Here is a 144,179-nt window from a genome sequence, read left to right as displayed (position 1 = left end):
AGTATTATTATGAGTTAATTTGAGCCGCGGATATGAGAGTTTGTTAGTTAGATTGACTGGAGTAATGGAGGGGTGGAGGAGGAAAGAAATCCAGAAGTGTTAATTGGGAGTATATCTTTCATTTACTCAACCCAAAGGCTTGGGATGAATCAAGGGGGGCGGACGGGGAAGAGTATGTGGAAGGGTTAGGGAGAGCATAGTAGCAGGGTGAGATGAATGCAGGAGAATTTAGTAGGGTTGTGTGGGAGGTCACAAAGGTAGAGTGAGGTTTGGTGAGTTAGATATGGAGGTGGAGGGAAGAGTTTAGGCAGAGATATTTAGGAGATGAAAGTGGTAGAAGGGATGAGTTAGAGTGAGAATGGAGGATAGTTTGATAGAGACATGATATAGGAGTGATGAGAAGATAAGTGTGATAAGATGAGAGCAGGAATTCATAGATATCTAGTATAACAACCCAAAAACCAGGAGCCATGCAATGATCCACGAACATGCCAAGCACAGAAACAACATATACACATACATACACATTTATATATATATATACATATACGCACACACACACATGAATACACACACGTATGCACATACAATACATAATTAGAATCATGGGTAAAAAATACTTAGTCAGACAGGTTTAAAGAGTGTGTGTGTATTTTATTGTTATGACAGTAGCAATACATACTGTATTTTCCAAAGAAACTATAAATAAATAGAAATATACAAATAATCTGAAAAAATATTTATCCACATAGACATATGCAGTTCATAGTTGTTTGAAAAAGGTGGTTATGAAGGAAAGAGCCAACTCTTGAGTAGTTTTCTGAAGACAAGAAAGTTATCTGTGGGTCTTATAGTTGGGGGTAATTAATTCCATAGTTTGGCTGCTTGGACGGAGAATGATGTACCACCTATAGTCTCTTTCTTGTATGGTGGTGTTCTAAGGCGGTGTGCCCGTCTTGAGCGGAGGGTTCTTTGTTGGATGTATTTGGTAATTTTCTTTCTGATAAAAAGCAGTCCTGTTCCATGTATAGCTTTGTGGGTGATACAAAGCAGCTTGAAAGTGCATCGTCTGGCAACGGGTAACCAGTGTAGTGCTCTCAAGGCAGGGGAGATGTGGGCTTGCGGCTTTATATGTAGTAGTAGCCTGGCTGCGGAATTCTGGATACGTTGTAGTTTTTTCATAACAGATAGAGATGATCCATGGTAGAGGCTATTGGCATAATCCAGTTTGGATAGTACAAGCGAGATAGTAGCTTGCACCTTGTGTGGAAATCCGAGGTGGGGAAGATGCGTCATAAAGTCTTTAAGGTGATGAAGCTTGTGCGTGCTAATTTGTCTACTTGAGCATTCATAGTTAGCTTGGAATCCATGGTGATTCCTAGGTTTTTCACTTCCTTGGATAATTGAGGAGGTGGTCCGAGATCGTCAGGCCAGACGCACAGAGGGTCATAATGTTTCCAGTCACCACATATGAGTATTTCTGTTTTGGAGGTATTTAGTTTGAGATGGCTCCAGGTCATCCACTGATCAACAGCTCTGAGGCAACTGAAGATTTGGGAGTTTTCAATGTTTTTGGGGTCTTCTAATTTAAGTAGTATTTGTGTGTTATCTGCATAGTTGTAGCATGTGAGATGGAAATCAATGATCAGTTCTGGTAAAGATATCATGTAGATGTTGAAAAGCAAAGGTGAGATGATTGACCCTTGGGGGACCCCTGCTTTTGTGAGGTAGGGTTCGGACGAGAAGGGGGGCGAGTGGATGATATTCGCTCTTTTTTGGAGATAGGAAGTAATCCAGTCGAGAGCAATCCCTTGTATGCCGGCTTCTTCGAGTCTTTGAGTTAGGGTGTCATGGTCAACCGTATCAAAGGCAGCTGAGAGGTCCAAGAGAAGTAGTGCAGCAACTCCATTTCGGTCGACTGTGTTTTTAAGATCGTCCCAGATGGCCTTGAGTGCCGATTCAGTGCTTCTTCCTGGGCGGAATCCAGTTTGGAAGTCTGAAAGTATAGAATTGTCTTCAATGAATTGTGATATCTGGGCGAATGCTGCTCTTTCTATCAATTTGCCCAGGAAAGGTCCATTTTTGATTGGTCTTTAGTTATTGGGGTCTTGCGGGTCTAGGTTTGTTTTCTTTAATAATGGTCGTATGTATGCCTTTTTCAGGTCTGCAGGAAAAGGTCCTGAAGTTAAAGAGTTGTTGATGATTCTTCTTACAGGTGTGGCAGCAGAAGTAGATAGAAGAATGGTCTTGAAGATTTGTGGTGGGCAAGGGTCAGAAGGGCAACAAGAAGGTCGGCTTGCTTTGACCAAATCCATAAATTCATCCTGGGATATTTGTTTGAAGGACTGTAGAGGTTGGGATGTTTTATTCTTAGAGGGTATTTTAGGAAAGGGGTTGGTGCTGATGGTTTTCTTCTGTTTTAAATAGGAGTCCAGTGTGTCTGCCTTCGTTGAGTAGTGACTTGCCAATTTGTTTTTGAAATCTTGAGTGGTGGGATGAGTTCCTTCCATGCATGTAGGTTTTCGAAATTCATTGAGAATTTTGTAAAATTCTTTGGTTGTAGATTGAGCATTTTGAATTCTGTCTGAGTAGTATGTTTTTTTAGCTTTTTTGATTGATGATTTGTATATTCTGTTAAGTTTGTGTAGCTGCAGTTTGTCTTGACTGTTGTTTGTTTTGAGCCAGGTCCGCTGCAACTTTCTGATTTGTTGCTTTATCTTTTTAAGTTCTGTGTTTCTCCAAGGTGTTGGTTTTCTTTTGTCGTGTTTAGTTTTTCTGAGTGGTATTAGGACATCAAAAGCTTCCAGTAGCCACTCATAAAGTTTTGGTACAGAATTAATAGTATCTAGATCTGTGTTTGCTGTTAGTTGTGTTTCTAAGTGATCCAAATTGAGTTTGCTCCATGGTCGATAGGTGTATGCATGTAAGTAGTTGTGGGGTGTGTTGATTTGTGGAGTTGTATGTCGGAAAGTTATCAGATGGTGGTCTGACCAGGTGGTTGGTGTGATGCTATGAATAGTAACGAGTTCAGGCTTAGCAAAAATGACATCTAGGATGTGACCAGCGATGTGTGTGGGATTGTGTACAATCTGATGTAGGTTCAATGCGAGTAGGTCAGTGGTGATAGCTTTCGGATGGGGCATATTGGGTTTGTCAAACCAAATGTTTAGATCCCCAAGAATGCATAGATTGGAGTATAGTGTAATAAGGTTTGAGACTGTGTCAAAAAAAGCATCAGGGAAAGTGGAGTTGTTAGGTGGAGGTCTGTAAAGGAGGAGAAAGTTACAGGAGGAAGTTGGAGTAGGGAGGCATCTGGTAAGGAGGGCTTCACAACCTTGTATGGAGATGTTGTCTGTTTTACTGAGGTTTATTGCTTGTTTGAATATAATAGCTAGTCCACCTCCTCTCTTGCCTATACGGTTTTGTGTGATGGTTTGATAGCCCGGAGTAAGGGCTTCGTGCAACACTGGTGCCATGTCATCTCCCAACCAGGATTCCGTAATGAATAGTAAGTCAGGTTGTGTGTCTGTGAGCAGGTCGTAGATGTAGTGCTTGTTTTTTGAGAGTGATCGAGCATTTATGAGCTGGCAGTTTAGAAAAGGTGTGTTAGTGGTAGTGTTGTTTTGTTTAGTAGAAGTGTAAGTAGTGTAATGTGAGCTTGAAACAGGAGTGTTGCTAGTTGTGATAACTGTTTGAGGCTCACAATAGTCTTGCTTTTCAATGTAGTGTTCCTCTTCCAGCAGGTTAAGGAGGCATTTTGTTGGGTCTGTGTGTGTGGGTCGTGGACTTGGTGGCTGAGAGAGCCATGAGGAGTGTAGTGTTTTTTGTAGGGTAGTGTTATTATGTAACAGACAAGGGGATGCGAGGTTGCTATGAGTGGCATGTTTTTTATTTTGTTTGCGTTTGTTTAGTGTTGATGGAGTATGGGTTAGGGGTGGTGGAGGAGCATGTGGATCATGATGTAAGGCTCTAAATTGTGCAATGGAGGAGAGGCGAGTGAATGAAAGTTGCTGGGTTGGGGTGCTTGAGGTAGGTGTTTGTGAAGGTTGGGGGGGTAGGGGTGGAGATAGGATGGAAATTGTATCCTTTGTGTAGTCCTGGGGGTGGGAGTGGGTATGATGATGAGTGTAATGTAAGTTTGTGTTGCTTTGATGTGCTGATGTTTGTGGCCGGTATTGTTTTTGTGGAACAATGAGAGGCGCTATTGGTGTAGTTGTTTTTGGTGAGGGATTTATATGTGAGTTAGTGCTGGTGAGTGGAATTTGAATGTTAGATGGGGTGTTGCTGTGTTTTGGAGATGAATGTATGAAGTGTGTAAGAGGTGATGGGTGTGTGTCAGGGAAGTAAGTATTAGTTGAGATGACCGGAAGGGGTAACATGTGTGGTGGAGTGAAATGTGGGGATTGTATGGTTGTGTGTAATTGGTGAGGAGAGGGGAATAGTGTTTGTAGATGATGTGTTTGAATGCAGGGTTTGGGCATTGTTATGATGACAGGTGGTCTGTGTGGAGCGAACAGTGGATAGTGTTGTTGGTTAATATCAGCAGAGAGTGTGCATCTGGGAAACTGAAACTGAGAGAAATGTATGTTGTGGGTGGTGGCAGGTAGTGTTAGTGGGAGGGGACAGAGTAGTGTTTGCTGTGAGAATGAGGGTGTTTGATTGTAGTAGTTGTGGGGGATATGTGTATATGTGTTGTATGTAGGGTATTGTGTTGGGTGATGGGGCAATGCAATCTGTCTGTGGTCAGTTTGTGATGCATGGTTTGGATGCCCTTGTAGAATATGTGGTTGCATGTTGAGGGATGTGTAGGGGATGAAACCATTCCTGGCCATATGTGAATTGGGCAGCATTTCTGTCCCTAGTCCCTAGTCCCTACCTGTCCCGAACAGGCCCAAACAGACAACTGCCCTTATCCTCTCCGCCCTTTGCCTCGACGCCCGGGCTGAGACGCCCTGAATCCTGGCCTTTTATAGCCCTAACGGCCAATAAGAAGCTGGTCCTAACCCTAGCCAATCCTATTTTAAACCCTGATTTAGCCAACTAATGGGAGACCCAGCCCTAATCACCAGTCATAGCCCTATTTCTGACCATGAATCACAGCCCCCAGCCCTAAAACCAGCAACCAATCAGAATCCCAGCCCTATCCACCAATCACAGCCCTAAAACCAACAGCCAATCAGAATCTCAGCCCTATCCACCAATCACAGCCCTAGACCAAACAGCCAATCAGAATCTCAGCCCTATCCACCAATCACAGCCCTAGAACAAACAGCCAATCAGAATCTCAGCCCTATCCACCAATCACAGCCCTAGAACAAACAGCCAATCAGAATCGTAGCCCTATCCACCAATCATAACTGCATACCTGGAGCTAGCAACCAATGAAACACCGTCTCCCAACAACCTATCACAACAGCATATGCAACCACCACAAGGAACTTATATAAGGAGCAAGTTAACTAAACTCCAGTCCCTGGGGGCAGGGGGAAAGGCAACTGCTGCTCTATTCAGTATCTCCTTGGATACAGACAGGCTGAATCCACACTTCCAAGCTAGCAGAGTCTACTTTCCAGGTAAGGGGGAGATTGTTTAAGAGTCAAACACTGCAATAGTGCTGGGCCCACACTCTAAAATGGGGCTTTTTTTAAGGCAAAAATACAGGGGGGCAGACAGTTTTTAAGCACAATTTAAATCACACAAACTGATTAAAACAGTCTCCTAAAACCACACTCTGAAAGATGTATGTAGCCTTTTTACTAAGAATAGGGGGGGGGAAAGGGAGGGCGGGGGGGGGTGCCACAAACTAACAAAGGAAATTCACACAGTCACGGCAAAAACGATTTTTAAAAAAACACCACTTTAAAAGAGGCCAGGCTGCCTGAAACACAGGGAGTCCACAGTAAAAAAAACACTTTTTGAACAAATAATACTATTTACCCAGAAATATCTTTGGGCTCCTTACCTAGGTCGTTTTGCAATCCTTGAACACTGGGCTGTATCAGGACACAGGGGAGATGCACAGAGGAACACAAAATGGAGGTGTCTGTCTTTGGCCTTCCCTCCACAAACTTAAGGAGCCAGAGCAGGTGGGGGGGGCGGGTGTCAGATGCAGCAGAGACTCAGGGAGCCAATCAGCTAAGTCCAGTCCCTGGGGGCAGGGGGAAAGGCAACTGCTGCTCTATTCAGTATCTCCTTGGATACAGACAGGCTGAATCCACACTTCCAAGCTAGCAGAGTCTACTTTCCAGGTAAGGGGGAGATTGTTTAAGAGACAAACACTGCAATAGTGCTGGGCGCACACTCTAAAATCGGGCTTTTTTTATGGCAAAAATACAGGGGGGCAGACAGTTTTTAAGCACAATTTAAATCACACAAACTGATTAAAACAGTCTCCTAAAACCACACTCTGAAAGATGTATGTAGCATTTTTACTATGAATAGGGGGGGAAAGAGGGGGGGGGGGTGGGGGGGGGTTGTGCCACAAACTAGCAAAGGAATTCACACAGTCACGGCAAAAACGATTTAAAAAAAAGAAAAAACACTTTAAAAGAGGCCAGGCTGCCTGAAACACAGAGAGTCCACAGTAAAACAAACACTTTTTGAACAAATAATGCTATTTACCTAGAAATATCTTTGGGCTCCTTACCTAGGTCGTTTTGAAATCCTTGAACACTGGGCTGTATCAGGACACAGGGGAGATGCACAGAGGAACACAAAATGGAGGACATGTCAATCAGCAGTGTGTCCACCACTACAGGGAACCCAGGCAAACCCACCAACCCAAGAAAATCAGGGACCTGGGGTCAGTGGCAGTGGGCACACGGTTCAGGGGACAGAGGCACAGGATAACAGGGAAGCCGGGAGGACTGCTGTGCGACAGGGGGAGGACAGGCTCAGGGAACCTACACTCCACGAGGCACTCTCCAACATCATGGGAGCTTACCACCATTCCCAGGAGACCATGGGCACGGTACTGGCCAAGTTTCAGTAGACCCAGCGGCTGCAGGAGGAACACTACCTGGGGATCAGGGAGGACTTGAAGTCCATTAACACCACCCTGGTCACCATTGCAGAGGTGCTGGCAGACCTTGTCAACACCATGAAGGACACAGTGGCACACCAACGGGCTCCTGACACTAGCCTGGATAATGAACAGCCCTCCACCTCCGCCGGCGCTATTGGACAGGAGGCACCGCCACAGGACCAACAGGCCACCAGCACCCCACCCCTGCAGAAGGAGAACCACCCCGCAAACGGTCCCTGAGATCCAGGAACAAGACAGAGAACATTACCAAGACCCCACCAGGAAATAAGACCTTCCTGAATGTCACCCTTCTGTCTCACTTTGTCACCCTGTCCACCATAAACTGCCATTGCTCTCCTTCCTATGCCACATTGGACAATGTACCTGTGAGACTAAGAGACTGGACTCTGCATGGACATGCCTCCACCATCACCCCAGCTCATTTCACACACCCCTCCACTTATTAGCACAGAAATAAACACCCTTGAAACATCAAACAATCTGGAGTCAGTCTGTGCTTTCACAAATGTGTAATTGCAAAATCTCTGGAATATAGCAATGTCAATCTACTTCTTCACATACCAATGTTACACAGCTTTAGGCCAGGAGTAAACATAGCAGAGGGCACAAATTGGGACCCAGATCTGTGAAATGGAAAGCCAAAGCGACAAGTTAGGGTCCATACACAGAGGTGAAAAGGCAGACTTATGCTAGGTCCTACAATAGTATGAGATGTGGGAAGCAGTTCCATCTTCTTACCTGTGTCTCACTGGAAGTATTGCATGATGATGTTGTTTCGGTTGTCTACATCTTCTTCTTCTGCCTCCTCTTCTTCACTGTCCACAGGCTCCACAGCTGCCACAAGACCACCATCAGGCCCATCCTCCTGCAGAAAAGGCACCTGCCATCGCAAAGCCAGGTTGTGCAACATACAGCAGGCCACGATGATCTGGCACACCTTCTTCGGTGAGTAGTATAGGGAGCCACCTGTCAGATGGAGGAACCGGAATTCGGCCTTCAGGAGCCCGAAAGTGCGCTCTAGTATCCTCCTAGTTCGCCCATGTGACCCATTGTAGCGTTCCTCTGCCCTTCTCCTGGGATTCCTCACTGGGGTCAGTAGCCATGACAGCTTGGGGTAACCAGAGTCACCTGCAAATATCGAGGGACAAGTCTTAGACATACTCCAAATATTAGTGAATCTCCCATACCCAGACAGCAAATGAAAGTGTGTGTGGACTTTAGGCTCACCTATAAGCCACACACTATGCCTCTGGAGTTGCCCCATCACATAAGGGATGCTGCTATTATTCAAAATGTAAGCATCATGCACTGAGCCAGGATACTTGGCATTCACATGGGAGATGTACTGGTCTGCCAAACACACCATCTGCACATTCATAGAATGGTAGCTTTTCTGGTTTCTGTACACCTGTTAATTCCTGCGGGGGGCGGACAAATGCCACATGTGTACCATCAATGGCACCAATGATGTTGGGGATATGTCCCAGGGCATAGAAGTCACCTTTCACTGTGGGCAAATTCTCAACTTGAGGGAAAACGATATAGCTGCGCATGTGTTTCAACAGGGCAGACAACACTCTGGACAACACGTTAGAGAACATTGGCTGGGACAACCCTGATGCCATGGCTACTGTTGTTTGAAACAGACCCACTGGACAGGAAATGGAGTACAGACAGACCTGCACTAGAGGGGGTATTCCTGTGGGATGGCGGATAGCTGGCATCAGGTCAGGCTCCACAGTTCCTGGATTGTTGCACGATCAAGCCTGTAAGTGATAATTATGTGTCTGTCTTCCATTGTCAAAAGGTCCACCAGGGGCCTGTACACCGGAGGATGCCGCCATCTCATCACCTGCCCCAGCGGGCGTGCCCTATGGAGGAGAACGGTGAGCAGAGGATCATACAATACTTATGTATCACAAGGCTATTTAGCAAAAACATTCAATTTTCTCTATGTACCTTTGTTTGTCCGTATTCCTGGCCTAAATAGGTGTGACGCAGTTATTTGGCCTGCCATGTGGCCCCCTGAAATGCGGCTGCCTGACCTGTAAGGTGGGTCAAGGGGAAATGAGGTAACTGTGCTGGCGTTGTACACCGTTGCGGTAGGCGGTCGGAGACCACTGCACAATTCAGCATTGATTATCATTGGGCCCTATGGGTTCCAGGAGCCAATGACGATGTACGCCGGCAGTAACGGTATGCACCGCTGTGGACCTGACCACCATTTTCTATCAGTTCCCTCCCTTGATACCTGACCTTCATCACGAGAGGACCTACACTGCAATTGCTGCTGTGACCTGTGTCTGGAAGCGACAATGGTTAGAGTGTCTGGGGAAAGGGCCCCTGCCTTCACTTTGGAGGAGTTGGAAAAACTGGTGGATGGGGTCCTCCCCTAGTACACGCAACTGTACGGTCCTCCAGACAAACAGGTGAGTACACTGTGAGCATGGTGGAAGGCACATGATTGTATGGAGTGTCGTGGATGGAAGAGGGAGGGGGGACAGGCTAGCATGTGAGGATGGTGTGTATATGTATGTCTGGGCCAGGGTGGGAGGTTTGTGGGTAATGTGTGAGAAGAACTGTACGGGAGAGTAATATCCATTCTAACTTCACTTTTCCTCTAGGTCAGCGCCCACCAGAAGAAGGGTATTTGGCGTGCTATCACCAAGGGAAGGCGGTCCCTGGGGGTCTATCATAGACGGAGCACCCACTGCCGGAAAAGATGGGAGTACCTGTGCCGCTGAAGCAAGAAGAAGGCGTAGGCCCAGCTGGGGATGGCCTCCCAACGTGGAAAGGGTACCCATCGCACCATGACCCCCCTGATGTAACGGATCCTGGCGGTGGCATATCCGGAGTTGGATGGGCACTAGAGGGCATCACAGCAGCCACAAGGGGGTGAGTACACTCTCATTCAGCTAACTCTGCATGTTTGACGAGGTGTCTGGGTGGGGGTGGTGGGCAGTGGGTTCCCCTAGGCCAGGGCAGATGTGCAAAGGTAGATCCATTGATTTGCAGGCTCATTCCCACTCCAACCCCAAAGGTGGTATTTGCCCTCTACACCTAGTCACGCTCCCATGGGTTCCCGCTGTGCATGAAATGGGTCTAGACAGAGTCCCCCTTGGGCATGTGCTTTTCCCCTGCACTGTTAGTGCATGGCTCAGTGCATAGGGCTGCTCCCTGTGTGTTGTGTCTGCCAACGGTAGTGGTGTTGCATGCATTGATCATGTGTCTCTTCTGTCTTTCTCCCCCCTTTTTGCTTTGTCACCCTGTTCTTGCGTGCATTAGCATCATCTGGCGGAGGAACAGTGGAACCGGTGCATCCTACATGGCCCTGGAGGGTGAAGTAACGGAGTTTGAAGGCACCAGTGGGACGGAGGGCGAGGGGAGCTCCACGACAAGGACAAGAGCATACACCAGTGACAGTGACTCCTCCTCTGATGGGAGCTTCCTTGCGGTGGCGGGCACCTCTGTGCCCACCGCATCAACAGGTACAGCCGCCACCCCCCCACCAGCACTGCCCCCCCAGCAGCTCCTCAGTGTGATTCCCGTGCCCGCTCACCCAGGAGGGTGCACATCTCCTTCGCCCCAGGCACCTCAGGCCCTGCCCCAGTCAGCCCTGCTGCCCTCAGTGAGAAGGCTATTGACCTCCTGAGATCCCTCACTGTTGGGCAATCTACCATTTTGAATGCCATCCAGGGTGTTGAGAGGCATTTGCAGCAAACAAATGCATACCTGGAGGGCATTCATTCTGGCCAGGCGGCCCAACAGAGAGCACTTCAGGCTCTGGCCTCAGCACTGATGGCAGCCATTGTCCATGTGTCCAGCCTCCTCCCTCCAACTTCCTCCACCCAGACCCAATCCCCTGTACCTCAGCCTATCCCAAGCACACCATCAGACCAGCATGCACACTCATCAACACACAAGAGTGGACATGGCAAACATAAGCACCACACATCCCACCGACACTCACACAAGCACCATCCCCATGCAGACACACCAACATCCACTGCCTCCACTGTGTCCCCCTTCTCCACGTCCTCCTCCTACTTCCCTGTCTTGTCTCCACTCACAACCGCATGCACTACATCCTCAGCCACTACCTCCATCACCAGCATGCCCATCACCACCGCTCACGTGCAATCACCACCCCCACTACCATTCACACATCCCCTGTGTCCTCTCCCAGTGTTTCTGTGAGCCCTCCTCCCAAACTACACAAACGCAGGCACACACCCACCCAAAAGCCATCCACCTCACAACAGCCTCTGGCCAATGCCCCTTCACCAAAATTCAGCAAACGTACACCTCCTACAACCACTACCTCTTCCTCCACTCCCAAACCCCCTCCATCTTCCCGTCCCAGTGTGTCTAAGAAACTCTTCCTCGCAAACTTTGACCTCTTCCCTACACCTCCCATCCCCATCCTTCCACTAGGGCCAGGCTGTCCAGGTCCCAGCCCAGCACCTCAGCCACCAAATCCTCAAGCACAGTGGTCCCAGCAACTCCGCTCTCATCGCGGGCGCCACCGATCAGGGCTGCCAGTGTGCCACCTAGCGAGGCCAAGGAGCTGGCCATTCTGCCACCTGCCAAGGTGAAGAAGGTGCTCACATGCTCGAGGGAGAAGCCGCACCTACCAGCAAGCAAGGGCTCCTTAGAGCCAAAAGGGGACAGTGGCAAGGCACCAGCAGCAACATCAAAGGTGGGGAAGGGACACAAGCTGAAGAGCAGGTCAGGACAGGGCACGGTGGTTCCGGATGAGGGACCAGAGTCACCTCTTCTGTCAACCACAATATCAACCGGTACGGCGGTGGACACCGCCACCTGCACCACCACCTGCACTGCCACCAGCAGTGCCACCAGCACCACCACCTGCACGTCTGCTGCCTCAGCAACAGTCCTCAGCATCATCCCCAGTGGGCAGCCGTCCGAGGCTGCAGGAGACGTCCTGCTGTGTCCCTCAACAGGTGCAGACACATGCACCACTGCCAGCACCTCCACCACAGATACTGCCGCAAGCCCCGCCACCAGCCCCGCGACATGCTCAGACAGTGCCACCACAGCTGACATGGCAATCATCCCCAGTGGGCAGCCGTCCAAGGCTGCAGGAGACGTCCTGGACCCTGCCCAGCGTACATGAGGCATGACTCCCAGCACTGTTTGTACCTGCAGGTGGCAGGCGAAGTCGCAGCAGGATGGAGTGTGTCTCTGCCTCCATGGAGTATCATGCTACCTGTTCCCAGGCAATCTTGTGGCACACACACAAAGGTGAGGGAATGGGACCTGCCACACTGCATGTGAAGCACTCTGGGCACAAAGCCCCCTCCAGAACCAGTGAGGAATCACATCCACTACCTCAGTGCTTGGCAGGATGAAGGACTCTGGGCAAAATGCCCCCTCCAGAACCAGTGGAGAATCACATCCACTACCTCAGTCCTTGGCAGGATGAAGCACTCTGGGCACAAAGCCCACTCCAGAACCAGTGGAGACTGTTATCCACTTGAGAGACTGTGGCTTTGCACTCCCCAGGATACAGCAGCGGGCAAACCACCTTCTGGAAAGACTTGAGAGACTGTGACTTTGCACCCCCAGGATACAGCAGTGGGCATGGAGCCCCCTCGTGGAGAAGTGGCGTTGTCCGTTCATCCGGCTGAGGTGTCCCCCTTCCCCCTCCCCCTGAGGTGCCTGTTTATTTTCCATCTGATGCCCCTGCAGTGTTCTCTCCGTTTTGAGTCAGGTATCTTGTGTGGGCTTCGCCCATGCATTTTGGGACACTGATCCACGGACAATGATTTCATTTATATCCGGACTTGTGCATTTGGTGTACATATCTGTATATACTAATTTTTGAATTTGCCCTATCTGATTTTTATTGATTACACTTGTTACAATAATTTCCTTTTGTCCTTGCGTTCTTTCAGGGGGTGACGGGGTGTACATGTAATGTTGCTGAATGTATTTGTGTGTATGGTGTTGTGGGTGAGGGTGGGAGTGTTGCATGTTGTGTGTGTGTGTGTGTTACTCTCTTTTCCCTCCCCCTCCCCTGTGTGCTAGGTGCAGTACTCACCGTGGTCGTCGCTAGCGTCTTTCCTGCTCCTGATACAAGAGGGGGTAGACCAGCATGGGCAGGACCTGTAGTTCGTTCTCTATGGTGTCGTGGTTCCTCATTGGGTGTCGAGAGGTGAGTGGTTTCCGTTCCAAGTCCTGCTCTGCCGTGCTTTTGATAGCGTTGGTACCATCCCGGAAAAGGTGGCGGATAGGTGCATTGTAATACAGTGGGCGAAACCTTGTCTTCCACCTGTCAGTTGGCGGTTACCACTGCGGTGTTTGTTTCTACCGCCGTGGTGGTTGGAGTGTTAAAGTGGCTGTCTATGTTGGCAGTTTCCGCCATGGTTGTGATTCCATTCTTTTTTTCGCCGGCCTGTTGGCGGTATTACCGCTGCTTTAACACCGACCGCCAGGGTTGTAATGAGGGCCTAAAGGCGCTACCATTCCAAAAACAAGTCAAGTTGAAATCAGCTAGAGAGATGTATGCTCTCCAGATTGCAAGATCATCAACCAAGATGAAACCCCTAATAAATACCAACTTCCCCAAGCACTTTGGAGAATTTTCAACGCCTCAAGCACTACTGGGATTGTCCATTTCTTTAAGGCTGTTGGGTCTGGATTTGTGTCCATCTTCCAGACGGTCTTCGGAGTCATCCCATCGGCCATCCATTCACTCTTTTCCAGTGTGTTTGGCGGCTTTACTATAATTTTGGCATTGATTGGCGGAATACTGCTGCTTTTTCTTCTGATTTGCAGTGGTTGTGTCTTTCCAGCTATGCAAAGCAATGGAGCCACTACCACCAGCTCAACTGAGCCGTGAATGCATGGTTCAAGTCTTTGATTCTTCGTTGCTGGAGGAATTGGAGCGTGACTGGTCATCGTTATTCCAAACACTTATATGGTGCGTGCAATCAGTCTTTCGCTGCATATGGTGCCTCTTCCTGCACTTGCCTATATTGTGTCTTGCTGTAATGCCAGTGCCTCCTGTGGAGCAAGCACTGTTCATGTCCCCGATGAGGGTTCATTCATGGCTGTGCCCTTTGAGACTAGGCTGATTCGCGCGGACACTTACGAGCCGCCCTTGGTGAACGATCTGGCATCTTTTTTGGCACTATGGAGGATGTCACTCCTGCAGGTGGTCCTGCACAAGACACTACTATGCACTACGGCTCCGTGGATCCGTCTGCCTATCCTGTGATCGATCTAGCATCTGACGATATGGCCTCTTTCATTAGGTCCTTTCCACACAATGGCTTCGAAAATGCTCTTCAAGATCATGAGTATTGTTAGTAAAATTTGATGATTGGCTTAATTTACCAAATCCAAAATTTACATTTATTGCCCTTACTTTGGCCTGCTGTGCTTGTCATGATCGACCTTACATCTCTATGTATGTTTTTAGCTATTGATTTTAACACGTTTTAAAATGTGTTTTTATCTTGTTTTTATGCTTTTAGCTTTTAGTCGGTAGCGTTTTTTGCATTCATTCACCTTCGGTGGTGTCAGGTTATGGCATCATATTTGTTACAGCAATGGGGAGGGTATAGTGAATCCTAGTTTGTTTTAATAGGATACAGGATTTAGCTCAGCCTTTGGCTTGCAGACTTGTGCCCCTGTCACCCAGTGACTTTTACCCTACTTAGTTTGCTCTGTTTTAGCGCATTTATTTAGTGAAATATTTTAAGAAGGCTGCCTTGATTTTAGTTTGGCCCATGTCTTGGTTTGCGTTATCAGTGCCACCGTGCTAAGGCATCAATATAAAGCGATAAAGATAAACAAACTGTAGGTCTTCACAATAGGTACCTTCCATCTTCAAGCTTTCGAGGGAATTGTTTATATAAATTACCATCCCAAGCATGTCTTGTTATCTATTGTTTGGGAACAGACCTACGTCAGGGGTCCAAGCAGATCTGTATAAATACTCCTCACTTAAACAGATAGTCAGAGGGATTCCGACCAGATGCAATCGCTGCTATCGATGCTGCACGTTGCCTTGACGCAGAACCAGTCTTTTGTGCCCCTACAGAGTCTGAGCTACAGACCTCATTCCAAGTTAACAAGGTTTGGGGGCTCTTCTCATGGACATGGCATTGGCAGATTAGGTTTAACATACCTAACTCTCTTTTAAGTTAGAGGTGAGGCTCATTATGATAGGGTATTAGGACATATTTCATACTTCATGTCATGTTATTGCACGATGGTGGGGGTTTTTGTATTAATGACTCTTGTCTTTACCATTCTGTTTCTTACACTGTTCATTATCCTAATCACTGCAGCCCATGCAAATTATCGCAGATTGCGGTTTTGCTAAATAAAACCTATTTGAAACATTACTGCATCATCTTCATTGCCTATGTTTTATTGAGGCATGGTTTATGTGAATAAAGGGGTAATCTCTGTTTAACCACAACGCTCCCTGAGATGTCACACTCTTGAGTGCATGCGCAAAGGCTGCCACAAATCAGATTTTTGGGGGGGGGTTTTGGTGAGGTGCTGATTGTAAGCCAGGAGGGTTGGGACGACAGTTGCAACTTGTTGTACAACTGGCATAGTCGCCTACAAACATAAGTACTGTAATCCTTAGACCAGCAGTCTTGCCTAGAGCAAGTGTCAAACTACGACAGGAGCAAGGTGACTTGCTGCACTGCACCACTCTAACATAAATATGGCCCTTAGTGTTATCCTTCCCTCCATCCCTGCGCAGTTTGAGTTGTATATAGAGAGTTGATGTACATAATTATAGTGTTTAAAGTGGTTTCTCACATTCATTGATACCTCTTTAGTGTGCTAACAGTAGAATTACCACTGCATATCTGAAATCATAGCCGTCAGATCTCTGCAACAGTGTTCTTGAGACTGATGTTCTGTGCTCTGTGATAGTCAGCATGTGGAATACAGTTACGTTGTGCCTGGTATTTTGGGCCAGTTGCAACCAAGCTGAATATTCACCAGTCCACGGGTTCCTGTGAGTAAGTCAGAAAGGCCCCTTTCACCAATTCTCTCAGTCGGTGGTATGTAAACATATCTAGGGGAGTGGATGCTCCCTTGAGCAAGTAGGTATGTAATAGCATAATCTCATCATCTGTATAATGCTCACCCAGTGTTTTAAGTTCTTTATTGTATAGGGATTTTCTAATTGCTATTTCATGGGTGATGATCAACCTTGAGTTGTTTGTTAGTTGAATGTGCAGGGAGTATGGTATATCAATGTTACAAAACCTGGCCAAGTGCGATCATACCACACATAGGCCCTCATTTCAACTTTGGCGGTAACTGCCACCTACATCCACGGTGACAGCGATGGCCGCCAAGATACCGTCACCGTGGCTACCAACCGCCCACCCGCATTATGACCGAAGACGGAACTCCGCCAGAAGGCTGGTGGAATTCCATTGACAGTCATGGCGGCGGATGGTGGTAAGGTGGCGCTGCTGTCAGTTGCAGCACCACGCCAGCAAAACACTGCCTACAGTATCATGAGCAATGATACGGCCTGGCGGTGTTTTGCTGGCAGACGCTGCTGCTGACAGTAGTGCTGTGTCCCGTCTCCAGCCGGAGGATGCCCTGCAAGCAGGTAAGTCGGGCCCTCCAACAGGAGAGGGGGTGGTGGGTGTTGTGTGTGTGTGGGGGTGTTGTGTGTGTGGGGGTGTGTGTATGTGTCTGTGTTTGAATGCGTGCATGCAGGTGTGAGTTGTGTTGAGTGAGTGTGTGAATGACTGAATGTGAGTGTGCGTGTATGTTGTGTGTTGTGAATGCACGTATGCGACAATGTATGTTAGTGTGTGTTGGGGTGTGTGGGTATGTTTGTGTGCATGCGTGGGTGGATGTCGCCATGCATGTGTGAATGTGTGTATATGTGTGTGGATGTGTAAATGTGTGGGGGGGCAGGTGAGGGAAGGAAATGGTGGAGAAGGACTCTGGGGAGGGGGAGGGAGAGACCCCTATCAGGGCCATGGAAGGAATTCCCTGGCACTGATATTGCCTACCAAAATGGTTTTTGTGGCGGTAGGCTTTCCACGAAAACCCTGGTGGTAGACGGGGTCATAATCCCAAGGGTGGGATTGTGATGGCCACCTGGCTGGAGACTGACGTCTCCAGCCTAGCGCCCATTACCACCCTGGTGGTCGGAGTGGTACATTGGCGGTCTGGCTTGAGCCAAACCGCCAATGTCATAATTTGGGGAAAAGGTAACGCCATCCTGTTGGCAGTACCTTTCCCTAAATTATGCAGACCGCCAGGGTCGTAATGAGGGCCATAGACTCTACCGTCTAAATCACCCGCGTTGGAAGGTCATTGTTTTCATCACTACTATGTTAACTTTCCATGGGGCTGATAGTCCCAATTGGAGGCGATGATGCAGGACTTGCCTGTAATTCTGGAACCAATGTTCAGTGAATTGGGCCTGCGCAATATAGTAGTATGCTTTAAAATGCGATGCTGAAAAGCCCCCTTGGTTATACTGTCTCTGCAGTGTTTTCCAGCTTATATGTGGCTGTTTGCCTGCCCGTGTATTAGACTTAGCATCATTGGTGTGGTTTTCCATATCTTTTTGCCTCCACTTTCCGTATTTTTGACTGTGAGCTGGACTTCGTTTTTGCTGGCTTTGGAACTGTGGGCACTTTACCACTGCTGACCAGTGCTAAAGTGCAAGTACTCGCTGTACATTGTATTGGTAATTGGTATTTCCATTATTGGCATGTTTGATTTACTAGTAAGACCCTAGTAGAGTGCCCTAAAGGTGCCTAGGGCCTGTAAATCAAGTGCTAGTGGTGGGCCTGCAGCACTGATTGTGCCACCCACATATGTAGCCCTGTGAACATGACTAAGACCTGCCAATGCAGTGACTGTGTGTGCAGTTTTAAATTACCAATTCGACTTGACAAAGTGTACCCACTTTCCAGGTCCAAACCTTCACTTTTTGTACATATAAGTAACCCCTAGGGTAGGCCCTAGGTAGCACAATAGGCAGGGTGCAGTGTATTTAAAAGGTAGGACATATACTGGTGTGTTTTACATGTACTGATAGTGAAATACTGCCAAATTTCTTTTTTCACTATTGCAAGGCCTACTTCTCCCATAGGTTAACATTTGGACTTTTAAATGTAGTTTCCCAGTGGGAGCAGATAGAGATGCGGAGTTTGGGGTCTCTGAACTCGCAATTTAAAAATACATCTTTTGGTAAATTTGTTTTTTAGATTGTCAGTTTGAAAATGCCACTTTAAGAAAATGGGCATGTTCTTGCTTAACCAGTCTGTGCCGCTTCCTGTCTGTGGAATCCAAGCCTGGGTCAGACTGACACTTGGGCTGTTTGTAAATTCCCTCCAGACAGTGACATAAAGGAAGCTGGGGAGTGCCCAGAATATCCTGATAAGTCTCCCGGGCTAGAGTGGGGAGGGAGGAGCTGACACCTGCACCTGAAAGAGCTGTGCCTGTCCTCACACAATGCAGTCTCCGACCCCATTGTGTTTACCTGGGCCAGGCCTGGGCAAGGCAGGATCCTGTCACCAACAGACTTTCCTTTGAAGTTTGCCTACTTCAAAGGCAGAAATGAGTATAGGTAATGGACCCAAAACCCCAGACTTTTAGGAGACTTCTAGATCAGGAGGAACCTCTGCCAAGGAGAAGAGCTGTACGAGGAGTTTCTCTAAGGGCTTGGACTGTGCTTGCCTCCTCTTACGAAGTCTCAGGGACACCAAAGACTTCAACTACTAGCCTCTGGGTTCACTTGCTGTGGACCCTAACAGACCAGGTAGTGCCTATTCTAGTTTCTGCACCCTTGGTAGTGAGAGCTGGTTGAAATCCAAGAAAAACCAAGTGCACCAATCCCAGATGATACCCAGACTGATGCTGCTCCCTAAGCTTGCGATGCCTCCTGCAACCAAAGCTGTGGTCCCCGCTAGAGTGTGACAATCCTGGATGACTTCACAGGCCTGATGCTACCGCAGCACCACTGATATCCAGTGACTTTGTGAGTCCAGAGTGCTGCATCACCAGTGCCTGTAACACCTGACTCCATCATAGCACCTGCAGCTGCATGGCATGACCGTGACCCCATAAGGTCACCCCACCACATCCTGGCCCACAGGACATTGACCCCACTAAAACATAAGTAACCGGCGTTTCACAAAGATGAAGCCTTATCTTCACTGCTCCGCAGCAAGGACCTGATGCTTTGCACCAACACCTCTGCTCCACTGCTACACAGCACCGGAACCAACACCACACCTGATCCAGTAACACCACGCTTTAATGAATCCATGCACCGGCTTGTCCCTCAGTTTCAAAAGGCACTGTACCTGGGGGTCCGTGACCGGCATCATTGGCATCGGATTGCTGGGAACGACTCTGTCTCAGTGCTGTAACAACACCAAAATGAAGCATTAGAGTTTCTTAGTGCTATATTTAAGTTTAATCCTTGAAAATTCATAACTTTGCTTTGCTGTTAAAAATAGTCAATATTTATCTGTGCAACACAAGACCAAAATGAGAAAAATCCAACATACAATAAGAAAGAATTTTAAAAAAATTAACTTATAAATAAAGTTCCTTGAAATTGATAACTCCATCTGGGGCTATCACGGAGTTGTGAATAGGAAATCCAAAAGTTCATGCCAGCTGTGGCATCACGGGACAGCTACGGTGTCATCGAAGACCCGCAAACAGTACCATGGAAATGCAGGGCAACATGATCCTTGCAATGAGGTCTGGAGTGTGGCGTTGCTGCTGTTGCAGTGGTCAGTTCCGAGGTCGGTACGGGGATTATCAGGCCTTTGAAGTCACACGTGTTGCAGATCAAACTCCAGGCTGACAACAAAGTCAGGTGTGCTGGTGTGGATGACGTTGGTGCTGCGGTGCGAAGTGGACAATGCAACTTGCAATGCCCACAGGTCATGGTACAGGCAGTGGATCGGTGACAACATCCTGTGGCGTTGGTGAGATCAGTGCTGTGCTGTGAAGTGGGATGGTGTATCGTGAAATGTCTCCAAGTCATGGTACAGGCAGCGTCATCGATGACGGCATCACAGTGGTATTTCTTCTGTAGCAGCACAAAACACACAGTTCCCAGTGGTGTAGGCAGATGAAGCTGAAGTCTTTGATATACATGAGACTTCCAACAGGAGGCAAGCTTTGTCATCAGTGGGCCCAAGGTGGTGGGGCGGTGCAGGGCGGTACCCACAGGTTGTGGTGCAGACAGGGGCATCTGTTGATGATGCTGGAGGTGATGGCAGTGGGGCAGGATCGGACAGTACATCATGTACCTCACGGCAGTGTCCTCAGGCCACAGTGCAGGTAGCGGCGTCTATGTCAGCGTGGAGCATTGTCGTTGTTGGGGATGCCAAGATTGTGGTGTAAGCAAGCTGATGCAGACTGCGGGGGCACACAGGTCATGGTGAAAGCAGTGGTTCAGTGATGGCATCAGGTTGTGGCATCGATGCAACATGAGGCATGGCTCCTTGTGGTTTTGTCAGGTCACGTTGCAGGCAGCGGCGTAGTTGGTGTCACAATGGTTTTTCTTCTGTTGCAGCACAAAACACACAGTTCCCAGTGCCGTAGGCAGATGAAGCTGAAGTCTTTGATATCACTAACACTTCCAACAGAAGGCAAGCACTACTCTAAGCCTTTGGAGAAATTTTACAAGCAGGAAGCACAGCAAAGTCAAGTCTTTGCCCTCTGTAAGGCAGAAGCACTAACCGCAGGCCAATCCAGCAAAGTACACACAGCAAAGAGGCAGTACTTTTCAGCACAAGGCTCTACTGGGGCCATGACCCACAATTTCTGGCCAGGCTGAAACTCAACCAGAGTCGTTTTCTGGTTGTACCAGTGTTTCATGTCCTCCTGGCTTGCCTCTAGGTTCTCTTGAGTGAGCTTGCTGAAGCGGGCAGCCTAGTTTCTGAAGGCCAGGATTTAACTAAGTAATTCCTGGGGTAACTTCCTAGAAGCTTGCACCCAGCTCTCTTTCACCAGACTCAGAGGTCCTCTGACCGGGTGCCCATACAACAGCTCAAAGGGGCTAACGCAATCCCCCTTCTGTGGTACTTCCCGGTAGGCAAAAAGAAGACATGGCAAGAGGATGTCCCACTTATGCATCATGGAGTCTGACAGACCCTCCAATCATGCATTTCAAGGTCTGGTTGAATCTCTCAACCAACCCATTACTTTGGGTGTAGTAAGGAGTGGTGAACTTGTAGTTGACCCCACATTCCTTCTCCATGGCCTTTCTGTACATGGACATAAAGTTGGTACCTCTTGTCAAATACCACCTCCTTGGGCGGCATGGTCCACCAAGACCATGATTAACCTGTTGCCCATAGCTGTCTTAAAGTCCAGAGGACCTACTATGTCAGTGCCAACCCACTTGAAGGGGTGCTCAAGACAAGAAAGTATTGTAGGGGAGCTTTACATTTCCCTCCAATTTTGGCACTTGCTTGGCAAGTCTGGCAGGTCCTACAGAAAGCATCTGTATTTTTTCTCATTTGGGGCCAGTAAAAGTGGGTGACAAGCCTGTCAAAGGTCTTGCCCTGCCTCAAATGTCCTGCCAGAGGCACATCATGAGCCAAACCCAGTAGGAAGGCTCTGAAGAGCTGAGGTACCATCAGTACATGGGCTGCCCCAGGCTCAGCAGCCTTAGGCTCGCTAGACAGCAGATCATTCCCCCAATTAGGTGAACCTTGGGCTCAGCGCCAGCTGCCTGATCCTCGGCCTGCTACCTAAGATGTATGAGAGTAGGGCACACCTGCTCTGCACAGAACTCCTCCCTGGTGGGAACCCCTTCTTGCTGCCAATGGGTAAGCTCAGGTAGGTCTCCCAGTTTGGTCGCTTGTTGCCCTGTAGGTGCCGGGGCGTCCCCCTCAAGCTCATCCTCCTCCTGGACCGTGGGAACTTTAGAGGTGGGTTTCCTGCGTCCCTTGCCCTTTCTCTTGGCAGGCCCCTGGGCCACTGTTTCAGGCTCCAGGTCCTTCTGACCACCTTGACATGGTGCCATTGACTGAATCGTCACACACGGCCACTCTGGCAACCCCAACTTCGCCAAGTGTGACCTGAGCTCCACCTCCTTCGAGGCGGAAGTCTCCAGGTCATTGCACAGCAGACAGTCAACAGGCATGGTGGGACTCACAGCTACCCTCAAGGAACCTGAGACCCACCACTGAAAGGGAACCTGCACCACCTTACCCTGGGCTCTGAGTTGTCCATTGCAACTACTTGGTAGAATATACCAGGAACTATCTGCTCTTCAGACACCAGTAGACACTGGACCATGGCCACACTGGCTCCAGTATCTGTGAGAGCCTCTAGCCTATGCCCATTGATGTTCATCCGTTGCCTGTATTTTATGTGTTATGAGGCATTAGGTTTCTCTGGATTATCTCACCGTCCCCTAGTGAGACATGGATCATCTCTGTTGGTTCCCCATACCCACCTGGCACCAACTCCTCCCAAAGCACTACACTGGCCAACCCCTTGTTCTGCCCCCCTACTGTTTTCTTTGGTATTCTTTTTTTGTTTTTTCCTTTTCTTTTTCTTTTTTTCTAGTTTTGTATATTTGGAGGTCTCAAGATTCGAGATATATTTATTTTGTTTTTCATAGTCCAGAAATATAGATCATGTGAATATTATATTTGTGCCTGGAACTGTCCTATTTATGTCAACTATTTGTGCCCTGAAGAAGGTGAGTGACCCTGCTGGGCCACTCTTCACTGAAACGTATGTCGGCACTACTATGTAGGATAAGGACTTTCCTTTGGATCTGCTTTGGTATTGATACTTAGTACCAGGACATTGCATTGTACTGCAGTTATCTTAGCCCCTAAACACAAAGATGTGAAGAAGGACTTATATAAAAGAAGGAAAACTAAGTACAAGACACTTGGATTGAAGACATAATGTAATAAATACGAAAGACTGCCTTGAGATGCAATAGTCTGTGATTTGGAAAGCTGGCTGAGTATAACTTGGTTGAAGAATTTTCGGCGAGACAGGGCGGTTCGTCTGGGCAGTATACATGTTTCTTGTATTATGATTTATGCTGTTTCTGCTGTATTATGTTTGGTCCTTGTTACATTTTTAAATTTGGTATGAGTGAATTCGTATGATTGTATTCACTGTTTTTAGGTCATAGACATTTTTCCAGGGTCCATATCAGAATATTTCATCAGTGTTTTGTACTTTTAGGGGACTATTCGATTCATGAATATGCACTTTATTTAATAAACTTGTTATTGATTATTTACATTTGATATATTTATACTTTTGTATTTTTTTGTGTGAGACTCTCTCATCTCAGACACCTCGGTTTCCTTCCTTAGGTACTCAGAGTGTTCTAGGGACATTTTGGCATTTTGATGTGTTCATGTTTTTCATGTCATTCTTTCATTGCATCCAGTTAAAGAGTCAGCGCATCTGCTTTCAAGTCAATTTTAGCGCAACTCCTTGGTAATGTCATCAAGAGGGTTGACACCTCTGAGCCAGACTCAGTGGCACGTCTCCTCATCCATGCCTGGGCTTCTTCTATGGTCTTGTCTTGGGAGAGTGTCAATTCTTTTGACATCGAAGGCCAGCTTGCCCTGTTTTGGGTCCGCTCTCCTGGAACACATTGGCTTTCCCAGTGGGGCCCATAATTGAGGGCTCCCCTGCAGTCAGTGGCAAAGGAAACCTTGGTTGTGAAATGCACCAGTTGGTGCTTTGCAGTTGTATCATTCCTCTACCTTTCACAATCTGTGCATTCCACTGGAGGGTGGTCAGGCCTCCAAACCAGACTCTGAGTCTGATGTCCTGTCCATAACAATGTAGGCCTGTAGGATAGGCCTTAGTGATCAGCTGTCATCTATCTCAGGGGGACCTCTCACAGTGTTTGTCCAACTTGCAGCCCCTGCTCTCTTACCCCCTGTAGTTCTGTTACTGTGGTGGTCACTTGTCAAATGTAAGGTGCCACTAGTCCCCACTGTTGGGCAATGTGCTTTCCTCTTACCCTTGTGCACAACGCTCCCTTGGGCACTTTAAGAGCGAGAGTGCAGTACTACACAAGTCCGGCGCTTCCAGGCCTCAGGCTTGGGCATCACTTCCTCTGTCTGTGTGGCGATCATTAAATTGGAGTGGCAGCTGGAATAGGAGGTTGCTCGTCACTGTTTGCTTTCTTCTCTACACAGACATAGGTACAATTGAATTTCAATGCTGATTGAGCCTGCTACAGTTGATTTACATGGCTTGGCCACTGAAGCTCTCTCAAAACATGGCCATCTTCAATTGGACTCTCTGGCACCCACCATATTATTATACAAATACTATTTTTGTCAACCTCAGGAGGATGAAAAGCTGAATAGCCAAGCAGAGATTCAGTACTGTGAATTTAGGGGCATATTTATACTCTGTTTGCGCCAAATTTGCATCAAGATTTTTGATGCAAATTCAGCGCAAACCTAACACCATATTTATACTTTGACGCCCGACCCCGTGAATGTCAAAATTCAGCAGTGTGCGTCATTTTCTGGATGCGGGAAACCGCCTTGCGATAATGACATGCATAGTAGGTGTTCCCGTCCAAAAAATGACTTTAAGGCATGTGCGCCTTATTTACACTCCTGTGTCATTTTGATGAACAGGAGGGGGTGGGCCTTAAAAAATGGCGCACAGCCTGATTTGCGCAGTTTTTTAACGCCTGGGTGAGGGCAGGCGTTAAGCGACCTGTGGCCTCATTTCCATGGTCTCTGACCACAGGTGCCCTTCCCTGCCCCCAGGGACACCCCCTGCCACCCTCCCCCACCCCTGGAGGACACCCATGGATGGGGGACCCTTCCCAGGTAAGTACAGGTAAGTTGAGGAAAGTAATTTAAAAAAACAAATTAAGTGGCAAAGGGGGGCCTAACTTGGGCCCCCCCTACATGCCACTGTGTCCAATGACCATGCCCAGGGGACAGAAGGCCCCCTGTACATGGTCATTGGGCAGGGGGGCATGACTCCTGTCTTTCCTAAGTCCGGATAGAGGCATGATTTTTTATTCTAACCTGACTTGCAACATTTTTTGACGCACAACCAACATTCTTCCCTATGCTGTGCTGCCCGGTTAGAGTAATTTTTTTTTACTCTAACCAGCCCGCAGCGCTGGCTAACGTCAGTCTATAAATAAGGCGCCCACCAGGCGCGTTGGAATGGAGTTAGCCGGTGGTAACTTTTTTGACGCAAATCAGCGCCGGCGCTGGTTTGCGTCAAAAAGTATAAATATGGGCCTTAGTATTAAAGAGATCACTGAAGTGGCTGCAGTAGGTCCCTAGCCACCAGTATGAGACAGCACCAGATATAATTACATCTTTATTTCTTCGTTGTGGTAGGTACCTAAGACAACTACATCCCAGTGGGACAACAGTTTTAAGAATTTGCATCCTAAATATTTGAGCATGTTGAAGATCCATGGACAATCAATCAAAAGCTTAGTGAATGTTTATAGAGCTCTAAGACAGTAATTCAAATGACAAGCAGCTACACAAATTGCAGAGTGGAAATGCACATATATGCAATTGAATTAATCTGGCTGGCAGGTTTGACCGTTGCAGACAGATTTACTCTGCAGCTTGCGGACTGTAACCTGGCACTTTACTCGTAGGAGGGAAAAAGTACATTTTGTAATTGTAGACCGTATAGTACAAGATCATGCATGAATGCTGTAGGGTTGATGATGCGGATTGTATTAATGAAATTATAATTTAGTGGTGATTAATACATGGTAGCACACTGCCAGTCTAAGAACGAACACACAGCGAATCAAATAGTAAAGTAAGTCCCCAGACTGCCTGTTTGATGTAAGACATCAACGCGCATCAGAGAGAATGCTGGCAGAAATACAGTGTTGAGATGCCTAAGGATGCTGCCCACAGTTATATCAGCCTGTTGACACAAAGTCGTGAGCACAGGGAAAGACCCACAAAGAACTGTTGAAATTTCACACAAAGGCCCATATTTATACTTTTTTAGCGCCGCATATGCGTCATTTTTTACGCAAAGCGGCGCAAACGTACAAAATATAATTGTATTCGGTAAGTTTGCGCCAGTTTTGTTTCCAAAAATGACGTAAATACAGCGCTAAAAAAGTATAAATATGGGCCTAAGTATGTAAGTCTATGCATTGTAAATGTTAAAAACGGATTACCGGAATCAAAAACCATTATGAGTGTGATATGTATAATGTATTTCATATATATTCTGGAGTGTGCCTGTTTTGTGCATAGCCTCGACTTTGCATATATTCTGCACACGTAAGGCCAGGAATCAGTTGCTAATCCCAAGATTTTTTTAAACTGCTTTGTTCTGTGCATGAACATTATTAGAAATATTTTTCCCATGCTGCAGCTGTGGAAATATTGATGCACGTTTATAGACGTTCTACACCTCTTGACGCAGTGTCAGTTGATGATTTAGATGTGCAGACATTTTAAGGAAATTCTTTAGAACTATGGTGCTGATTTATACTTTTTGGTGCAAAACTACACTAACACAGTTTTGCACAAAAAAGTTTAGCACCGGCTTGCACCATTTCTGTGCACCAGCCGGGCACCATATTTATGGAATGGTGCAAGCCGGTTCAAAGGGTAGGCTTGCGTCAAAAAAATTAACATTAGTTGGGTGGGCTTGAGGTATGAAAGAAGGGGGTTTAGCACCAAAAAAGGACTTCAGGCAGGTTAGAGTAAAAAAAAAAAATGACTCTAACCAGATTAGCGTCATGTTATGGTGCTAAACCTACCATGCCACATGACTCCTCCCTTAGAAAAGACAGGAGTCATGCCCATCACCCCAGTGGCCAGCACAGGGCACAAGGGTCCCCTGGGTATGGCCATTGCACCCTGTGCAATGTATGGGGCCCCTTTTCAGGGCCCCCCATGGCACTTTAAAAAATTTAATTAAATACTTACCTGTACGTTCCTGGGATGGGGAACCCCATCGTCCGCTATCCCTCTGGTGTGGGTGGGGGTGTCCCTGGGGAGGGCACCTGTGGGCTTATTCCATGGTGTTCCACCATGGAAATAGGCCCACAGGTGCCCAAACGCCTGCCCTGACCCAGGTGTTAAAAAATGCAAGCTTTGCACCATTTTTTGACCCCTCCTCCCTCCTGTGCACCATTTTTGCACAGGAGTTAAATATGGCGTTAAGGCCATAGTGTAATTTTTTGCACTGGAACGCCTACCTTGCATCTCATTAAGGCAATGTAGGTTTCCACTTCCAAAAAATGACTAACTCCATAAATTTGGCGCTAGACCGGTCTATCGCCAAAGTATAGATATGGAGTTAGTTTTGCACTAAATTAGAGTAAACAAATGACACTAATTTGGTGCAAACAGTGTACAAATATGCCCGTATATTTTAGTACCCATAATTCCGAGTTCCAAATTCCAAATAGTATTCACTACACCCAACAATTACTGGGTGAGTTAAGCATCTCACCCTTCTTACATTTCTGCGTGTCAAAGCTGCTGGAATTTAAGTTAGTATGTACTATTTATCGTGACAAATAAACATTGTTTCCAAAGGTTTTTTTTAAATTATTTATTGCATGCGATAAATAACATCTATCACAAGTTTATGGGGAATAAGATGCAGATTTTCATGTTTCCTTCACCAACTTCTGTTTGGTTTGGTAAACACTGTATTCCCTTCCCCTGTTCATTTCCTACAGAAATTTAACAAAGGTTACCATAGGTAACACACCTAGTGATTATTGGGAGCATTAAATAACTCCCAATTTGTAATTACGCCCCCTGAACAAACAGGAGTTTGTGCAGCTGTCAGAAAACACCGTCCCATTCACAATTAGGACCATAGTCAGGGCCCTCAGTGGTCTACACATTGCTGGTATAGCAATTCTATTATCTCCTGTCTATAACAGCCAAATGCGACTCACTTCACCTCAGTCATCATGAAAGTGGCTTATCAAAAATGTTGTAATTTCTAGCCACGGTTACCCAAACTTTACAATAATGAGGAACAAAAAAACATACCTGTCTGGCAATTCCCAAACCTCTCTAACATGTATGAGCTTTACTTTTTCAAATGCAACTGCATACTCCATGAGTTGCAAAACGAAACTGCTGTTTCTTAAGTAGTTCCTCTCAGGCACAATCATCATACTTGGGCCCAGTGACTGACAAGATGCTATTTTTTATTTTAAAGAACAAAAGATTTATGCTAGGAATCAAAGATTTTTTTCACAGCTTTCAGAAAAAACAAAGGTCCATCTTTATACTTTTTTTGCACAGCATTTACATCATTTTTATGACGCAAATTCTGTGCAAACTTAACTCCATATTTATATTTTGACGTTAGACACATCTAACATCAAAATATTGGAGTTTGCACCAATTAGATGCACGGTAGGCGTTTCCATCTAAAAATTGGAGCTATCCCCATAGCTCCATATTCATCCCCCCCGTGCTAGAATGACACACAGGTGGGAGGAGAGGCCAAATTTGCACCATTATTTAACGCCTGGGTTGGGGAACCTGTGGACCCATTTCATGGTCAGACACCATGGAATGGGTCCACAGCTGCCCTCCCAAAACCCTAGGAACACACCCACCCCTATTCTTAGTTCACCCTTTGTGCAAGACACAACAGATGTTATTAACATTGTAGAGGGATTTCCCTATGATTCAAATTGTGATATTTTAGTTACCATGTGCTTTGAAAGTCTCTGTACCAACATTCCTCAGACTGAACTGCTAGAATTGATCCACACTTTACTGAAGACCAGACCACATCCTCATCAAATGCCCACCTCATTTTTTTTTGTGTGTGCTGATTTAGCTCCAAGTCACAACTTTTTTATTTTTGAACTTCAATTGTTTGAGTAAATCAAGCGCATAGCAATGGGCACAGTTTGTGCTCCAAACATAGCTAATATCTGTTGCTAATTTTGAAAAAAAACATTCATATATACTAATCCCTACCTGGAACATATTAGAAAATGGATTAGATACCTCAATGATGTATTTTCTCATTTGTCAAGGTGATAGTAAACAATCAATCAGTAATTTGCACTACTCACCCGGAAGGGTCTCAAGGCGCTGGGGAAGGGGTGCTACTGCTCGAAGAGCCAGATCTTGAGGCACTTCCTTAAGGTCAGGAGGTCCTGGGTCAGAAGCAGTTTGATGGGGAGGGAGTTCCAGGTTTTGGCGGCAAGGTGGGATAAGGATCTGCTGCCGGTTGTGGTTCTGTGGATGCAGGGGACGGTTGCTAGGGCGAGGTTGGCAGAGCGGAACCGGCGTGTTGGGATGTGGAAGTTGAGACGCTTGTTGAGGTAGGCAGGTCCGGCATCATGGAGAGCTGTGTGAGCATGGATCAGGAGTTTTAAGAGCACCCTTTTGTTGATGGGGAGCCAGTGGAGCTCTCTGAGGTGGGCTGAGATGTGTTCGTGGCGAGGGAGGTTAAGGGTGAGTCGTGCTGAGGCGTTCTCGATGCACTGGAGTTTCCTCTAGAGTTTGGCTGTTGCTCCCGCATAGAGGGTGTTGCCGTAGTCCAGTCTGCTGCTAACGAGGGCGTGGGTGACCGTTCTTCTGATTTCAACGGGGATGCATCTGAAGGTCTTGCGAAGCATGTGAAGGGCATTAAAACATGAGGATGAGATGGCGTTGACTTGCTGGGTCATAGAGAGCGATGAGTCCAGTATGAAGCTGAGGTTGCATGCGTAGGTGGTGGGCGTTAAGGCAGACCCCAGAGTGGTAGGCCACCAGGAGTCATCCCATGCTGATCTGTTGGAGCCAAAGATGATGACCTCGCTCTTCTCCGATTTCAGTTTGAGGCGGCTTGCTTCCATCCAATTGTTGATGGCGTGAAGTCCGGTGTGGCTTCATTCATTAAACCGCAATTAGTAATTACACGCCACTTTATACATTAAATCCACAGCAAGAAATACTTTATTGCTTGCTTCCATCCAATTGTTGATGGCGTGAAGTCCGGTGTGGCTTCATTCATTAAACCGCAATTAGTAATTACACGCCACTTTATACATTAAATCCACAGCAAGAAATACTTTATTGAAATATGACAGTCATCATCCCCAGGCATTAGAGGAGAATCATTTTGGCCAATTTCTATGCCTAAGACGTAGACCTGATTACTTTGCTGAATCTAGGATACACTCAGAGAAGCTTAAAGCCTGTGGCTATCTACCAAGACTGCTCAATGTTTAAAAAGGGTATGGTACAACTTTATTACAGAAAATGACCACTTTGAAAACCTTAAGATTAGTATGTGTCTCAACATTCGGTACCTATTCCAATAAGATTAAGAAAATCATACAACAGCACTGGAACTTGCTAAATAACAATTATTTACATGAAAAGCTCTTGTTTGCCTTCAAACACAGCACCAATCTCGAGGACAGACTGAGTAAAGCATATAATGAACCAGTAAAGCCATACTTACAGACAAGTTTAAGTCTTCCACCTGTGATTGGTCATTTCAAATGCAAATTATGTATGGCTTGTAATTCTAGTCAGGTACTTAAGTCCTTCCCTATTAATGAACAGTCTTTCCTCATAAAACACTTTTGCAATTGTAATTCTACAAATGTCACATAATGCATTCATTGCTCATGTGACTTAGCATGCATTGGAAAAAACACTCAACAGATACGGAGACGTATACTCCAACACCAATTACGTATTGGATGCAACATTGAATATGAACCTCTGGTTGAGCACAATGTTGGTTTAATCACTTGGTCCAAGAAATTAAGTGGTGGGTAGCTGACATGATTGCACCCTAACAAAAGAAATGATAGCATTGATCACTGACTTATGAAACCTGAGAACTGGTGGATATGGAAAGTCAAGAGTGTTAATAAAAGGCTAAATATTGGTGTTGAATGATCATCATTACCCACCTTGTAAGACCTTCTTCTACTTTTGTACTCTACATATAGATCTTCTCGGGTACGCACATTTTTGTTCAACTTCTACGTTCTCAAAATGTCATATATTGATATCATATGTTCAGCTTAAATTATTCCTTTTCACCGTATAATGTTGATTTGGAATTCAAAGTTCACTGTCTAATACATATAATGTTATTTGAGTTTATATTGATTCCAGCATAAAGCTTGCCGGAATAATTATCTTCTTAAAATAATCTGAACTCTAATTTAGGAATCAATCATTATCATAATATACTCTCATAAAGGATTTCTGATGTCTTCAATTTGAGGAAAATATGGGCTTTGCAATTGTTTGAATGCATAGATTGATTTTCATTACTGCATTTCAATCCAAGTAAGATCTTTGCAAAGTATAGATATTTTCCCGGTTTCCTCTTTCAAGATGGCCACTGTTGTAAAACATGTGATGACATGGCTCATTTCTTTGATTGTTTAAATGATTATATATTTGAAGACTATGGCCCTCGTCAAAGACCTCAGAAGCGGTGGGCTCCGAAATACCTCCAGTGCTGGTGATCTTAAGACCGCCCTAATATGACTCATTTTTTACTTCTGCACAAAATCAGGTGGAATTCCAAGACAAGTCGTGCTGGTGGTTGGCAGTGCAGAGGCGGTACTCCCACCGGTACCGCCACACCAAAAAGAGACCGCACACCGTATTACAACCCGTAATATGGTGTTGCAGTGTCCTGATGGACAATCAAAGTAAGTAGATCATCTGACAGGGGAGGAGTGTGTGTTTGTGTGTATGTGAGTGTGTGAGTGCGTATGTGAATGTCATGAATGGGGGGAAGTGTTTATGGGTGCGTGTCTGTGTGTGTCAGTTATTGTGTGTGAATGGGGTGAGTGAATGTTTATGGATGAGGGGTGGGCGGTGTGTGAGTGTTTGTGGATGGGGAGGGGTGAGTGCATGAGTGCCTGTGTGCGGGTGTGTGCAATTGAGTGTGTAAGTGCGATTGAGCGGATGGAAGGGGTGAGTGCATGTATGCGTGTGCATGTGTATATGAGTGGACAGGGAGGGGGTGCGTGTTTGTGTGAATGAGGAGGGGCTGCGTGTGTGTGTGTGAGTAAACTGGGAGGGGGGTGCATGTGTGTGTGAGTGAACAGGGAGAGCAGATGAGTGTGTGTATGCAGTGCAGGGGGAGGGGTTGTGAATGTATGTATACTCTGGGGGAGGCAGTGTGAATGTTTATATGCGCTGGGGAGGTGACTGTATGTATGCGCTGTGGGGGTGGGGGGTGAATGTGTGTGCGTGGGGGAGGGGTGTGTGAATGTATGTATGCGCTAGGGAGGGGGTCTGAATGTATGTATGCGCTGGGGAGGGGGGTTGAATGCATGTGTGAGTGCAGTGTTTGTGTATGTGTGTTAGTGTGAATGAGTGTGTATGTCATGTTTGCATGGGTGAGTGGGGGTGTGTTTGCTTGTGTGTAGAAGTGTGTGAGTGCACGTGTGCCAGTATACGGACATGTGTGCGAGTGTATCCTGGTGACACGAATACTTATTCCTGTCACCAGGGTGCAAGGCCACCAGCTTTATCTGGCGTGTGATCGCCCAAAAAAATGCTGGCAGTCTCCCATCTCATGATGCCATTAGCGGTATCATGCCATCCGCTGTGCTGGAGGTGCTCACCTGAAGCCTGGCGGAAGGCAGTAATGTGGTGGGATGGGTGGAGGGTCGGCGGTGGGACTTCTAATTTGGCGGTATTTAACACTGTCACAGCTGCCTTGGCGGTCTATGGACCACCAGTGTCTTAATGAGGGCCTATATCTATTATTGACATGGGCTGTTAATTTTGTGAATGCACACATCAATGTCCATTAGTTCATTTGAACTGAATAAGATCTTTGCAACATAAATGACCTCTTGTCTTCCTGTTTCAAGATGGCTACATTTAAATTGTATACTGATAAAGTTCCTTGGAACTTCATTAATTGCTTATTGAGATAACTATTTTACCTATATCTGTTGTCTAACATACCCCTCAGGTTGCTGCATTTAATTGTTCAATTGTTTTTGGCCACTATCCTCATTATGGCAGCCTGAATTAGTAAAAGCTTTTAGGATATGGTCAACTGTCCAATTATTGTTAGTTCCGGGCAGAAATACACTTCGCGGTCGCATTTGGCAGAATTCTGGTAACTCCACGTTAGGCGTGTAACGTCGAGTTCATGTCAAATTCCACCATCCGGTGTGTAGTGGAATTATATTTCCATTGGAAAACGTGAGGCTCCATAAACTCACACTCACAAGCGGAAGTAAGAGTTGCTGTTCACTAGCGCGATGTCCTATTGCCACGGAGCCTTCTTGCATAATTTTGTGAAGCTGGCATTCACAAGCACCCATTGCTGCTTTTCAAGTAGAGTTTCTACTCGATAAGCTGCTAAATCAACTCAAAAATAGCTTTTTCGAATTGATATTCTACTTGAACTGATTGGTCAGGTTGTTTTTTAATACAAAAAGTATTTCTTTTTATTTTACTTTTTTTTTCAACAGGAAGGAAGTGCCCCTGAGATTCCAACTTCCTCGTACTGTCCAGAAGGCTCCTCCCACAGCTTTGTCCATCTCCAGGTCACTTTTTATTTGGATTTCAATGTGGAATGATGACTGTCTTTGTCTGCAATTCCTGCTGTAGGTATACTATTGGATTTTTGGGACTTTGTTTTTGTGACATCACAACAAGTTCAAAAACATTTGGCTAAGGGTGTTTTTAGAGAAAGGACATGCACCAGTATTTTTATTTGTCCTTTTAGTCATTTTTTTTCATTTGATTGTACTTGTGCCTGCAGTTGCAAAGCTGCAGTAGAGGGCTAGTCTTTATTTGGACACTATTTTTTATCTTTTGTAAGGGTAAAAAGCTGCAAAGTTAAATACATTTTCTGCATGTTTGCTAAATTTGTAATAGTCATTTATTTTACTATTTGGCCATCCAGCCAGTAGTAATCATTGGGTATATGCAACAACTGTTTCTATGGTAAATGTTGTTTTAAAACATATATGATTTAGGCCAGGAATGGCACTAGATTAAATGAAAAATTGTTTTTTTTGCATTTTAATTGTTTTCTGCTAAAAGTGTATTTTGGTGGGGTAATATCATTCCTCAGGAAGATGTGTGCTATTGTAAAAAATATCAAAGCTGACTTAAATCTCATTTTTGGCGTTGCTGAATTAATGGTAATTGATGGTTTCCCATGCTTTCTTTGGCTGGCTAGTGTCAGCTGTGTGTGTTTACAACAGGACACTATTTAGTCTTTGTTCTCCATGGCATGTGGCCGTGGCCATTTTGTGTTATTATTGTCCATCCATATGTCTGTGTGTATTCTTGTAGTCCATATCTCCTTGCCTTTTGTTGTTATTTGACCATGTGGCCTGAGGACATTTTGTGCAGCCTGTCAATGTGCTTTTGCCATAGGCATGCATGTGCTCTTTGTTGCCCATGCCTTCTTGCTTGCTGTTGTTTGACCAAGTGGCCGTTGCCCATTTTGTGTAGACAGTCAGTGTGCCTTTGTCATGGGCCTGCATGTGTTCTTTGTTCTCCACGCATCCTTCCTTGCTGGTATTGTTTGACCATGTGTCTAGTGGCCATGTAGTATAGGAAGTCAGTGTGTTTTTGCCATTGGCCTGCACATGTTTATTTGTTCTCCATGCCTCCTTGCCTGCTTTTGTTGTTTGACCATGTGACTCGATGGCCATTTTGTATAGCCTGTCAGTATGCTTTTGCCAGAGGCCTGCCTGTGTTCTTTGTTCTCTATGCCTTCTTGCTTGCTGCTGTTGTTTGACCATGTGGCTGGCAGCCATTTTATGCAGCCAGTCACTGTGCTTTTGCCATATGCCTGCATGTGTCCTTTGTTGTTCATGCCTCCTTTCTTGCTGTCGTTATTTGGGTATGTGGCCAGTGGCCATTATGTGCAACCTGTCATTGTGCTTTTGCCCTGAGTCTGCAAGTGTTCTTTGTTTTCTATGCCTCCTTCATGAGCCATTTTTAGCTAGCCACTTAGGTGGTCATTACAACCCTGGCGGACGGTGTTAAAGCGGCGGTAATACCGCCAACAGCCCGGCGGTAAAAAAACAAAGACAGCCACTTTAACACTCCGACCGCCACAGCGGTACAAACAAACAGCGCGGCGGTCACCGCCAACAGACAGGCGGGAGACAATGTACCGCCCACAGTATCACAACCTACCAATCCGCCACCTTTTCTGGGGCGGGTTCACCGTGGATAAAAACACGGTGGAAACAGGAATTTCGAAGGGAAAACGCTCACCTCTACACACCCCACGAGGAATGAGGACACCATGGATCCGGAACTCCAAATTCTCCCTGCGATAGTCTTCCTGCTCCTCTACCAGGAGCATGAACGCCGGCGGCGAAGGCCACGGTGAGTACTGCACCTACGACACAGGGGAGGGGGGAGGGAAAAAACAGGGACACACACACGCAACACCCCCACCCTCACCCACTACAACACACACAAATGCAAATCTATACATCACAGTAACACCCCCCAAACCCCCTGGAAGAATGCAAAGACAATAGAAAATTAGTGTAACCATTGTATTATATTAAAAACAAGCAGGCAGAAATATATATATACACCATGTACAAAATATATAGCAAGCATAGTAGTCCAGGTAGTGCACTAAGATAGTCCATGGAACACTGGGACCACACGGTATGGGCGAGGCCCACACAAGATCCCCGACCATGACGGAGAGAACACTGCAGGGGCATCAGAGAGCAAGAAAACAGGCACCTCAGGGGGAGGGAAAGGGGGGTCGCCTCAGCCGGTTGAGTGCACAACGCCAAATCCACGAGGGGGCCACATGCCCACTGTTCCATCCTGGGGAGTGCAAAGCCACAGTCTCTCAAGTCTCTACAGTTGGTGGGTTGCCCACTGTTCCATCCTGGGGAGTGCAAAGCCACAGTCTCGCAAGTCTCTACAGTGGGTGGGTTGCCCACTGTTCAATCCTGGGGAGTGCATAGCCACAGTCTCTCAAGTCTCTACAGTGGGTGGGTTGCCCACTGTTCCATCCTGGGGAGTGCAAAGCCACAGTCTCTCAAGTCTCTACAGTGGGTGGGTTGCCCACTGTTCAATCCTGGGGAGTGCAAAGCCACAGTCTCACAAGTGGATGACAGTCTGCATTGGTTCTGGGGGGGGCATGGTGCCCAGAGTGCTTCATCCTGTTAAGGACAGAGGTAGTGGATGGCAGTCTCCACTGGTTCTGGAGGGGGCATGGTGCCCAGAGTGCTTCATCCTGCCAAGGACTGAGGTAGCGGATGCCTTTCTCCACTGGTTCTGGAGGGGGCTTTGTGCCCAGTGTGCTTCATCCTGTTAAGGACAGAGGTAGTGGATGTCAGTCTCACTGGTTCTGGAGGGGGCATGGTGCCCAGAGTGCATCATTCACCCCGTGACGGACTGAGTTGCGTCAGTGCCCCTGCCACTCATGGGCTAGCGGTGCTTGAGATGGCGGTGCCCTGTTCAGCGGTGCTTGAGATGGCAGTGCCCTGTTCAGCGGTGCTTCAGATGGCGGTGCCCTGTTCAGTGGTGCTTCAGATGGCGGTGCCCTGTTCAGCGGTGCCTCAGATGGCGGTCTCCAATGCAGGGTCTCAGCTGCTGGCGGTCCTTCATGGCCCAGCGGGGCTGGCGCTGGTGGTCCTCCATGGCCCAACGGGCCTTTTGCTAGCGGTCCTTCATGGCCCAGCTGGGCTTGTGCTGGCGGTGACCTCCTGGGCAGCTGGGCTGGCGGTGGCCTCCTGGGCAGCTGGGCTGGTGCTGGCGGTGGCCTCCTGGGCAGCTGGGCTGGTGCTAGCAGTGGCCTCCTGGGCAGCTGGGCTTGTGCTGGCGGTGTCCTCCTGGGCAGCTGGGCTGGTGCTGGCCTCCTGGGTAGCTGGGCTTGTGCTGGCGGTGGCCTCCTGGGCAGCTGGGCTTGTGCTGGCGGTGGCTTCCTAGGAAGCTGCGCTGGTGCTGGCAGTGGCCTCCTGGGCAGCTGGGATGATGGTGGTCTTCCCCGCCATGCAGCTCTTCCCAGACTTGCCGGGTTTCTTGTGGCCCTTCACCACCTTGGAAGGTGTCACAGCTGACTCCACACTCCCAACGGGACCCCTGGGAGCGGCTTTGGTGGCTGGAGTCTTCCCCCTCTCCTGCCGGGCACTGGCCAACTTCTGATGCTTCACAGGTGGGGGACTGTCTGTGCTGTGGCTCCGGGCCACACTGGCTGCCCTGGTGGCCGGTGCACTCCAGGTTCCGGTGACTACAGGCACCACTGGTCCCGGAGATGTTGTGGCTGAGGTGCTTGTTCGGGACCTAGGAGACAGACGGGGTGGGGGAGGTGTGGGAAAGAGGTCAAGGGTGGACAGGAAAAGTTTTTTGGACACACTGGGATGGGTAGCTGGAGGGGGTTTGGGAGTGAAGGAAGAGGTGGTGGTTGTAGGAGGTGTACGTTTGTTGACTTTGGGTGAAAGTGCATGCTCTGGAGGCTGTCATGAGGTGGATGGCTGTTGGGTGGGTGTGTGCCTGCATTTGTGTATCTTGGTAGGGGGCGTCAGAGACACACTGGGAGAGGACAGAGGGGACGTGTGAATGGTAGTGGGGGTGGTGACTGCACATGAGCGGGGTGTGGTGGTGGGTGTGCTGGAGAGGGACGGAGTGGCTCTAGAGGTACTGCATGCAGGTGTGAGTGTAGACGAGACTGGGAGGGAGGAGGGAGACGAGGAGGAGGGGGACACAGTGGAGGCAGTGGATGTTGGTGTGTCTGCATGTGTGTGATGCTTGCGTGAGTGCCTGTGGGATGTGCGGTGCTTATGTTTGCCTGAGCTTCCCTTGTGTGTTGAGGTGTGTGCATGTTGGTCTGTAGGTGTGCTTGGGATAGGCTGAGGTACAGGGGATTGGGTCGGGGTTGAGGAAGTTGGAGGGAGGAGGCTAGAGACTGGGACAGACAATGGCTGCCATGAAAGTGGTTCCTTTCAGACAACAGTGGCCATGGCATCAGGGATGTCCCAGCCTATGTTTTCCAATGTGTTGTCTGCCCTGCTGAAACACATGCAGAGCTACATTGCTTTCCCTCAGGTGGAGGATTTGCCTACAGTGAAAGGTGATTTTTATGCCCTGGGACACATCCCCAACATCATAGGTGGCATTGATGGGACACATGTGGCTTTGGTCCCCCCACAGGAGTGAACAGGTGTACAGAAACCGGAAGAGTTATCATTCTATGAATGTACAGATGGTATGTTTGGCAGACCAGTACATCTCCCATGTGAATGCCAAGTTCCCTGGCTCAGTGCATGACGCCTACATCCTGTGGAATAGCAGCATCCCTTATGTAATGGGTCAACTCCAGAGGCACCGTGTGTGGCTATTAGTTGAGCACCTGGAAGCAAGTCAGTGGGAATGGTTGTCTGGGTCTGGGGATATCCCTCCAGGTTAGTGCGTGTCTAACAGTTGTCCCTCACCATTTGCAGGTGACTCTGGTTACCCCAACCTGTCATGGCTACTGACCCCAGTGAGGAATCCCAGGACAAGGGCAGAGGAACGCTACAATGAGGCCCATGGACGAACTAGGAGGTTGATCGAGTGGACCTTCGGTCTCCTAAAGGCCAGGTTCAGGTGCCTCCATATGACAGGTGGATCCCTATTCTACTCCCCAAAAAAGGTGTGCCAGATCATCGTGGCCTGCTGTATGCTTCATAACGTGGCTTTGCGACGACAGGTGCCTTTTCTGCAGGAGGATGGTCCAGATGGCGGTGTTGTTGCAGCTGTGGAGCTTGTGGACAGTGAGGACGAGGAAGCAGGGGGAGAAGACATGCACAACAGGGACTCAGTGATCCAGCAATATTTCCAGTGAGACACAGGTAAGAATACAGAGCTGCCTACTACATGTACTTTAACACTACTACCTCTCTACTGTGTGTCGTTTTCACCCAGTGTATGGTCACTGATTTGTCACTTTCACAGATGTAGGTCCCATTGTGTGACATCTGCTTAGATTCCTCATGGACTAGAGCTGTGTGACATAGGTATGTTGACATTCAACTTGAAAGAGCATTTTGTCATTATAATTGCTAATACACTATTTCGAAATCACAGACAGACTCCAGATTGTTTTGTGCTTTAAGTGCTCAATATTGGAGGGGGTAGTGAAATGGTGAGGGGTGATGGCGGAGGAATGTCCATGGCAGAGTCCAGTCTATTAGTCTCACAGGTGCATTGCCCATATGGGCATAGGAAGTGGAGCTGAGGCAGTTTCAGTATGGACAGGGTGACAAAGTGGGACAGTAGGATGACAATCAGGGTGGTCTAATTTCTTGGTGGGGGTCTTGGCATCGTGCTGTGTCTTTGTCCTGGATCTCAGGGACCGTTTGCGGGGTGGTTCTCCCTCTGCTGGGGGGTGGGGTGCTGGTGTGGTGGTCCTGCGGCAGGGCCTCCTGTCCACTAGCACCGACGGAGGTGGTGGGCAGTTCATTGTCCATGCTAGTGTCAGGGGACCCTTGTAGTGCCACAGTGCCCCTCCTGGTGTTCACAAGTTCCTTCAGCACCCCTACGATGGTGCCCAGGGTGGAGCTGATGGTTCTGAGTTCCTCCCTGAAGCCCATATACTGTTCATCCTGCAGGCGCTGGGTCTCCTGAAACTTGGCCAGTACGGTTGCCATCGTCTCCTGGGAGTGGTGGTAGGCTCCCATGATGGAGGAGAGGCCCTCGTGGAGAGTGGGTTCCCTTGGCCTGTCCGCCCCCTGTCGCACAGCAGCCCTCCCAGTTCCCCTGTGTTCCTGGGCCTCCGTCCCCTGGTCCGTGTGCTCACTACCACTGCCCCCAGGTCCCTGTTGTTGTTGGGGTGGTGGGTTATCCTGGGTTCCCTGTAGTGGTGGACACACAGCTGATTGACGTGTCCTGGGGACGGAGGTATGGGCCCGCTGGGTGGGTGCTGTGCTGGTGTTTCCAGAGGGTGGAAGGTCTGTAGTGGCCTGTGACTGGGTGATGGGAACCGACTGTCCCGAGGTCCCCGATGGGCCGGACTGGTCATCTAGATCCAGTTGGACAGAGGTGCTGTCATCACTGTGGGCCTCTTCTGTTGGTGGTGTGGACATCTGTGGATCCTCCTGTCAGGTGACGTCGGGTAGGGGTCCTGCAGGGGTATAAAAGCATGGTTATTACATCTGTGTGTGTCATGGAGTGCAATGGGTGGGTTACCGTGTCCCCCAGTGCTTGCATTCCTGTGTGAGACCTTGTGTGAGGATGGTTTAGAGGGTTGTATGGGTATGTGCAGTGGGCATGCTTTAGTGATGGGTGTCCATGCTTTGTTGTTGCATGCAGGGCTTGGTGTTGGGATGGGTGGTTTGTGATATTGGGACATATGTGAGGAGTTGGGGTGCTGGGGGAGAGAGTGAGGGTGGGGGTATGGGATAGCATGCAGGTAGGGTGGGGGTTGTAATAGTTAAGATTTGACTTACCGGAGTCCATTCCTCCACCTACTCCTGCGAGGCCCTCAGGATGCAGAATCTCCAAGACCTGCTCCTCCCATGTTGTTAGTTGTGGGGGAGGAGGTGGGGGTCCGCCACCAGTCCGCTGAACCGCCAGGTGGTGTCTTGAGACCACGGAACACACCTTCCCCCGTAGGTCATTCCACCTCTTCCAAATGTCCTCCCGATTTCTTGGGTGCTGTCCCACTGCGTTGACCCTGTCCACTATTCTTCGCCATAGCTCCATCTTCCTTGCAATGGAGGTGTGCTGCACCTGTGCTCCAAATAACTGTGGCTCTACCCGGACGATTTCCTCCACCATGACCCTGAGCTCCTCCTCCGAGAACCTGGGATGTCTTTGCCGTGCCATGGGGTGGTGTAGGTGATGTGTGGGGGGGAGTGTGTGGTGATATGTGTGCTGATATGTAGTGGTGTGTTGTGTGAGGTGCGTGGAAGTTCTATAGGTGATGGTGTTGTGTGCCTGTGGATGCTGTTGTTCTTCTCTGGCCTTCTCTCCGTAATTGTGGTTGTAGGGGTTTGTGGGTGGGTGTTTTATATTGTATTGGGTGTGTGGGAGTGGTGTGTGTATGTTTATCAGGTGTGTGTATTTCAAATTGTCCAATGTGGTAGGGTTTTGCAAGATTGTGTGTATTTTGAGGGCGGCAGTGTGTACCGCCAAGGGAATACCGCGGTTGAAAGACCGCCATGTGGATTCGTGTGTCGTGATAGTGTGGGGGTATTTCTGTTGGCGTGACGGTGGAGGTTTTGTTTTTGCCAGTTTATCACTGACCTTTGGTCCACCTGTGTGGGTGTCTGAATTTTGGCGGATTCCGAAATGTGGGTCATAATAGCTGTGGCGGAATTCCGCGGCTGCGGCTGTGTGTTGGCGGTCTTCTGCACGGCGGTATGCGGCTTTTACCACCAATGTTGTAATGACCGCCCTAGTGTATTAATCCTTTTTTTCCAGTTTTGAAATCTATTTTCTAGGGAGATTGATTGAAGAGGTCTATGTCATTTTTTGTTCACTTTTTTACTTGTTTCCCTGATCTCAGTTTAATGTTCTTGAGGATCATTGTAGTAAATGTATGAATATTGTTAGACCTGACAGCCTTAGGGTGGTCTTCCCTTTTTGCCTGCCTCCCTCCATTTCTGACCTCATTTTTGCTGGTGGCACTTTCGGACTGCTAACCTGTGTTAAAGTGCTTGTGTACGCTCCCCCAAATCACTTTAGTGTTGCCTTAACCCCAATTTGCATATTTAATTTATTTGTAATTCCCTAGTAAAGTGCACTACCTGTTCCCAAGGCATGCAAATTAAATGCTACTTGTGGGCCTGCAGCACTGATTCTGCCACCCACTTAGGTAGCCCTCTAACCATGTCTCATGTCTGCCATTGCAGAGCCTTTGTGTGCAGTTTTGCAATACCACATTGACCTGACAGACAAGATAAACCTCTTGCCCGGCCTAATGTACTTTTAAGTTTTACATGCACTTGTAGTGAAAAACTCCCAAGTTTGTTTTTCACTACTGCAGCGACTATCTCTCCTATAGGATAACATTGGGATTGCCTTATTACATTTTATAAGTGTAATTTCTAATCTAGAAGAGATAGATTATTCAAGTTTGGTGTCTCTCAATTGTGGTGAAGTTGATTTTAAATTGTTACGTAATGAAAATGTCAATTTTAGAATGTTGGCACGTTTTACTTTAGCCATTTGTTGCCTACTGCCTGTCTCACTTACATGTCTAGGGTAGGATAACAGCTGGGCTTGTGCATTCCCTCTAGGTAGCTACACGCAAAGGGAGCTTAGGTGTGATTGATAGGCCATTAAGATCCTGATGGGTCAGCCTGGGCAGGATGGGAGGAAGGGGCTGACCCTTACAGATGAAAGGGAAGTGTCCTACCACTCACAAAGAGCTGCATTTCGCCGGAGTGAACCTGAAGCCATGGGCATGAAGGGGGGCCTCTGTGCACTTCAAAGACCCTTCTTTGAAGTCCTCCCACTTGAAATGCATAACTGTGTATAAGTTTTGGACTTTTGATACCACCAACTCAGTACACTTCTGAACCTGTGGATACTCTGCAGGAAGAAGGGCTGCTCTGTTGCTACAAGAACTGTCACTCTGAAGCTGAGCTGCTACTCTGCTGGACTCGTGCTTTGCTGACCTGACCTGCTGCCTGCTGTCCTCCTGCCTGAGAGTGAGAAGTACTGGAGCTGCATCTCTGCTTACCAGAAACAAAGCAACTCCAAGGGCCTGCGGGCTTGCCTCCTGTTTTCTGTCTCAGGGACACAAAGGACTTTCAACCTACTTGCTGCAGGTCCCAGACCTGTCTTCAACCAGCGTCTGACCTGACCCCCAAGAGTTGCCAACCCACAGTCTTGGGCCCTTTAAAGTGTTTTTGTTGCTCCTAAAATCGAGCTTTTGGGCTCTTTGTGATCAAGAAAGGGTCTGCTCGCACCAGAACCGGCTGCACTGAGAATCAGCATGAGCCGCTACAAGTTTGTCTCTTCACACAGCAAGCATCACTGCTTTCGAGGCTCCAGTCTGCTCATCCATGACACCCGGTCAGCTCTTTGCATGTGCAAACCACCATCAGTGGTGCTCTCCTTGCTCCCAGCGAACCTCTTCTCCTGCGAATGGGACTCTTAGTTCAATTTTGAGAAGGTAAAGCTTCAGCTGGGCTTATCAGGGACTATATCCGACCCACGCTCCATCACGGTCACTCTGAATTTTTGGATTTCACCAGGTCTAGTGCAACCAGATGTGCTTTTATGCTTCTAAGCACTATATTGCATTTTAATATTTAAAATTCATATTTCATCTTCTGCTTATTAGATTGTTGTCATTTTGTTCTATTTTACTCACTAAATTAAGCTCTATTTTTCCAACCAGGCGTGGTGTATTTTTGCGTGGTGTTTTCACTGTTTTACTGCTTAAAGCGTTGCATAAATACTTTACACATTGGCTCTCAAGTCTGACTGCTCTGTGCCAAACTCAAAGAGGGTGAGCACAGCTTCATTTATTCTGAGTAACTGACTTACCCTGACTAAGATTGTGGTTCCTGCTTGTACAGATTGCGCTCCTCTGCCAACCAGAACCCAATTTCTAACAAACAGTGTTTATAGTATTCTATGTATTTTTTTTTTTCAATTTTTCCCTACATCTCGTATATAATATTATATGCATTGTTTTAAATTTTTCCCTGCACTTTCTTACCTCCCTATGGATTTTTTATAGTTCCTAGTGATACATCAGCAATTATTTTTTGTTTTACATTTTCACTCTACCCCTGCCTGTGATAGGTCTTCTTCTATTTTTAGGCCATAGATGCAGATCAGCATACATTTTGTAAGGATTATGTAATTTTCCCCTGTGCCCCCTGACTACCATTAGCACACATTATCATTACTCTTTTAAGGATTATTCAGTTTTCCTAGCATCCCCTGCCTGCCACAGGTGCACATCGGTATTCCTTTTTCTATGATTATTCCACTTCCCCACACCTCTGCCTACCATAGGCAAACACCAGCATTCATTCTTTAAGGATAATTCAATTTCCCCACACATCTGCCTGCCTTGGCACACTCCAGCATGTATTTTGTAAGTATTATTCAATTTTCCCTGCAGCCCCTGCCTGCCATAGGTGTACAGCCCTTAGATGCACTTAAAGCAAACAGTTCTGTATGTTGTTATCCTGATCGAAATACTATGTTGTAGTGTGGTTTGGAATCAGTACACTATTGTTGATAATTATTGGGCTAGCACTAAATTATATTGTCTTTACTATCAATAATTCAAACTTCAAAAAGCCACACTTCACTAAATGTTTTTCTTGTTTATTTGTTTTAGGTTCACAAGAGGCATCACCCACAGAAGGCTGGCACAAAGTGATGTGCCTACATCATGTGACTCCTCTGCTTCCCCTTGGGCAGCTAAGAGCCAACTGGCAGCACTTGTAGATGGCCCTAAAGAAAGGTGCTTGTGAGGAGAAGAAGAAGACAAAGCAAATTGCTACCACTGGCTTGCCGCCCTTCTCCTTTTTCAGGGAACTTTGTGTGACTGATGCACCATTCTCTGGGCAGCAAGCTGGGAGCACCACTCCCACATCAACGATGGCACCACCCCTACCTAAGCCCAAGCCTATATCTCTCAGTGTGCAGCCACTGAATCATGGCTATGAGTAGTGAGTGTGAACTGAAATTGTCTCAGACACAAAGTACTCAACCGTCACAGGAAACTGTGCAAAGTGGACAACAGGATCCACAACCAGCAATAGTTCTTCCTGAAGTAGTCACAGAACAGGAGGTTGAGCTTTCTGCTGAGCAAGACATACCTCTTCTTGAACCATTGGCTTCCTGATCTCCAGCAAGAAAAAGAAAGGGTGCACCACCATCTTCTCCAAGCCCCCCCTTCTGATGATCTGGACATGGATTAGACCTCGCCTGAGTGCAAGACCCATCATGAAAGACAAAGAAAATGGAAAGTTCCTTCAAGCCTTAGAATCATGGAAGGGAATGAGGAGGATGAGCCCGTCATTGTCATGGAAACTGGCTCAGTGGACACCGACATTACCCCTCCTATTCAACCTGCTCAGAGGGATGTGGCACTGCTTCCACCATCACCACCAGCCCCAACATCCACATTTGTAAGGCCCTAGCTGAGGCCTGCATCCACCATTGCCTTAGTCAAAGTAAGAACTGTACAGAAGTAATCGTCAATGCACCCATCCACCTCCAGTTCTTCGGGCTTTGGCAGTGACACCAGTGGCACTCTAAAAAAGTTCTCCTCCCCAATTTGGGACTTGTTTGTGATTAGCAAACAAGAGAATACCATTGCAATATGCTCCATGTGCCACACAAGTGTTCGTCAAGGTAAGCATAGTTCACACTATGGCACTGGAGGCCAAACAACCCATATGAAAAAACCTCATGCAATCTGGTGAAAGAAGCACCTTAAAAGAATGCTGCAGGTGGTGGTGAGAGAGGGGAATCGGCTCCAATCACAGAGGCAGCTTTACACATTGCAGCCCTGTTCCCAGCAGTGTGCCAGCATCATCCACATCAGCAACCTGGAAACGGCACAAGACTCAGATGGGCACACCACCACAAACAGTGACTGCCCTGAGATGCACATTGATTCTGCCATCTCCTGATTCTCTTCAGAAGTTGCCTGCATCAGTTGCACCACAAAAGAGAAAATCCAAGCTACTATTATGGGCTATTTAGGCAGGATGGGTCTTAATAATGCAACCACCCAACAGCATGCTTGTACAACAGCCAGCTGGCTGCAATGCTAGTGATGGACCTCATCTCTTTAACCTTTGTGGAAGAAGTGTTTATTTATTTTTTTAGAACTCGCTGTGACCACCTGCACAAAATGCAAGGTTCCCAGTTAGGCTTTTCTGTCCAGAGTTGCCATTTCAGTGCCTCATCGTGATGTGCTGCAATTGGTTGGACGACCTTTGCAGCAGAGTGCTGTTCACGGTATGCACCTGAGGACAGGCATGTGGATTAGTTGTGAAGCAACTGATTACTTGTGTATCACTGCATACTGGATCTCTTTTGTGGAAGTTAGGCAACAGCTATCTGCAAGTCTAAACACTGAAGTAACTTTTAAGGATGCATTGGTGGCATGCAACAGTAGTGATGTTTACCATGAAGCAATCCCATACAGCTGAAAACATCTTGGAAGACTTTAGCAGCAAGGTGTTTGAATGACTGTGACCCAGATGTCTCAGAACTGGATTTGTTTGCCACAGACAAGGGTAGGAGTATAGTCAAGGCAATGGCAGATGGTGGATATTTCAAAGTCCTCTGTTTGGTGCATTGAATCAACCTGATTGTGCAGGGCTTTTTCAAAAAACAAGACAGAGTCAGCAATGAACTGGCCACCTGCAGAGAAGACTGCTCTCATTTCAGGCATTCTTTTAAAGTCCTGAAGCAGTTGAGGATCATCCAGCATGCTAACAGAGTACCAGTTAAAGCCCTCATACAGGAGGTGATAAAACATTGCAAAATCTGTTTGAGCAGTTTGAACCGATCAACGACTATGTCCTGTAAAGATGAGGGGATGCAACTGGGAAAAGCTTGAACATGGAGATAGACAAATGGAGCCTAGTCAAAAGCCTTACACAAATGCTACTTCCTTTTGGGGTTTTCACACATGATGCCAGCACAGAAGACTGTAGAATGAGCCAAGCTATCCCATTGTTGCATCTCCAAAAGGACTAGTAAAAAAAGGTGTTGCAAAGTTTCACCGGTGTGAACGAAGAAGTGCATGAGTATTTTGAGAGCTTGATCCTTCACTTGGCTGTTAATCCATGGCTGAAAAGAGAGATCATGTCCTTCAAAGAGTACATCTGTGTCAGAACACTTGGTCCATGGTACAAAAATACTGGCCACTTTCCTCTCTTTTCAGATGGTGATGTTTCACTAAATAAGACATGGATTATTGAGCAAGTGAAAGATCGGGAAGAAGAACATCTGGACACTAGAACCCTTGGTAGAAGTTCCTAAGTGCAGCCTTCAACCTCCAAAGACCGCAATGTTGTTGTATCACAGTGGCCAACACCAGCAACACACCAAAAGTAGCAGCAACAATACCAGCAACAACATCATCAACAGAAGAATCAGATCCAACCTCTGCAAAGGCGTGGTTCTAAGTGGTAGGCCTCATGTCTAGTGAAGAGGTAAAGGCAACAGAGGTTAAGTAAGTGGCAGCACCAATGACCAGTCAGATGATACTCCAAGATTATCTAGGTGACCCAAAAGAGGTCTATATGGACTGAAACCCATTGGTGTATTTGAATGAGAAGATGCAACAATGCCAGAGCTCAGCAGGCTGGCAACGAAGTATCTGGCTTGACTGGTAACCAGAGTGTCTGCTGCATATATGTTCAGTGCAGCTCGAGCAGTTATCACAGTAATCACAGGAAGAAGGAACATACTCTCTCCTCAAAATGTGGAGACATTGACAGAAACACTACAAGAGGAGGATAAGGTGATTTGTCAAACTCACGTGCATTAGCTGACCAACTTCTGGGTGAAACCCAGGTTTGAGGATGAACTCTACTTCCCTGAATGAGTAGGACACCATAGAACTTTCAGATTGAACTGTTTTACCAAAAAACATGGATAAAGAGGAGCATTGTATATCTTGTTTCTGAGTTGTGCAGCACCACCATTCATTCACATGTATGGCCAAACTGGAGTTCAATCAGCATGCAGTGAAGAAGCCTCTCCATTCCCTTAGAGGATATGAAGACAGTGCCTGCCTCTGTCTCATGCCTATTCTTCATTTCCATTCCCTTGCAGGGCTGCCCCAGTAAAGATTATTAATTTACAAGACTGCCATTGTGTTGCCTCCATGGAAACAGAGAAGTTATAATACTACAGTTGTGTACCACCGTGCTTGGATTGAAACAGGTGACTATTGCACCAATTAATGATGTATATTGAGTGGGTGTGAGTTATAATGAGCCATGTGGTGCAGACAGTGAGGACATTCAAGTGATTTGTAAACTTTATGTCAATGATTTGCAATGTTTGAGGGCTAATGGGTGATTTTGCCTGAAATTGATTGGCCCTTTCACACTTTGCTAGATTTGCTAGGTTCTTCAGAGATCAGACCATTCGGTTCAGTTAACAATTACAATTCTACACAAAATACTCAAATTTGCTTCCTCTTCTTGTTCATCAACAGCAGTGCACTACAACTCTATCTCTTTTTATCTTATCAGGAGTCAGCAGATTTTGTCTCAGAGTCAGGACTCAGGGTGGGACTACCTCAATACACAGCCAAAAGAAGGACATTATCTACTTCAAAGAGAAGTCAACATGATGATAACTCTAAGAGACAGACTCAACCCTGTAGGCTGGAGAGAGGTACTTGATTTTGGAAATGATGAGTAGTGTGCTGGCTCAAATGTCCAACCGGTCCATTATGTGGTTGTGGTTGGGGGTGTAACTGGAGACAAACATGTGACATCACATTATCACATGATGGATTCACTTGGCTAAATGTTATGACAGTTGTGAGATTGATCAGCAAGGTTCATGTAGTTGCTTATCTGGGAACGGTTGTAAAATTGCTCTGACATCTCAATTTATCACACATGACTCATTGTGATTGTAGCAGCCAGTGCTTGTGCTCTGCCTGTAGTTCTACTCCTCATGAAGCTTACTTTCTGTTCTTCTCCTTGACTATACAATATTGTTATTGTTTTACAATCCACAGGCCTTCTTTTCCTCTATACAAAAGATAAAAGCTCTAAAACATTCCTGCTTGGTGGTCATCTTAAAGGACTGATTTAGCGAGGCACCCGATGGACATTCCGAGAAGAATGCAGATGCACGGCCCAATTTGGCATTTCTATAAAATGTTTCTTCTAACAATCACTTTTTAGAACTGTGTAGGTGACAGAACATTCAGATATAAAATAATAACTTGGGTCTCCTATGCTGAAGGACTGTTCGCAATGTGTTTAATTGACTGTGTTCTTCATTTCCTTCCAGAACAGATTTGATGATGGACTGCTCATCAACCTGATGAATATTGTTGTGTAGTGTTCGTCTTTGTCACACCTTTCCCCAACTCCCTGCTCCTACCTGTTCATCAAATCCCTAACCCTTTTCTATCAGGCTGTGTGATTTATTGAGGTGTAACTCAATTTATACCATAAATGGATCACACACTTGGTGGGGCAGATCTGGTGAAAGCAACACTAACTCACTGTGAGATCTTCTTACTTGAACCATACAATAGCCCACACTAGCCCTATTTACCCACCCAGGAAATAAAGGGATAAAATAGGAATACATCAAAGTAGTGCAGAAGAGTCATTACATGTTTGTGAATGTTGGCAGACCCTTTACTGGGCAAATAGTTACATATGGTAGGACAAGGGCATTCACTAGACTAAGTACTATTTTACTATACGGTACAATTCATTGGTGGCTGGGTGCTGCAAAACCTTATCAAGTGAAACAGATTTAAATTCACCATTTCTCTGTTCCCAGACAGTGCCACTCTGGTGGAAGAGTATAACTGGACAGGTAAGTACCCTACTGAAAAATATAAAAATGCCAGGGACTTCAGGTAGGGAAAGTTTAGGGGAAAAGTTGATGTATAAATAATGTGTGAAAATTTGAGAAACAATAGCAGAGGGCATCTCTCTTATCAACAGTACATTCAACAATGCTATAATAATGCTACACCAACTAGTAATAGAAAGGCAGATAATGATGACAAAGAATAAAACTAAAACCCATTTATTTTTAGTACTCAGCCTTTCAACCCACAACAGGCCTTCTCCCTCCCCAAGCCAAAATATCACAAAAGACCACAAGTAACAAAGTCCAATCCAGTGTCTAAAACCAAAAACACTTTCCCGAACTATGTGTCCTTCCTACCCCCTCTAACCACAATACATTTTTTACCTGTCAGGGGGTGTGTGAGCGGGCGTGTGAGTGGTTGTGTGGGTTTATAAGTGTGTGTAGGGTGTGTGGGTGGGTGGGTGGCTGACTGGCTGTTTGGGTCTGTGAGTGGGTGTGGTTGTGTGTGTCTGTGAGTGGGAGTGACTGTGTGGGTATGCAAATGGATGTGTGAGTGGTTGTATGGGTATATAAGTGGTTATGTGAGTGGGTAAGTGGCTGTATGAAAGCTGTGTGGGTCTGTGAGTTGATGTGTGAGTGGTCTTGAAGGTCTGTGAGTGAGTGCGGGAGTAGCTGTTTGGGTGTCTGTGCGGGTATATGAGTGGTTGTGTGGGTGTGTAAGTGGGTATGTGAGTGAATGTCTGAGTAGGTATGTAGGTCTATGAGTGAGTGTATGTGTTTCATTTTAATTGGGCTCTGGATCTACCCAAATCAACCCAAATCTTTGAGGATCTGGGAGGAGGCAGGTGGATTTGCAGGTCCTTGTGCGCTCCAAACAAAATGCAGACAATTCCTTGCCCATGAGGGGTCCCTCGTAGATCCCCTCTATTAGTTCAATTGGGTCAGGGTATCTTTACCCTGACAACTTCTTTCACTTTTTAATTTTATTTACCCCACTGGGAATGAAGTCCCAGTGAACAAAATGGCAGCCACAACTTTCTCCTCAGGCTGCAGTAAGACAATAACAGCATTGATGTTGGTGCGTGAATCCATGGCGGATCCAGATTCCTGCATAGCTATACTTCTTTTACCTTAATAACTACAAAACTACTGAATTGATTTACACAAAATCACAAAAGGGCTCCTTCTGGCCCACTAGCTACCTTCCTGCTAAAATTGATGTGATTCCATCCAGCAGTTCAAGCTGTAGTCGTTTCAAAATCACTTTGGGAGAAAATGCATGGGAGAAAGTGTTTTGGGAGCCACCCTTTTTCCCGGCCTCTTCTTGATGAATCAATACAAAGCTTTATTTGTCATAAGGTACCAAAGTTGTTGGCAATACAAAACATGCTTTTGCTATGGAAACTAGTTCCTAATTTTAACTACCCACTAGTGACTGCCAGAAGAATATATGTGAGAGATGTAGTGATCCACATATACCAATAGAGTCTCAAATACTGACCCACATCCTGACACAATTGGTCAACCGAATACTGGGACCCAGAACTCAATTTACATTCAGAAAAGCACTGTCTCTAGAGGATAAATTAGTGAAAAGCCATTTTGTAGAAAAACAATCCACAACATCGTTGGGCATGCAAAACAAAGGTTTTGTTAAATGTTTGAACTGTAAAGCTTGCCAAATTGGAAAAAATTTGAAATATATCAATGATCCAAATTGAAAATGCATCAACATTGAGCAAAGAATAACATGCAATACCACCCATGTGGTTTATGTCATTGAATGCATATGTGGCTTAAGATACGTTGGTAGTACAACATGTCCAGTCAAAAAAAAGAATCCTGGAGCATATCCAAGCAGTGGAATATGGTGATGCAAGTTACGCAGTCACCAAACATTTACAGGCATCACGATGTGGAGATTGGCGGTCTCTCCAATATTACGGACTAATACATGTACCAATCAATGAATGATGAGCTGACCGAACTCTGTCACTATGGCGTTTGGAAAGTAGGTACATTATTAGATTATGCACGAAGATCCTGCACGGATTGAACACTGATGAGGAACTTTATGTGCATTTATGAGAACCTCTATGTCTGGCATCTCCAATGACTTGGGAGCATAGCAGGGCGAAATGTATATCGGGTGAAGGATAACACCATATAAACTATAAGATAAGACAAACGTGTGATATCTGTCTAGTGACTGACATAAACATTTTATAAAAATACCAATACATTATTTTATCGCGAATATTTGTATTGACATATGACAATAAGTCGATGGTGAACGTAAATTAGGCCACTATAAGTAAATGGGGTATCTGTAATCACAGACACACACGAAATATCATAGATATATAGAACAACAATATATATTGATATATTTATGTCGTCACAAAGGATATGAGCGGTTAAATATGATCTAGTTATATCTTGGTGCTCTTTCTCTATAGTTTGGAATATACTACCAACTAAGGTAAATCTAAGATCCCTGTATCCTATCTTTGACTTTGTGATAAAATGGTCTCTCTGTTTTAGAGGAGGCACAGATTTACAAATTACTCTGATGTGTCATCATAGTTCTCTTTATTTCCATTTTGCCTGACTTAGTTGTTTGCTATTTGTTTTTAATGTGTATTTTAGGAAAAAATAACTATCCTTTTTCTCTTTTCCTCTTTTGGAACTACATTTCCCAGAATGCCTCATTATGGGCTATCTGGTAAAATAGCATATAATGATAATGAAAGAGGGACTCGTCAACCGTGAACAAGAATCTTTTGGCGTTGAAACGAGTTGGTTGTTTGTTGATGGCTTGGAATAAAATATTGGCTATCCGGTGAAACGGAGTGCAGTGGTTTCCCTTTTTTTTTTAAATTTATACATATATATATATATCACTTAAAAAACAAAGGTTACAGGTACATTATAGTTAGGTTCTGAATTTACTCGTACAATACCTTAGAAATTCACTAGTTATAGTTATTCCAAGTATTTCAAGTAACTGTAACTCATGCCCTAAGGTAACCATAACTCGTGCCCCACCAACAAATGTTACAATGTTATCAATGATGTTATAAAAAATGTCATGAGTGCTGTAATAACTGGGGTAATGAAAGGGTGCAAGCTATGCATTTTTAGAAACCTTTGAACCATTTGAGCTAGAAACAAATTTGCTTTATTGTAAAAATCTGCAGATGATACAGCAGATGATGGATAATGTGGCAAAGGCAGCAAACTTTAATTTTACAAACATCACCGCTACTGAACAAATGCATAATTCCAGTGGCCCTGGCTATGACATTTAACACATAGATTTTGAGCAGAAAAATACTTCAGTGTTCCATCACTAGGAATGTTTAACAGTCAAAACACTAGAAAATAAACAGACACACTGCCAAGCGATACTAGGAATTGAACCTTCAGCTTAATGAGTGACAGCACAAGACCTTGCCCATTAGGCCAGAAGTGACTCTGTTCTACTCTGCATCCAAACATAACTATAAAATTCCTATGGGATTAAAGAGAGAGAAAAAAAGTGACAGGACAACAGGGGTGAGCATCAGGGCCTCCGTGGTCCTAGCTGACTACCTGCGTCCTGTAGGAGCCAGCAGGGAGCTGCTCCTTGTGGGAGCATTGTTTTCATCTGCATATTTGTGTGCAAGGAAACAGATGAAAACTTCACTTTCTGCAAATGAGTCATTGCCCTAGTGAGGTGGTTGTCCCTGGGGCTGTTGAGGGGCCACACTGTTCAACTCCATAAACAAGCCCAAGGAGGTGGTGGCTTCCAGGGCATCAAACTGCCCTAGAAGTGGGATTCCATGCGCACCTCTCCTTTACTTCAAAATGTCCCCAGGACCTTCCCCAACTGGGGGCTTCTTAGAAACAAGAACAGGAGCCCAACCTTGTTCCTTTTACATGTTGGCCAGAAATTTGTGGATTCCCCGCAGATATACAGCAAAAATTAAAAGCGAAAATGTTTTTTGCCCTGGGTGTCCCTCAAGGACACCCAGCACCAGAGCTAAGGGGTCAGGGTGTACAGACCCTGGTCCCTCTTCTTTTTTCTTTTTTTTTTAAATCTTTTTCAGTGTGTGTCAGTAGAAGCCAAGTCCCAAGATGGCTTACAACACTTCCTGGTTGAAGTGTTGCCAGCCAATCAGAGCTCTGCATTTACCTACAAGACCTCATTATTATTTGTGAACCCTTCGCTACTCTAGATATCTATATTTAGTCTTTTAATATTTCAAAAAGTACTGAACAGATTTACACTAAATAACAAATATGCACTCTTCCTGGACCAAGAGCCACTTATCTGCCAGATTTGATGTGATTTCGTCCAGCGCTTCAGGCTGTAGTTGTGTCTAAAATGCCTATGGGAATTGTAAAAGCAAATGCATGTTTTTTTTACCCCCCCAACACTTTCTTGGCCCTCGAATGACGGATCACCCTGAAACTTTTTAGGTACAACAAGATTTTGGGGAAACTTTCATGAAGATTAGTCAAATGGCGCCAAAGATGTGAGCAAGTCAAAAAACGCTTTTTCAATGGAAACTTGGTCCTAACTATATCTACCTACTGGTGGTCCACAGGGCACTGTGGTCCCAGCGACTCCAGCGGTCCCTCCCACATAAAACATTTGTAGTGTCCTGGTAAGGTGGTGGTCCCCCAGGCTGCGGCGAGGCCAGGCGGGCCCACCCGCATACATAATTTGCAGTGCCCTGGAAGGTGGCAGTCCCCAGGGCTGAGGGGGCCAGGTTGGTCCCCTGCATCAATTTAACAACTTTTGTCCCAAGAATATGGCAGTCCCAGGGAACGTTGGGTGCTTCACAGGCACCCACCCATAAATAATATACAGAGCCCCAGGGAGGTGGCAGTTTCAGGGGCTGTGATTAGCCCTAAGAGGGGATCTCTTTGTTCCGACCTCCTATTTTCCACAATTACCCCAGGACAGGGCCCACCCAGTGACAATATTAAAAACAGGTGTGGGAGACCAAGCTTGCTTTTTTTTTTTTAAACCATGGCAACATTTGTGGATGTGACACAATTTTTGCGGTGATTTAAAAAATATACTTTTAGGCCTTTTTGGGTCCCTGAGGGACACCTGCACCAAGGCTAGGGGTGTAGAGCAACAGTACCTTGCCCCCTTTTCATTAATTTTTCAATTTTCTTTGTGACTCAGCTGGAGCTGAGACTCAAAATGGCTGCCAACACTTGCTGGTTGAAGTGTCGGCCCCCAACCAGATCTCTACACAAGATCTGGAGTATTTGCGAAGGCTTTGTGCTTCCAGGTATACACATTTGGTTTTCTTTTAATATTTCAAAAACTCAATGGATTTATGCCAATCACTTTTTCTGGACCAAGAGCTAGCCTTCTGCCAAATTTTGTGTAATCCCGTCCAGCAGTTCGGGCTGTAGTTTTGTTTAAAAACAGTATGGGAATCAAAATGGAAAATGCACTTTTTTGACCCTCCCTTTTTTGTTGCCCCTCTTGACAGGTAACCCCAAAATGTCCCATGCACATCAAGATTCTCTGGCACACTTTTTTTGGAGACTTGTCAAATGGTGCCAAGAATCAATCACCAACAGTGCCGGTATTTACCGGGGCTGCTAATGCGATGATTGGAGCATGGCTCCTGCTACCCTAACAATCATAAACACACCTTCCCAAGAAAAGAATTTCATGAATCTCCAGTGCGTGCAAATATCGATTTATTTTAGGCCTCTCCCAGCGCATTTCGTCCCCAACGGACCTTTGTCACAGTTAATGGGAGTAAAGTGACCAAAACAAATATGAATATACTAGAAACAGTGAAAGGACCAATACATCCTCAGCAACGTGGGTGCCATCTTCGAAGAGTATTTTACAAAATGCATACTACCTAACATTCATTGACTGTAAAGGAAAATGTAATGAGTATAGTCTTGCATTCTTGAAAATATTTGATAAACCTAAATCATTACCATATAATGTGGAAGTACAATCTCTTATCCAATATTATATACACTACAAAACTAAATTCCCTCATTTTACTATAATATTATTAGGTTCAGGTGTAACAGGAGCACGATCAATCATAGTGTTATACATCATAATTATAACTCTGTAGTAACTAAAGGTGTGTATATATATATATATATATATATATATATAAACAAAGGTTACACGGACATTATAGTTAGGCCTGACTTAACACATGCAAAACCATATAAATTCAGCTGACATAGAAGATGTCATCAGTGATGTAAAATGTGGGGTAATTGGCTCTGCATGGCGAGGACATGACTTATAGTTACTTGAAATACTTACTTGAAATAACTTTAACTGTAAAAGTTGAATTTCTATGGTTTTGTGCATGTAAATTTAGATCCTAAAATTTTTTTTAAATGCTAATTCCTAACTATAATGTCCTTTAACCTTTGTTTTTTTCCAGTGAATTTCTATGATTTTTTTTATGCAGTAAGGGGTTTGCCGCAGAGCTTAGCCTGTGGCCAGGTCCTGCAGCCACCCCCCTGTATGCATCCAGCCCTAAACTGCGCATGGCCTTCTCCAACGGCAAGTAAAACTCTTTAAGTTCCACCCAGGCCTAGTTATTACAGGATCACTTAAAACCACATGGTGATCCTGTGATGGATTTCAAAGGCTATGATTTGCTACAGCATTCAGTGATATCTGACTGTATTGGTTAGCCTATCGCATCGAGTGATTAAGTCTCTGGAGGTGAGTCTTATTCTTAGTTGAGCAATATACCGTATACAGATTTGATTTGTTAACCTCTTGTCTTGTATTTCTTTTAGCTTAGTAAATTATTGCTACCTTTGGGTGTGATTTTTCAACACAAGTCATTTGCATCCAGTTTGATAGTTGAGTAATTAAATTATATTAACTGATGTTTTGGCATCTAAATTTAGCACATATACCTAATTTAATTCTGAAGATGGTCTATTTTCACAGACTTATTTATTAATCTTCTAGTCTATACTTCTGGCTACTAGATGTAAGTATGGCTGTTGTCTTGGAAGTATTTGGTTTAGCACTAAGCTGGTGATTAATAGTAGGTTTGCACCATGCGATACCTTTGCCTACAATAAGGTCGCACAATATGAATTATTGCATCAGTATACAGGTGTTCTATACACGTTTTCATGTGTGCAGTGACGCACGTGCATGCAGCAATTAATTGTTTCACGGGCACCTCTCCACAGGCAGGCATATTACTTGTTTTTGGTAGCCTTTATTTACGTATTTTATTACTAGATCCATTATTATGTTTGGGTCTATCGAAAATGTCCTATCATGGTCCTGAAGATGGTCTCATGTACGGCTGACTCTGGAGACTGAAATGTCAACGCTAATTCCACTTCTAAATAATTTACTTGTGATCATTATCCTAACTGGTGCTTAACATATGTAATGGACTGATTACATGATCATTAAGAGTCTATATTGTATATCTCGATCTATGGTTTCATGCATTTAATTTTGATCAGATATTGACAATATCAATGTATGATGTATTTATGTGTTGATGGGCCATGTCCTTCCATTTGCTTTATATGTACAGTAGTATTACTTTATTTAATTGATTATTTTTTGATTGATTCATATTGTTACCCTTTTAGGGACATACAATTCAGTGTATCCCTTGTTTTCACATGCAAATGATTCCCTTGTTTGCATAGTATCCCTATTTCTGATTTATACACAAGCTTGCAAGGGGTTAATGGATTCCTTTGGTAATAATCCTTTTTATAATGGGGCCCTTTGCTCCTGCACATCACTTGTTCCGACATTCTAAAGCTGTCCACTGAAAGTCCAGTTGACCACGATCAGCTTCCTTAAAATGTTGCACCTGTTGAGTGAACAGGTTTTCAGTTTCAAAGGTAGTGATGTGTTTCTGCATCCTAATCTTCACCCTAAGGGTTGTTAAATCAAAACAATGTAAATCACACAGACATATGAGCCTGTAGATTACAAAGCTGATATTACAATTACTCATCTTATTCTAATGCCAGATACTCAAGTAATCCACTTAGAGATCATTGTTTTCTCCGCCAACACTCAGTCTTTACTCATAGTTCAGATCAAGCATGCCACACATTACTTTCACCAGAAATGGAGTGCATAGAGTGGATGTTTGTTAATGTTTATATGCAATGATCAACCAGCACTGCTTTACCATGTTACACTGATTGCTTCCATCTGTAGGCTTACTCATAAGGTATATTTTCAACAAATCACTTGCCCCATACACACACGTTGGACTGAAGCTATGTCAATCTATATCTAATGAGAAGCCGTATTCATTCATTGTAATACTATTCATCAGTGTGATGCTAGGAACAATCATTACAAGGTTATAATACATGATTTGTGTATTCCACAACCCATTGATTTTATTATATGTTTATGCTCACAGCTGCATTTAACACTAAAATAATGCATGCATATTTTCCTAGAGTATGTCCCTTTACGTGCAGTGTATTGTCTGCGAATTGCTATACATTTCATGTTTTTAATGACCTCACCCTTTTCAAAATAAAAAAGCACATACACATTTTGTCTTGTTGACCCCGTCAGTGGATTCTAATTCCCTACATTCGTTCACATAATTTAGATGGACAATAAGTGCAATAAATAAACAAAAACAAAATGCATCTTTATAAAGCACAGACTGTAAGGAATGACTCCAGTCACATTATTCTTAAGACAGATGCAGTCCTGGAGGAACATGGGGGCAGCCTGGATGCTGGTAGCACTGGGGATGATCCTGTCTCTATCTACATAGAAAACATTTGACATTGTAGAAAACTTTAATATGGTCTGGGAAGTCTAAACCCACCTCGTACCTCCCCCACATGACTACCTTGGTTCATGTACCTGCTGATGCAGCAACGGTGCAACATGCTCTCTTGCTGTCATAACGCAGCTATTTCTTAACAATGTGCCTAAGCTCTGGTGGTGAGAGTTTGTCTATGGGGCTTCAGCGACCATGACAGCACTAGTGCCAGTGCGGGTGGTGAGGCGGTGTCTGAGCCTCCTAAAATGCAAAGCTGGATGGTAGTTGTTAACATCCCAAGGCAGAAGGTGGCCTGAACTATCTTCAGTATCACACACTTGACGGACCCTCTGCAGCAGGAGTCCCAATCAAGTAGCTTCCATGTGGATATATATGCTCTATGGTATGCAATAATGCTGCTAATGTTGTTGTTGCGGTTGAGGTGACAAGCTGTCTTACAGCGCTTCCTACCAATGAACAGATATGAGGTGTTGGCTGATATCACTATTCGGGGTCTGTCCCAAATCTGGCATCAACAGTGTCTTAGGACTCACAGGACTCTAAGCAAGTACTGTAGCCAAACAACCATCTGGTCCAATTGAGTTTCTAGCTAAAGACAATGCCTCTGTGACAGAGCTCCTTCTTTAACTGAAGTCCGAGATTAAGCAAAAATTTGAGATCTCAAACCATTTGATACCTTCCCATTCCACAAGATTCATATGGGTAAACTACAGAATGACCTGTTTAGGGCCTATATTTCCTATGTGCAAAAGCAATGAAGGTCAGTAAAGGAAGAGTAAACCAGCCCTCACCATGGCACTCAAACAAGTGTCACAAGGCAAAAGAGCATTTCACCAGGGCAATCAAACAGGGAGACTGCAATTTCAATATGCAACACTGTGTAAATTATAAAACAACTATTGCCTCATTCAAGCAGGAATGGTTCCATTCCAATTAGTTAACGTTAATTGAGCTCTCTAAAAATAAAGTTAAAAAATCCTTTTGACAGATCTTTTCCCATGGTAACTAAAATGTCCAACAAATAAGCTATACAAACCCAGCAATGGGTGAAAGATTTAGCAGAAATGTATGCTGTAGCTCATCGGAAAAAGTCCTACAGGACTCTGGAAGAACAACTGATGACACATTTACTCCATTTACTATGGATGAGACAATTGTATTTTGTGAGTTTGCGCCGATTTTGCATAAAAAAACGATGCAAATGCGGCGCTAAAAAAGTATGAATATGGGCCTTACGGCCAGTCAGACCTTACATTCTAGCAAGGCAATTGGTCCAGATAAGCTTCCAGGGGATCTTTTCCGCTTGGAGCCGTAGGTGTGAGGGCCATACATCAATGCATTCTCAAAATAAAATCATGGCAGGCGATAGCATACCAACTTCCTGGTTAGGGCCTGGTTAGAGCCGAGATACTTCTTAACTTTAAAAAGGGGAACAGAACATGTCCCAGTAACTTTAGACCAATCAGTCTTATCAATAATCTTCAAAAGTTTCTTTATTGTCAAGTACTTGACAGATTACAAGACTGGTTGGATACATTTAAGGTCCCTTCTATGTATAAATCAGGTTTCTGCACCAAAGTAAGTATCATTGACCCGGTTTTCCATTTGAATCTCACAGTCTGGAAATATTTTGCTCTATCCGATGACCATTTGTACATAGCCTTTGCAGTTTTGACTGCTGCCTTTGACCTAGTACCCAGACAACAACTGTGGTCTACTCTGGCTAGAATGGGTGTATTACCAGGTTTACTGGATGTTCTTATTAGACTCCATGAAAGACACTTTGCCCAAGTAAGGTGGGGTTGCAGGGGAGCTCACAGTTCATATATCCATGCACACTCGCATCCACGCTGTTTGCTCTCTATATAAATGATGTTGTTAACCATCTATCGACCTATGTTCATGACTGCTTCAGGCTGGGGCATTCTTGACTGCTTCAGGCTGGGGCATTCTTCCATCCCCGGTCTATTATTCACTGATGATGCCTTGCATTATCCTGCAATCCAACTAGGTTGCAGGACCGCCTTAGCAGATTTGCTTTCTACTGCAACACTCAAGGCTAAGAAGTGAATATCTCCAAACCAAAGATTATGATTCTTAAAGCACATAAATCATTCAAAGGAGGGGTTTACATAAAAGGGACAAACTTCCAACAGGTAAACTATTTTGATTATTTGGGAGTCAGGATTGATAAAACTGCCAAATGGAAGGCCCACAAATTTTAATCAGAGCTATCCCTAATCCATAGTGCATCAGCAGTTATTAAGCACTACAAAGCCACCACACGGAGAACAGTATCTCCAGTCATCAAGATGTATGGGGCAAAAGTGCAGTCTACTGCTCTCTATGGTGCAGAAATATGGGGCATAGGGAACCTGAGTGGGTTGACATTTAAAAAGTATAGCCTTATAAAATCTCTGTTCAATCTGTCAAAAAGCACTCAGGCTGTTGTTTTATTTTTTTTAACAGGCCTTAAAAGGATTGGATATTTGGCAAAGCTAAAACCCCTACTCTTGTTGGTCAGACTGTTGTCTACCCTGGGCTGGCTACCATAGGTCTGTATTAGAGGCGGTTATCACCTCAGGTAATAGTACCTCTATCCCTTGGTAAAGCCACATTAAAGTTTAACTGAGTGCTCTAGGTTTGGGTATGTATTGCACTGCGCCTTAACTAATACATGACAACACTAAAGTTGTTATTAAAGAGAAAATTTGGTACAACATGATTGACTCTTACCACCTCAATGCTAGAGCAGGAGGGCTGGTTGATGTGCTTTTGTCCTTTGACCTTACACCATCACTAAACATGTTTATGGATGCCTATGTTCCACCATTAGCTAGTACACTGCTTATAAAATTTAGGGTAGGCACATTGCTAGTGAATACATTTACCCAAAATTGGGATTCTAATAATTCAAATCACAAAATTGCTAATTTTGCTATCACATTACTGAGGATGTAGAGTCCTTACTATTTTGTTTCCCGTCATATGCTAAAACTATGAGGTCCTGATTTATACAGTTTTATATCACCTTGGACATGAGACATTTCACTAAAGCCTATCAAATTTTAAGGACAGATTGCACACATTGAAAATTAGAATGGTTTCTGGATGAAACAACTCCTGTCCCTCCCAAATAATCAACCTACTGCCCTTCAGGTAGAAATTACAGAGGAAGACATTTGAATCAGGTTAAGACGTTAAAGAATGGTAAAGGATCTGGATCAGATGGAATACCTGCAGAGTTATATAAACAGCTAATGAATGAGTTGCTCCCCTGTAGAAATGTTTATTCAATACAATCTATTTGGACAGTAACGAGATCCCCCCTTCCTGGTTTGAAGCTACACTTGTTATGATTTTGAAACCAGGTAAAGCTCCTAAGGTGGAGGACTCTCCCATCTTGTTGCTGAAGTATGACTCTAAAAATGACTATAAAATCTTTGCAGGAATCTTAGCTAAGAGGTATTCAAATATTGTGCACACAATTATCTACCTTGATCAGAAGGGCTTTTGTTACAGGCTCCATGAGTTGACACATCTTCTTATAGGCAATATAGACATGGCTGAGACTTTTAATAATCCGCTGACGATTGCAACTGTAGATGTGACAAAGGTATTGAATGGTGTAAATTGGGAGTTTCAGTAGGAAGTACTGAATAATTTTTGATTTCACAGTTATGTAATTAACACAATACAATCCCTATGCAAGGCACCTCCAGCTAGGATATTGATCAATGGAAACCTCACTAGAACTTTCTCGATTTCTATACACTGAGCGTTTTTCTCAAATGATATAGTTAATTAAGTCCAAACTTCCCTTTGAAGTTCTGAATTTACCAATCAAAAGTGTATTACATATATAATATATAATTTTATGTGCATCCAACCCAGAGTATTCAATTCCAACTTGAGCAGCACTCTGAAGAGTTTGGGCGATTATCTGGGTACTTAATAAATAGGGAAAAACAGGGGTCCTGATGTGGGCTAGCACAGATCCTGTTTATCAGGTTAAAAAGCAAATTAGATATCAGAGGAGTCTGATAAACCAGAACCATGACGGTCTTCCAAGAAAAAAAACTGACCACGTCTTGCAAAGATGTAGAGGATCTGTTGAGAAGGTGTGAGACTCTGCCATTAACTATCTATGGGAGGGCATATATAATTAAGATGGCAATTCTCCCTAAAGTGACCTTTATATTTATTGCCATACCTTTGACATCCCTGAAAAAACAGTTCAGGAAATCAGGGAGGGTAAGCAGCTTAATTTGGTAATGAAAAGTGCTAGGATACCCTGAAAAAAACTTAAAAATGAAGCTAAAACAAGGGGGTTCTTCTGGAGTAACAGATATATTGTTACAATTCCCAGTTCTAGAATTTCTGGATTTTTTTCAGGAAACCATATGAATCTCATGTGGGGCGAATGTTTACAGCTTTGCTAGCATGTGTGGGATCTGAAAAATGATTGTTTAAGTTTGAGGACCCAAACCTTTCAAACTTTTGAGACGGAAGGTCCTTCTCACAGTTCTTAAATTAGGGGTCTATCTGTGGAAAACTTTAGGGTTTGACTATTGTACAGATTTGGTACTTACCTGGGATTCTCCTGGGACTCCAGAGTGGATAAAAAGTAAGCTTATCCTCTGAGAAAAGGGAATTGCAGTACCACAGAGCATTTGAGGGATGGTGTAGCTCATATTGAGTGGCAGGTATTAAGGAATTTCTGTTTTCTACATGGTGGACTGCCCAAGGGCTTGCAGAGGTTAATATATGGGAACATGAGGACCTTCTGAGGGACAATAGGCAATTTAAGAACAATCTCTCCATATGATATCAGGACATTGTTGCAAGAGAAGATAAAACGCTTGCAGATCCATTTCGGATTTTGCTGGAGCTTGTGAAAGAAGGGCTAGTATCCAGGATCTTAATGTATTCGACAGTAAAGCCTGTATCCTTAAAAAGAAGAATTTTTTCACCCTTTATACAGTGTACTGGACAGTTCTGAGACTGTCCAAATTTATGTGGGAGATCCCAAGATGTAGGAGACGCAGTTGGCAAGGAACTGACAATAAGTATGTCTGCAGATTGCCCCGTACATATACCCTTCTGGAAAGAAATAGGTAAGATGCTAAAGGAATTTATGACTTTTGAAGTCAAGGTAAGACACAGTTTAATCTCATTTGGGTCAGATGTATCACAAGGCAAATTAAGTAAGAATCAAGAGATCTGAGCTTCTTTCTTATTTTGTTAGCAAGAAGATAAATTTGTCGAAAATTGAATTTACCTGGACCATCATTGGGATTGGACTGGATTATTTCTAATGTCAGTCAACTAGATTTGACTAGCATGGTCAACTCAGTCAAAATAATATGGGACCCCACTAAAGTCTGTCAAATAAGTTGTAACAGTCCGATGATGACACTTTTGCACTGCTGAAAGAAGGGTCGGCCTCCAGTTCTGTTAGTATTCAGGAAGTACAAACTTTCACTTAATTGGGGAGGAGAGAATATGCCCAACACCCAGAGTTGGGCATGAACCAATGGTGGAATCTAAAATTTAAAAAAATAAGGAAAAGACAGAAGAAGTAATTTCTCTTGAATCCTTCCTGACTCATACTTGGCACACAATTTGAGTTTTTCCTCTGCTTCTCCATTGAGTGTTATTTTGAACCTTCTCTATCACAGCACAAAAATAATAAGGTACTTCGGCAACTTGTTTGTGAGTTCTGGAAACATGATACCAATGGATATGGAGGTTTAATAATAGGCCTGGGAGGAATTTCTATTACACCGGAGTAATTGGCATTGGTAATTTCATGTTATGCTGTTACACAAAGTTGCAAACTTGCAGAATGTATTATGATCTACCATATCAGCATAATTATGTGCCTTTCATACAAAAATGTAGTGCAAATGCTTGTGCTGTGTTTTTTCTCATTTAAATTACACAAACTTCCCACCCCACTAAGGAAAGATCATGTAAGAAAGTAGATTATTATTTGGGGTTTGTAGTTGCCCAGCTCAAGGAAAAATAAACTAACTTGTCAGGTTGAGCCCAAAGTCACTATATTAACCTGTGCTCAACCCCCTGTTAACTATAGCACATGGTAGACAGACTTAAAGTTGGGCAATATGTAAAGTATTTATCCAGTTCCAAAACAGTAATAAAGTCAAAACAGCAAAAAATCAAAATCCCAAACCATATTAATGAAATAGAGTAACATTAAATTTAATTAAATAATTAAAATGACACGAAAATGACCTTAAAGGGAACAAGAGCTATTCAGTTTTAAAGTTTTAAGTACAAATAGGTGGCAAAAAGCACTAAGCACCAATCATAGGCTATAGAAGCGAATCAGTAGTTTGGGATCTAGATGTAATTTCAGGTTAACCACAAAGAAGCATGAGATGGATACACCAGCTGCATGCAATTAAGATGCATCAGAATTGGACACCTTGGCAAGCGAAATCACAGTGACAGTTCCAAACATTTCAGGATTTTGGGAGCAGATCCTCTGGGTCAATTATAAGGCTCCCAGGACCTAAAAGACAGCACTTAGAGAACAGGACGCACTTCAAAAAAGGCTACCAGCAAGGCCCAGTCTAGATCCAGTTGGTACTGCCCAACTGGTCACCGAAAAAAAGGCCTCTTGGAAGTTTCTGTGTCCCTTTAGCCACACAGGAGTTCAACAAACTGATCCTTGGCGACCATTTGTTTGTCCTGGGTACAAGTAGGAGCAGATTTACGTCCTTCAGGGCTACTTTACGGTCACAGGCAGCACGTCCAGTTCTCTTCTGATATTCCACAGGTCCAGAAAGTGTTCTATGGAGGGCTCCTTGGAGTGCCATATTTATCATTAACACTAGCTACACAGTCAGGGTGACTCGTGGATATCCCAAGGCAATGGGAAAAAAGGTTTTCCGGGGCACCTTTCCCACTTTGCAGCACATCCTGTTTAAATTAATGCAAACAATTCCATCTTGCTCCTAAAACACAAGATGGGTTAACCTTTTATTCCTTGTGCACAGCCTGTGACCCCACCCAGAGGTGTATCCAGGGAAATGATGACTCCCTTAGCCTGTGTCCACTCCAAACCAGTCCATTGGGTAGCTCAACTCATTTGGGGTTTGGTGGCAGCCCGATTACTGTGGGCCTTATAGACCCAAAACGTTTATTTTTTTAGGTCTCCTAGTACAATAAACTATTAATGGGCAGACTTCATCTCTGTTCCTTTTAGGTTAATCTAATTCAATGGCCTACCCAACTGTCCTTCCTGAGTTACTAGGTATCAAACACCCCACACTCAATCCATGCTGTCACCAGAAGTAAGCCATTCCTCTGCTCTTGGAGCATATTTCACTCTTCAATAAGGTGTAAGTACTGTCGAGGCAGCTACCAGCAGGCTATGGTAAATTAGCCGTAAGGAGCTCCAGACAGGGAAAAGGCAACATTCTGTAAGTCACTTTCCCCAAATATTTATTAAGCATCCAACTTCACGAATGAATCGAACTTTTAATGAGTATGAAAATTTGCCTTTGAAATACTGTTTTAGCCATTTCCTGTCAAAACTTACTGATTATAGTTTGCAACCTGCATTTTAACATTGATTTGGATCCAGTTACAGCCATGCTAAACTAGTGAAAATAACATTGGGAGGTAGTCCCTGTAAGAACATGCCAATTTTACTTTTGCAGATGTTTCACTTTTAACTATCAGGCATTCTACATTTTGGTGATAAGGTGTACTAGGAATGACTTAATATTTTTTTTTTTTAAAAAGGTCTCCTGTTTATTGAAAAGGGTTATTTTGACAGCAGGTTTTTAGGCTTCATAGTAAGAATACACAAGGAATGTCTGAAGTTATATTTTTGCAGCCCCACTCTGTGGATGCCAGAATAGGTGCAACAGTTCACCGTTGACTTTTAACTTCCAGGCCCTGGGTGTATTTCCTACACCATGTACTAGGGACATATAAGCAAGTTAAATAGTTCAACCAGTGGTAAGCCAATCTAGCTTTGTTTAAAGATGGAGCTCAGGGACTTTATTTCTGTTTTGCAGGGTTTTAAATGCACAAAGTAGTTAAAACAGCAAAAAGTGGGTCCAGAAAAAGGTGAAAAATCTAAGATAAAAATGAGGAAAAGCAAATTTGCTACAGGTTCTAATGATCCGTTTCAAATTGCACACTAGTTAATTACTACTAAATTAACAGCCTGGTATGGGAGTAAAATGCTAATAGTACATTTTTCAAACCATTTGAACATTTGGAAAAGAGCTTGTGTGCTGTTCAACTACCATTTAATGGCAGGTACTATGTAGCATAAACTGGGGGTGCAAACATTATAATTAAATCTTTAGTGCAAACAGGAGTTCTTATACAATAGGGGATTTGTGGCCCACCACGATCATACCAATAGTGTTATATTTTCCAAAACTGATACTATATTTTCTATATATAAGTTTCCAGCTGTTCATATTGACACATATTTCTGTGATCTCATGTAAATGGGCATCTGTTGTAGTCACCTATTAGAATGTCTCACAAAGTTACTGGAGATCAGTATGCCTTTCAAGCTGTGCAACCAGCTTAATGTGACTGAGAAATTATTTGTATGTTATTTGATGATGGGATCCATGGTCATCTAATCCAATGCCACCACAGAACACATGTAGGAAAATATAATTGTCATCATTAAAGGTGGCTGTAAGCCACTACTCTCTGCATGTACTACTTTTTCGTTGAACAACCTTCCCCTTTTCCTGATTATATTTTAGGCTTGTCATGTGGCACCACATCTGAATAACCACTCTCTAACTTCTCATATGACCGTTTTGCCCTTAAATTTCTAAAATATCCTAAGCACTCAAAATGTGGTTATGATTATTTGTGAGCCTCACATTTAGATGGTAACATTTACGGTGTCTTGAAACACCACCAAGAATTTTTTATTCATTTCCACAGTAAGAAAGTGACATCAATAAAACGCAACTACATCTTTCAATGTGTATGCACGTCTAACAATTATTGGTCTTGTGACTAAAATTTCCACCGCAATCCCATAAAGAAGTTGGCATAGTACGAAAAGGCAGAATGACAAAATAAAAAAAGGCAAAATTCTCAATAAATATAGAAAATCATTATGTCTTCAAGTACATTGTACATTGTACATATTTAGAAACTTTTAACGTGTCTCAAAAAGTTTGTTTGAGTGCCATTGAAGAAATGTTTTAGAACTTGCAGTCCAGTATAATGACAACATAAAGATGCACCATGTCCATTGCAATAGTTTTGATGCATCTTATTTAATTTAGAGGAATCTGAACATACTTGGACCCATATTTATAGGCTTTTGGTTCAGGGCAGCCCAGCAAGTCGCTTTGTTGCGCTGCACTGTCCCAATTCAAAGGGAAAGGGAAGGAATTTGCTGTATCCATGGCACGTTTCTATCCTTTTCCACTGTGCTGGTGCTGTTTTGGCAGCCAATCGCCAACGCAGGCACGCTTGCACTATAGTGCTAGGGTATCTGCATTGTAAGCAGGATTGTTTTGTGCAGGGAAGCTCCTGTTAAAGCTCACCCTGAGATCACTCTCTACAAAAATGTTAACCTCTAATGTATTAAAACAGTGCTACATTTTAAACTCCTCCTTTCTTCTTTATATATATGTCAGATTCAAATCAATATGTGATAATACAGATGGTCTTTCAACAAAACGTGGACATACGTCGATCAGCTATTTGGCATAAACAGATGATATTGTCATCTTTCCATTAACTTTTGTTGGTCTCCAATCTGAGCTATCACATCTGTAAAATTATATAACCTAGATAATGATCAAAAAGTGAACTTGGAGAAGAGCCAAATCAGGTGCTTTGGCAAATCTAGAAAACAATTAAGGTCGAAAATCGAGGACACTGGCTATGATTATTTACTTTTTATAATGCATAATAAATTGATATGATCCAACCATATACCAAACAAACAAAAGAAATCTAACATAATTTCCAAACCAGTAATAGGTTTTCAAGTATCTATAATGAAGAAGCTTCCTGTCAGTCTCTCAAAGGACTTAATGGAAAACGTATTCCAACTCTTTTGTATGTGTCAGTCGTGTCAGTTATAAAACAACAAATGTCTTGAATAAAATGTACATGAAACAAATCACATTGGGGGTCATTACAACCCTGGCGGACGGTGTTAAAGCAGCGGAAATACCGCAAACAGTCCGGAGGACAAAAAAAGGGAATAATGACCCTGGCGGAAATTGAGAAAAAAAGACAGCCACTTTAACACTTCGCCCGCCACGGCGGTACAGACAAGCAGCGTGGAGGTCACCGCCAACAGACAGGCGGAAGACAATGTACCGCCCACAGTATTACAACCCGCCAATCCGCCACCTTTTCCGGGGCGGATTCACTGTGGATAAAAACACGGCGGAAACAGCTTTTGCTATGGAAAACGCTCACCTTAACATATCCCACGAGGAACGAGGAATCCATGGAGCCGGAACTCCAAATACTCCCAGCCATTGTGTTTCTGCTCTTCTACGACCAACAGCTACGTAGGCGCCGCAGACAACGGTGAGTACTTGTTGGACCTGGCTTTTTGACAGGGACATCCACAAACTTTTTGCCTCCTTCCTCCTATTTTTTCTGACCTGTTGTTGTTGACTTTTGACCTCTGGGCACTTTACCACTGCTAACCAGTGCTAAAGTGCATATGCTCTCTGTGTAAATTGTACTACTGATTGGTTTATCCATGATTGACTATTTAATTTACTTGTAAGTCCCTGGCAGAGTGCACTACGTGTGCCTAGGGCAGGTAGATTAAATGCTACTAGTGGGCCTGCAGCACTGGTTGTGCCACCCACCTCAGTAGCCCCTTAACCCTGTCTCAGGCCTGCCATTGCAAGGCCTGTGTGTGCAGTTTCACTGCCACTTCGACTTGGCATTTAAAAGTACTTGCCAAGCCTAGATCTCCCCTTTTACTACATATAAGTCATCCCTAATGTGTACCCTAGGTAACCCCTAGAGCAGGGTGCTGTGTAGGTAAAAGGCAGGACATGTACCTGTGTAGTTATATGTCCTGGTAGTGTAAAACTCCTAAATTCGTTTTTACACTACTGTGAGGCCTGCTCCCTTCATAGGCTAACATTGGGGCTGCCCTCATACACTGTTGAAGTGGCAGCTGCTGATCTGAAAGGAGCAGGAAGGTCATATTTAGTATGGCCAGATTGGTAATACAAAATCCTGCTGACTGGTGAAGTCGGATTTAATATTACTATTCTAGAAATGCCACTTTTAGAAAGTGAGCATTTCTTTGCACTAAAATCTTGTTGTGCCCTTCAATCCACGTCTGGCTAGGTTTAGTTGACAGCTCCTTGTGCATTCACTCAGACACACCCCAAACACAGGGTACTCAGCCTCACTTGCATACATCTGCATTTTGAATGGGTCTTCCTGGGCTGGGAGGGTGGAGGGCCAGCCCTCACACAAAGGACTGCCACACCCCCTACTGGGACTCTGGCAGACAGGATTGAACTGAAAGGGGGCCTGGTGCATTTCTTAGAGACTCTTTGAAGTCACCCCCACTTCAAAGGCACAACTTAGTATAAAACAGGGCCTCTGCCCTACCTCATCAGACACTTGCTGGAGAAGAAACCTGAACCAGAAACTACATCCTGCCAAGAAGAACTGCCTGGCTGCTCAAAGGACTCACCTGTCTGCTTTCTACAAAGGACTGCTGCCTTGCTGTTGCCCTGCTGCCTTGCTGAACTCTTGTCTGGCTGTGAAAGTGCTCTCCAAGGGCTTGGATAGAGCTTGCCTCCTGTTCCTTGAAGTCTCAGGGCCAAAAAGACTTCTCTCTTTTACTTGGACGCTCCGTGCGCCGAAAATTTCGACGCACAGCTTGTTTCGCGGCGGGAAAAACGCCGCACTCCGACGCTGATCAACGCAACGCTTTGGGGACGATCGAAGATCTGACGCACGGCCTCGCAAGGACAACGCCGCCCGACCTCTAGAGGAGAAATCGACGCGACGCCTGCCGTGAGATCGTAATTTCAACGCGCAGCCCCGCAGATCGACCGCTAGAGGAGAAATCGACGCGACGCCTGCCGTGAGATCGTAATTTCAACGCGCAGCCCCGCAGATCGACCCCTAGAGGAGAAATCGACGCGACGCCTGCCGTGAGGTCGTAATTTCAACGCGCAGCCCCGCAGATCGAAGTCTAGAGGAGAAATCGACGCGACGCCTGCCGTGAGATCGTAATTTCTACGCGTAGCCCCGCAGACCGACGCGCAGCCGGAGAACAAGCCGGAAAATCCACGCACAGACCCGGGACATCTGGTAATCCCCGCGATCCACAGAAAGAGACTGTCCACGCGCCGGAAAACGACGCCGACTTCCCCGCGTGGAAAATAACGACGCAAGTCTGTGTGTGCTGAGGAGAAATCGACGCACACACCAGTTTTCCACGCCCCTCTTCTCCTGTGGCCCTCTGAGGAGATTTTCCACCAGAAACCAGGTACTTTGTGTTTGAAAGAGACTTTGTTTACTTTCTAAAGACTTAAGACACTCTCTATCACTTTTCAGTGATATCTTTACAAATTCGTATTGCAACTTTGATCGTTTTGACCTGAAGATACCCAGATAAATATTATATATTTTTCTAAACACTGTGTGGTGTATTTCTGTGGTGTTATGCTATGGTGTTGTATGATTTATTGCACAAATGCTTTACACATTGCCTTCTAAGTTAAGCCTGACTGCTCGTGCCAAGCTACCGGAGGGTGAGCACAGGCTGATTTTGGATTGTGTGTGACTTACCCTGACTAGAGTGAAGGTTCTTGCTTGGACAGAGGGCAACCTGACTGCCAACCAAAAACCCCATTTCTAACAGTACTGCACCTACGACATGGGGGAGGGGGGAGGCAAAAGTTAGGGGGACACACACCAAACCCCCCCACCCTCACCCTCGCATATTACAACATACACACCAATGCATTCACAAAAATCACAGAAACAACCCACAATCCCCCCGGAAGAATAAATACACAAAGCGAAAATCGGTCAAACAATGTAATGTGCCAATATACATGTCATACAAAAATATACAGATATATATTTGAAAATCAGTCATAATTATATACAAGACGAGAAGTAGTGCAGATATGTACATAACAATGTCCGTGCACCATCAGTCCAAAAATACATGGGCGAGGCCCACAAACGATACCTGACCACAATCGGAGAGAACACTGCCGGGGCATCAGATAGAAATTGTACAGGCACCTCAGGGGGAAGGGAAGGGGGGGCACCTCAGCCGGATGACTGCAAAGCCAGATCCACGACGGGGCTCCATGCCCATTCATGCCCTCCTGGGGAGTGCAAAGCCACAGTCTCTCAAGTCTCTACAGTGGGTGGTTTGCCCACTGTGCCATCCTGGGGAGTGCAAAGCCACATTCTCTCAAGTCTATACAGTGGGTGGTTTGCCCGCTGTGCCATCCTGGGGAGTGCAAAGCCACAGTCTCTCAAGTCTATACAGTGGGTGGTTTGCCCACTGTGCCATCCTGGGGAGTGCAAAGCCACAGTCTCTCAAGTTGATGCAGGTCTCTACTGGTACTGGGAGGGACTGGTGCCCAGTCTGCATGAGTCTCCCTGTGAAAGGTCGTGTCCTGTCACTGTTCCAGCTGCACATGGGATAAGGATGCCTGATGTGGTGGGCCATTCCTTCCTACCCGGTGCATTGCCCTGTTCAGCAGTGCTTTGCCATGGCGGTCTTTGCCCAGTTCAGCGGTGCATTGACATGGCGGTCTTTGCCCTGTTCAGCGGTGCTTTGACATGGCAGTCTTTGCCCTGTTCAGCAGTGCTTTGACGTGGCGGTCTTTGCCCTGTTCAGCGGTGCAGTGACATGGCGGTCTTTGCCCTGTTCAGCGGTGCTTTGACATGGCGGTCTTTGCCCTGTTCAGCGGTGCTTTGCCATGGCGGTCTTTGCCCTGTTCAGCGGTGCTTTGACATGGGGGTCTTTGCCCTGTTCAGCGGTGCTTTGACGTGGCGGTCTTTGCCCTGTTCAGCGGTGCTTTGCCATGGCGGTTCAGGACAGTTCAGCGGTGCTTTGCCGTGGCGGTCTGTGCCCTGTTCAGCGGTGCATTGACATGGCGGTCTTTGCCCTGTTCAGCGGTGCTTTGACATGGCAGTCTTTGCCCTGTTCAGCGGTGCTTTGACGTGGCGGTCTTTGCCCTGTTCAGCGGTGCATTGACATGGCGGTCTTTGCCCTGTTCAGCGGTGCTTTGACATGGCGGTCTTTGCCCTGTTCAGCGGTGCTTTGCCATGGCGGTCTTTGCCCTGTTCAGCGGTGCTTTGACATGGGGGTCTTTGCCCTGTTCAGCGGTGCTTTGACGTGGCGGTCTTTGCCCTGTTCAGCGGTGCTTTGCCATGGTGGTTCAGGACAGTTCAGCGGTGCTTTGCGGTGGCGGTCTGTGCCCTGTTCAGCGGTGCATTGACATGGCGGTCTTTGCCCTGTTCAGCGGTGCTTTGACATGGCAGTCTTTGCCCTGTTCAGCGGTGCTTTCACGTGGCGGTCTTTGCCCTGTTCAGCGGTGCATTGACATGGCGGTCTTTGCCCTGTTCAGCGGTGCTTTGACATGGCGGTCTTTGCCCTGTTCAGCGGCGCTTTGCCATGGCGGTATTTGCCCTGTTCAGCGGTGCTTTGACATGGGGGTCTTTGCCCTTTTCAGCGGTGCTTTGACGTGGCGGTCTTTGCCCTGTTCAGCTGTGCTTTGCCATGGCCGTTCAGGACAGTTCAGCAGTGCTTTGCCGTGGCGGTCTGTGCCCTGTTCAGCGGTGCATTGACATGGCGGTCTTTGCCCTGTTCAGCGGTGCTTTGACATGGCGGTCTTTGCCCTGTTCAGCGGTGCTTTGCCATGGCGGTTCAGGACAGTTCAGCGGTGCTTTGCCATAGCGGACTTTGCCTTGTTCAGCGGTGCTTTGACATGGCGGTCTGTGCCCTGTTCAGCGGTGCTTTGCCATGGCGGTTAAGGACAGTTCAGCGGTGCTTTGCCATGGCGGTCTGTGCTCTGTTCAGCGGTGCATTGACATGGTGGTCTTTGCCCTGTTCAGCGGTGCTTTGACATGGCGGTCTTTGCCCTGCTCAGCGGTGCTTTGCCATGGCGGTTCAGGACAGTTCAGCAGTGCTTTGCCATGGCGGTCTTTGCCCTGTTCAGCGGTGCATTGACATGGCGGTCTTTGCCCTGTTCAGTGGTGCTTTGCCATGGCGGTTCAGGACAGTTCAGCGGTGCTTTGCGATGGCGGTCTTTGCCCTGTTCAGCGGTGCATTGACATGGCGGTCTTTGCCCTGTTCAGCGGTGCTTTGCCATGGCGGTTCAGGACAGTTCAGTGGTGCTTTGCCATGGCGGTCTTTGCCCTGTTCAGCGGTGCTTTGCCATGGCGGTTCAGGACAGTTCAGCGGTGCTTTGCCATGGCGGTTCTGATAAGGACATTGGTGTGTGGCATGACGTTTCATCATTGCCCAGCGGGGCTGTGGCAGCCGGAGCCCTCCAGGGCACTGACTCCGGTGGTGGCGGTGGTCTCCTGACCAGTGACGATACTTGGGCCCTCCTGGGCTGTGACTCTGGCGGTGGTCTCCTGACCAGTGACGATAGTGGGGCCCTCCTGGGCACTGACTCCAGTGGTGGCGGCGGTCTCCTGACCAGTGACGATACTTGGGCCCTCCTGGGCTGTGACTCTGGCGGTGGTCTCCTGACCAGTGACGATAGTGGGGCCCTCCTGGGCACTGACTCCGGCGGTGGCCGTGGTCTCCTGACCAGTGACGATACTTGGGCCCTCCTGGGCTGTGACTCTGGCGGTGGTCTCCTGACCAGTGACTATAGTGGGGCCCTCCTGGGCACTGACTCCGGTGATGGCGGTGGTCTCCTGACCAGTGACGATACTTGGGCCCTCCTGGGCTGTGACTCTGGTGGTGGTCTCCTGACCAGTGACGATACTTGGGCCCTCCTGGGCTGTGACTCTGGCGGTGGTCTCCTGACCAGTGACGATACTTGGGCCCTCCTGGGCTGTGACTCTGGTGGTGGTCTCCTGACCAGTGACGATAGTGGGGCCCTCCTGGGCTGTGACTCTGGCGGTGGTCTCTGGACCAGTGACGATAGTGGGGCCCTCCTGGGCTGTGACTATGGCGGTGGTCTCTGGACCAGTAATGACAGTGCTGGCAGTTGTGTCTCGACCGCCGGAAATGATGGCGCACTTCTCCGCCGTGACACTCACAACAGGCTGGGCAGACTTCCTCTGGCCCTTCCCCACCTTTGGTGGAGTCACAGCTGACTCTCCAATCCCCTTGGAACCCATGTCAGTTGTTTTCCCACCTGGAGTCTTAACACGGTCCCGTCGTCTACTCTCCAATTTTATTGCCTTTACAGGGGGTGGGCTGCCAGTGCCTTGGCTCCGGGTCCTATTGCCTGGCTTGGTGGCCGGTGCACTCCAAAAACCTTGAACAGGCACCACTGGTATTGGAGGCTTTTTGGCTGAGGCGCTACGACAGGACTGATGAATTGGAGGGGGTGGGGTGGGGGCAAAAAGGTCAACTTTACAGAGGGACAGTTTCTGACGAACACTGGGATGGGTAGCTGGAGGGGGTCTGGGAGTAGAGGAAGAGGAGGTGGTTGTCGAAGGTGTCACTTTAGGTGTTTTGGGTGCAGGTGCAGGTACTGGAGGCTGTCGTGAGGTGGATGGATGTTGGGTGAGTGATTGCCGGCGTTTGTGTACTTTGGGAGGGGTCGTCACAGACACATTGGGAGAGGACACAGGGGACGTGTAAATGGAAGTGGAGGTGGTGAGTGCAGGTGAGCGGTGTGTGGTGCTGGGTGTACTGTTGCGAGTCCTAGTGGCTGTAGATGTAGTGCATGCAGGTGAGATTGTAGACGACACTGGGAGGGAGGAGGGAGAAGAGGAGGAGGGGGACACAGTGGAGGCAGTGGATGTTGTTGTGTCTGTATGTGGGTGAGGCTTGCATGAGTGCTTGTGGTGTGTGTGGTGCCTATGTTTGCTTGAGCTACTTGGGTGTGTTGACTTGTGTGCATGCTGGTCTGTAGGTGTGCTTGGGATGGGCTGGGGTACAGGAGATTGGGTCTGGGTGGAGGAAGTTGGAGGGGGGAGGCTAGACACAGGGACAATTGCTGCCATCAGTGCTGAGGCCAAAGATTGCAGGGTTCGATGAAGGACAGCCTGACCAGAATGAATGCCCTCCAGGAATGCATTACCGTGTTGCAACTCTCGTTCTACACCCTGGATGGCATTCACAATGGTAGACTGCCCAACAGTGAGTGACCTGAGGAGCTCAATGGCCTCCTCACTGAGGGCAGCAGGGGTGACTGGGGCAGGGCCTGAGGTGCCTGGGGCGAAGGTGATGCCCACCCTCCTGGGTGAGCGGGCACGGGGCGAACGCTGAGGGGCTGCTGGGAGGGCGGTGCTGGTAGGGGAGGTGGCGGCTGTACCTGTAGAGGTGGGGGGCACAGATGGTGCCGCCACCACAAGAGAGCTCCCATCGTCGAATGAGTCCGTGTCGCTGCTTGGTGATCCGGTGGCCGACGTGAAGCTCCCCTCGCCCTCCGTCCCACTGGTGCATTCAGAGTCTGTGGTGTGGCCCTCCCTCGTGCTCCAGTGCCACTGTACCTCCGCCTGTTGATGCTGATGTACAAAAGGACAAGGAGAGCAGACAAAGGGTGGGAGACAGAAGAAAGAGGGTTTTAGTGCATGGCATACCGCTACCGTTGGCGGACAAGACAAACGCAGATGCCCCCTGCATTACGCCGTGCTCCTGCCCTCTGCACATGCAATTTTTGGGATATGGCCCATATGGCAATGGTGGACATCGGCGCACATGGATGCCACAGGGGCAATTATACCTCGACTTGGCACTTTGCTGAGGTGGGGTAGAATGCCACATGGGCTACATTACGGAGGGGCCTTGCCTACCTAACTCGCCCTGGCCTAGGGACACCCACAGCCCACCTCCCCCACCGAGACACCTCCACTGCACGCAAAGTCCGCAGAATGAGGTTGTACTCACCCCCTTGTGTCTGCTGTGATGCCCTCAAGCGCCCATCCAACTCCGGGTAGGCCACCGCCAGGATCCGAAACATCAGGGGGGTCATGGTGCGACGGGCACCCCTCCCAAGTTGGGAGGCCATCCCCAGCTGAGCCTCCGCCGTCTTCTTGCTGCAGCAGCGAATGTCCTCCCATCTCTTACGACAGTGGGTGCCCCATCTCTGGTGGGCCCTCAGGGTCCGGACCTCCTTGGCGATGGCACGCCAAATGTCCCTCTTCTGGTGGGCGCTGACCTACATGACATGCACAAGGAAAGAGGAACAGTCATTACCAACTGCACCGTTGTTGTGAGTGGCCCCCTCCCTACTCTGGCCATGTGGCCCATTCATTCCCATGCATTAATGTTCTATGGACTCTGCCCCCTTCCCTCTTCCAACCAGCCCTCTCCACCCAGGCCTAGCCCATACAACGTGCTTCCTGTGTACTAACCTGTTGGTCTGGAGGACCGTAGAGTAGCATGTACTGGGGGAGGATCCCGTCTACCAGTTTCTCCAACTCCTGTGCAGTGAAGGCAGGGGCCCTTTCCCCAGACGCAGCAACCATCGTCGCTTCCAGACCGAGGTCACAGCAGCACTTGCAGTGTAGGTCCTCTCCTGTCGAAGGTCAGGTATGTAGTGATTGAACAGATAGAAAATGGTGGCGACGTCCGCGGCGGTGACGTCCGCGGCAGTGCGCATCATCACCGCCGGCGCACCTGTTCATTGGTTCCTGGGACCCATAGGGTCCAATGTTAACCAATGCAGCATTGCGCCGCGGTCTACGACCGCCTATCGCGATGGTGTGTAACGCCAGCGCAGTTACCCCACAATCCCATTGTCCCAGTTTAGAGGTCAGGCAGCCGCCATTTCAGGGGCCTACATGGCTTCATTTCATACTGAGTCACACATAGCTAGGCCTACACCCAACACACATACAGGAAGGGTTATGTGAGTGGTGTAGTCTTGTGTGTGACTGTGGGTACATACCTGGAGGACTAATGACTGGTTCTTCGCTATTGTCCTTCGTAGGCACCGTCTGCTGGGACATATGAGAAGATGGCGGAATCCTCCGGTGTACCGACCGCTGGTGGACCTGTTGACAATGGAAGAGCGACATGTCATCGTAATCTACCGGTTTGACCATGCCACAATCCAGGAACTATGAACCCAGTTGGAGCCAGACCTGATGTCACCAATCCGCCATCCGACTGGAATCCCCCCTCACGTGCAGGTGCTGTCAGTGCTCCATTTCCTTGCAAGTGGGTCTTTTCAGACAACAGTGGCCATGGCATCAGGGATGTCCCAGCCTATGTTTTCCAACGTGTTGTCCAGAGTGTTGTCTGCCCTGCTGAAATACGTAAGGAGATACATCATTTTCCCTGAGGTGGCAGATTTGCCTACAGTTAAAGGTGACTTCTATGCCCTTGGACATATCCCCAACGTCATAGGTGCTATTGACGGGACCCATGTAGCTCTGCCCCCCCCCACAGGAGTGAACAGGTGTACAGGAACAGGAAGAGTTATCATTCCATGAATGTACAGATGGTATGTTTGGCAGACCAGTACATCTCGCAGGTAAATGCTATGTTCCCTGGCTCAGTGCATGACGCCTACATCTTGCGGAATAGCAGCATCACTGATATGATTGGTCAACTCCAAAAGCACAGTGTATGGCTTTTGGGGGACTCTGGTTACCCCAACCTTTCGTGGCTAGTGACCCCAGTGAGGAATCCCAGGACCAGGGCAGAGGAACGCTACAATGAGGCCCATGGGCGGACTAGGAGGGTGATCGTACGCACCTTGGGCCTCCTGAAGGCCAGGTTCAGGTGCCTCCATATGACAGGTGGCTTCTTATTCTACTCACCGAAGAAGGTGTGCGACATCATCATCGCCTGCTCCATGCTCCATAATTTGGCATTGTGACTCCAGGTGCCTTTTCTGCAGGAGGATGATCCAGATGACGGTGTTGTAGCAGCTGTGGAGCCTGTGGAGCCTGTGGACAGTGATGAGGATGAAGCTGATGAAGAAGACAACGATAACAGGGAGTCAGTCATACAGCAATATTTCCAGTGACACACAGGCGAGAACATTTTCATTTTTAGCATTACATTAACTACCTCTATCCTGTTTTTCGATTTAAGTCAACATTTGGTAACTGAGTTGTACCCTTCCATTACGGTTTCACAGGTGTGGTTACCCACGTGTCAACTGCTTGCATCCTTCAATGGCTTGTGATGTGTGACATAGGTATGTTAGCTTTAGAATGGTACACCCATTATGACACTGTCATTGATAAAACATTTTTACTAAATCGCAGACTGACTCCAGATTGTTTTGTGTTTCAAGGGTGTTTATTGAAGTGCTCAGAAATGGGAGGGGGTTGTAAAATGAGGATGGGTGATGGTGGAGGAATGTCCATGGCAGAGTCCAGTCTATTAGTCTCACAGGTGCACTGCCCATCTGGGCATAGGAAGAGGAGCTGGGGCAGTTAAAGTATGGACAGGGTAACAAAGTGGGACAGTGGGAGGACAATCAGGGTGGTGTCATTTCCTGGCGGGGTCTTGCCATCTTGCTCTGTCCTGTTCCTGGATCTCAGGGACCGCTTGCATGGTGGTTGACAGTCTGCAGGGGGTGGGGTGCTGGTGTGTTGGTCCTGTGGTGGGGCGTCCTGTCCACTAGCGCCGGTGGAGGTGGTGGGCATTTCATCGTCCTGGCTAGTGTCAGGGGCCCCTTGGAGTGCCATGGTGTCCCTCAAGGTCTGCTGTATATCCTTCAGCACCCCTACGATGGTGCCCAGGGCGGAGCTGGTGGTCCTGAGCTCCTCCCTGAAACCCAAATACAGTTCGTCCTGCAGGCGCAGGGTCTCCTGCAACTTGTCCAGAACCGTCACCATCGTCTCCTGGGAGTGGTGGTATGCTCCCATGATGGAGGAGAGGGCCTCGTGGAGAGTCGGTTCCCTTGGTCTGTCCGCCCCCTGTCGCACAGCAGCCCTCCCAGTTCCACTGTGTTCCTGTGCCTCCGTCCCCTGGACCGTGTGCCCACTACCACTGCCCCCAGGTCCCTGTTGTTGTTGGGGTGGTGGGTTAGCCTGGGTGCCCTGTAGTGGTGGACACACCGCTGATTGACCTGTCCTGGGTAGGGAGGTTTGGGCCCGCTGGGTGGGTGCTGTGCTGGTGTTACCAGAGGGTGGAAGGTCGGTGTTGGGCTGTGCCTGTGCAAGGGGAACCGACTGTCCAGAAGCCCACGATGGTCCGGGCTGGTCATCAGGATCCAGTAGGGCAGAGCTGCTATCGTCACTGTGGGCCTCTTCTGGGGGTGGAGTGGTGTTGTCTGGACCCTCTGGTATGGTGATGGTCCTTCTGGTTCCTGCAGGGGCATAAGAGCATGATTATTGCATGTGTGTGTGTAATGGTGTGCAATGGGTGGGTGTTTGTGTACCCCAGTGCATGCATTCCTGTGTGTGAGTTTGTGTGGTGATGGTTGGGGGGTGTACTGGGTATGTGCAGTGGGCATGCTTTAGTGAGGGGTGTCCATGCTTAGTTGTGACATGCAGGGCTTGGTGTTGGGATGGGTGGTTTGTGTCATGGGTACATTAGTGAGGAGTTGTAGTGATAGGGGAGGGAGTGAGGGAGGGGGTGTGTGATAGCATGCAGGTAGGGTGGGGGATATGATAGATTTGACTTATCAGTGTCCCATCCTCCACCGACTCCTGCGAGGCCCTCAGGATGCAAGATGGTCAAGACTTGCTCCTCCCATGTTGTTAGTTGTGGGGGAGGAGGTGGGGGTCCACCGCCAGTCCGCTGTACCGCAATGTTTTGCCTGGAGACCGCTGAACGCACCTTCCCCCGTAGGTCGTTCCACCTCTTCCTGATGTCCTCCCTATTTCTTGGGTGCTGTCCCACGGCGTTCACCCTGTCCACTATTCTGCGCCATAACTCCATCTTCCTGGCTATTGATATGTGCTGTACCTGTGAGCCAAATAGCTGTGTCTCTACCCGTACGATTTCCTCCACCATGACCCTCAGCTCCTCCTCGGAGAAGCGGGGGTGTGTTTGGCGTGCCATGGGGTGGTATGGGTGATGTGTGGGGTGGTGTATGTGGTGATGAGTGTGGTGAGTGTAGTGGTGTCTGGTGTTTTGTGCATGGATGTTGTGTGGGTGATGGTGTTGTGTGCCTCTGTGTAGTGGGGTTGTCTATTCTGTGCTCTCTCTCTGTCACCTTCGTGTCAAATTTTTGGTCGTATGGGTTTGTGGGTGATGTGGGTGTGTGTTTTATATTGTGTTTGGTGTGTGGGAGTGTTGTTTGTATGTGTATCACGTGTGGGTATTTTGAATTTTCCAATGTGGCGATGTTTTGGAGATGTGTATGTGTATTTTGAGCACGGCGGTGTGTACCGCCAATGGAATTCCGCGGTTGAAAGACCTTCGCATGGATTCGTGTGTCGTAATAGCATGGGCGTGTTTCTGTTGGCATGGAGGTGGAGGATTTGTTTCCGCCAGTTTATCACTGACCTTTGGTGTGGCGGTGTTGTGTGGGTGTCTGAATTTCGGCGGATTCCAAGATGTGTGTCATAATAGCTGTGGCGGAATGCCGCCGCCATGGCGGTGTATTGGCGGTCTTCGGCACGGCGGTAAGCGCCTTTTACCGCCAATGTTGTAATGACCCCCATTGTCTTTAAACTTGCTTTTTTCTACTTCCCAATGCACACTTAAATTAGAGCTTTCAATAAATCAATCTATTGTTTCTTAATGCCACAAAGCCACAAAGCCCTGGACTGGCTCACCTCCTTCCTCTCTGAAAGAACCCAAAGATTTCTCCTCCCCCCATTATGGTCTAAAGCCACCAAGACCATATGTGGAGTCCCCCAGGGATCCTCACTCAGCCCCACCCTCTTCAATATCGCCATTTGCTTCGCTAACCAGCATCGTCCGACCCCACGGCCTCAACATCATTTCCTACGCCGACGACACCCAGCTCATCCTCTCCCTCACGAGGAACCCCTCTACTGCCAAGAACAACCTTCACAGCGGACTTCTCGCCATCGCTAATTGGATGACAGCAAGCACCTCAAGCTGAACTCAGGAAAAACCGAGATCATCATCTTCGGACCTAACAAGTCAGCATGGAATGACTCATGGAGGCCGACCACCGTAGGACCACCCCGACACCCACTAACCACGCACGCAATCTCAGCTTTATACTAGACTTGTCTCTCTTCATGACCCAGCAAGTCAATGCCATATCGTCCTCTTGCTTCAACACCCTCCGTATGCTCCGCAAGACATTCAAGTGGATTTGAGTAGATACCAAAAGAGTGGTCACCCATGCCCTCGTCAGCAGCAGGCTGGACTACGGCAACGCCCTCTACGCGGGGACCACATCCAAGCTCCAGAGAAAACTCCAGCACATCCAGAATGCCTCAGCACATCTCATCCTCAACCTCCCTTGCCACAAGCACATCTCTGCCTACCTCCGAACCCTACACTGGCTACCCATCAAACAAAAGGATTGTCTTCAAAATCCTAATCCACTCTCACAAAGCCCTCCACGGCATCGGACCGGCCTACCTCAACGAATAACTTAACTTCCACATCCCGACACGACAGCTCCACTCCGCCGACCTCGCCCTCGCAACAGTCCTCGCATCCAACGCGCCACATCCGGTGACAGGTCTTTCTCCCACCTCACCACCAAAACCTGGAACTCCCTCGTCACCAACCTCTGCAAGACCCAGGACCGCCTAGCCTTCAGAAAGCGCCTCATAACATGGCTCTTCGAGCAGTAGTACCCCCCACCCCAGTGCCTTGAGACCTTATCGGGTGAGTAGCATGCTTAACAATTATTGATTGATTATTGATTGATTAATGCAGGGGTTACTCTAAATTGCATTTGTGAATGTTTCGCCTCTGAAAATAATTATTTAAAATAACGGATCAGAAGTACGGCAATATACCTATTCTCAAATTGGACTAAGCTTTATGGATGTGGGCAAGATCATTGAGGACTATAACCTTCCTCTGCTAAAAGACATCTCAAAGCTTCCTCCACCAGAGCGCAGGACCTGAACGGGAATACCCACAAGAGCAATGGCAGGCAGCAGGGCAATCGTTCAAAAATGTAGATTATTATAATAATGCTTTTTCAAATTTCAAACATTAATATTTTTCGTCATCATCGAAGCAGGCCTGAAAAAAAATTGTGTTTATTACACATACCCAGATGCCAGTTTGATTGTAAATTGGAAATAAGGATGAGTAAATTAAGTACATTAACTGGATGTGTCTGGCATTTCTGAAATTGCTGAAGGAAAATCTAAAAGCTCCATTCATCACAGCTAGTACCAGAACTATTGGTCACATTTACAAATGCTACTGCTTGTCAAAGGACAATCAATTTATCAGAAAATGTACCCTACCTGCTCCTGTCTTCCTTTAGTGGCACAGAACATAGTGGAATGATCTATAGGAGAAGGTTTGTGGTTACTAATAATTTCTATCTTATAGTTCGCCTGTGACTAATTGGCTGGATTTCTGGTTGTTAATTATTCATTTATATATTGTATTGCTATCAAGGTCATCGTGAATTTTATCCCTGTGGTTTTATTACAGTAAATTAAATATTTAGCTTTTCTGCATAACACATTTAAATGACACCAATCAATCAAAATCACCCAAACTGCTACTTTCCTTAGTTGGCGCCCCATCTCGATGATTAGAAGCAGCTTAAACCAACAGACTGCATTATGCGAAAGACAATGAGTAGTTATTCCAAGTTATCCCTAGATGCAGCATTGACAAATATAAATATGAAATTGCCTCAGCTTTTTGAGCATTGCGACCAAGGCTCTTAGGCTGCTGTTTCCTATTCTGCATCACGTATATTCAAATATAGAATGATCCCATAGTATTATCCTGATAGCACCAAAGTAAATGCATATGTATGTATGTTTTAGCTTCATGATCCCTAGCAAAACATTATCCAATGCCAGTATCATATTCATTCCTTGGCTTATCTCGTTTAAAAAATATTTTTAAAAAGACTACAAATATTGCATATGATTATGACCTAATTAAAAAAAGAATATAGTAAGAGTTTTCAAATAGGATTACATCAGCAAAATGCACTAAAACCAATCAACAGTATCCTAGGTTTAGGAATTTCCAGAACTGATGACTAAAAGGTACATTTAGAGAACCTAATACATTGACCAGGACCGTCCTAGATTACACACCACAAAGTCTGCTAAAACCGCAGCCACATAAAACAGCAATGCTATGAATGAGGGATCACAACTTTTTTCCACCAACTAGTGCATAAAGTCTTAGGTCCGTATTTAAAGTTTGACAGAGGGGGTTACTCCGTCACAAACCTTACAGATATCCGATCCGCTGTATTATGATTCCATTATAGCCTATGTAACTTGTAATATTGCGGACAAGATATCTGTCACATTTGTGACAGAGTAACCTGTCATCCAAACTCTAAATCAGACCCTACATTTCAGCCACCCATGAACATTCTTCTCTTCAATGATAATGTTATAAAATTGATAACTCACTGGTCATCAGTGGGGTTTTCAACAAAAGTGAGGATTAAAAAAGAAGGCCTGCATTATCATTGACTCAGGGGGCATAAGAGGAGAATAAAATATTTTGTTCCTGGGAAATTGGTAAAACTTAAAAAATAAAACAAAGCATAAATGTCTCACTGCAAGGTTATCACCTAGGGAGATTAGAGTTAAACATTTCTGCAGCCAGTCCAATGGAAAAGACAAGAACTCCCAATGTAGGCAAAATGTGAACGTAGTCAGAAGGATTCTCTCTCTGGGCTTGGATACCCAGTCAAGGTATCACTCAGCACATAATCCAAACCTCAACAATACATGTGCTCTGGCTGATGGCCTCATCAGTTCAATCAGTTCCTGATGTATTTACAAAAGGGACATAGACAAAGGCACAAGGCTGATATCTTGACAGGATAAATACAAATATTGGCATATTCAATTTCTCAACAAGGAATTATTGATGTTTTCAAGCCATGGTATGTCCATGAGAGAAAATAAAACTAAAATGTCTCTTAAAATTGCTCTGGTTAAAGTGGTGTTCTTGTTAGACTACAGTGATATTCATTATTTGAAAGGAGCACTTTTTATTTTCTCTTCTATGTTATTGTTATTCTTCTCCTAAAGATCAGAATAATTGGGGATTGATTGGGGTACACTCAGACTCCTGCAGAATGTTCTTCCACCTGAAATGAATTCATCCTTGTGTGACCCCATAGGCCTGCACCACACAATGTGATTGTCATATGTTTCACCCAAAAGATCTTAAGAATCAATGTTATGTACATGCTCCCAGATAATTTAGCAAAACTCAATACCCCAGCTTTAATCATTTTAAAGCTACTTGTTTTTTTGTGGGAGCAGTGGCCCTCAATTTAGTTTATGATCACGTAATACCCAAGATAGGAAAAGGTAGGCACCCTTTCTAGAAGGGCACTTTTAATCCTAAAGGGTCTGACTTTTGTATCCTTAATACCTAAGGACATTAACCTAGTCCTGGGGATGTCGACCTTGAAAGCCAAACCTTCTATAAAGATAATCTAAGCTGACACTGCACATTCCAATCCAATAGTGTTCAGCTCTAGCCAGAAGTTCTTTAGCTAGACTTCTTTCCAAGGCATTTTATTATGCCACAAATGTATTGTACGCACCACACAGACCGTGGAGTGGAATATTGACCTTTTGTACTGTAACATACTAAAGAGAACAAATTAGAATACAATCTCAGTAGCAATGAATCTAAATCATGCTCGACGCCCATGTTTAACATTAACCAAAGCTTTGACTTGTTAACAAGAGCAAACATTGTTGACAGTTTTATGAAAGACAAATTAATGTTTCCCTTTTTGATGTTCACATATTTGCATTTAAGCAAGAAGAGGTAGAGGCAATGTTCCCTAACACAAAGCCCTGCGTGAAGTCCAAAAGAGGATTACAAATTTGTCTTTCCATACTTGCAATCTGTCCAGCAGCTGGGATTTGAATAATATCCTTTCTTAAGATTTACATTATTATGGATAAGCCCCAGGTGTCAAATATATTATAAGATCTAGACAGCATTAAATACATTGGTCAACTGGGGGTGTGATTATAGATTATGTTTGCAAAGATCGACGGATACTTTATGGAATCGCCTGGCTTATATTCAATGGGCTGTCTTTCAGGACCTTTTCAAACTTCTTAATATGCAAAATTATCTACAATGAGCTCTTGTAAGGGATGAAGCTCTACTAGCCAAGTAGGGTAGGTATGACTGAATTGATTGCTAAATCATGTGCTACATAGCTTCCTTGATAGTGGTCTGGATAACGACTACTGCAATATGTAAACTAATTATTCAGCATTATTACCACACCTTTGTCATTAACTTTCCAATTTATCTACAACCTCTTACTTTCAAGCATTAGTCAGACCTTCCCATTGTTTTCTGTACAGGTCTTTTATGCTATCTTAATGACCTTTCTTTAAACTAATCTGTCATTATCGATTTCTTCAAGATCTTTTGGGATAGCTATCATTGAGGACCGGGATTTCCATCTGGTCTTCCAACAATATAGGTTATACCATGTAGGTTGTGTGTGTCCCATAATGTGTGGCTATCTGCATTTCATTTGGTCATTTATGTAGATCTTTAAACCCTTTACCTATTTCACTTTACAGCTGACTAATATCCAGACAGCACTTGATAAAACTAAAAATAGACCCAATTGTGCAATTTTCAGGCTTCAGTAAAGCCAATCTTCATCACCTACCATCATTGACTGATAAATGGTGATGTAGATGGTGGATCATGTCTCTGCCAATCCTCACTTTCATAGGCATAATTAATTATGTCTTTGAAGGATTAAAGCCACTATCCTGCATTATAACAACACTGTGTCGGTCACCAGTAACAATTATGCTTGATGAATAAAAAGCTTAAACGTTGTAGGCTACACTGAATACCTTGGTAACACACTTTCACAATTATAAACACCATAAACTTGCAGATATTGGCCCTGTGGGGGACTCCAAGTGTTAACTCCCATGGGGGTTGAGTCACCTCTGTCGGGACATTCCTATTTGCATAAACTGGCCCTAGTTTGGCATTGTAGTTGGCAAACCGTCTTCATATTATAAAGACACCATATGATCTATACGATCTGAGAGTGAGACCGTATGTCGAGAACTACAAACATCAAAATGATTACTATAGCAATTTATCATCAGACGTGTAAATCCATTCTTGAACCTCAATTCAACAGCTAGACAGCTTGCCAGAGCAGTCCTAATCTCAAATCAAATCGAATCTAGACTTACTAATGTAAAAGTAACCAACCTCCCAATAGATGTCTCCTTACATTTGTCTGATCTTGGATAAAAATAACTGAAACCCATCTAAATGTGGTGTGCCAATCAACCATATTTCCTGAAGGACAACAAGGTTTATGTTATTTAAAAAATGACTCATTCTTTAGCTTTTGTGCCTTCAATCTCGCAGCTTTTCAGGATAAAAAAACAAATAGCATTACAGTTATAATCGTGGGTCACAGAGGAGAGTTTATGCAGAAAATTGCCTTTTATTGGTCATATTATCTGTGCACTATTGGCCCCTGATAGATCAAAATCTGCAAACTCCTGATTTGAATGATAATTCTTCTTTTGTGGGAACTATGTGGACTTTGCTGGAATGTGATACTGATGTTTCGTGAAGTTACCCAAAAACTTAACAAAGCTATCCTTTCTTGAAGAAATGTTGCCCAGAAGCTGTGGTCATTAATAAATCACTATATCATACTCACCAAGGTCATCATTCATAAAACATCTAAACATCCATACATACAACATCCTCTCTATATTCTTAAAACAATTCCATTTAAATGGTAATATTTTGCTTTCTTATCTACTACCACTGATACTATGAATGAATATTAATTACCAAAGTAAAGGTAATTTTATCTATGTCAGCAGTTCCAGCATTTTAAAAAACACAACATGATCCACAGCTGTGTATTGTCTTGATTTCAAGAAGATCTTCCACAAACCTCAACTCACTAGAGCAAATCATGACTCAAGCAAACCAATTGGTCGGAATTAATTGAATGAAGTAGTGATAGGTAGGAAACATGTCACTGGCAACAAGTGCTGTTTGCCACAATTCTTTCTGTAAATAATTCTGCCCAAAATGTAATATATTTTAGTAGATACATAGTTATATATGAGCAACACTTAACACAATCCTTTTTGCTTAAATGCCTTAGTTATTTTGCCCTCCACTCATAGTTTTGTTTATCCTTTTCCATGGATTATACAACATTTGACTATAAATTTGAAGTTCACTGATTGTTAGATGAATTGAACAAATCATTAATGAGCCTGGCTTAACCTACAGCGTTTGCATCGTGCAGAGAGCATTGCTTGCCTCGCTTCTTCTATTTTATTTGTTTCAATGTCCGGTTGAGATTGTGTTCCCATTAATGCCAAATGAGATTTTCTTCATACACATCCTCCACACCCTAAAACCCAAACATAGCGGAACATTATCTCCAACTAACCAACTAGCCTTTAACACCCCTGTTTGTTCAAGTTACTACTGTGGGGGTTAAATTAGCTTAATTATGGTTTTGATTACTGTTTTACTCTACAGCACCTTATCATACATCTTTAAAAATGATGAGGTCTTTCTCCTACAAGGAAACCTCAACTCCTTCTCAAAGATCCAAAATAAACAATTTCCTACATTGGTCGAAATCTACTCTGCAGCCATCACCAAAACAGCAAGTCAACAAGTAGTAAACCACAGTGTTAGTTTCCTAATCATTGAAAATATCTGCCTCCTCTGACTCTGAAATATGTGTTGAGCATATTAGGCCGAGGTATATTCTCTGTGGTTTAGCTGAGTGTTTCCCCACTCCTGTAGCACAGTTAGTTAAATGATAAACCTTCACTTCTAGGACTACACTCCTTTTCACCCCTCAATAAGCTTTTTGCTTTAATTTATAAAGGGGATTTGGGCCCCTTACTAGATGAAGCAGTGTCAACTATTCAACAATAAACAGGTACTACCCAATATTACCTCAGGATACCTACATCGTTTAGCTTTTTTTGCCATTGAAAAATGCTTAGCCACCTTTGAGGTTTTGGTTCTAAGACTTGATGGCTTAAGACAGAAGTGGGTGATACTTGTAACTGCACCCAAAATGGTTGTATTTATCTTTCGGTTTCAATGTTATATCCATGCCTACATTGTACAGTTATACCTATGTTCTTCTGACATGTCAGTGGATGGCTAGTATTGCCTTCTGGATAACTTTCTGGCCACTCTATCTCATTCTAGATAAGACACTAATACAATTAGCATAATCTTGATTTTAAAGCACAGAAACAACAATGACAAAAGTATAATTAGATACCCTTTTGGTTATGGCATGTTCAGGGTGAAGATGGTGGGCTAGTAAAAATATACTTCCTGGGTTTCAGGGGCTGTCAGAGATTATCGGGCTCCAAGTGTGACAATTCTAATAATTTACATCTGGTATCCAGGGGCGACAGTTCTATTAAACCCTAAATGTGATAACTAGGCCTCATCTTTATTACTTGGTTTTCTTAGGATGGTAAGGCAGAGCACTTCAAAGTGTCTTCAAGGAGGTGATGCAGGTTCAGGCACCTATAATACAGTATGGCACAATAATATGTCTAAATAACTGGCTGTCCAGTCAGTGTTCCACTTTAAAAATCAAAGAAACATAAGTACACATACAATTATACATAGTACAAATATAATAGGGTTACCAAAGAATTCTGGAAATCTCTAGCTCTCTCCTAACTTGAAATATAACCATAGTAGATATCTTGAGATGTATCTAAAAGTTGAGTTTAAAATGGGATCCGTGACCACCTGCTGTCCAATGGAATTGAATCGCTGTATATGCTCGTGACTTTCCGGCAATGTAACTTCAGGTTAGCATTGGCCACTAATCATTCCCATGGACCTCATAGACACAAACAGTTAATTAGGTCTTGGTGCGATAAATGATTCCCTTCAAAGAAGCATTGTCTCGCTTGCTGATCCTTCAAGGGGAAACTATTCTCTTCATGTACTATGTTGTGATTCTTGGTTGAAGTGTGCGAGAAAACAGGGCTGATTGCAAAAGCACCTTAATTTTCTGCCCCCATTTTTCACTTTTTGATGGTGCTTTCCTGACTCTGATGGTGCAGTGGGTATTGCTAATTAGTCCCTGGGCCTGTGCTCTGTGTAAAATGAGTATGCAAATTAGGCAAATTATAATTGGTTACATCAACCTACATATAAGTCCCTAGTCTATGGTAGAGCATGTATATTTATGGACCCCAGCATAGGTAGTGTACCCATAGGTGCACTGCTGAGGTGCCTAAGGTCATTATAAACACAGACCTGCCTCTCTGGGTGCTTTAAATGAAAGTTAAATGCAAATTTGACTTTGGGATTAAAAGTAGTTCCAAAGTCTTAAACTACCTTGTGCTTACATATAAGTCACCCCTAGGTTGTGCCCTAGGTGCCCCCAGGGTTGGTTGCAATATAACTGTAAGCAGGGACCTTATAAAATATGTTTTGCAAACCCTGGTGAAGAAAAATAGCCAAATGTGTTTTTCTCTCATTGTACAGAATAGACTCAATAGGCTAAAATGGGGAGACTTTAGTTTAGTTAATAAAGTCTCCAAAGGAGCTTGATACGGCTAGTTTGGTCTCCAACTGATTGTTATAATAAAAATGCAACAACTTGCCATTGTCGGATGTAATACGACTTCCACCTAGAAAGAGTTTTAGAACTCTTCTTAAATGTTACCAGTTTCAGCTCTGTAATGCCTTTCTCTGATTGGCCAGCCTCTGGCAGCCTGGTTAGGCTGCCTTGATAAGGTTTGAAGTTGCCTGAGCTGAACACAAAGATGGTGAAACAGGACGGGGGAGTGCAGCCAAACTGGCCTTCCAAGGAGGGAAGGACATTTAAAGCAGCTCAGGATCTTCCCCATTTCCTGCAAACTCAGACAACCAAGTGCCTTCTTGATTAGATTAGGAAAAGGCAGGAGAGGGGTGTGTTGTGGATTTTTAGCCCCACCCGTGGATGGGCTCAGCCAGACCTAACCTCCAAAATTCAGTTTTTGCCTGTTTGGATTAAGGAATGTTGCTTCCTGGGATTGATTTTTGCCACACTTCCTAAGAAGTGGTCATCCAAGGGGTAGTGACCTGCCTGTGATTGAACAGGTGCCCCCCTGCTTATCATCCCAGTAGCAAGGATACATTTGGCAGAGGTGTACTCACACCTCAGATCCCTGCTGGATGAAGATACTGGAGAAGAAGTACTGCCCTGCTGGCCCCCTGGCCTGCACTGTATACTGCACTCACAAGGACTACACGAGATGCACACTTTGGGCTTCAACAAGAAAAGGACCTTGCATTGCTTCTGCAACTCCAGGAGTGCACAGCCTGTAAGCTACAGGTACAAAGGAGATGCACAGAGTCCCCTGAATCAAGTCCTGCAAGAAGAGCCCAGCTGACCAATGTCCTGTGGCCATTTGAGGATTCTGACCAGGTGCATTCTGGAAATTGTGGTCCCAGCTCCCAAGGAGCAACTCAGAGCGTCTGGAACCTTGGATCAAGTTGTGGACACTTCAAGGACTCATAAGGACCTCTGGAAGAAGATCCAGAAGTTTGGAGACATTTGGACATTGGACATTTGTAAACAGCTCCATAAGTTGAAGAAGTGCATCGTGGTAGTTGTAGTCTCAGACCCCAACAAGCAAACCAGAGCATCTGAACCCTCTGAACCCTTGGCTGGTGCTGTGGACCACTTTCCTGTATCAAAAAACACTTCTGGAAATAAGTGTAACCATGTTACAGCGTGGGTAGCCTGAACTCTGGACTTTGTCCCTGTCCAGTGTGACCTTCTTTAAACTTTTGAACGCTATTTGCCTATTAGCATCAAGATTACTTTTAATCTTTAAAAATTCATATCTCCAGTTCCGTACACTGGATTTTTTTTCATTTTGGTGTCATTGTAAAAATACATATGCAATCTATTCTTATAAAATGGAGTTGGATTTTTATTGTGTTTTGTGTTTTACTAATTTACTGTTTTGTGATTTTTTAATGGTTTAAAAACTTGTCGCCTAAATTAAGCCTTGTTTCTCGTTGCCAAGCTACCAAGGGTTGAGCATGGATTCATTTACTGACACCTGACTGGACCTAGTGGGGTTAGTAGCCTGTTGCTAAGTGTAGGTATGTACCTGCCCTGAACAATAATCCACTTTCCAATAGGGTGCTTATGCTAAAACTTTGGTGAGTTTTGACGCACCTTCAACAAAACCCTCTGGACTCAAAAAGGAAAGCCCACAGATCCATTTTCAATGCAAGTGGAGTTGAACTAGCCATGAACATGTTCTTTGTGAGCAACACCTGGTTCTGGTTCCTATGCACATTGGAATACCCATTTAGATAGTAAAAAGGTTCAAGGGGTTGTAAAAACAGAACCATTGGTCCCTGTCAAGCAATAATTTAATTTCAATACCAGAGAGGCTCACAGATCTAGAAGTACTTGTGCTGCTCACTGATAACAGAACGTTTTTCCATACTCTGAGTGATCCCTTATCACATAGCCATAAAAGATGCAGATGTTGAGGTGATTCTCAAAACTATGGAGGCACCTGGAATGTGCAACAATCTCTTCTGCAGCATAGACTCAGTTAGGGATGAAGCAGGTTAATTCTCACATCTGCAACATGCACAGACTCTTCCCCTGACCCCGATGTTCATGTGCAGCAGCAAATGGTGATGATAGATGGCCTCCTGAACAGTTGCTGGGGTTGACATCATGTTCATTGAGAGGCACACTCCACTGATGACACTGAAAGTTCCTCACAGTCCCGCATTACACAGCCAGTATACAGGATTTCCTTCCAAAAGATGCATTCAAACATCTTCTCCTCAGATAATCATGGTACTCTATGAAGGATTGTGTAAATAAGTTCTGACCAAATCCAGTTGTTATAACAATGGTTTACAGTTATACCATTTCCAACCTTTGAATCTAAGGTCACTCTATGATTGAGGCATGCAGGGGGACTATTCACCTGGAGCTTTTCCTTAGCTGAAAACAAATAATCTAGGTAGAATGTGTGTACAATTCCAGATATGAGGCCAAATGTCTCGAAAATGCAGATCTTGGCTATGTGAGAGGTGTGGTTGCACTTTATCAGAGGCATTGCAGCAACTTGGGGTACTCAACTGTACTATGGGGCAGGGGTAAAGAATGTAAACCTGAACGCTCAAGGTAAGGAGATACCTGGGTAATGTTTGCACAAATTCAATCACATGCACATGTGGAGTTGAATGACTGATGCAAACAAATACAATTTAAAAAGGAGAAAACTATAAATAAGTTTTGTACGTTCCAAAGTTCTGGAAGAGGAAGGTGTCTAGTACTTAAATATTTGACCAATCAGTCACCTGATAAAATATATATTTTTTAAGGTGAAAGAATCAATTTATATTTACAAATTATGTTTGATTATGTAAGACTCAGCTTTAGTATTTGAAGCCTTGCCATGAGTTAACCTTATTCCCGGGTATTCTGAATCAGTCATCATATTTTCCACAAGACAATGGCCCTCATTATGACACTGGCGGTAAATCCCACTTACCGCCATGCTGACTGCTGCCAACATACCACCACCGCAGCGGCTATCCATTCACCATATTATGACACACACACATCTGTTACTATTCAGCCACAGACACAAGTCCGCCACACCAAAGGTCAACGATAAACTGACATACTGTTATGCCAACAGAACTATGCCCATCACATTATGACCCACGAATCACCACAGCAGACATTCAAAGGTGGTAAACCATTGGCGGTACTTACCACTGAGTTCAAAATACACACACGCAAACAAAACAGCACCACATTGGACAATTCAAACAACACACACCTGACACCATACATACATCACATCCACACCACTATAAAACACACACACACTACCCACAACCCTTTACGACTACAAATAATTGCCACCAGAGAAAGACAGCAAGACCATTCGCACAAACAGAGCCACATACCACCATCACCTATACACCACCCATGCACCTCACAACACATACCCCAATATATCACCCTCACCCACACTACTCACACAACACCCATGGCAACACAACGACACCCCAGATTCTCTGAGGAGAAGCTAAGGGTCATGGTGGAGGAAACCATCCGGGTCGAGCCACAGCAATTTGGAGCACTGGTGCAGCAGATATCCATTGCTAGGATGATGGAGCTATGGAGGAGGATCGTGGACAGGGTGAATGCTGTGGGACAGCACCCCAGAACAAGGGCCAACTTCAGGAAGAGGTGGAACGACCTATGGGGGAAGGTGCATTCCATAGCAGCAAGCCACCAACTAGCTGTACCGAGGAATGGCTATGGACCCCCACCTCCTCCCCCACAACTAACACCATGGAAGGAGCAAGTCTTGGTAATCATGCATTCTGAGGGCCTGGCAGGAGTAGCAGGAGGACTGGACTCTGGTAAGTCAACTCTCTATTTCTATGCATGCCATCACATACCCCCACCCTCACTCCCATCACTCCACTACTGCTATCACACCCCACCATCACATCTCACCCATCCCAATGCCAAGACCTGCATGCACCACCAATGCATAGACACCAGTGACAGACGTGCATGGACACCTATCACCAAAGCATGCACACTGGAGAGAAACAGCTAGCTCACCACATACCAACTCACACAAGTTAAAGCTGCCAGGGCAAATATAACTTAAGAGGGCAACTCACCCATGCACAAAAAGTCACACACAGAAACAATAACACTGCATTTACATCCCCACAGGTACCCCAGCCAGTGTCACCGGAGAAGAGGTGCCAGCACTAGCCAGTCCCCCCACAGAAGAGGCCCAGAGTGATGACAGCGACTTGGCTTGCCTGGATCTGGATGACCAACTTGGCCCATCAGGGACCTCTGGACAATCGGTTACCCAGGCACAGTCACACACTACTACAGAGCTTCCCCCATCTGGAAACACCACCACAGTACCCACCCAGAGTACCCACACTTCTGTCCCCAGGACAGGTCAATCAGCAGTGTGTCTACCACTACAAGGACCCTAGGGCACTCCCATACCCAAGACAATCAAGGACCTGGGGTCAGTGGAAGTGGGCACACGGTTCAGGGGACAGAGGCTGTGTGCCAGTGGGAGGACAGGCCCAGTGAACCGAATCTCCAGGAGGCACTCACTGAGATCCTGGGAGCATACCAACATTCTCAGGATACGCTGGGCCAGATCGTGGCCAACGTGCAGGAGAATAGGCCGCTGCTGGAAGTACAGTACCAGGGGATCAGTGAGAACTTGCAGGCCCTTAACACCACCCTGGTCTCCATTGCAAGGGTGCTGGCAGACATGGCCAGCATTATGAGGGAGACAGCCTCACAACAGTGGGCCCCTTCCACTAGCCAGACAATTGAACATCCTTCCACCTCCTCTGCCGCTAATGGACAGGAGGCCCCACCACAGAACCAACAGGCTACCAGCACCCCTCCCCTGCAGAAGGAGAACCACCCTTCAAACGTTCCCTGCGATCCAGGCAGAAGCCAGAGACTATTGCCAAGACCCCGCCAGGATATAAGACTCTCCTGATTGTCACCCTTGTGTCCCACTCTGTCACCCTGTCCACCTTGAACTGCCATTGCTCCCCTTCCTATGCCCCCTTGGACAATGCACCAGGAGTGGCAGATGGGCACCAACATCTGCATGAAGAGTTCTCAAATGGTACAGTGAGTGGGCATGGAAGTGGGAAATCACAGCCTGCCAGTGATAATCTCAAACAATAAAATGACAATGAAATATGAAGTACCACTGTCTTACCTGTGTGTCATTGGAAATAATGTCAAATCACTGCAGTTCAGTTGTCCTCATCCTTATCCTCTGCCTCCTCATCTTCACTGTCCACAGGGTCCACTGCTGCCACACGGGCATCTCCAGCCTCCTCGTCCTACAGAAAAGGCACACGGCTTCTCAAGGCAAGGTGATGCAAGACGCAGCATGCAACGATTATCTGGCAGATCTTCTTGGGTGAGTAGCACAGGGATCCACCTGTTAGATGGAGGCACCGAAACCTGGCCTTTCAGGAGGCCGATGGTCCGTTCATTGATCCTTCTGGTTCGCCCATGTGCCTCATTGTAACGTTCCGCTGCCCATGTCCTGGGATTCCTCACAGGGGTCAGGAGCCATGATAGGGTGGGGTAACCAGAGTCACCTGCAAATACTGAGGGACAACATTTAGCCACACACTATCCCTTATGGCCCACATCATACAAAGACACCAACATCCACTAAGTGGGAACCAGGGCTCACCTATTAGCCACACACGGTGCCTCTGTAGTAGTCCTATCACATTTGGAATGCTGCTATTCCTCAGGATAAAGGCATCATGCACAGACCCAGGATATTTTGCATTGACGTGGGAGATGTACTGGCCCGCCAGGCACACCATCTGGACATTCACTGAATTAAAACTCTTTCAATTTCAGTAGACCTGTTCATTTTGCTGAGGGGGGACAAATTCAACATGTGTTCCATCAATTGCCCCAATTATGTTGGGGATATGTCCCATTGCATATACGTCAGCCTTCACTGTGGTCAAAGCATCAACTTGGGGGAAAACAATGTAGCTGCACATGTGTTTAATCAGGGCAGACTACACTCTGGTCAGCACTATTGAGAACATTGGCTGTGACATTCTTGCTGCCACTCCCACTGTCACTTGGAAAGAACCAGTTGAGAGGATACGGAGCACAGATAGGACTTGCACAAGAGGGGGGATCCCAGTGGGGTAACAGATAGCAGATATCAGGTCAGGCTACAGTTGGGCACACAGCTCCGTGATTTTGGACCTGGCAAGTCTGTAGGTGAGGATAATGTGCATGTCCTCCATTGTTGCCAAGTCTACCAGGGGTCTGTACATGGGGGTATGTCTCCATCTCCTGTTTATCCGCAGCGGTTGCAATCTAGGGGGCAAAAGAGTGAGGAGGCGGTCATAAACTGTACATTGTATCCACACCAGTACAATGCATGATGTTATTTTGAAATCTATGTGTGGCATTTGTCCAGATTGTACAGTTGTGAATTGTGATGCAGTTGTACTCCAGGGCCTGCCCCCCCCCCCCATCAAATGGCGTCCACCTGTCCTGTGTGGATGAACAGGTGTTAGTGAGATAATTATGCTGATGTTGTGTGCGGGAGGCGGAACCGCTGTGCAACACCTCATTGGATAATATTGGCCCCTATGAGGTACAGTGGGCAATGGTGATGTACGCCTGCGGTGACGGTATGCACTGCCGTGGACGACACCGCCATTTTCTATCATATTCCTCACTTGGTACCTGAGTTTCAACAGGAGAGGACCTACACTGCATGTGCTGCTGTGACCTGTGCCTGGAACCTACCATGGATCGTGTGACTGGGGTAAGGGCCCCTGCCTTTACCTCGGCGGAGCTGGAGCGACTGGTGGATGGAGTTCTACTCTAGTACAGACTGCGTATGAGCCTCCAGACCAACAGGTGAGTACACTGTGAGCACGATGCATGGGGCATGAATGCATGGAGTGGTGTGTGTGGAGGCCTCGGGTGGGGGGATTAGTGGATGATCCCTGGGCGATGGGCAGCTTGTGTGCTGTGCCATGTCTGTGCAAATGGGGATGGGACGGGGTATGGTGGGCCATGAGTGTAACAGGTAGGACGGTCTGACTAACACCTTTCCCTGTGTGTCTTTTCTCTGCAGGTCAGCGCCCATCAAAAGAAGGGTGTATGGTGTGCCATCGCCAAGGAGGTGCCGACCCTGGAGGTCTACGGCAGGCAGAGCACCCACTGTCAGAAACGATGGGAGGACCTGAGACGTTGGGCATGGAAGACGGCGGAGGCTCAGCTGGGGATGGCCTACTAACGAGTAAGGGGTGCCTGCGAACCCTGACCCCCCTGATGGCCTGCATACTGGCGGTTGCCTATACAGAGCTGGATGGGCGCTTGAGGGCATCACAGCAGCCACAAGGGGGTGAGTACAGTGCCAAATCATTGCAACTTATGCATGGTAGGGTGTTGCAGAGTAGGACCTATGTTGGGCAGGGTTCAGATGTGATATTCCTCCTACCTAGCTAGTAGGCATCCACTACTGGGCAGGGCTGTGTGGGTCCCAGGTATGCTGCAGTAGGCGGTATGTGTCCCTCCCCATGCCCTGGTGACTAGCATTGTTAGTGGTAGTGCCCTACAAAGTGCGTAGGGCTGTTCACTGTGTGTGAGGTTGCTTTGGTCGCCAACGGTCTCCCCCCCCCGTTTTTTGTTTTGTCATCCTGTCGTTATGTGAATTAGCATCATCTGGGGGAGAAGCAGAGGCACCGGTGACAAAGGGAGATGCATCCTACAGGACCCAGGAGGCAGAGTCCACCAACGTGAGGTCACCAGTGGGACGGAGGGCAAGGGGAGCACCACGGCGGAGACTGGAGGGGACAGTTCGAACACAGATACCTCCTCCCATGGAAGCTCCCTGGTGGGGGCGGACACCTCTGTGGCCACCCCAGCTACAGGTACAGTCGCCACCCCGTACCAGCACTGCCCTCCCAGCAGCACCTCAGCGAGTTGCCCGTGCCCACTCACCTAGGAGGGTGGGCATCTTCTTCGCCCCAGGCACCTCAGGTCCTGCCCCAGTGAGCCCTGCTGCCCTGAGTGAGGAGAATATTGACCTCCTGAGATCCATCTCTGTTGGGCAGTCAACCATTGTGAATGCCATCCAGGGGCTGTCAGCCCAAATGCAACAAACCAATGCATTTCTGGAGGGCATTCACACTGGCTTGTCGGCCCAACAGAGATCAATCCAGGCTCTGACTTCCTCTCTGATGGCAGCCATTGTCCCTGTTTCCACCCTCCCCCTCCAACCTCCTCTACCCAATCCCAATCCCATTCCCCTCAACCCCAACCTATCCCAAACACACAGGCAGACCAGCATGCACACAAGACAACACACAAGAGTAGTTCAGGCAAACACAAGCACCGCACTTCATCCCACAGGCACTCACACAAACACCATCCAGATGCAGACATACCAACATCCGCTGCCTCCAATGTGTACCCCTCTTCCTCCTCCACCTCCCTCCCAGTTGCGTCTCCATGCACACCTGCATGCACTACATCCTCAGCCACTACCACCATCACCACCAAGCCTATCATAACACACACACACCTCAATTGCAAACACCACCCCAACAGCCATGCACACATCCCCTGTGTCCTCTCCCACTTTGTCTGTGCTCCCCCCAAGGTACACAAACACAAGCACTCAGACACCAAACAGCCATCCACCTGAAAACAGCATCCAGCCCATGCACCTGCACCCAAACACAGCAGACATACAACTCCCACAAGCACTCCCTCTTCCTCCACTCCCATACCTTCTCCCTCTTCCCACCCCAATGTCCCACCATTGACCTCTTCCCTCCCCCTCCCCCCATCCTTTACATCTGGCATGGGTGGGTAAAACACAGGCAAGCACCTCAGCCACCCAGTCCACGGGCCTAGTAGTTTCCACAGTAACTCGTGGTGGTAAAGGTTCCAGGCCACAAGCCAAACTCACAGAAAGGGTGCCTGCCCCAAGTGATGCCAGGAAGGGCAAGGAGCTATCCCCAGCTGCTGCCAGAAAGGGCAAGGAGCCATCCCCAGCTGCTGCCAGGAAGGGCAAGGGGCCGGCACCAGCTGCTGCCCTGAAGAGCAAGGAGCCATCCCCAGCTGCTACCAGGTAGGGCAAGAACTCATCCCCAGCTGCTGCCAGGAAGGACAAGGGGCCTGCACCAACAGGCAGGAAGGAGAAGGGGCCTGGTGCAGGGACTCAGTCAGAGCCCCCACCACCAACCATGGTTGTGCAGCTGTCCAAGGCTGCAAGGGATATTCTGGAGCTTCCTCCCACAACCACCACCAGCAGCAGCACCGCCACCAGCAGTGGGCAGCCGTCAGAGGCTGCAGGGGATGGGCTGGAGCTTCCCCCCACAACCACCACCAGCAGCAGCACCAATGCCACCACTGAGCAGCTGTCACCGCCTGCGGACATTCATTAGACCTTCGTCCATGGGCTGTTGTGAGGCCTGCCCCCTGCTAATTCTGCCGGTGTGACACCCAGCTGAAAGACTGTGACCTTGCACTCCCCAGGATCAGAAGCACAGGGCAGGATGCCCCTTCCAGAACCAGTGGGTATGTCACCCACTCACCCCATCCTCCCCAGGATGAAGATCACAGGGCACAATGCCCCCTCCAGAACCAGTAGGTATGGCACCACTCACCCCATCCTCCCTAGGATAAAGATCACAGGGCACGATGCACCCTCCAGAACCAGTTGGCAAGTCACCCACTTGAGAGACTGTGGCCTTGCACTCTCCAGGACAATCCACAGGGCATGTTGCCCCTCCAGAGCATGTGGGCAAGTCACCCACTTGAGAGACTGTGGCCTTGCACTTCCCAGGACCAAGCACAGGGCATGTTGCCCCCATCAGAGAATATGGGCAAGTCACCCACTCGAGAGACTGTGGCCTTGCACTCCCCAGGACAAAGAGCAATGGGCATGTTGCTCCCTCTAGGACCAGTGGTGGTGTTCTCTCTGCCGGCTGAGGTGACCCCGCCTCCAGCCCCCCTGAGGTGCCTGCCTATTTTTGAACTGATGCCCCTGCAGTGTTCTCTCTGTGTTGTTGCAAGAGACAAGTGGGGCCTTGGACTTTGTGATGTGGCCCTGTGGCATACGCATGTTGAGGACTGGACTGTGTCCCTTGATTTGTACATATGTATATAATTTTAAATTTGATGTATGTATTTTTGATGTATTTATATTATCACATTCACTTTCATCGATTCGTGTTGTCCTTGCATTATTCCTAAGGGGTACGGGGTAAATACGTTTTCTTGTACATCTGATTGTGTGTATGGTGTTGGGGGTGGAGGTGTGTGTGTTGTGCATGTGTGTGTCACTCTCTTTTTCCTTCCCCCCTCTCCTGTGTGCTAGGTGGCTGTACTCACTGTTGTTGTCTTCGCCGGCATTGGTGTTCGTGGTGGAGCAGGACGTAGAAGATTATTGGGAAGATCTGCAGCTCGAGCTCAATGGCGGCGTGGTTCATCCCAGTGTCTCCAAAGGAGAGTCGATTCCCTTCGATGCAGTGTTTCCCCCAGGCTTTTGATGTTGTTGGTACCGCCCCGGAAAAGGTGCCAGATTACAGGGTCTTAATACGTTGGGCGGAACATTGACTTCCGCCAGGCTGTAGGTGGCTACCCCCATGGTGCCTGTTGTTTCCGCCCTGGTGGTTGGTGTGGTAAAGTGGCTGTCTATCTGAGCTCTTTCCGCCATGGTCATAATTTGGCAGTAGTTACTGCCGGCCTGTAGTCGGTATTGCCGCCAGGGTTGTAATGAGGGCCAATGTGTGTTATTTTCAGAATACATTTTCTGTAACACTTCATCAGGTCAGCGTGAACAACCCATCTTAAGAGATAGATTCCATGTATTGAAAACACTGGCCAAATTAAACAAGCTTACATATTTGCAAATATTAAACTTCATGCCAAAAGGTAATCTTATGATCTACCAGACAATTCCATCAAGCATGTGAGCAGTAACATGAAGTATCAACATGTGTCTCATGCTGGTGTAATGTCTAAAAGAAGAAATACCTGCTCTAAGGTTGTATGGGAGTAGACCTTTGAAATGACAGTTGAGCTGTCATTGTATTCATTGAACTTCTCATGGCATTCCACTACAAAGCCTAATTTCAACACATAAAAATCAACATTATTCCTTTCTACAGCACTCTGCTGTATGCTGCTCCACTGTATGCCATTCCACTCTAGTCCACTCCACGCTATGTCACTACACTTCTGCTTTTGTAACTTGGCTTCAACACATATGAAATGGGAGTATTTGGGGAATGTATATCATGCAATTAGGACAAACAGAAAGGACTGTACTTTCTTTGATGTTTCCTAATAGGGAGTTTGACATTTCAGAGCCAATTCACAAAGGGGGTGATTCTGACCCCGGCGGTCTTAGACCGCCGGGGCCAGGGTCGGCGGGAGCACCGCCGACAGGCCGGCGGTGCCCCGCAGGGCATTCTGACCGCAGCGCTTTTTGGCCGCGGTCAGTGCAGGAAAACCGGCGGTCTCCCGCCGGTTTTCCGCTGCCCCTAAGAATCCTCCAAGGCGGCGCAGCTCGCTGCGCCGCCGAGGGGATTCTGACCCCCCCTACCGCCATCCTGTTCATGGCGGGAAAGCCGCCATGAACAGGATGGCGGTAGGGGGGGTCGCGGGGCCCCTGGGGGCCCCTGCCGTGCCCATGCCAATGGCATGGGCACGGCAGGGGCCCCCGTAAGAGGGCCCCGCAAAGTATTTCAGTGTCTGCCTTGCAGACACTGAAATACGCGACGGGTGCCACTGCACCCGTCGCACCTTCCCACTCCGCCGGCTCGATTACGAGCCGGCATCCTCGTGGGAAGGGAGTTTTTCCCTGGGCTGGCGGGCGGTCTTTTGGAGACCGCCCGCCAGCCCAGGGAAAAACTCATAATACCCTCCGCGGTCTTCTGACCGCGGAGCGGTATAATGGAGGGCGGAATTCTGGCGGGCGGCCTCCGCCGCCCGCCAGAATCAGAATCACCCCCAAAGTCATTTAGAATAGTTGAAATACTACTACTTCAGCTATTTAACTTTTGCATTGACTATTTCATCCCCACATTGAAAGAAAGAAGTTCTTCATTCAGAATGACAGACTTGTGAGAGAGAAGCAGATGATGTAGATCAGTGGTTCCCAACCTTGGTACGGGGACCCGTGGGGGTCCACAAAGACTCCTCAAGTGGTCAGTGACTACTTAGATAATCAACTATTATCAACAGAGTATTAAAGTGCATATAAACAAAGTAGCTAAATCTACAACTGAAAGTTTCAAAGCACACTTTACATGTCAAGGAATTTGAAATTGAATGCTAAAAATTAAATTAGTATTCTCAAATTGATTCATGGGAGCAATGCAGGTTCATCAAACAGAATATAGTATGGATGATGTGTGGCTTTAATTGAAATTAGAAAAGCTCCAACCTTCCTAGTAAATTTAAATTTTGTATTTTTTTATTTCATTTGTTTGCAAATTAAATAAAATGTGTTATCAGTTGGAAGTCCTATCTCTGTAGTTTTTGTGTATTGTTTTGGGGTTCAAATTATCAACAATGTATAGGCCCTTGCTCCACGGTTTCAACTAATGACTCAGTGGCAGGTCCCTGGATTCCAATAATGATTCAGTGGGGGTCCCCAAGTTCCAGTAATGATAAAGTGAGGGTCCACAGAAGTCAAAAGCTTGGGAACTACTGATGTTAATGTTTTTAGATTGAAAAGCTTACAAGCACTACAAAAATGTCATTAAAGTTGAAGAAGAATGACGCAGTACATCAGTGATATTTTAGTTTCTGAAAGAATTCAGGGGCTACTCTTGGAATGAAAGCTGTCACCCAGATTAGCAGAGAAATTTGCTGTGAGGTATTGGGAGAAGGCACCCAGAAGTAGAGTTCTGAGGAGAGGACCAGGAAGAGGAAAGTGAGGTTAGAAACTGACATCTAGGGCCTGATTACAACTTTGGAGGAGGTGTTAATCCATCCGAAATGTGACGGATATACCACCAGCCGTATTACGAGTTCCATAGAATATAATGGACTCGTAATACGGCTGGTGGTACTGTATATCCATCACTTTTGGGACGGATTAACACCTTCCTCCAAAGTTGTAATCAGGCCCCTAATCTCCAACAGACATAGAAGATTGCCTTGTGGAAAGGCACCATTCTTACAGTTAATAGGGTGCCCTCAAACTCCAGGCCTGTGGAGGAAGGTAAGAAGAGGTGACATCATTAGAAAATAAAGACAAAGCAGATGTTAGCACAGAATATGAGGACTGCTATAACAGCAGGTTGTGTCCAATAGACCCAGCAGGAGCTGATGCTTATGGAGGAGTATATATAAATAATGAAAATTGGTCCTTATATTGCAAGGATAATGATGCAAAAGGAAATCCCATCTCACTCAATTATGCGTCTTGGTCAACAGTGAAATGAACCAATCAGTTTGTATCAAATAATAGATCATGAAAAAAACCTTAAACCAAAATATATTTTTATATGATCAAGGTTTGAGAGCTCTTTTCACTAAGTACATAATTTGAAAACATTTGCTTATTTTCAAATCTTTAAACTTCATCACATCATATTCTCTTCACAAGATCAATGAAATGAAAGAAAAGGAGAGGAAAAAGACAATTACCAGTACAAAGAATATGTTCAAAATCAATTGATTAACATTTGTATCTGTGGATGCAATCAATAATCACTTTGACATACATTGAAGTGTTCAACACACCAGATCATTCTTTACATTAGTGAGAAGTGACCTTTGTTACAAGGTTTTCTAATAGTTTCCTAGGATCAGGTACTACATTCGTAGTGCCACCTTGGCTGACACTGGGATGATTTTCTTTATGTTCCTGTACCCAGGACAGCAAGGGAATCTGGGCCTCATTTACAAGGAGCTTGTGATGTTGCTGTGTCTTTTCATGCATCAGCAGTGCAAGAATACCTCCATATCTACAAAATGACACCAGAGGCCTCCAGTGTTACTTTTACCCACACTGCGTTATTTTTCCTTGGAGTTAGATCTGGTTGCATCAGATAATGACAATGAGATGCAAGGTAGGTGTTTCCCCTTACAAATGACACAAGACTGATGCAGCAGTGTCTACAAGCTTTTTCAAAATGATGCATCCTTTGAAAAAGTCAAGCAAAGTCTGCATTGTCTCAAAAATGTGGCACCTGGTCAGATAAGGCGTTAGAATTATAAATTGGTAGAGGTACATAGGGGAACAGTTCCAAATCACTCTAACAAGCTCTAGGATAACATGGATCTACTCCTACTTCAGCTTGAAACACCAAGAAGACGACTGCAACCACCGCCATCTACACCACTTCCACCATCACTACCACAATCACCACTACCCGCACCACAGAGGCAGAGCAGGAGAAGGGAGCACATATATCACCAGCGTACCACACAGATTGGACTCAGGGAGAAGGAGATAATCATCTAGTACCGTCTGTGGAGGAGATCCACCGTACAGCTGCTCCATCTCATTGTGCCCGACTGCAACAGTTGACAGGGTTACCAATATTCCACCACAGATCAAGCTCCTGACAGTGCTACACATGCTGGCTCTGGGATCCTTCCAGATCACTGCAGCATGATTGGCAGGAGTTTTGCAGACATCCTTCTCAGCATTCCTTCTCTCTGTCCTGGATGCCATCACCTGGATCACACCCCACCACATCCTCTTCCATACCAAGTGCAACTGCAGCAGGAAATCAAATAGGGTTTCTATACCATTGCTGGATTTCCCTATGTGCTGGGTGCCAGGGACTGCGCACATGTGACTTGTCCCTCCTGCTGAAACTGCCCATATATACTGCAACAGGAAACATACCCATCCCTTCAGCATACAGGCCATCATTGACCATTGTGGGTTGATCCTAAATGTGGTGGCAAAATACCCTGACAGTGTACATGATGCCTTCACATTTAGGCAGTCCATCAACCTTCAGCAATGATTCAAGGATGAACAATATGGAAAGGCCCTACTTGTAGATAAGCAAACAGAAACTACCTAACAGACACAATAAACAATATGTGTGGGGGACACAATACACAGATCACTATCTGTCTGCACAGATAGGGACTGCAGGATGCGGGGTGTTCCACATACATGCACCATGCTTCAGTTTACATATGGAATGCAAATCACCCTGACATACACGTGAAGACAACTCAAGTCTGTTTTGCACATCTTGCATGATGTAAAAGCACACAGCCATACATGGCAGACAAGAAATCTGCCTAACATTATTTTGTAAAAGGGAGGTGTACCGTGCAAGTGCAACATACATGGGCCATCAGTTTTGTAATGGCTTGCACAGAAGGGACTAAGTGTAGTTGTGAGGTTATTTTAGTAGGTTTTATGGGCACGTTATTTTAGCCATAGGCCTGCAGCTTGTGCCCTTTAGCCTAGTAATAATTCATTTTATTTTCTGAGCAGGAGCTCTCTTCTGTGGTGATTTATTTTCCTTTATACCATACTCTTTTAGCACAGAAACAGTTTTTATTCCTTTTACTTGAATATTCTCTCTCTGCGCTTTGCTCAAGGCTGTCTCCAATATGTTGTCAGTGCAAAGTGAAATACCACAATTATTGTCATTTCACAAAAAACATACGTTTTCTTACTTCAGGTCAGGTTTCTCAGAACACCAGCTGTTTATTATAAAACATCCCTCTGCCCCCTACACATTAGAGGAAGAGTTCCAGCCAGTAAATAAATTGCCACTGCATGCTGTTGCTTCACTGCAGCTGTCCCCTGAGACTTGGCATCTTTCCATTTACATGAGTGAGGATCCTCAGTAGACCAACAGCTCTCTTCACTACTATCATATTCAGGTATAGGGAATGGTGTCTTCCTAGGGAACCTGAAGGGTGGATTAGGGCTAACACTGCGGTGCTCCAGAAGTACCTTGTGGCATTCTGACACTATAGAGGGACTTTTCTTGTGTTTCGCTTTTCTTGTCACCGCATTGCTATTATTCTGTCTTATCATTCATGCTAATCATTGCGGTACATGCTTTTTTTTATCTAGAACTCAATTGATCAATAAAATTAATTGCACCAATTTTGCTTCTGTTTATCTTTGCATGTGTGAGATGAATGCAACTGAGAGAAAAGCCTGAGATCTGTTACTCCACAATTTCCCTGAGAAATCAGAATGTCCTGCGCATGACTGCCACAAATCACCACCACTTTTAGGTGCTGGTGAGGTATTGCTAGCTGGCCAGAAAGGTTAGGCAGACAGTTGTCACACGGTGTGGAATTGGACTCAGTTCCCCACAGCCTGGTGGTGCGGTCTCCCAAATCCAGCAGTCTCATTTAGTATAATGAGAGCCTAACATAGCAGTGTAAGCTGCCAAGCTACGGCCTACGGGCAGGTGACATGTAACTGTACAAATGTATAATGCTATACAAAAAAACTCACATCTCACATTTGTGATTTATAATTCTACACAATGACAGCACTTACCATACCTCTGAGGCAGCAGCCTTGGCTGGAACTTGTTCCACATACACAAATACCATTCTGAAAGCAAATAAGAAACTCTACAACCCCTGATGCAAGTGTGAATGAATATTCACTAGGCAATTTATGTGCAAGTCTAGTCAGGAGGAACCAGAAAGTGCAGGAGGCCCCAGTATTGTTAACCACTTCCCCTTCTCACAGACATTTTACAGTGCAGTACCTTGTGTGACTGAAATGCAGAGGACCACACACAAATCTTCAGGATACATGTGTTGTGTGTACAAATTGGGCATAATACTGTCACACACGTACACAATGTTTGCCCACCGTGACATGCAACCATGGATTGGGAAATGGAAGTTGTCACATGATGTCACTCATTTGGGATGTGTGAGTGCATACTGTGTGGATGGCAGCATGTCAACTGCCCTGGGCAATTTTACACATCCTAATGCTTGTGCCAATGTAATGCAGGCCAACACAAACATCTGGGGATGATCATAGACCCATGCATGTTTCTGTGTCAGCCATGTCTTATATGCTACCACCCACCTAGGCTGGTGCTACACAAAAGATTCACATTCACATTAAAGCCCTCATTAGGACGATGGATTTCAGATGACCGAAACAACGGCGATGGTGGTAGTACCACTGCCAGGTTGGCGGGGAAGACCACCATATTATGGCCACAGCAGTGATCCCGCCCAAATGCAGCCAATGCACCACCTGAACCGCCTGTGAGCAGGCATAGGAAACTGGGTGGGGGGCTACTGGGAGGGTGGTGCTGCAATGGGGGGTGGCAGAAGATGACAAGGCCAGGGTGGTCCCAAAGTTGTCTGCACCACCAGGGAGCTCCCATCAGAGGAGGAATCAGTCAGTTGTAGTAGCTCCTGTCTCCCCTGTGGTGCTCCCACGCCCTCCAATCCATTGGTCCCCTCAGTGTCCTGCAGCTCCCCCACTCGCCGGTGCCCCTGGTCCGTTGCCAGATGATGCTACTGCACACAAGGACAGGTGAATAAAAGGAGGGAGGCTGAAGGAGAAAGAAAGGCACCACAGGGTAAATAACAGCACATATGGCATACACATCACAATGACTCACTGGTAATTGCACTATGCTGTAACAACCACAATACCACACCATTGCCTAGGAACAACAGCTGAAATAAACTTTGAAGACACAACCATCTGCACACCTACTGAGACTCACTAATCCATGTCTGCCTGTTGACAAAGGCACAGCTACACTACTCCGACAAAGTGACCACACAACGTGTAATTGCAAGGTCGCACCACCGAGGCAGTGGACATCAGAGCATCCCTCCAACACTGGTGACTCAGGACGTGGGCCTTTACTGAAGCAGGAATACCAGCAAACGACCAATACCAATTGTACATACCACTCACCATAGCTATGCAGAACTTAATAACATAGCCTTCAAGGGCATACTGAGGCTTACACTGACTATTACCTTGGCATCCAAAGACCATGCCAGGCAGTGTACTCACTTCCATTATGCGGGCCATTAGGGGGGTCAGTGTCCAGCGGGCACCCCTCCCTCGTTGGTAGGACATCCCCAGCTGGGCCTCCGCAGTCTTCCAGGCCCAGAGTCGCAGGTCCTCCCACCTCTTGTTGTAGTGGGTGCTCCCTGGCTATGGACCCCCAGGGTCTGCACATCCTTGGTAATGGCACACCATAACCCTGTCTTCTGATGGGCACTGATCTGCATGGGAAACATAGACAGAAGGACACCATTAACTCCACACTACATTCAGTTACAGCAATGGACTACATACTGCATTGATCCAACATTCATCTTACACATCACTCATACCTCTGTGTACATACTGCATGCAGCAAACAACAGTCCCTAAAGGACACACTGCATGCACACACATACATCTACATGCAGCCATGTCGTATCCAAAATACCTAAAAAGTGCTCACCTGTTGATCTGGAGGCCCATACAACTGTCCATACAAGGGTAGGACTCCATCCACAAGCTTCTCCAGTTCTTTGGATGTGAAGACTGGGGCCCTATCCCCTGTTGCATGGGCCATTGTGGACTCCAGACACAGGACACAGCAGCTCACACAGCGGAGGTGTTGATAGAATGAGAGTGAGGAGTCAAGTGACATGGGCCTCTGAAAATAGCGGTCATGTCCGGGCCGGTAATCACTGTCACAGCTGGTGGTGATCATCATTGGCCCCCTGTGTTCCATAGACTGCAATGTTGACCAATGAGGAGTTGCACAGCCATTCAGAACATCATCTGCCATGATGTCAAACGTTGGAGGAGTGAGGTAACTTCCACCTGTCCTCTGCATGCAGGGAAGGCTGGTGCCAGTTCTTGATGATAGTACTCATGGTAGTCAATTAAATGTGTGTCATAGGTACATATGGTACACACCAAGACTATATCAACACATCTAGATTTTAGGATTGGTGAGAGACTCTCGCTTTTCAATGACAGCTCATAGCATTGCACTGCTTGCAGAAGAGTAGTTGGTAGAACATTTCAAATGTGATAGTACAAATCACGTCTTACGACTTCGACTACATCTGTGAGGCAGTATGACAAATAAATGAGAATGTATGGTTTCAGAAGTCCATTTACATGTAGAGTACACCAAAGTGGATTCCAATCATTGGTTGCCTGAAATGTATGAGACAGCTCTGTTTACTGTGATGTTGTGTGTCTATCCTTCCTGCCATCACACACTTGTGATGTTTGGTTTGTTTAGATACCAACCACTGCAAAGGAGGAGGAGGAGGAAGGCACCCTTGTACAGACAGCATGTTCACTTGGCTACACTGGAAGAACACTATATAATTCTCACCTATCGTTTGGACAAGGCCACAATCATTGAACTGTGTGCACAATTGGAGCCAGATCTCATTCCTGCTTTTTGTAGTCCTACTGCAATACCTCCTACCCTACAGTAAAGGTGCTGTCAGTGCTCCACTTCCTGGCCAGTGGATCATTTCAGGTGACAGTGGGCTTGGCCGCAGGTATGCCACAGCCAGTGTTTTCTAAAGTGCTGAGTAGAGTTTTGACTGCCTTGCTGAAACACATGAACAGCTATATCTCATTACCCCAACGTGATGATTTACCCACTGTAAAGGATGCTTTCTACACAATGGGAGACATTTCACACATGACTGGGGCCATTCACTGGACCCATATTGCTTTGGTCCCTCCCAGGATAAACAAGCAGGTGTTCTGAAATAGGAAGAATTTGCATTGCCTTGCTGACCAGAATATTTTCCCAATTACTGCCAAGTTTCTAGGAACTGTGCATGATGCCTACGTAATTAGGTACAGCAGTGTTCCACAGATGATGGCACAACTACAGAGAGAGAGAGTCTGGCTCATTAGTGAGCATGATGTTTCACACAATGTAGGTCACTGTATGTCACCTGGAATTGTCCTCTGTGCTATTGTACACAAGTAATGCATGTTTCTCACTATTTCCAGGTGACTCCAGCTACCCAAACCTATCCTGGCTGTTGACACCAGTGAGGAATCTGAGGACGGGGTAGAGAATTGATACAATGAGGCACATGGATGAACCAGAAGAGTCATCGAAAGAACATTTGGGCTAATGAAAGGCAGGTTCAGGGGCCTCCATATTTCTGGTGGATCCCTACTCTACTCCCCTGGAAAGGTCTGCCAGATGGTAGTGGCCTGCAGCATTCTTCACAATTAGGCACTCAGACGGCATGTGCCAATCCTGCACAGGGACAATGCACCTGTAGCAGCCGAGGACACTGAAGACAGTGATGAAGATGGTGAGGAGGAGGATGTGGACAGCAGGACACATCTGATACACCAGTACTTCCAATGACAGTCAGGTAAGACTGTAGTTCTGTTACCACCACCATTTCAATGACGAGCTGTGTGGCAGCTATGATGTATCAAGCACAAATGTGTGCATTCTGAAACCTGACAATGTTCCATCTGTGGTCAGCAGTGCCAGTGGTATGATGACTGTGAAAAGCTTATTCTGCCTATGCAATGTATCAGCTGTTTTGCAGTTTCAAAGACATGCCCACGTCAAACTGTGTCCTCAATTCATACAGTACCTAGCATTTGTTGCTGGGAATGTTGTGTGAGTTACAATGTGCTTACACAACTGCTCTGTGACTTCAGAGTCCCTGACAGTTTGACCTGGACTAGGTGTTCCAGAGGAGGGATTGGTATACTGACAATATGGCATAGCTAAAACTGTGGTGTCTTGTCTGAGGTCCTTACATAAGTTGTTTCTTTTCATTTCTGGTGTTTGGAGTTGATTGCAGTGCAAAATATTAAGTTGATGTGACAGGTGAATGTAGGTTGTTATGTTACAGGGCTCATGTTGTTTTACTTCCTTTTAATTGTCATTTGAATGTCACTAGTGATTTCCCTTTTTTCAGATGTTGGTGTGGTCACTACAGTGAACTCAGGGAATGCCCACAAACTGCTTTCACACAGTTTGGTGGATGGTGACTTGTGGTGTGCTCTTTCACTGGTATTGTGTACCCCAAGCTGACTGTATATTGGATGGATTCACTCTTTAAATTACGTTTGCACAGGATAATGAAGGTCAAGTCATTGCATATTGATAAAATAAAAATACAAATCCTTCAGTTGTGTTTAAGTGTGTTTATTCAAATGACAATAAAGAAGGAATAGTGCAGTAGAGTGGTGTGATGGTGGATGAAATCTTCAGTGTAGTATCCCAGTTAGTTTGTAGCATGGATCCAGTTTCCATGGGGCCATGGGACAAAGGAGCGGTGGCAGTCCAAAGTTTACAAGGTGTCTCATTGGCACATAAGTGAGACATGTTGGTGAGGCTCACTTCTTGGTAGTGGTTTGGGTCATGGCTACAGTCTTTGGTGGATGTCTGGCTCGCAGAAAAGGTTTGCAGGGTGGTTCTTCTGCTGCAGAGGGAGGGGTGCTGTGGTCTGTGAGTACCTGTGGCAGGTCCCCCTGTCAACAAGCTGCAGCAGATGTGGAGGGCTGGTCAGTGCACTGGTTAGTGGAAGGAGCCCGCTGGTGTGTTGTGGACTCATACATGATGGTAGCAATATCACTGAGCACCCGTGCAATGGAAGTTGTGGTGGCATTGTGGGCCTGCAACTGCTGCATGACCTCCTGGTGGTGTTCCCCATGCAGCTTCTGGGTTCTCCTGCAAGATGGTAAGTACCTAGCCCATCCTGTCCTGACATTTCTGGTATGCTCCCATGACATTTGACAGTGCCTCCTGGGAAGTTGGTTTCCATCGGTTGGCCCACCTCTTGGCTGCGCCACCCCACGGCACACAGATATCCTTCCACTGGCCCTTGCCCCCTGTGCTGGTGTCCCCTGAACTGTGTGTCCACTCTCACTGACACCAGGACCTTCTTTGTCTTGCCTGTCAGGTGTTGAATTGGGTCACTGTACAGGTGGGCACACTGTTGATTGATGTGTCCTGGGGACAGAGGTTAGGGGACAATGGGTGGCTGCTGTCTTAGTGAGTCTGATGTGGGGTGCTCTGTGGTGGACTGGGTATTGCCTGTGGTGTCTGACTGACCAGTGGAATTAGATGGGCCAGGAAGATCTTCCAGATCCAGACGTCCAAAGTTGCTGTCATCACTAGGGCATTCTTCTGGTAGAGGACTGCGTTGACCTGGCACATGCTGCCAGCTGACTTTGGCAGTGGTACATTTAGACATGTATGATATTTGTTAAATTCTTTCTCAGATACATATTCAGAATTTATTGGTTTCCCTATGGGATGGGTGTGCCTTTTTCACCTTTGGTTTGTGTATGGTGATGCATTATGGGATTTGTAGTGCTTCATGCTGACCATGCATTACTCTTTTGTGTGAATGATGACCTTGGAGAGGTGTACTTGAAGTGGGTAGGACATGCAGGGGGAAATTATTGAGAGTGGTTATGAGGGTAGTTCTCAGTTTGGGATAGAGTGGGTTGAAGGGAGATAGGGTGACGGGGAGACATGCAGGTGTACGTGGTGGTGGAGAAGTAATGGTGACTCAGTATCCAGCCCTCCAGTGATTCCAGTGAGGCCCTCGGGATGCAGGATAGCGAAGACCTTTTCCTGCCATGTTGTCAGCTGTGGGGGAGGAGGTGGGGGTCCACCACTAGTCTTCATGACAGCAATATGGTGCCTGGATGCCATTGCATGCACCTTCCGCATTAGGTCGTTCCACCTCTTTCTTATGTTGTTCCTTATGTGTGGATAGGTTCCCATGGAGTTCACCTTGTCCACAATTCTCCACCATAGCTCCATATTCCTAGCAATGGATATCTACTGGACCAGTCCACCCAACAGCTGTGGCTCTACCCTTACGATTTCATCTACCATGACCCGCAACTCCTCATTAGTGAAACAGGGGTTCTTTTGTGGGGACATCCCAATTGTGTAGTTGGTGTAGTGTGTGAGTTGTGGAAAGGGTGGAATGTTTGATGGGGGTGCAGGTTGTGTGAGCATGTGGGATGATGTGAAGTTGTGATTGTGTCCAGTGTTGTTGTGTGTGTTTGGTGTAGGGGTATGATGTGTGGTGTGTGATGCGTGAAGGGTGTAAAGGTGGCTGTGGCTTGTGTGTACAGTTCTGCAGATGTGTGGGGTGCCAATGTGTAGCAGAATCTTCAAATTTGCAAAGATTTGTAGGTTGTGTAGGGGTGTGTTTTATAGTGCTGTTGGTAGGTGTGTATGTTGTGTGTATATGTGTCAGGTGTGAGTTTTTCAATCTGGCCAATGTTGGCTTCTGTTGTTGTGGAGTGGCAAAATTGACCGCAGCAGTCTGCTCTGCCAATGGGTTACCACTGTTGAGTGACCGCTGTGGTAATTCTTGGGTCGTAATTTGGAGAACGGTTTGTTGTAGGCGTGGTTGTGAGGGTGGTGGGACCGAATCTCTCCACCTTCGTTGGCTCTGGTGGGTTTGTAATTTTGGCTGCTTTCTATGGGTTTTGTGCTAGGGACTCATGATATGGTTGATGCATTGCCGCCTCCACAGCGGTCTTTTGCCAGCCGTCACCACAGCGGTCTTCAGTCAAGACACTAAATTCATAATATGAGCCACAATATAGAGTGGATTAGAGCATTGGGAATCAGCCACCACAAAAATCTGCTGCTGAAATTTGGCAATCAGGATGTTGAATTGCACTATGTATTTGCTCATGCACTGCATTAAACATCATATAGAGTGAGTGAAACTGCAGTACACTGGCAATATTGACAAATCATGCAGTCATAATTGGGAGAAGGGCATGACAAAAACATTATACATGACACACATAAGCAGGTCTGTTGCAAATATAGCAACCCAAAATAATGACACTGTTTTCCTATCATACTTTTCGGCTGACCAAGGATAGGGCATCTAGCAGTTGGTGATGATACCATTTGACAACCCACAGACAGAGCCAGAGAAGGCCTATAACCATGCGCACACAGAACATAGTTTAGAGGACCTTTGTGCTGCTCAATGCCTGGTTTCACTGTCTGGACCGTTCTGGGGTAGACTGTTATATGCCCCACCCCTCGTCTTGAAAATCATTTTGGCATATGCAATACTGCACAATATATGTGTGTGGACAACTTTCCCCTGGGATGAAGAACGGGAGGATCCAAGGGAAGAGGAGGAGGATGAGCCAACACATGATCTGGCATACAGAACACTGCTGCAGGTGTAGGTAGACGTGCCCTCATTGGCCAGAATTTATTTTCATGAGAACATGTGACCAAGGGTTTGATCATTTCAAACATAAAAATAAATGAGTTCACTTAATATATGTCTTTGAGTTCATGTCACAGTTAAAAACAACTCACACACATCCAGGAAACCATAAGTAGGCCTCAACATGCATCAATCAAGTATGAACACTGGCAACGTCCTCAAAGTACCAGACACAAAGCACTGATTTCTGGAAAGTGTGGTGTGGAATGTTTTCATTTCCTGTCAAACAAACATGTTGAACTGAATCATAACTGCCAAATAACTGTTGCTACAAAAGAATACAGACAGATCTAAATCACTACTTAATTCATTAGGCCCAAACTCGCTAACGTCTATAAATAGTAGTCATAAACTGCAACAGTACATCAGTGTGAGATATGTGGCAACTCAATGGCAAAATATTTATTTCATTGGTGACAGACAACTCACCACATCCACGTCATTTGCACTCACATGTAAGACAAAGAGCACATGTATTAGAGGACAGTACACCTCTATGTGTAGCCCAGTGTCGGCCAAATGACTGATTATCTTGCATGTATGCCAAACAATATCATAGCATGTCTCATACAGTTGGCAATGGGCATGAGTCAATCAGGACACAAAATCATTTGTATATGGATGTTGGGCCATTTGCTGGCATGACTATTCAGCCAATCCACCCCACCTCACTGTGGTAGCTGACAAAGAATCATTTGTAGTACCACCTCATGAGGTTTAATAAACTTTGGGGCATATTTATACTCCATCTGCGCCGATTGTGCGTCAAACATTTTGACGCACAATCAGCGCAAACGTTGCCCCGTATTTAAACTTTGACACCCGCGGACGACAAAATTCCGCCATGTGCATCATTTTTTGGATGCGCAACCATCCTTGCGTTAATTATATGCAAGGTAGGCTTTCCCGTCCAAAAAATGGCTTAAACGGCCGTGCGTCGTATTTATGCTTTCGGGCAAAAATTACGCACGGCTGAGAGGCGAAGCCAGAAAATGACACACAGCCCGATTTGCGTAAAAAATTAACGCCTGGGTCAGGGCAGGCATTAAAATGGGGCAAACACACCTGTATTTAATCAGAACACACAGAACAAACAGCAGAGCAGTAGAGCAGCAACAGGGAGCCATGGAGGTGATTCTAATCCAGTGTGCACGCAGGCGCAGAGCCCAGCAGCAACAACAGCAGCTACAACAACACCAGCAGGAACCCCAAAGGCAGCGCTGAAGGCAGGAGAGGATATTCCGCCCCAGAACCACCCTTCAGGGCCTCGGGGAACACAACATCATCCAGAGGTACCAGTTGAACTGGCAGGCCATTCAGCAGCTGCTGCGCAACATTGAACCGCAGTTGGCCCCCACTTTGGTGACACCCTGCACCATCCCAACAGAAACCAAGCTGCTTGCTGTACTTCACATGCTGGCAAGTGGCTCTTTCCAAACAACTGGTGCCCTGCTTGGCGGAATTTCACAACCATCATTCTCCACCTTTTTGCTCAAAATACTGGATGCCATCACTGGACTGACACCCCGCCACATCTGCTTCCCTAACACACTGCGGAAGCTGCAGGAAACAAAACAGGGGTTCTACCTCATCAGTGGCTTCCCACACGTCATTGGTCCAATCAACTGCACACATGTACGTCCTGTGCCACCTGCTGCAACTGAACACCTCTACCGCAACAGGAAGCACACACATTCCTTCAACGTGCAGGCCATAGTCGATCACTAGGGATTGATCACCAACATCGTGGCTAAATATCCTGGGAGTGTCCATGACTCATACATCTTCCGTCACTGCACCATCAATGAAGACTTCCAGGATGGACGGTATGGAAATGGACTACTTGTTGGTAAGTACAAAAACCTACTTATATACACACTGCACAGCAACCCTCTAGGACACACAACACATTCACCACAACAGCAACATGTGAACAGGAACATACTGAAGTCGTGACATCGCTAGCCATGTTTCTTAGGTCACCATTGAACCTGTCACACATCGGAAATTACTGTACGGCCTAATGTTAAGATGTCAAAGCTCACAACGTGTGGAGTGGGTTGCCGAAATGTCACCTTGCAAAATTTAAGTGTCCCAATGACCTTTACATTAATCCATTGCCTAAGTCTAAAGGTATGGGATGTCCAGGGTACCTTGATATGAATGTGTTAACAACACTGTCAATTTTAACTGTGTATGGAACTATCATCTCACCCCCAGTGAAGACACACGGACACCTGTATCACAAGTCACAATGCTAGGGAGGGCACACTGTAGTGCAAATCCCAAAACATACTGCTGACAACCAGTCAGCAGCCAAACACTCGTTCAGCCAAGGAAACAACACAATGCAGATGGTACATCCTACAAGCATAGGATGCCACATTATAACACAAAAGAGTCACAGACAACACAAGACAACTACTGCCATGAAAGGTCATTTCAATAGTGCCAGCTACATCAACATGATCCCAATCATTTTCTCTTGCGGATCAGGGGTATGGCATCCAGCCATGTATTATGACACCATTTGGCAACCCAAGTACTGCTGCAGAGCGTGCCTACAAAGACGCCTATAGGAGGACACGCAGCATTGTCGAGAGGACCTTCGGCATCCTAAAGTCAAGGTTCCGGTGCCTCGACATCACTGGTGGTAGCCTCCTATATTCCCCGGAGATGGTCTGTAGGATCATCCTAACATGTGCAATATTACACAACATTTCCATCAAAAGAAACATTCCCCTCCTGGAACCAGAGCCACACATGCCTGAAGAGGAGGAAGAGGAGGATGCTTGCCTGCAACATGAGGAGGAACTACAGAACACGGCTGCTGGCATACGCAGGCGGCAACAGATCGTCAACAATTTCTTTTGAATATGATCACCTTCACCACTTTAGTTAACTAATTTAAATAAACACCTATTCTAATTGCCATATAATGGTCTGGCTATTCCTTTTTGCACACCTTCATCTCTACTAGAATACAGAATAAGAGTGTTGCCTCATGGAGCATTGCTGAGATACTGAGTAGGACACAGAACATCCCAGAGCTAATTTGATGCCTAACATACAATGGTCACATACACACACACTCTTAATGACATATATCATGTACATTTCTCCTTTGAAGGCCAATAGCAGAGGACCACAACTATTTCACACATACATGTTGAAATCAAGGTCCAACACAGCATATGGCACACAACTAAGACACCATCACTCAATAAGGGGAAAACAAGCCTCATACATGAGGCAGTCAATGTGCTTTGGCATCGGTAACATGAATGCCTGACCAGTCCCTTGACAGCAGGAAGCCCAACTGCATCCAATATTTGCAAGGAATATCTGTGACCATAGTCCAATAGAAGCAGAACAGAGACAGCACAAGTGCCACACATATAAGCAGCATTGCACACATGACATTCCATGTACATGTCAGCCCATTTCCTAACTCCTGACACACCCATGCACCTGGTCACAACCCACCTGTCGGAAGAGGTCCCTGGAATACTAAGATGTGTACCCTGATATTCCCTCCTCTACTCACACAGACCAACATTAGCAAACCAGTGTGACACACCCTTTCCTATGGTATGCCATTGTCATAGAACATCTGACTGCAAGGACGTCAGGTCAATTTATACACTGTCTTCTAGTTTCAAAGCCCTGTTAGCACATGTAGATTGCTTCTCCTGTGAAAATGTCTGTTGGCCCTTAGAATGCAAGTCTCACCTACAGGACTTGTGAGAAACAGATGCAGCCCACACCTGTGATCACCTCCATGCACACCACCCATTTAAAAAAGCACTGCCCCTGCTGATGCCTGGAACAGCATAGGAGTTGCCATTATGTCAAATACACCGTTAAGCATTGATACTAATTAAGCCGTGTAACACAGCCACTGGGTTCATTTGTCACCTTCAAAAACACAGGACATACAAAGTTTGACATGTCACCTCTCTAGTTTGTCCTCCAAACAGTCTTAGTCAGACCACTGATTATGTAACTTGTCAAGTAGCTGGATCCTGAATCACCTTGCATTCTGTCAGCCTGACTGGCAACTGTCTGTGCGTCACACTAAAGTATCCCTGTGTCTACATATGTACCACACTTGCTTTAGCAAACCTCTCATTCATCAGGGGGTATTGGGCATGGGCTTCTTCAATGCATACACAAATACATTGTATAGCATCATCTACCTTTTAACTGTACCATTTGAGTTACATCCTCTTGGAAAAGCAAAATTCATGGCCCATCCCTTGTCTAGGTTGTATTTATGCATGAATTACAAAGTGTGACAGTGTCCCAGGGCCGTAGGCAGGGATTGGGTACGGGGCTTTCCGCACAACCAGCAACCTCTGATAATGTTCATAAATAATACACAAATGTCAGGACCATGACAGTTCACACACAGAATCACAGTGCGCACAACATAGTGATGGGCCGTGTGTGGTGAATAGCTGCGAGAATAATCAGCACAGAGGCTATGATGTTCCCAGATGCAGTGGGAAGTGCAGAGGCCAACCTGTGTACAAATGTTGTAATGACACCTGCCGGAACATGACACCTGAGACATTATCTCACTCAGCCCACCAAGGTTGCCCTGTTGACTGTCTCATTACACGTCTTTAGTGACAGGGTGGGACCATCCACATGTTGGTTCACATGTCCACATCCACTTTACTCACATTGATCAACCAAGGATACTCACTAGATACAGGAATAGCTGCCACTTACTCATGATGAGTTCTGGACCGAACTGTGACAAATTACACCCCAAAAAATATACAGGATCATCATTGGACCACACACATGAACAAGACACCTATGTGCAATTGATCACTGGAAATAAGTGGACACATGCTGTCTTGTATGCTGGTCCACCACAGCCACTTGATAGTTGGGGCTCACTTCTATGGCCTCAACTGTGGTGTCATCATACATTTGAGATTCACCCTTGTCTGTCTGTGCAAACAACATGGTTCCCACTTCCTCAATGCATGTGTATGACTCACTGTGGGATTCACCAAGTAATGCCTAGGAAGCTCTTACCAATACTGTAGGACATAGGATGTAAAAAATGTGGACCATTGACATGAACAAGCATCTGCCATCCATCTGGTGCATGCTATGTCACATGTGGTGTCTACGTGACCCTAAAACTTGGAAGTCCACTTTACGGGTGTTGTTACATGTATGACTAACACATGCCCTCGCTCATTTCCAATATGACTTGCATCTAAGGATTGGACACATGGACGTCATACTCATACAAGCATATGTACAAATATGCTTCATGTGATACACACACACTTTTTCAGACACACAGTTTGAGCCAAAGGCATTTAGGTATTGTACATATGTGCATCACATTGCTATCCTCTCCTTATGCCAAACAATTTGTGCAACACATATATGTAGGCCACACTTATGACCAACTATTGCGTCAGCCAACCGTAAAAATACTGTGAAGGGAGTAGCCGATCATGGTCCACTGCAGTATGATGTCACACATGTGAACATACACCATCAACACCATACTGCCTTCAATCAGCCTATCTCTGATGTGTCCCAAATGTAGCATAACCAAAAAACAAGTAAAATTGCCCAAAACCAGTTAATGCACTGCAATTTTGACGTCCCTAGCGCTGTGCGTCATTTTTTGACTACCAAAACTGTATTTGCGTAATTTTTTTTTACGCACAGGAGTGAAATTTAGCCCGCATCCAGATATTTGTACAGGCCATGTACTATTATGTGGAAGCGGGCTAATTTTCACTTCTGTGCGTCCCAAAAAAATGACGCAAATACAGTTTTGGTAAATAAAAAATGACGCATAACGCGAAAAAGGTGGGACTTTTCATACAGGAAGTGATGCAATAGGATATCCTGTTTACAGATCATGTACAGTGGTTGTACTTTCACTTTGCAGTCTATGATCCTTCTAGACTGTGTGGCTGTGTAGAGAGTGTTGTCCTAAGATTGTGTCCTGTGTGCTATCTGTATTGTCAATTTGTGAAATAAATATTGTTGCTGTATACTGTACTACTGTGTTTGTCTACATTTGTCCATTTATCATGTGTTTTTGTTGTTTGTGGCAGTCTGTTGTGGGTAGTGTTAGTTTGGGGATAGTTGGGCTCTTTTAGTGGTTAGGTTTACTTTTCATCTGTCTTTGTACCCCTACTTTCCCCCTTTTCCCCTTTCTATTTCTTTTACCCCTATTCCCTTTCACTCCCAAGTATGTCTGGTAGGCCACGTCTTGGCACGATGGGGGAAGAGATGTTGGGGGGTTCATCTGGCTTGTGACACATTTCTTGCCGCTCATGATCCGGGCAGGGTGATACAGGGGTATCCAACAGAGGCGCGCAGAATCCGGTGGGGAAAGATGCTGCATCACCTGCAGCGTGTGTATGCCAGCCAGAGGAGTGACCACCGGCTGAAGCACTGGTGGGCTGACCTTATCACCAGTGAGCAGGATCTCTTGGACCACCTGGGAATGATGATTGGTGGCACTGTTGGTGAGTACGAATCATGTTAATGTGCACAATAAAATGCTCTGTAGTCACATAAGGGGATTAGTACAATGTCTGTCAGCTAACTTGCTGACTGTATGTAATGCTGGGGAAATATAAAGGGATCATTGATGCACTATGGCAAGGATTACAATTGCTAGCTGTCAGGTAGCACGTGCTCAGCAAACTTACAGGTTACTTTTCCATGAAGGAAATTGGTGCGGCCTTTTTGTCAGAAAAGCTAACAAAATAGGAGTCAATCATGTCTATATAGGGTACTATTGACAGAGAAGTACAGATGTACCAATATTTAGGCCAACTTTGTTGACACAATTGCTAGACTGAATTTAGAATCACTACATGATGCAGAAAATGAGTGCTGACTTCACATCAATTGATAATAGCAAAGTGGCTCAGACATATGTCTCATGTGAGTCTGGTGAGTGTGGAAGGAAAGCGTTCACGGAAGTACTATGAATGTGTGGGATTATTGTGTTCCTTGATCTTTTTGGATACATGTCAGTTCTGGATTTGAAAACATTGTGAAAAGGTGTAAGGTGCCCTCAGCTAACATCTTAGAACGTTTGTTGGAGTTAGTTGTGCCACAATCCAAATATGGATGGCAGTCCAAGTGTATGCACATGGCTTCACATCTCCATGGTTGGTGCAGATCACCATAGCTGGGCCACATCAATTGAATAAACTGTAACAACAGGATGGCTTACAACAGTCCCTGCCCCTCCCTCTGTACATTGGACCTATGTGTAATAAATGTGTCATGGCCAAAAGGCATGTTTGACTGGTAATGCAGTCCTCAAGTAACCAGGCTTTGGATGTCTCTCTTGGATGCACATGATGAGACGATTACACTCCATATTTTTTCTGCTCACCAATTATGGGGCATGTTTGCAACCACATGATAGTTAGGGCCAATGTATGTGTGCAGATATATGTGTAACTGTCACAGGAGACCCATGCTATGTACAAGTTGGCTGTGATATATCAGATGCAGTACCATCATGTCTGAATGGCTGCCATTTCCATATTCAGCCTACACATTGTATATGTTTATGAAATTGTTGCGCTGTGCACAGATTTTGAGCACATTTCTTCCTTCCATACCTTACAGGTGGACTAGCACCCTACACTGTGGGAGAGGTGGTGACATTTGAGGAACCTGACCCCTCCAGTAAGTGTTGATATGTCTGTTATGTGTTGTGTTAGCTGGTTATGGACTTGTGTGAGTTGGACGCATAGCAAAGTGTGATGCGTTGGGCAAGCTTTTCTCTTGTTCCATGAGTGGGAATTCAGTTTCTCACATGTTTTGAGTTGGCCAATGCGTATCCAATGGTATCATGTAGGGATTGTAGGCCATTCCTGTAGGCCCCACTGTGAGTACAGGGGTTAATCATGTGTTTGACACTTGTATCACCAAGAGTCGTACTGGAAGTCAGCCCTGATTTAGTCAGCGTGTCAGACCCACATTCTCTAAGATTGGTACAGCAAATTGCTTTCCAATAGACATCTTCTTCCCTATTTACCTACGTAATTTTGAAACAGTAGGTAGAACCTCCTAGCAGAATGTACTTCCACATGTAGTGCTACAAGTATGTGGAACTTGAGTGCAATGGCCTAGGTGTGCATGCAATTCATGATCATGGGTGTTCTAGCAACTCTGTGTCTGATGTAAGTCAGGCCTCACTGGAAGTATATGTTGTGTACCAAGTTCTGTATTTCCTGACATGTCTGACCCTATGAGTGCTCTAGGGTTTGCTGACTCCTAATTGTAGATAGACCTAACCTGTTGTGTGTCTGTAGAGACAAACATGTGTGGAGTTTTCTATACACTCCTCGGTGTAAATGTTGTTGGCAAATTTTAGTTGTTTATCCACCTCCCCCTCAAACACGGGCATGGGTTTGTGAATGGAATACCTAGGACTGATGCTACCAGTATGTTACACATACATGTGAATAAGTGACGGTTTGGTTGCAAACTAGTATACACACTCAGGTTTGGCACTTGGTACTATACTGGCAAGTCCAGTTACTACTTGCAGACCATGTGGCTTTAGTTTTGCTTTCCGTACACTGACATTTGTAGCACAGGTCTTGGCGGAGGATATGCAGCATGATTCTTAGCTGATAACTGGCAGAACTCAGATTGCAAGTCAAAGCCAGTTGTTACCCATCTTGTAGATTATGGATGTGCTATGTGTGATGTGACCTTTGTAGTCTGGCCTGCCATGTACTTCCTCAGGGACATTCAATGATCTGTATTGTGATATGAGCTGTTACATGTACAGTAGATGTATTGTCTGATTAACTTGCTGTGCCATTTCACACAATGCAGTTACTAATGCAGAATATCTGCATTTGTCTTCACAGCTGCTAACATGACTCCAGACCAGGTCCGTGAATTTCAGCGCCGGGCCATGCGATACCAGCACATCCTGTTAATATAATATGTTTGGGTTCTTGTGTGTTTAAAAAAAAAAAAATCCAAAACAACTAAAAAAATTACCAAAAAATTACAAAAAAATATATATTTGTATTGGATAGTATAGTATGTGTTTAGCTTAGTATGTGTTGTCTTCCATGTGTCCCATCTCATAAGGGGGGTGGGGGGTAGATGTTTAGAATGTTTCGTTACATGTGATAAGTAAGTGTAGCTTAGGTTAGTTAGGGACAGTTGTGGGTAATGAGTAGTCAGGGTAGATTAGGGTAGGTAAGATTTTTCCCTCAGTTTCCTCATCTGTGATTAGCATTTAATAAATATTTGGTTAACCCTTAATTGTATGTGTTGAATGGTACTTGATCGTGGGTTTGGAGTCAGTGTACATCAATTATGTACTATAACATCTGTGTCCTATGCTACAAACAAATTCCAACTGAGCTGTACGATTGGCAGCTAGCCCAGAGCTACCTTGCAAAGTGTTGACCCTTTGTTGCAACCACCAATCACAGTTAATATGGATCCCAATGTGTTTCTGTTGATAAGTGTGTTTTGAAAGTGACAAACAGTGCTTCCAGACTTGGTTTTGGGGAAACAGTTTTAGGTCTGACTGCAGTGTGATGATCATGCACACCCTTATAAGATGAGTTCTCATTGGCAATCTTGTATTCTTGTCTTCATGACCCTCATACATCATTTGTGACACAGTTCGGCATGATTACCTATTTGTATGTTAACTCAGACACCTTCATTTATGCAGTTTTTTTTGTGTTTACTTAGATTAGTGTGGCATGTTTATTGTGTTATTTTTGCATGTTGACAACATTTTGCGGCAACTATTTGATGACTTACTTATCCCCTGAGGAAGCATTCTTCTGTCCAACACAGCATGGTGGTGTATGGTTTCTCACTTCATCAGATTTGTCCCTCAGGATGGGCAGAGTATGATGCAATCATGGGCACTGTGCAGAATTCTCTGACTACATATTATCAGGACGGTTGTATTGACAAGCTACGTAATTTGACAGTAGGCACATTTCAGTTATCTACTGCACAGTTGATATGTCACATTACCCAGAGACAGATTTGTTGTGTAAGTGCTATTTATTGAAACGTGCTGTAGTGCTATCTGTACATTGTCCATGATTTTGAGTCCATTATAGTGACATCTTACATTGTGATCCAACACAAGGGGTTACGGAAATGCTTTTGACATGCTGGGGTTGATGTTTCAGACAGTGCAGAGGGACAGGATTTGCCAATGAGTAGGAGACAATCACTGGGCTGGGGTGACAAGATATACAGCGGTTTGCAGAACAGTGCTTGGGTAAAGTTGTTGCAAGACTGGCATGATACAAAGCGCAGGACCTTGGTAATAGGTGGCCATGTAGCAGGGACTAGTGCTTCCGGGTACTTTTATGTGTGAAGGTGATCTGTTCCATGTCTTCTTCTTCTGATGTGTGTGTTGCCTCCTCTGTCCTTGTTGTTGGTTGTGAAGGGGCAACACACACCTCAGTGTTAGAAGACGTGGAGTCAGACATCCCGGTCGCTGCTCCCTGTGAAGGTCTTAAGGGCAGTACTGCAGCAAGGAGGGTCTGCTGGTCCTTGAGAATAGCAGTCACATCACGATGGTAGGCAGCCAGGTCGCCCCTGAGGGAGTCATGATTGCATTCGTGCATGCAGTGGAAGGTTTGGGGTGCGAGGTGCTGTGTCAACTCCCTTACTGCAGTGGTGAATTCCTTGACAATTTTTTGTAGTCCTTGCAGTATGGATGTTAGGGCTTGCATAGCTGCTGCCTGATCTGCAGATGACATCATGCACAAACGCATCTCCTCAAGGCTGGCTGCCATAGTTTGCATCCCCACCCGCACTTCCTTGGCCAGCTCCCGCTGTATCCAACTACAGTTCTCTCAAAGCTGGTGTCAGTGTCGTCTGAGTCCTCAGCTTTATTGGAGCTGGCAGGTCTTACAATTGGGGTTGTGGGTGGATCCTCTGCGATGGCAGTTTGTTCTGTGCTCCTTCTTGTGACTGAAGGTGGGGTCTGGAGGGTGTCAAGGACCTTTTGGATAGTCTCCTGGGGAATGTTTCTCGGCTCGTCATCCATGTCATCAGAGAAATCTGGGACAGGCATATGGGCAGGAGATCTATCTTCCTCTGCAATGAAACAGGGTACAATTAGTGTGTCTGTGTTGTGGCAATTTTGATGTGACTTGCCTGCCTTTTGATGAATTCACTTTGTGATCTTGTTTTGTGTTAATTTCTCCAGTCCTTCAGATGGGCATTCTTCCAGGCCTATGGCCCACCTGTGTGTCACATGTATGTTATTGCGTTATCAGACTTGTCAGCCTCATTGCCTCTAGGTGTTGGTTTATGCCAAATAGAGAATTGCCACCTTATTTTCCTACTCAAGCCTCTGTCTACATCCATTCTCATGGTGAGACCTTTCACTGGCTGTGGGTGTACTGATGGCCCTGGCAGCACACTTAACAATCTGGACCTGCCCCAATCTCTGATCTTTCACATCCACTTAAATGTAATTGACATGTGGCATATCCTATGCATGGCAATGTTATGATCCGATATGGATGTTGACATTGGTAATGTGTCCTGCTGATGTTGGGGAATGTGTGTTACATTAGATTGCCCTGATAATCGTATCAGTGTCCTATTTCCTTCTCTGACTGTGCAGGTGTATTTTAGTGACCAGTTACATGTGTCCCCCCTCAATGCTATTGTCTGAGCATTATGACATTTGGGATGTTGCATTGTGACCCAGGCACAGAATGGACCCTGACATATGCAGCATGGGTGTGTCCTTAGTGCTGTGTAGCTCCTATTGTTGTTTACATTGGCTGATGTTTGTGACAACTATGGGCATTGACATTTGAGAGTACTGGGGCCTTTCTCTTGTTTCTGGGGATTGTTAAAGTTGTCATCCTCACCCCCTAATTTAGGTGTGTATGATCAATGGGGAGGTTACTGCCATTGGCTACTTGAGCTGCACACAGAGCGGAGGTGGTAGTGGCAACTGTTGTCGCAGTTACATTCCACTTGTCGGTATGGCTAGAGGTTGTTAATAGGGCCCTAGTTAATGTATGGGGTATAGTGGCTGACGTGTGCGGGGATGTCAGTTTGATGTTGTGGCCTTCCCTCCTTGTGTGGCTTTCCCTTTGCTCCATCATTGGCATGACATCATTCCCCCATGGGACTGTTGTTGGTGTTGTGTAATGGTGTGCCCCAGGTCTTCTCAGAACGGGCCATGCCCCCATGCCGTACCCCTTTACCCATGCCACTCCATATATTAGATGACTTCCATGGATTTAGTGGTCGGTATCCCCCCGCTCACAGTTGACATTAGTGCATTTTAGTTTCCCATGCGACTTACCCTGCATGTGTGTTGTCTCCTGGTAGTCTGCGCTGTCCTGTCCTTGAATCCCTGTGACGATCTCCTCAGGGATGACGGCTGCGACCATCTCCTCCATGTGGTCCAGGGCCTCCTGGTGTGCTGGACTCCCCCCTCCAGTCTGCAGTGCTGCCTTCCTGTTCCTGGCCATCTTTTCCGTGGTCCTGCGCTTGCAGTCATGCCAGCGTTTCTTGCACTCGATGACTGTTCTGCGTACTTCAGCCACACTGTTAATCTTGTCGACAATTTGTTGCTATATAGCCTCTCTCCTACTGATTGGCAACTTTGATGTGACAAACAGTTGGTGCTGATGTTCCGTCACCTCTTTCACAAGAATTTCCTGCTCCTCTGCACTAAAGCGACACTTTCTTTTCTTCTTAAAAGTGTCCTGGTTCTTGTGTGAGTCATCCTGGCTGGTTCCTGGTCTGCTGTCATCTTCCTGGGGTCTGTAGTGGCATCTGGGATCCATTTTGGCTCTCCTCTGGTCTAATGGCGGTGTTTGCGGGTTTTTTTGACGCTATTGCGTCAAAAAACAGCGCATATCCGGTTTGAGGGGTGGTAAATCGACCCACAATCATTTCCGCAGCGTTAACGTCATTTTGCTTTACGACTTGACGCTGCCTGTGTGCGTCAAAAATAATGACTCCCACCTGTGGTTTGCGCCGACGTGCGTCAAAGTATAAATATGACGCCCGCACGGCGCACCAAAATGGCGTTAGCCGGCGGTAACATTTTTGATGCAAAACTGTGCTGCCGCAGTTTTGCGTCAAATAGTATAAATATGGGCCTTTTATTTCAGTTTCTGTGCCAACTTCTTCCTATATGGTCTGAGGACTTTTTGCAGAGAAGGGTGAGCCCCTTGCACTAGTAGACCTTGCTGAGGCTCACTTCGGCAAATTGGTGCCCGAACAGGGACTCATCGGCGACTCGGACACCCGACGGATTGGTCACGCTGAAGGATTGGGATCTCGCTGAGGACGATCAATGCCTGAGGAGACCCGAGTCTTGGCAACCACTGCGTTTTTCCCTTCTTTCTGATTTGACCATCCAGGTGGCGCCGGTCCTCGACTGACATCCTTTTTGTTCATTTTTCATGCAGGGACCATTTGGTTGATTTTAGAACTTGGCAGTTGGAACCTGGACGCCCAGTGATTGGTAAGAGCCGTTTTACGGCACTTGCTGTGGGTTTTGATGCCTTTGTTTCACCACTTACTGTGGCTCTTGTGTTTTGGGTGAATAGTCAATTTGTGTCCTTTGAATTGATATATAAATTGCAATTTATATAGGCAGGTAATGAGGAGAATTTTCTCCAATTTAATTTTGATTTGAACGGCACCTTAAGTGCTACTTTGATTATAATACTGCATATTCTGCACTATTTTTTGGCATGCCTGTTTTTAGATCACTTCGTAGGATGTGTTGCTTTTGTAATGGTACCAATTTGAGACTGGAAGAATCGCAACCAGTACCCCCAGAGGGGATGCCCAATAGAGATATGTATGTTAAACATGGTCTTTCTTCTATAATGTACAGCACATTATGGAATAAATACACTCATGCGGATCCTGAGTTACGTTGGCCTATGCATGGGTCATTTGATTTGAGAAAGATTGAGTATGTGGAACAATGTATTTGTAAGCAAAGGTCTAGGCAAGATATGTTTGACTGTGTACGAATGTGGGAGAAAGAAGTGCGTGGACGAGTGAAGCGTGAGCAAGCCTTGCTTGAAAAAGAGCAGCGGATGAATGTATATGTAAGAACATTGGAAATGAGAAAGAAAGAAAGAAATGACTTAAAGGAGAAAGAAGAGAAAGAACGTAAATTACAGGTAACTGGCCAATACACTGTTCGGCAACCTCTCTATCCTATCCTTAATAAACCGCACAATGATTTTTTGTTACTAGATCGCCCTCCACCTCCGTATGTCGTTCCTTCTGCCCCTCATGAGTTAGCTGAGGTCTCCGGTTAGGAGCAACAGAAGATACGAGACAGTTGCTCTATGTTGCCTGCTGACCGTGCGTCTGAGCTTAGATCTATTGCTCGTAAACAATTTGTAGCGTTGTCTCTGCTTCTGAACTTTTAGACAACATGAAAGGGTGGACGGAAAAGGAGCAGCTATATTTCACTGAAGCACTTGGCACAGAAGTTATTGAACTATTTCAGAAGTATTCTGATGAGTTAGAGCCCGATGATGTAGCAGCTGATCTTAAGCAAATGCGTGATGGTCTTTTTGTTTTCTCCCAGGTAGCTGATGCAATCAGGCGTTTGGTGAAATTATGTGTTGCGGCAGACCGTTTGCGAGAGAAGAAAAGGGCTGTGAACGTAGTTGCACGGACATCTCAGACCGGCGGGGTGCAAGCTTCCATCTTTGGAACAGATAAGACTATGATAGTTCATGCGAAACCAATGCGGGAGGCCGCACCTTTGTATGTTCCTCCTAAAGGATTGGGTACAAGTGATGATGAAACTTCTGTTGATGCTAAGGGTTATTTTATTTATAATTGGGTGTATACTCCTTGGAATAGGGCTGATGTAATGGCACTTAAAACAGCATTACCTGACCCATGGACAAAATCGAGCCGCCTTTTATGAGGAAGTTGAGGGAGCAATTAGTTCTTGTACTATGACTTTGGCTGACATTAATTTATTTTTCAGATTGATATTACCGCCAGATATGTGAAGAACTGTTCGTAAAGTTGATGATCATGAAGTTTTTGGGGCGTCATGGAAAGAATTAGAATAGATGGACGGGGATAGGGAACCTGCAAAAATTGCTAGATTCTATATCTTCCCGTAGCCGTATCAGTTAAGTTAAAAACGATTATTCCCCCTAAAAAGATATATTGGACTGTTTTAGCGTCTTCTAAGCAAAAGGCAGATTAATCGATCTCTGATTTCTTTACATGCTTTGAAGAAACATTTAATGATTTTAGCGGCCAGTTATTTTCAGATAATACGGGCAGACATTTGTTCGTCGGTAAATATGTCACAAATCTGTTACCAGGAATAGCTAGTCGTCTAAAAGCTAGTGAAAGTTCATGGACTACCTCTACTCCAGTTTCTCTTTTGACTATGGCTCAGAATTATGAACATCAGGAATTTGAAGCAAAGGGTAGCGAGGATAAAAAGATTAAAGAATTAAAGACGAAGGTTATGTTGGCTCAAGCTTATGGTCCCCCTTTTAGAGGTAGTGATAGAAGTGGATCTGGATCTTATGGTTCTTCTTACACCCGTTCGAATTTGTCTGTTGATCAGTGTGCGTATTGTAAGAAATTTGGGCATTGGGCTGCCAATTGTCCAGCACTACGTGTTCAGCAGTGTTCATGTGGTCGGGGACAAATGGAAAATCGCTCAGGATATTCAGGGCCTAGAAGAAGCACGAATGCTCATGCTAGGTTTGATGCTAATGTACGAAGGCAGGATGGGTTTAACACTTTTGATAGACGGAACCAATACCGGATGTCTAACTATGTGCAGCCTGATTTCCAAGATTCTGCTTATGCATAGGATTGCCTAGGATGGGGTAAGGAATCAGTTGAAGTTCCAGTAGATCAGAGGGGTCCATATGTTACAGCACATGTTTTGGGTTCTACTGATCAGTTTCTGGTTGATACAGGAGCTACTCGTAGCGCCTTGTCTAAACAATTGGTTCCAAGGGCTCCCCTGTCTTTCTTAACCATTACATCGATAGGTTTCGATGGAACACCTTCCTCTAGCCCATAGCCACAACCACTTGCATTCCATGTTGATAAATTTACTGCTCCATGTCCAGTTTTGCTTTCTCCAAATACACCAGACAATATTGTGGGTCTTGATATGCTCAAGTATTCCAGGGCTACAATATGATGCTCTCCTGAAGGGGTGCGTGTTATTTTGAATGATAATCATCCTGTGATGGAAAGAGTTTGTCTTGTTAAAGAGGATATTGCATTAGCTTCACTCCCTAGTACTTTGTGGGCTACTTCAGATACTGATGTGGGACAAATGATTATTCCACCAGTACATATTAGTGTCAAGGAGGGAGCTGTATTGCCACGTTTGCCTCAATACAAAATTTCACAGGAGGGTGAAGAAGCACTCACACGAATTGTGCATGATCTTCTTGCAGTTGGAGTTGTTGAGGAAGTTTCATATAATGTTTGTAACAGTCCGATTCTTCCTATTCTGAAAAAGGATACTGATACTAGGATTTACTGATTCATTATTGATTTACGAGAAGAAGAACAATATCCTGTGGTATCTGACATCACAACACTTCTTACTTTGGTTCCCCCGACAGCAAATACGTTCTCTGTGATAGACTTGAAGAATGCTTTCTTTTTGATCCCTATTCATCATGACAGATGATATTTGTTTGGTTTTATTTTGAATAAACGATCTGACAGCCGATATTTGTCTGGTTTTACTTTGAATAAACGATCATTTAGATTTTGCAGAGGTCCTCAAGGCTATACTGAGAGTCCTAGTATTTATAGTCAAGCGTTAAAATGACAACTTGATTCTTTTGTTTTGCCTGAAGGTGTGGCTCTCATACAATATGTCAATGATATTTTGTTGGCAGCTGATACCCCTGAGCAATGTGAAAAGTGCACTTTGTCCTTACTTTCTTTTCTTGTTTCACACCATCATAAAGTGTCACGAAAGAAATTGCAATATTGTAGACCAAAGGTAACCTATTTAGGTCACCTTTTGTCTAAGGAGGGCTGTGCACTTACATTAGATCGTATTCAAGCAATTTGAGACACACCAGTACCCTCTACTAAGAAAAATGTTTGTGCATTCCTTGGTCTTACTTCATTTTGTAGGCAATGGATATTAGGGTTTTCACACATTGTCAAACCTGTGCTAGCACTTTTGACTAAAGATACTCCAATGCCCCTCCCATGGACAGATGAATGTGAGACTGCTTTCCGGCAGCTACAACAAGCCCTTTGTTCAGCACCAGTGTTAGGTACTCCAGATTACACGAAGCCTTTTACACTTTACGTACATGAGAAAGATAGATGTGCATTCTCAGTTTTAGTACAGACACATGGTGATAAGCAGCGTCCCTTTGCATATTTTTCAGCAGTACTTGATCCTGTCGCTCAAGAGTTGCCTGGGTGTTTTCGTTCAGTTGCAGCAACAGCTGTGTCAATACGTCAGAGTGAAGGGATAGTTTTGTCACATAAGCTGTTGGTGTTAGTACCCCATGCAGTTGATGCTCTTTTAAATCAAATAGATATGCAACATTTAACTAGCGCTTGCCTGACAGGGTATGAATTGACATTGCTGGCTCCTCACATTACACTGAAGAGATGTGCAACACTAAATCCAGCCACTTTGTTGCCATATCCGGTGACTCAGCCTCAGTCACAAGAAACACATGATTGTATATTCCTTACCGAAGAACAGACAAAGGGTCGTATTGATTTGCAAGATATACCCTTCCAGATGTAGACGGGGAATTGTGGGTTGATGAGTCTTGTTTGAAGTTGCCAGACGGTACGACCTCAGCTGCATATGCAATCACCACAATACACACTGTAGTGGAGACAGCTCGTATACCACAGAAGTCAGCTCAAGCAGCTGAACTAATAGCTTTGACACAAGCATGTGAGCTTAGTACTGACTTATGTGTGAACATTTATACAGACAGCCGCTATGCTTTTGGAGTGGCTCATGTTTTTGGTTTGCTTTGGAAGGAGAGAGGCTTTCTCACATCCCACGGGATGCAGATAAGGCACGGAGAATTAGTGCATAACCTCTTGACTGCATTGACACATCCAAAGAAACTTGCTATTGTGAAATGTAGTGCACACAAGAAACTGACCATTAAGATAGGGCAAGGTAAAGCCCTTGCGGGCCGCGTAGCACGTGAGACTGCGATGCAGCGAAGTACTACTTCTATGTATGTAGTGAAGTCACAAGCTGAATGTTGGCATAATGCTAGACAAGACTTATTAGATATACAGAAATCTGCTTCTGTGAAAGAACATGAGCAATTGTCTGAAGAAGGAGAATTGGATGATGAGGGCTGTTGGCGGAATAAGCAGATGGATAAATGGAAATTGCCTATAGCTTCTGTACAACCTATGGTTCAGATGGCACATGGGCTGTCACATGTTAGAGCTTCAACAATAACGAAGTTGCTTACGCAAGTTTGGGAGCATCCAGAAATTTCTAGTACAGCTAATAGAGTAGTACAGTCTTGTTTGATCTGTTTACAATACAATCCTAGAAAAGGGACACGAACTCCTGAGGGAGGGTTTGCTAAACCAACTGCACCTTTTGAAGTTCTACAAATGGATTATATTCAGCTTAAATGCTGCAACAATTTAAAGTATGTCTTGGTGGTGGTATGTGCCTTCAGTAAATGGATAGAGGCTTACCCCACAAAGGATAATAATGCCATTACCACAGCGAAGGTGCTTTTGAAATAATTTTTCCCTAGGTTTGGTGTTTGCAGACTTTTATGGAATGTTAACGGACCTTATTTTGTTGGGGAAGGTATTAAGTATATCCTGAAAGGATTAGGGATCAAACAGAAGTTCCATGCGGTTTTCCACCCACAATCAGCAGGGTTGGTGGAAAGGTATAATGCTACTTTGAAGCTGACGTTAGCGAAGATACAGGCTTCCACATCTTTAACTTGGCCGGATGCATTACCGTTGGCATTATTGTCTATTAGGTCAGTGCCACACTCTCGAACAGGCCTTACCCCCTATGAAATAGTATTTGGAAGGCCAATGAACATTTGGAGAGTTCCTAAGCCAAATTCTGTATATGATGTACCTTGTGTCCTGATGAATGATTATTTGACACAGTTAACCGACAATTTGGTTTCTATTCATCAACAGGTTCGAGAAGCACTTCCTGACAGATCTACAGGTGAAGGCTATGAACTCTGACCTGGTGACCAGGTGATGATTAAGTCCTTTGAAAGATCAAGCAGCTTGGAACCAAGGTGGCGAGGCCCAGAGCAGGTGCTCCTTGCGACAAGGACAGCAGTTTGAGTGACGAACCGAAAGAATTGGGTCCATAGTACTCACTGCAAGAGAGTGCTACCTACCTAGGTGGAACCTGCTGTGCTGACTGATCATTGAGAGATCTTGACTACAGAGAAAGGCCGTGCTATATCACCTGACAAATCTGCGGAGTTCTTCCTGGACCATACGATTTCTGGAGTATTGCGATATAATTTGAGACCGAGGAAAAAATCTGTAGTGCTGGAGAAAACTGGTTGAGCTACCGCCCTGGGTTAGTGAAACGGAGAGCCAATGTGACAAGGAGGGGGGATCAGCCATGCATTAGAGTAGTGACACCCGTCTTGGCCTATGGTGAAGAAATCAGCGGCTGCCCAGGGATAAGAGCTCCAACGATTGTTTTTAATTAATTTCTGGAAGGGTCGATTATCACTGTTGCTAAAATGAATAACAAAGTGATCATTAGTACTATGGTTTTGTTGTTGTTTTGGTAGGTATAGCAATAATCACCTGGTTTGTTGAAAAGAAGGCTCCTTCTCGTGAGTTTTTTGTTGCCACTACTCCAGTACCAGAGGATCACTATTACTTTACGCTTCCCTATCATGAGCAGAAGCACCGTCAATCGTACTTCAATAATACTTTCATTCAGATGTTGCATCATACTCATAATGCTACAAATAGCACTAACTGTTGGGTATGTGGAATGATACCTGCGCATCAAAAGAAAGGAGGAACACCTTTCATTCATCTTCCTTTTTCACACGATGGTTCTTGTCAAGCTTGGTATACGCTTTTGTTTGCATCTACAAACAGAGGGCGGACTTCTTTTTCTCTTTAATAAAGTATGCTACCAAGACAAAGGTGGGTAATCCCCAAGCCAAAGGAACTAAATGGGAATGGGAAGAGTATCAACCGGACAATGTTTCAATACCATATGTCTTCACAAATAGAAGAGACTCTGACAAGAAAGAACAATTTGTGATTTCTGTTACAAAAACTAAAGCAGATTTATGTATACATAGCATTGGGCGAATTCCAGTGGGGATAAGCGACTGTACCTTGATTTTAACTATTGAGGGTGTAAATAATAGTAGATTTACAGCTTCACATAATACATATTTTGTTTGTGGTAACTATGGATATTACCAACTACCTGGTGGGTGGTCAGGTGTGTGTTATGTATCTTTTCTATTACCCCCTGTGTTTTTGGCACCTGCATCATATCACCGTGATTTTAAACTGTTCAATGACATCTTTAGAAATAGATATAAAAGGACAATAAGTACAAATGAGGTAGACCAAATGGACACTAGCCTGCAACAATATGTTGATTTTAATTTAGGGTTGTTCTCCTTTGTGGGTGCTGCGTTAAACAGTAGGAAAGTGAGACAATTGACTAGGGTTGTGGAAGCTGTTACCAATCAGGCAGCTCTGGCACTTGGGAATATTACCGAGGAGCTCCAAATTGCGAGGATTGTAGCGCTACAAAATCGTATGGTACTAGATGTGATATTAGCTGATAGAGGTGGTGCATGTTGCATCATCGGTAGTAGTTGCTACGTTTTCATTCCAGATCACTCACCTTCAGTATATGATGCAATATCTAAATTGCATAAAATTGCAGCAGAAATCCACACAGAGACTGGTACTTGGACTTTTTCTGGATGGTTTTGGGCTCTTGTTTCCGCCTGGGGCTGGAAACTACTGACTATCCTGTGTGTAATGATTGCAATATTTTTCACATGCTGTATCTGTATTCAGTGTGGTCCAATGTTCTGCTCCATGTGTATTACTGCTTGTATGCCTACCAAAAGAAATATTACAGAAATGATAGCACAACACATGTTAGAAAAGGAAATAGCTGAAAGGATGAGCATAAATATACAAGATGAATATTTAGATTATCCCAGAAAGACAAATGTCTTCAGCTAATGCTGAAAGGGTCGTCTGTTGTAATTTAGTAGCAATTAGATTAAGCATTAGCAGAAGACATCTTGTATTTAGCAACTATTGTGAACATTTCGCTGAATCCATTTTGTATTCATGACAGCCATTTTCTCTGCCACATGCTGCCATGTGCTCTGTCCTACCTTCCTGTTAACTACTCTTGAAAATCTGTCTAGTGACAAGTTATATTTAGCATCTCCCACTTTGCACATGCCCAGTAAGGTTTGCAGCTGTTAGTAATTAGTAACTGACAGTAATGTGTCTACTAGTCCTTGAAAACTGTTAGCCCCTCCTACCTGTCGACAAGTGTATTTCCATATGAACTTATATGTATATAAGTCTTGCTTCTATAGTTGTACCACCTTCTTTTAGCCCCTGCGTGGGTATAAAAGGACCATGCTCTCTTAGTTCAGTGTGCTACTTCAAACACTACCGAAGGGTGCTGTTTGAACTGTAGTACCACCTCATGAGGTTTAATAAACTTTGGGGGTCATTACAACATTGGCGGTATAAGGCGCTTACCGCCGTGCAGAAGACCGACAATACACCGCCGCGGCCACGGTAGAACGCCACAGCTATTATGACACACATCACGTAATCCGCCGAAATTCAGACACCCACACAACACCGCCACACCAAAGGTCAGCGATAAACTGGCGGAAACAAATCCTCCACCTCCACGGCAACAGAAACACGCCCATGCTATTATGACCCACGAATCCACGTGGCAGTCTTTCAACCGCGGTATTCCATTGGCGGTACACACCGCCGCACTCAAAATACACACACATATACAAAACACCGCCACATTGGACAATTCAAAATACACACACCTGATACACACACCACTCTCACACACGCAATACAATATAAAACACACACCACATCACACACAAACCCCTACAACCAGAAATTCTGAGAGAAGGCCAGAGAGAACACAGCTATTGACAACCCCATCACACAGAGGCACACAACACCATCACCCACACAACATCCACGCACAAAAGACCACATACCACTACACTCACCACACTCATCAACACATACACCACCCCACACATCACACATAACACCCCATGTCACGCCAAAGAAACCCCCGCTTCCCAGAGGAGGAGCTCAGTGTCATGGTGGAGGAAATCCTACGGGTAGAGCCACAGCTATTTGGCTCACAGGTACAGCACACATCAATAGCCAGGAAGATGTAGCTATGGCAAAGAATACTGGACAGGGTCAATGCCGTGGGACAGCACCCAAGAAATAGGGAGGACATCAGGAAGAGGTGGAACGACCTACGGGGGAAGGTGCATTCAACGGTCTCCAGGCACAACATCGCAGTGCAGCGGACTGGCGGCGGACCCCCACCTCCTCCCCCACAACTAACAAAATGGGAGGAGCAAGTCCTGACCATCTTGCATCCTGAGGGCCTCGGAGGAGTCGGTGGAGGATGGGACACTGGTAAGTCAAATCTTAACTATCACATCCCCCACCCTACCTGCAGGCTATCACACACCCCAACCCTCACACCCTCCCCTATCACCCCAAATCCTCACTAATCTACCCATGACACCAAGCACCCATCCCAACACCAAGCCCTGCATGACACAGCTAAGCATGGTCACCCCTCACTAAAGCATGCCCACTGCACATACCCGAGAACACCCCCCCACCCATCACCACACAAGCCCCCACACAGGAATGCCTGCACTGGGGATCACGCACACCCAACCATTGCACACCATTACACACACAGATGCAATAATCATATTCTTATACCCCTGCAGGAACCCGAAGGAACATCACCCCACCAGAGGGTCCAGACAACACCACTCCACCCCCAGAAGAGGCCCACAGTGAAGACAGCAGCTCTGCCCCACTGGATCCGGATGACCAGCCCGGACCATCGTGGGCCTCAGGACAGTCGGTTCCCCTTGCCCAGCCACAGCCCAACACCGAGCTGCCACCCTCTGGTAACACCAGCACAACACCCACCCAGCGTGCCCAAACCTCCCTACCCAGGACAGGTCAATCAGCGGTGTGTCCACCACTACAGGGCACCCAGGCTAACCCACCACCCCAACAACAACAGGGACCTGGGGGCAGTGGTAGTGGGCACACGGTCCAGGGGACGGAGGCACAGGAACACCGGGGAACTGGGAGGGCTGCTGTGCGACAGAGGGAGGACAGGCCAAGGGAACCAACTCTCCACGAGGCCCTATCCTCCATCATGGGAGCATACCACCACTCCCAGGAGACGATGGCCACGGTCCTGGACAAGTTGCAGGAGACCCTGCGTCTGTAGGACGAACTGTATTTGGGGTTCAGGGAGGAGCTCAGGACCATCAGCTCCGCCCTGGGCACCATCGTAGGGGTGCTGACGGACATTCAAAAGACCTTGAGGGACACCGTGGCACTCCAAGGGGCCCCTGACACTAGCCAGGACGACGAACTGCCCACCACCTCCGCCGGCGCTAGTGGACAGGACGCCCCGCCACAGGACCACCACACCAGCACCCCATCCCCTGCAGACGGACAACCACCACGCAAGTGGTCCCTGAGATCCAGGAACAGGACAGAGCAAGATGGCAAGACCCCCGCCAGGAAATAAGACCACCCTGATTGTCCCCCCCACTGTCCCACTTTGTCACCCTGTCCAGATTGGAACTGCCCCAGCTCCACTTCCAATGCCCAGATGGGCAGTGCACCTGTGAGACGACTTGACTGGACTCTGCCATGGACATTCCTCCACCATCACCCATCCCCATTTTACAACCTTCCTTGAATTTTTTAGCACTTAAATAAACACCCTTGAAAGCCCAAAAAATCTTGAGTCAGTCTATGATTTGGAACTTTGTATTATCAATTACAGTGTCATAATGGGTTACCCATTGTAAGGCTAACATACCAATGTCACACATCACAAGCCCTTGAAGGATGCAAGCAGTTGACACGTAGGTTACCACACTTGTGAAACTGAAATGGAAGGGTACAACTCAATTAACAAATAGTGAGTGAAATGTAGGTATAGGATAGAGGTAGACGTGTGAAAGTTAATGTAATGTTAAACCAGAAAATGTTCTGACCTGTGTGTCACTGGAAATATTGCTGTATGACTGACGCCCTATTGTCGTTTTCTCCATCCTCAGCTTCATCCGCATCACTGTACACTGGCTCCACAGGCTCCACAGGCTCCACAGCTGCCACAACACTGTCATCTGGATCATCCTCCTGCAGAAAAGGCACCTGGCGTCGCAATGCCAAATTATGGAGCATGGAGCAGGCGATGATGATGTCGCACACCTTCTTCGGTGAGTAGAATAGGGATCCACCTGTCATATGGAGGCACCCGAAACTGGCCTTAAGAAGGCCGAAGGTGCGTTCGATTACCCTCCTAGTCCGCCCATGGGCATCATTGTACCGTTCCTCTGCCCTGGTCCTGGGATTCCTCACTGGGGTCAATAGCCAGGAAAGGTTGGGGTAACCAGAGTGCCCCAATAGCCATACACGGTGCCTCTGGAGTTGACCCATCATATCAGGGATGCTGCTATTCCGCAGGATGTAGGCGTCATGCACTGAGCCAGGGAACATTGAATTTACCTGCGAGATGTACTGGTCTGACAAACAGACCATCTGGACATTCATGGAATGATAACTCTTCCGGTTTCTGTACACCTGTTCACTCCTGTGTGGGGGGACCAGAGCTACATGGGTCCCATCAATGGCACCTATGACGTTGGGGGATATGTCCAAGGGCATAGAAGTCACCTTTCACTGTAGGCAAATCCTCCACCTCAGGGAAAATGATGTATCTCCTTACGTGTTTCAGCAGGGCAGACAACACTCTGGACAGCACGTTGGAAAACATAGGCTGGGACATCCCTGATGCCATGGCCACTGTTGTCTGAAATGACCCACTTGCAAGGAAATGGAGCACTGACAGCACCTGCACGTCAGGGGGGATTCCAGTGGGATGGCGGATTGGTGACATCAGGTCTGGCTCCAACTGGGTACATAGTTCCTGGATTGTGGCACGGTCAAACCGGTAGGTGGCGATGATTTGTCTTTCTTCCATTGTCAACAGGTCCACCAGCGGTCGGTACACCGGCGGATTCCGCCATCTTCTCATATGTCCCAGCTGACGGTGCCTAAGAAGGACAACAGCGAAGAACCAGTCACTATTCCTCCAGGTATGTACCCACAGTTACACACAAGACTACACCAGACAAAAAAGCCTTCCTGTATGTGTGTTGAGTATAGGCCTAGCTATGCGTGACGCAGTAGTAAATGAAGCCATGTGTGCCCCTGAAATGGCGGCTGCCTGACCTCTAAACTGGGACAATGGGATTGTGGGGTAACTGCGCTGGCGTTGCACACTGTCGTGGTAGGCGGTCGTAGACCGCGGCGCAATGCTGCATTGGTTAACATTGGACCCTATGGGTCCCAGGAGCCAATGAACAGGTGCGCCAGCGGTGATGATGCGCACCGACGCGGACGTCACCGCTGCGGGCGTCACCTCCATTTTCTATCTCTTCACTCACTAGATACCTGACCTTCGACAGGAGAGGACCTACACTGCTATTGCTGCTCTGACCTCGGTCTGGAAGCGGCGATGGCTCCTGCATCTGGGGAAAGGGCCCCTGCCTTCACTGAACAGGAGTTGGAGAAACTTGTGGATTGGGTCCTCCCCCAGTACACGCTACTCTAGGGTCCTCCAGACCAACAGGTTAGTACACAGGGAGCACGTTGTATGGGCTAGGCCTGGGTGGAGAGGGCTGGGTGGAAGAGGGAAGGGGGCAGAGTCCATAGAACAGTTATGCATGGGAATGAATGGGCCACATGGCCAGAGTAGGGAGGGGGCCACTCACATTGACGGTGCAGTTGGTAATGACTGTTCCTCTTTTCTTGTGCATGTCATGTAGGTCAGCGCCCACCAGAAGAGGGACATTTGGCGTGCCATCGCCAAGGAGGTCCGGACCCTGGGGGCCCACCAGAGATGGGGCACCCACTGCTGTAAGAGATGGGAGGACATTCGCCGCTGCAGCAAGAAGACGGCGGAGGCTCCGCTGGGGATGGCATCCCAACGTGGGAGGGGTGCCCGTCGCACCATGACCCCCCTGATGTTCCGGATCCTGGCGGTGGCCTACCCGGAGTTGGATGGGCGCTTGAGGACATCACAGCCGACACAAGGGGGTGAGTACAACCTCATTCAGCCCACTTTGCGTGCAGTGGAGGGGTCTGGGTGGGGGAGGTGGGCTGTGGGTGTCCCTAGGCCAGGGCGAGTTAGGTAGGCAAGGCCCCTCCATAATGTAGGCCATGTGGCACTCAACCCCACCTCAGCAGAGTGGCAAGTTGAGGTATAGTTGCCCCTGTGGCATCCTTGTGCGCAGATTCCCACCATTGCCATGTAGGCCATGTCCCAGAAATTGCATGTGCAGAGGTCAGGAGCACAGCGTAATGCAGGGGGCTGCTGCGTCTGTCTTGTCCACCAACGGTAGCGGTATGCCATGCACTAAAACTCTCTTTGTTCTGTCTCCCCCCCTTTTCCTGCTCTCCCTGTCCTTTTGTACATCAGCATCATCAGGCGGAGGTATAGTGGCACCGGAGCACGAGGGAGCTGCATCCCACATGGCCATGGAGGACCACAGAATCTGAATGCACCAGTGGGACGGAGGGCGAGGGGAGCTTCACGTCGGCCACCGGATCACCAACCAGAGACACAGACTCATCCGCCGATGGGAGCTCCCCTGTGGTGGCGGCACCACCTGTGCGCCCCACATCTACAGGTACAGCCGCCACCCCCCCTACCAGCACTGCCCTCCCAGCAGCCCCTCAGCGTTCGCCCCGTGCCCGCTCACCCAGGAGGGTGGGAATCACCTTCGCCCCAGGCACCTCAGTCCCTGCCCCAGTCACCCCTGCTGCCTTCAGTGAGGAGGCCATTGACCTCCTCAGGTCACTCACTGTTGGGCAGTCTACCATTGTGAATGCTATCCAGGGTGTAGAAAGGGAGTTGCAACACGGTAATCCATTCCTGGTGGGCATTCATTCTGGTCAGGCTGTCCTTCAGGGAACCCTGCAATCTCTGGCCTCAGCACTGATGGCAGCCATTGTCCCTGTGTCTAGCCTCCCCCCTCCAACTTCCTCCACCCAGACCCAATCTCCTGTACCCCAGCCCATCCCAAGCACACCTACAGACCAGCATGCACACAAGTCAACACACACAAGTAGCTCAAGCAAACATAGACACCACACACACCACAGGCACTTATGCAAGCCTCACCCACATACAGACACAGCAACATCCACTATCTCCACTGTGTCCCCCTCCTCCTCTTCTCCGTCCTCCCTCCCAGTCTCGTCTACACACACACCTGCATGCACCACATCTACAGGCACTAGGACTCGCACCAGGACACCCAGCACCACAAGCCGCACACCTGCACTCACCACCTCCACTGCCATTTCCACGTCCTCTGTGTCCTCTCCCAATGTGTCTGTGACGCCCCCTCCCAAAGTACCCAAACGCCGGCAATCACTCACCCAACATCCATCCACCTCACGACAGCCTCCAGTACCTGCACCTGCACCCAAAACATCTAAAGTGACACCTCCTACAACCACCTCCTCTTCCTCCACTCCCAGACCCCCTCCAGCTACCCATCCCAGTGTTCGTCAGAAACTGTCCCTCTGTCAAATTGACCTTTTTGCCCCCAACCCCCCCCCTCCAATTCATCAGTACCGTCGTAGCGCCTCAGCCAAAAAGCCTCCAGTACCAGTGGTGCATGTTCCAGGTTTTTGGAGTGCACCGGCCACAAGGGTAGGCAGTAGGACCCGGAGCCAAGGCAGTGGCAGCCCACCCCCTGTAATGGCTCTGAAAATGGAGAGTGGACGACTGGACCGTCTTAAGACTCCTGGTGGGACAACAAGTGACATGGGATCGAAGGCGATTGGTGAGTCAGCTGTAACTCCAACAAAGGTGGGGAAGGTCCAGAGGAAGTCTGCCCAGCCTGTTGTGAGTGTCATGGCGGAGAAGTGCACCATCATATCCGGCGGTCCAGACACAACTGCCAGCACCGTCGTCACTGGTCCAGAGACCACCACCAGAGTCACAGCCCAGGAGGGCACAAGTATTGTCACTGGTCAGGAGACCACCGCCAGAGTCACAGCCCAGGAGGGCCCAAGTATCGTCACTGGTCCAGAGACCACCGCCAGGGTCACAGCCCAGGAGGGCCCAAGTATCATCACTGGTCCAGAGACCACCGCCAGAGTCACAGCCCAGGAGGGCACAATTATCGTCACTGGTCCAGAGACCACCGCCAGAGTCACAGGCCAGGAGGGCACAAGTATCATCACTGGGCAGGAGACCACCGCCAGAGTCACAGCCCAGGAGGGCACAAGTATCGTCACTGGTCAGGAGACCACCGCCAGAGTCACAGCCCAGGAGGGCCCAAGTATCGTCACTGGTCCAGAGACCACCGCCAGAGTCACAGCCCAGGAGGGCCCAAGTATTGTCGCTGGTCCAGAGACCACCGCCAGAGTCACAGCTCAGGAGGGCACAATTATCGTCACTGGTCCAGAGACCACCGCCAGAGTCACAACCCAGGAGGGCACAAGTATCGTCACTGGTCAGGAGACCACTGCCAGAGTCACAGCCCAGGAGGGCACAAGTATCGTCACTGGTCAGGAGACCACCGCTGGAGTCACAGCCCAGGAGGGCCCAAGTATCGTCACTGGTCCAGAGACCACCGCCCAGGAGGGCCCAAGTATCGTCACTGGTCCAGAGACCACCGCCAGAGTCACAGCCCAGGAGGGCACAATTATCGTCACTGGTCCAGAGACCACCGCCAGAGCCACAGCCCAGGAGGGCCCAAGTATCATCACTGGTCCAGAGACCACCGCCAGAGTCACAGCCCAGGAGGGCACAATTATCGTCACTGGTCCGGAGACCACCGCCAGAGTCACAGCCCAGGAGGGCACAAGTATCGTCACTGGTCAGGAGACCACCGCCAGAGTCACAGCCCAGGAGGGCACAAGTATCGTCACTGGTCAGGAGACCACCGCCGGAGTCATTGCCCAGGAGGGCACAAGTTTCGTCACTGGTCAGGAGACCACCGCCGGAGTCACAGCCCATGAGGGGCCAGGATGACACAGCCCCGCTGGGCAATGATGGAACGTCATGCCACACACCAATGCCCATTGTAGAGATCGTCATGCCACACACCAATGCCCAGTGTAGAGATCGTCATGCCACACACCAATGTCCGTATCAGAACCGCCATGGCAAAGCACCGCTGAACAGGGCAAAGACCGCCATGGCAAAGCACCACTGAACAGTCCTGAAACAACATGGCAAAGCACCGCTAAACAGGGCAAAGACCGCCATGGCAAAGCACCGCTGAACAGTCCTGAAACGCCATGGCAAAGCACCGCTGAACAGGGCAAAGACCACCATGGCAAAGCCCCGCTGAACAGTCCTGAAACAACATAGCAAAGCACCGCTGAACAGGGCAAAGACCACCAT

This window comes from Pleurodeles waltl, chromosome 8 (assembly GCF_031143425.1).
Source record: "Pleurodeles waltl isolate 20211129_DDA chromosome 8, aPleWal1.hap1.20221129, whole genome shotgun sequence".
Taxonomy (NCBI): Eukaryota; Metazoa; Chordata; class Amphibia; order Caudata; family Salamandridae; genus Pleurodeles; species Pleurodeles waltl.
This window is presented reverse-complemented; position numbering follows the sequence as displayed.